At 38.0% G+C, this 144,179-nt stretch overlaps 7 protein-coding genes and 2 long non-coding RNA genes across 10 annotated transcripts in view; 3 read left to right on the top strand and 6 right to left on the bottom strand.

Annotated features, from left to right (window-relative positions):
• The window catches only part of LOC132127714 (uncharacterized), a 1,855-nt gene extending 1,363 nt beyond the window's left edge, over window positions 1–492 (bottom strand). The window contains exon 1 of the long non-coding RNA XR_009427581.1: window positions 295–492. This is a non-coding gene — a long non-coding RNA (uncharacterized LOC132127714). The remainder of the gene's footprint in view (window positions 1–294) is intronic.
• A 14,932-nt stretch (window positions 493–15,424) lies between these two features.
• Window positions 15,425–19,934, bottom strand: LOC132127070 (BTB/POZ domain-containing protein KCTD9-like). Its single transcript, XM_059538692.1, has 12 exons — window positions 19,755–19,934; window positions 19,532–19,653; window positions 19,394–19,437; window positions 19,200–19,299; window positions 17,581–17,636; window positions 17,360–17,488; window positions 16,991–17,058; window positions 16,799–16,894; window positions 16,569–16,718; window positions 16,340–16,445; window positions 16,134–16,267; window positions 15,425–16,053 (listed from the first exon to the last, which is right to left on the bottom strand). The coding sequence occupies exons 1-12, from the start codon at window positions 19,800–19,802 to the stop codon at window positions 15,937–15,939; spliced, it is 1,170 nt and encodes a 389-aa protein (XP_059394675.1). The 5' UTR covers window positions 19,803–19,934; the 3' UTR covers window positions 15,425–15,936.
• A 938-nt stretch (window positions 19,935–20,872) lies between these two features.
• On the bottom strand, window positions 20,873–27,633 carry LOC132127072 (beta-centractin). The gene is made up of 11 exons (XM_059538694.1): window positions 27,432–27,633; window positions 26,514–26,578; window positions 25,998–26,073; window positions 25,586–25,711; window positions 24,692–24,816; window positions 24,390–24,606; window positions 24,188–24,280; window positions 23,748–23,922; window positions 23,604–23,665; window positions 23,484–23,524; window positions 20,873–22,509 (listed from the first exon to the last, which is right to left on the bottom strand). Exons 1-11 carry the CDS (start codon window positions 27,477–27,479, stop codon window positions 22,407–22,409), a joined length of 1,131 nt encoding a protein of 376 aa, XP_059394677.1. The 5' UTR covers window positions 27,480–27,633; the 3' UTR covers window positions 20,873–22,406.
• Window positions 27,634–28,012: 379 nt separating this feature from the next.
• LOC132127073 (E3 ubiquitin-protein ligase MARCHF5) lies at window positions 28,013–32,541 on the top strand. Its single transcript, XM_059538695.1, has 7 exons — window positions 28,013–28,160; window positions 28,691–28,790; window positions 28,871–29,073; window positions 29,900–30,030; window positions 30,108–30,291; window positions 31,399–31,565; window positions 31,639–32,541. Exons 2-7 carry the CDS (start codon window positions 28,762–28,764, stop codon window positions 31,798–31,800), a joined length of 876 nt encoding a protein of 291 aa, XP_059394678.1. The 5' UTR covers window positions 28,013–28,160; window positions 28,691–28,761; the 3' UTR covers window positions 31,801–32,541.
• A 3,436-nt stretch (window positions 32,542–35,977) lies between these two features.
• LOC132127071 (neuropeptide Y receptor type 6-like) lies at window positions 35,978–47,006 on the bottom strand. Its single transcript, XM_059538693.1, has 2 exons — window positions 46,713–47,006; window positions 35,978–38,029 (listed from the first exon to the last, which is right to left on the bottom strand). The coding sequence occupies exon 2, from the start codon at window positions 37,911–37,913 to the stop codon at window positions 36,777–36,779; it is 1,137 nt and encodes a 378-aa protein (XP_059394676.1). The 5' UTR covers window positions 37,914–38,029; window positions 46,713–47,006; the 3' UTR covers window positions 35,978–36,776.
• A 14,718-nt stretch (window positions 47,007–61,724) lies between these two features.
• Window positions 61,725–64,340, bottom strand: LOC132127158 (cytochrome c oxidase subunit 5B, mitochondrial-like). The gene is made up of 4 exons (XM_059538828.1): window positions 64,184–64,340; window positions 63,766–63,836; window positions 62,138–62,237; window positions 61,725–62,054 (listed from the first exon to the last, which is right to left on the bottom strand). Exons 1-4 carry the CDS (start codon window positions 64,278–64,280, stop codon window positions 61,942–61,944), a joined length of 381 nt encoding a protein of 126 aa, XP_059394811.1. The 5' UTR covers window positions 64,281–64,340; the 3' UTR covers window positions 61,725–61,941.
• A 401-nt stretch (window positions 64,341–64,741) lies between these two features.
• On the bottom strand, window positions 64,742–69,824 carry LOC132127104 (drebrin-like protein B). Of its 2 annotated transcripts, none has more exons than XM_059538738.1 (15): window positions 69,686–69,824; window positions 69,297–69,352; window positions 69,018–69,130; window positions 68,569–68,643; window positions 68,325–68,471; window positions 68,146–68,223; window positions 67,900–68,055; window positions 67,267–67,317; window positions 67,096–67,200; window positions 66,089–66,197; window positions 65,794–65,970; window positions 65,644–65,706; window positions 65,453–65,565; window positions 65,227–65,311; window positions 64,742–65,067 (listed from the first exon to the last, which is right to left on the bottom strand). In XM_059538738.1, the coding sequence occupies exons 1-15, from the start codon at window positions 69,766–69,768 to the stop codon at window positions 64,931–64,933; spliced, it is 1,548 nt and encodes a 515-aa protein (XP_059394721.1). In that variant the 5' UTR covers window positions 69,769–69,824; the 3' UTR covers window positions 64,742–64,930. The 2 variants fall into 2 exon arrangements, with proteins under 2 accessions (XP_059394721.1, XP_059394722.1); XM_059538739.1 differs by having other exon boundaries at window positions 67,096–67,170.
• LOC132127106 (uncharacterized) lies at window positions 69,772–105,707 on the top strand. The gene is made up of 3 exons (XR_009427484.1): window positions 69,772–69,889; window positions 71,243–71,376; window positions 105,273–105,707. It is a non-coding gene; the product is annotated as an uncharacterized LOC132127106 (long non-coding RNA).
• A 3,200-nt stretch (window positions 105,708–108,907) lies between these two features.
• tcf7l1a (transcription factor 7 like 1a) lies at window positions 108,908–139,991 on the top strand. Its single transcript, XM_059540036.1, has 12 exons — window positions 108,908–109,636; window positions 109,743–109,818; window positions 109,916–110,043; window positions 129,411–129,494; window positions 134,748–134,883; window positions 135,275–135,377; window positions 135,550–135,633; window positions 137,154–137,297; window positions 137,388–137,547; window positions 137,964–138,071; window positions 138,203–138,254; window positions 139,061–139,991. The coding sequence occupies exons 1-12, from the start codon at window positions 109,451–109,453 to the stop codon at window positions 139,510–139,512; spliced, it is 1,713 nt and encodes a 570-aa protein (XP_059396019.1). The 5' UTR covers window positions 108,908–109,450; the 3' UTR covers window positions 139,513–139,991.
• The last annotated feature ends 4,188 nt before the right edge of the window (window positions 139,992–144,179 follow it).

Here is a 144,179-nt window from a genome sequence, read left to right as displayed (position 1 = left end):
TCTTCACATTTTCAGTTCATATATTTTTTATATTAATGTGGTCTGTAAGCAACATAACATATATACAATATATACACACACTATAGATGACAGAACATCCTGTGACTCAATGATCAAATAAACCCCCTATGTGGGTGTTTTCTCCACTGTGGGACGCCCCATATTATTCATCCTTGTGCAAATGAGGCATAACAGTACCTCTGATCACCCGACACAATCAAACTCCATCCACATACAGTTTAATGTTACAATGTGTATGTATACAAAGTCCAAACTGAGAGTATTTACACTTACGGTCTCTGTGCCATGGGCAGGGATACATCGGTAGACCGCTGGGCACCTCTAAATCACCGGAGTTCGGAGAAGCTGGGACCAGGGCCTTCGTCAGCAATCACCAATGTTTATTGTTCAAGGAGTGAGCAAATGCTCTGCGGGATCCTGGAGCAAACAAATACACCGCAGCCTCAGCAGGGCATAAACACTGGCAGCCCCCCTCGCCCTCCACACAGGAAGCAGCTCTGTGGACGGGGGGTGTGGAGGACAGCTGAAAACACACATGCCACGCTACGTCAACATTCACAGCCACATATACAGACGTGTCAAATTTAGGATATCCGAAGTGGTGGACTTCATTTCCTCAAATCATGAGACAGATTTCTGAAGCTCGTCCAAGATCCGACTGCTAGTTTTGGGATGAGAGCTGCATGGTTTCTAGCCGCTCGTTCAGCAGCTGGAGCTGTTTTATCTTGATAGAATGTCTTGGTCAAGTTGGTTTGGGCAGGTAGACCACCTGACAGTATTTTATTTTATTTTTTAAAGCATGCAATACTGCCAGAATAACACTTTAAATCAGTGGTTCTCAACCAGGGGTCTGAAACCTCCAAGGGGGCTTCATGTTGACTCAAAATGATAAAAATAACTAAAAATCAAGGTATATCTCACTTTAATTCATTTTTGTCTCTTATGAACTAGGATTCCCATCTTCTTGGAAAACATTTACAGTATGAGGTAACTTCATTGTAAAAGCATGACTTTAGATCATGAAGTCATGTTAAATCTAATAAGAATTTTATTTATCTGTTTTGAATGAATATACATTTATGCCAAGCTCGAAATCCTTTTTTCAGGCAGAAATTGTAAATTTTATATGATTTATATGATTTGTCCATTATTGTCAGAATTTCAATTTCTATTTTGAAATGTTAATTTTAGTACCATTATATACTATTATAATTATTATTTGCTATTTTGATTTTATTTTTTATATTTTCACTTTGTTATTATTATTTTTGTTATTATTACTTTTATTTAGTTTTAGGGGTTTAGGTTTTAGTTAAACTAAACAAAAAATGGCATATGCCAAGTGAAATAAAATATGTTTAGGGTTTTTAAAAACATTTCATTTCATTTCAGTAAATGTTTATCTCAAGTATTTTTAATGGTTTAAATTTAGTTAACTGTATAACCCAGCTTTCTTATAAGTAATTCTGGATTTACTAAAGTAGACACCAATATTATTCAAGCAAAAGTTCAGGAACAAATAAAAATTCTGTCAACATTTACTCACCCTTTTGTTGTTCCAAAACCATACACTGTTAATATCAAATACATCATAATATTAATGTTGCTTATTTCCATAAAGTTTAAGCATACGGTGACAAGTGGCTATCAAGCTCCATAAAGAAAAATAACCATAAAATGAGACTACTGTGCAATAATCAAAAAAGTATTATATAAAAAGTTATTACAATACAAATATCGATTTATGGATATTTTTCAGCACTTTTGGCCATGGCTATATAGGAATAAACAAAAGTGCCCATATACCAACTTCAGTCATCAGTCATATTCATTCAATAGCATATGTCCTGATTATGCCATGAAGCCCCTGTGAGCCTGTGATGAGGTTTCCTGTAAAAGTCTGGCATCGATTCAGGCTGCTGCTCTCATCTCCTCTCTGAGGCCCAATGTGGCGCCAGCTGCCACCAGCTCCAGATGTGTTTCTGTCTTTTCTCCACACTGTACCCATCGACCACACATCTGGAATCTGGATGGTGCCAACAAAAGCCCTGCCGACTCTCCACCACGCCTCTACATCTCCAACAACACACGTGTGCGGTTTCCTCAGCAAGACTGCTCAGTGTCATCCATAAAAATTAACACACACACACACACACACACACACACACACACACACACACACACACACACACACACACACACTCTCTCTCTCCAGCTCAGGTGTGTGGGATTCATAATTTCCAAGTGAAAATATCTGAAATGTGTCTTGTTTTGTCATCAATTTGTTTTGTTAGAGCAGCCAATGGAGAGCATGCTTTGGGTCCAGATAATGTAATTTTAACATCCCCTAGCAGAGGTGACCTGGCCTGTTTTTAAAGTGTATAAAGTCTATTAGTTAAAAAAAAGTGTATATTTAGCAAATTATGCAACTGTGGCCACAGAAAGAGAAACAATGGGTGGGTTTATGATGTGCTTTTATTACACCAGGGATTGTGTAATTTTGCCCATTGGCACATGAGGCCTTGTGTGCTGGTGACAGTGTGTGGGTAAAATCTCATGAAACCCAAGAATACTACAAGGCCACATGTCAATCAATCAATTTTTTTTTTTAAATTACATTGTCGCATAAAGAAAAAGAAGCACCTATTTTTAGAAATATTAAACAATTTCCACCATGACATTCCTTTCAAAACCAATCATTAATGATAATAAATTGCAATCATAAATCATAGCTACTGAATAATGAATACATGTTTTCATTTAAATATATAATATTTGTAAATTAATAATAAATATAATAAATTTGATATTTGACATCTTTTATGATGTTGTAAGGCATGTTGGTCAGTTGATGCTATATAAATGATGTTTTATACATAAATAAACTTTGACTTTGATAATATATCATTTCAAATAGTATCAATATAATTTTAAAGTACTTATGCCTTTATTTGCATAAATGTTATAAAACATCCATTATAAAATTTCGTTTTTGATTCATTCAACTAAAAACACTGAATTACAGTATTTTCAAGCGTAAAACTGTACTATATATATATATATATATATATATATATATATATATATATATATATTATAGTCATGAGATTTGCAGTCTATAAGAGTTTTTTTGATTATTCATACATTTCAACATTGATAACAATCACAAATGTTTCTTGAGCAGCATATCAGAATAATTTCTGAAAGGTCATGTAAAGAATGGAATAATGATAATGAAAATTCAGATTTGCATTACAGGAATAAATACAATTTTAAAATATATTCAAATAGAAATCAGTGATTTGAAATTGTTATAATATTTCACAATATTACTGCTGTTACTGTATTTTTTATCAAACAAATGCAGCCTTGGTAAGCATAAGAGATGTCTTTTAAAAGTTTTTTTTTTTTTTTTAATCTAACCAACCCCAAACTTTGAATGATAAAGTGTAAATCAGGTAAACTGTGACCTGGACATTAGTGGTTTTGGTGAGCCTCACACATGCATGCTAGTTTTACACAGAAGGGCAGTGGATGAAGGTTTTCTTGTGCTACTAAATAGGCACCTTTTCTCCTGTATTACCATAACCAAACATCCCAACCACAGTTATGAAATAACCTGCGTTTAAGTCCCGCTGGCATTTCACACATTTTCTGGTGCTTTGATACCACAGAAAACCCAACTGTACTTGGATGATAAATGAAGTGTTGTTGTATCATTCTGGGTTTTGCTTAAATACTCCCTGGTGACTTAAAAACAGAAACAGTGGTAGATCTTTTCTGCAGCCAACATACAACACAGGCCGTCTTTAATGGAACCCAGATGGCCATTAGGTCTAATAACTCTACGGTCGTCCCCGCTGGGGCTCACAGGAAAGGAGTGGGGAGTTCTCGGGTCAGGCCGTCCCTGGGCCGGACGCTGGCGGGCCTGTGGGTAGAGGAAATGGGTGCAAGGAAGGGCCACATGTGCGTGTGGGCGAGTGTGGGCCTGCTACTGCAGCCAGTCGTGAGGACCGTCCATTTAAGGAGGACAAACACACACTCATACCTTCACACACGACACTGAGGGAACGAGAGAGAGGAGGTGAACGTGTGGTGCTTTTAAAAACAGGAGTGCTTGACCGTGCACCATTTCTGAAGCTGCAACTTTAGTTGAAAAGCCAAAAAAAATATTTAAGCAGGAAATGTGTCTTGAAGATACACAACAGCAGTGTGACTGGAAGTGCACGTAAAAGTGCTGGAAAAATGACTTAACTGCGAAATGCAGGATATTTCTCAGAAGTTCCTTGGAAATACGGTGCTAAAATAACTTGTAAACATCCGAATCCAAACCTCAAACCACAATATCAATGACTTATCTAGTCCAAACTAAATGTTGCTTGTAAGTTTCCCAAAAGTGAAGCACCTTAAATAACAGCAGTGCTGGCTGAGTGATTACCATATTCATATACCAGCACTGCAGTAATGATGCATTTTTGTAGGCCAAACCAGAAGTGAGCATCAACGTTCTCTTAAAGGGTTAGTTCACCCAAAAATCTAAATTATGTCATTAATAACTCACCCTCATGTCGTTCCAAACCCGTGAGACCTCCGTTTATCTTCGGAACACAGTTTAAGATATGTTATATTTAGTCCGAGAGCTCTCAGTCCCTCCATTGAAACTGTGTGTATGGTGTTACCCATAAAAATGATAACATTAACTTGGATTTTGTGGTTTTCTTTTCTTTATTCCACTTGTGTAGAACTCACAATATACACATTTAGGTGTGTGCGCGGTCAAACTGTAAATACAAACAATTCACATTTAGTATCCAGTAATGGTTTCACTTCTCACATAAGTTTCTACAACATAACATCAGACGATGATAAACATTAAAGTATAAATCAAAGATATTCCCTACAACGCAAAAATCACGTGTGGTATAGCTATTAGCATTAAACAATGTGTGTGATAAACATATTAGATCTGTTTAATGAATAAATGCAACATATATTGCTTAAATATGACAATAGGCAATATTATCTTATATCAAACCAAACATAATAGCTTAAACACATTTGGCGTTTAGGCGCTAATCGCAAATAGCGATCTACATAATGATTTTAATACACTTATAACAACAAAAAGTTACTCACCACGCTGGGAATATATAGTTTAGATTAAGGGTTTTATCTGTAGTTGTTAGAACATTAGAAAGTCTGCATATGAGCATCAACAGGGCTTTCGCACTCAGATCGGTTCAGTTCAGTTTTTTTCTTTCACTTGCGCTGCTTCCTAGGTGATCACATGAGCCCACAGAATCCACGTCCTTAAAGGGGCAGCACCCTACATCCCGGCCCCCAATGACCCAAACAGGTCATTTAAACAAAGTAAGGGTGATGTTACAATTAAACTTAATCAACTAAGAAGACTGGCTTCCAGGAGGCAGATCTTGTCCGCGGGACGGATGAAGACACCTGCCTGTGTTTTCACTTCCACAGTACGCACAAGTCCGTCTGCACCTGGATAGACTTGAGTAAGCAGACCTAAAGGCCAGTGATTGCGTGGTGTGTTCTCATGCAGAATAAGCACAAGATCTCCTACTTGAAGATTTCTCTTTGGTTGCAGCCATTTTTGGCGTTGTTGCAGTGCAGGCAAGTATTCCTTCAGCCATCTGCACCAAAAGACATCTGCCAGATATTGCACCTGGCGCCATCTGCGTCGGTAAAGGTCTTGTTTTACGAAGGCTCCCGGAGGTAGAGTTGGGCCTGAACGAAGCAACAACAGATGATTTGGTGTAAGTGGTAGAGGATCTGATGGGTCGTCTGATAGTTTAGTGATTGGTCTACCATTGACAATAGACTCAACGCAGCAAAACAGTGTTGCCAAACCTTCGTCATCTGGTGCCTGCTGCGACAGGACAGTGTTTAGAATGGAACGAACGGTACGAATTTGCCTCTCCCAAACACCACCCATGTGGGAGGCGGCAGGTGGATTGAAGATCCACTTTACATTGTGCTGTAGCAAGTAATCTGAAATCCTTTGTTGATTCCACTCACTGATGGCTTTCCGCAACTCTCGTAATCCACCGACGAAATTAGTCCCGTTATCCGATCGTATTTCCGTGGGTGGGCCTCTCCTGGAGATAAATCGCTGTAAGGCGTTGATAAACGAGTCAGTATCGAGGGTATGCGCAACTTCCAAGTGGATTGCTCTCGTAGTGAGACATGTAAACAAACATCCGTATCTCTTGAGCTCACTGCGTGCCTTCTTAACCAAGAATGGCCCGAAGTAGTCTGTGCCCACACGCGTGAATGGAGGCTCACCTGGAGTCACTCTAGAATCAGGTAAGTCCGCCATTTGTTGAGTTTGTGGCTTAGCTTTTAACTTGCGACACTGTAGACATGATTTTAGAGTTCGGTTAATGACAGTCCGTCCCTTTAGAATCCAGAAACGTTGACGAATTTCTGCAAGTACTCGCTCTGGACCTGCATGACCCAGGCGAAGATGATAGTGACTGATAATCAGATGGGTGACGTGATGATTGTTAGGCAGGATCACTTGATGTTTTGCCTCAAAGGGAATTGGGGCATTTGTTAGTCTGCCTCCCACACGAAGGAGTTGGCTGTTTTCATCCTCAAAGGGTTTAAGCTTGAGAAGAGAACTGGGTTTTGCTTGAGAAGATCCGAAGGATGCAGTTTGTATGTAATTGAGAATGGCTGATTCTGCTTGTTGGAGCTCACTTACAGTAAGAGGGTCGGATAGATGCACTCTTGTTTTCTTGCGCAACAAAGCCTTGACACGCAACAGGATAGCAGTAGCCCTTTTCAATCGATGCCAACTGGAGTATCGTTCCAGTAGTCTGTCCACTGCATTTTTCATCACTTGGTTTGGTTTTATGCTAGCTGCATAGACCTCTTTGGCTCTTTTAATTTCTGCTTCATCTGGCAAATCATTTATGATCGGTTGAGCAGGCCAATGCTCCTCCTCAAGTTGGAGAAAGTGCGGACCAGAAACCCATCGTTCACTTGACAAAATCTCTCCCATGGTCATTCCTCGAGAGACATCATCCGCAGGGTTAGAAGCAGAGTCAATGTGTCTCCACTGGCATGGTTCTGACCGCTCATGTATTTTTGAAATACGGTTGGCGACGAATGTCTGGAAACGACAATGCTTGTTGTTGATGTACTGAAGTACGATGGTACTATCTGTCCAAAAGAAGGTCCTTTCAATTGGAATCTCCAAGTGGCGCTTGATATGCTGGTCCAGCTCCGAAGCAACTACAGCTGCAAGTAGCTCCAGACGCGGTATGCTAATTGGCTTGATTGGTGCAAGTCTGGACTTTGACATCACCAGCCTGCAGGTGTCACCAATCCTGATGTATGAAACAGCGCCGTAAGCCAGTTCCGAAGCATCGGAAAAGTGATGGAGCTGGGTCGCTAACAAGCAACTAGCGGATGTTGGTCTAAGACATCTTGGAATTTTCAGCGCAGACAATAGAGGCAAGTCATTTAGCCATCGGTGCCACTGTGCTGCTAAGTCTACCGGCACCTCCTCATCCCAGTCGACTTTCATGCGGCACAACTCTTGAAAGATTGCCTTTGCTTTGAGAACGAATGGACTTGCAAATCCTAAAGGATCATAGATGGAACTGGTAGTGCTCAATACTCCTCTCTTTGTTGCAGGTTTGTCCACAGCTTTGACATCGAATGTGAAGCAATCTCTTTCAACATCCCAAAGGACACCCAGTGTTCGTTCAAATGGCAAATCCTCCTGGTCAAGGTTAACCTCATGTAACGACTTTGCCCAATCATCAGTTGGTATTGATTTCATCACTTCCTTAGAATTGCTTAACCATTTGGTTAATCTAAAGCCTCCACAGGTGAGTAGATCACGGAGTTCGGAAGCAAGTTTAATGGCGACCTCCACTGTTGGTACCGACTTAAGACAGTCGTCGACGTAGAAATTTCTTTTCAAGGTTTCCAAGGTGTCATTAGAGAAGTTTCCACGGTTGTCTTCAGCCACTCGTTGCAAGGCAAAATTGGCAACACTGGGACTCCAGACACCTCCAAAAAGGTGAACCATCATACGGTAATGCTTAGGTGGTTTGTCCGGGTCATTGTCCTCCCACCACAGGAAGCGAAGCACATCTCTTTCATCAGATGGCACTCGGACTTGATAAAACATGCTCTCAATGTCCGCATTCAGAGCAACAGGTTCTTGCCTAAACTTGAGAAGAACTCCTAGTAGCTTATTGGTAAGGTCTGGGCCTTGGTAAATATGATCATTCAATGAAGTACCTTGGTACCGTGCTGCACAATCATAGACAATACGAACCTTCTCCGGCTTGCGCGGATGTAGCACCGGATGATGTGGTAGGTACCACACACAACCATCGTCTCTGTTAATGTCAGTGACTTCTTCTGCATATCCTTTCAGCAAAGAGTCTCTGATACCTTCTGTATACTTGTAATGCAAAATCGGGTCCTTCTTTAACCTCTTTCCTAGAAGGTCTAATCGATGTTTGGCTATTCCGTAGTTATTGGGCAGTCGTGGTGGATGTTCTTTGAAAGGGATTGGTAGAGTATAATGACCTTCCTCTTTGACTGCTTGCTTGTTCCATAGATCAACAACTTGCTCATCGACTACTGACAGTGAGTTATTGTTCATGTGTACTGGATCATCCAGTTTCCAAAATCTTTCAACAGCTTGTTGTAGAGTGTGGTCAGCTTGAATGAAATTGGCAGAAACAGAGGTTGAACCATCAGCTACTGGCCCATGAAGTGTCCACCCCAGGCCAGTTAGAATCGCATAGGGTTCGCCTGATTCACCGCAGCGTGTTTCACGAGGAGCAAGTATGTCTGGTTGGTCTAGACCTATCAGCAGGTGAACCTCATCAGCTAGATCAACGTCAGGTAAACTGATTTCATCAGCAATTTCCTTCAGGTGCGGCCATTGGAACACCTCATGCTGTGTGACAAAGTTGTCTAGACTTATGTTCAGGTGATCCCGACAGAGCACTCCTTTCATCAGGTAAGATTTCCTTTGTTGAGCATCTTCAACTCGTAGGTCCACCGCTAAGGTGACCACGTTGAGATTTTTGGTCTCCATGGTGTTCAGTTTAATGTTCATTTTGCGTGACTCCAGTTTAAGAGCGTGAACTAACTTCTTAGAAGCAAATGTCCCATTAGAGCCACTGTCAAGCAAAGCAAAGACATTCATAGAAAATCTGTTGTGTCTGTCTGAAACCACTACTGGCACGATGGGAAGTGCAATCTTCTTTCGACTGGCTTCAATGCACTTTCTAGTGGCATGTGCTTGAATGGCTTGAGGCGGGTCAGCAGTTGGCTCACCTCCAGTAGCTTGATTAGTAGATTGGCCGTTGTCGTTATTGTTAGAAGCTACAATGGCGGAGTGCAGCCAACTGTTGTGTTTTTTCCCACATCCAGGCACCTTGCATACCCAAGTGCGAGTACAGACTGTGCTGCGATGACCTTTCATGAAACAGTTCAGACAGAGTTGCTTTTGTTGAACAAAGGCCAAACGCTCTTGAACAGACAGAGCTCTAAAGGCTTGACACTGGTTCAGAAAGTGTCCGTCAGTGCACTTTGGACACTTAAATCTTGATGTTGGTTTTGGTGTGGATGATGTGGTGCATTCATTAGTAACTGACACTGTTGCAAATGTCTGCTTTTTCTTATTGAAAGTTGACTTAGTACTTGGTTTAGAACTTGCTGGAGAATTTCGACTGGCAGAGCTAAGGAGATTCCCAAAGATAGGATCTGCTCTCTTATCAGCTTCTGATTGAACAAGACTGACTATGTCATCTAACTTTGGCAAGCGACCAGACTTGATTATCTCATAGTTTATTGTGAGCCATCGTTTCTTTATGTCTTCAGGTAGCTTTTCCACAATTTGTAGCAAAGTGCGTCCACCATTCAGCTCTTCCTCACACTTCATTGCCTTCAAAGTGTCTCGGCAGCTGCACAGAATGTCTGCGAAGCTTTGCAACTGCTTGTTGTCTTTAATATCTTTGTGATTAAGCACCTTGTCAACCCATGCTTGTGATATCGCGTATGGATTGCCAAAACGTCTCTTCAGAATAGCCATGGCTTCAGCATAGCCCAGGCTAGAGTTGGGGTTGTACAAGCAATGTGAGATAGCATCTCTAGCTTGGCCGACAGTATACTGATGCAGTCGAGTGAGTTTCTCTTGATCTGGCACTGTCTCTTTATCAATCACAGAGGAGAACAATCTCATGAACTGCCAGTACTTTAAGGGTTCTCCATCGAACTTGATGATGTCAACTGGTGGTAGATGCATGGAATCGATGTGTGACTGATATTGTTGCCTTGATAGGTCTAGTAGTTGGCATAGAGAATTCTCATTCACTGCTGAAAGTGAGGAACGGAAGTTAATGAATGGGTTACCTGAAACAGGAGTGGAAAAGTCTTTATTTATTGTTGTTAACTCAGCCTTTCGACGATTTTCCTCCATCTCAGCATCTTTGAGTTTCAGTAAGCCTTTCAGTCCATCCATTTCCAATTCTGCATGCTGAAGTTGTAATTTAAACTCTGCACGTAGGCGTTCTTCCTGTCGAGCGATGAACATGGAAAACTCTTCCTTTTCTTTCTGTCTTAGATTTTGTAGCCCTTGAAGCTGGGTAGACAGCTGGTCTACAGAAGACATTGGAGATTTAGCAGCTTCATCAAACCTCCGCTCTTCCTCTTGGAAGTCAAGTCCATCTGAGGATTCTATGTTTGGATCCTCCATTGATGGCTTAAAGTCCTCAAACCAGCTCAAGACTGAGTGCTGCAAGTCTTGAACATCACGCAAGACCGATGTTAAATAGCCCTTAGAAGCATCAAGGTCATCATCATCTTCTAATGTTTTATGGTACATGTCATGAATTTCATTAAACCGCATAACAGCCTCATCCAAAGCAGCAAGTTTCATCTCCACTTCTTTGGGCTGGTTACCGTTCATAGAAGTTGTAATCTGTGTCATCAAGCGTGTCACTGTAGCCTTTGCACATCCACGTTGACGCTTGAGACATTTTTGTTGTTGATCAGGAGTTACACTTGTTTCTGAATCTTGGTCCATGTTGTCATTAATCTTCTTAACTCCTCGTGTTTGACTTTAATGTTACCCATAAAAATGATAACATTAACTTGGATTTTGTGGTTTTCTTTTCTTTATTCCACTTGTGTAGAACTCACAATATACACATTTAGGTGTGTGCGCGGTCAAACTGTAAATACAAACAATTCACATTTAGTATCCAGTAATGGTTTCACTTCTCACATAAGTTTCTACAACATAACATCAGACGATGATAAACATTAAAGTATAAATCAAAGATATTCCCTACAACGCAAAAATCACGTGTGGTATAGCTATTAGCATTAAACAATGTGTGTGATAAACATATTAGATCTGTTTAATGAATAAATGCAACATATATTGCTTAAATATGACAATAGGCAATATTATCTTATATCAAACCAAACATAATAGCTTAAACACATTTGGCGTTTAGGCGCTAATCGCAAATAGCGATCTACATAATGATTTTAATACACTTATAACAACAAAAAGTTACTCACCACGCTGGGAATATATAGTTTAGATTAAGGGTTTTATCTGTAGTTGTTAGAACATTAGAAAGTCTGCATATGAGCATCAACAGGGCTTTCGCACTCAGATCGGTTCAGTTCAGTTTTTTTCTTTCACTTGCGCTGCTTCCTAGGTGATCACATGAGCCCACAGAATCCACGTCCTTAAAGGGGCAGCACCCTACATATGGTATACTGTCCATGTCCAGAAAGGTAAGAAAAATATCATCAAAGTAGTCCATGTGACATCAGAGGGTCAGTTAGAATTTTTTGAAGCATCGAAAACACATTGTGGTCCAAAAATAGCAAAAAACTATGACTCTATTCAGCATTGTCTTCTCTTCCGTGTCTGTTGTGAGAGAGTTCAAAACAAAGCAGTTTGTCATATCCGGTTGGCGAACAAATCATTCGATCGGATCTTTTTGAACCAGTTCACCAAATCGAACTGAATCGTTTTAAATGGTTCGCGTCTCCAATACGCATTAATCCACAAATGACTTAAGCTGTTAACTTTTTTAATGTGGCTGACTCTCCCTCTGAGTTAAAACAAACCAATATCCCGGAGTAATTCATTTACTCAAACAGTACACTGACTGAACTCCTGTGAAGAGAGAACTGAAGATGAACACCGAGCCGAGCCAGATAATGAACAAAAGATTGACTCGTTCTCGAGTCAAGAACCATTTCTGTCAGACACGTCTGATTCGAGAACCGAGGAGCTGATGATACTGCTCATGTGTGATTCAGCGTGAAGCAGACCGACACACAGAGCGTCTGAACCAAACTGATTCTTTTGATGATTGATTCTTAACTGATTCTGTGCTAATGTTATGAGCGCAGGTAAACCGAAGGCTTGAATCAAGGGCAATCATTGCCAATGACGCCATTACATGGAGCGCAAAAGAACCGGTGAACCGTTTTCTACAACAGGTTTATTGAATTGAACTGTCCCAAAGAACTACTGGTGATCTGAAAACCAATGCAACCGGTTCTTGACTCGTGAACGCGTCAGTCTATTGTTCGTTATCTGGCTCGGCTCGGTGTTCATCGTCAGTTCTCTCTTCACAGCAGTTCAGTCAGTGTACTGTTTGAGTAAATGAATTACTCCGGGATATTGGTTTATTTTAACTCAGAGGGAGCGTCAGCCACATTAAAAAAGTTAACATCTTAAGTCATTTGTAGATTAATGCGTATTGGAGATGCGAACAATTTAAAACGATTCAGTTCGATTTGGTGAACTGGTTCAAAAAGATCCGGTTACATCGAATGATTCGCTCGCGAACCGGATATCACAAACTGCTTTGTTTTGAACTCTCTCTCACAACACACACGGAAGATGTTGTAATGATGAATAAAGTCGTAGTTTTTGCTATTTTTGGACCAAAATGTATTTTCGATGCTTCAAAAAATTCTAACTGACCCTCTGATGTCACATGGACTACTTTGATGATGTTTTTCTTACCTTTTTGGACATGGACAGTACACACAGTTTCAATGGACGGACTGAGAGCTCTCGGACTAAATCTAAAATATCTTAAACTGTGTTCCGAAGATAAACGGAGGTCTTACGGGTTTGGAACGACAAGAGGGTGAGTTATTAATGACATAATTTTGATTATTGGGTAAACTTACCCTTTAACAAAAGAACAAACAGGATTTTCCCCCCTTGACTTTCAGATTATTGCAGAAAATTAGATTTGTGACCAACAAAACAAAACCAAACCAAATAAAAGTTTAAGCTTCTTCATGATAATACTCTCAAACGAACACAACTTTCATGTATGAAGCCTTATTACAATCTCCTGATGTAAAAAGCATAATATCATAGGATATAAACTAAATACAAAGTCTTATGACTTCAACGTCACCACCATGAAGCTAGTAGATGGGTTTACGTGTTTGGTGTGATGACGTGTAGGCCCATTTAGCCATTTGTTAGCAACTACATTTTTCAAGACAAGTAAAATTTTAAAAAGAGAAGTACTGCAATATGAAAATATCTTGAGCTTATGTTAACCACAGGCCTTATTTCGGGCATTTAACCAAAAACCTATTGACGGGGATGCTAATAACCTAACTCATTGCCAGGTTTTGGACTATAAAAAAAACATCCCTGCAGAACTCTATTGAGAGTACCAGAGAATTCTATGGAATTACCATAATACATGTCCAAAAAAATGAACCAATGCTGTTTTAAGAATATTATGGATAAAAGTGCCTTAAAAGTTATTGTATGACTACAGAAGACTTGGAATATAGTGCACGAGTTATATGGAGTAGCTTAATTTTAGTCATTTTGGAGCTTGACAGATCCGGTCCTTATTCACTGTCATTACATGGAAAAGATTTTTAAGAGGAAAAACTGTTCTTTAAATGGTGTTGTTAAGCACTATCAGAAGCAATTATATATAACAAAAATATTTAAGTGTCTGACTTATGAACACTAATAATCACAATTCCTCCACCAAGTAATCTAGTGCATTAGAAAGGCACATTGATACAAGTTCGACGTGATTTGGCTCATCCATCCGGGACTTTTTTAATTCTTCTGAAAATTGTAAAATTATTACTATAACATGGCAACTGTCAGAGTGTTGCACAAGTGTAAATAATATTTATACCTAATTGCTGGGCAGATGTTTACTACTAGCCTACAGGGAGTTCAGGCAGCAGCAGATCTGTTCATCTGCTCCTGTCGATGGTTTTTCCACACACTCAGGTCCAATCAATCAATCTCTGTGGCAGCGGATCCTGGCGAACAGGTTTCACGGTCTGCTACAGTGCTTATGTGCTGTGATGAGCTACTGACTGTCATGGATGAGCGGAGGCTGTTCCCCGGAGGTGTAGATGGCACCACGGCTCATCACGCTTGGGGTGTTGTTAGAGACACTGCTGCCCCTGATGGCGGCTTGATGATTTGCAGCATGATGATTTTCCTCGTCTTACCGAATCTGTTGTTTTTATGACATAGCATACACTAAGCAAGTAAACTTATGTTTCGTATTCATCGTTTAACGTTATCACTACTGACATTTTTATATGGTTTATGATATTTTCCTCAAACAATTTATGTTTATGAAACACATCAAACAAGGCTGTTAAGATTTTGTGACATTGTCTTCACAATTAAGCACATAAAAAAGTCTTATTACTGTAATTAATTTGACCTTTTTTCCTTTTTAATGATTCCTATTATCCTCAATAATGATTATCATTAGTTTTGAACTATTTAGCATTCAATATTTGATTTTCTGATGTTGAATTTGATTTAAATTTGGGTAGAGTTGATTTTAATTTAAATCAGCATAAAGTCATGACAACAAATATTAATTTTTTTTTAAAATAGATAATCAGTGTTAATCTAGTAATATTGCGGTATTAGTAAATATTTAGAACTTGTTTTTTAATTATTATATTTTCTGTTTTAACTTTAATATTAGTTGGGAGTTTTAGTCATTTTATTTATTTATTTATATATCTATGAAGTTATAGAGAGACTGCTTGTTATTATAAACTAAAACTAAAAGAAACTGAGAAATGATGCCTTGGCAACTAGCTGAGATTATTTCATTTTAAGTAAAAAACTTGAGACTAAGAGTGAAGAGTAATGAGATTGAAATATCTGTGCTAAATTGTCATAAAAATGAAACAATCTATACAAACCATACAGCATTTGTTAATCCGATCAAATTTATTAAGGTACTAACATTAAAATAAGAATTCTCCTCTTGCAATAAATGAACTGTCTGCTCTGAAACAATGCATTGCAATTGTGAAAATAGTAGAAAATTAAAAAGCCAAAAAGTCCTTTCAGTCTCCAGTGTTTGACTTTATTGGACCATTACAGGGCTGGGGACATTAAACTAGCAGGTTTCAGCAGATGTTTTCCTCTCTGCATGCAGCACAGTCCAGAAAAGCCACGTAACAGTGAAACAAGCACAACAGTGTAAAAATGACACATATGAAAATGTATCAAACTGCGCATTCGCAGAACAGCCACATTCCTAAATAAGAATCAGATGCAAAAACACAAATATCAGACGCTCAGTTCACAGACCAGCAGTGACACATGTAGAAGCTTGGCACAAATATACAATATAATGCAGAATATCACAAATCTCGTTCGAAAAAATAAATCTTGCATTGAGAAATGGAGCAAACACCATCTATAATAATGCAATGCATCACAATAAATGATCTGAGGCAACAGTAGACAGCAGATGAACAGATAATATCAACAGGCATAAGGTCACATGACAGTAAGTTTGCAGGTACTGTAGGTTTTTAATTAAAGCTGCTCTGTGAAGAGGCTGGAGGAGGCTATCTGACACTCTGGGACATGTGCAGCGGTGTCAGCATCTCCTCAAAAATGGCCCCCTTCACGTTGGAGCCCCGCAGGTTCGCCTCCTGAAGGTCACAGCCGGACAGATCACAGTTCTGTTCGACAAAACAAAAAATAGAAGTGAAGACATGACAAACTACCAAACGATTCTGAAACAAAACTGATGTGCGCTCACCTCCAGGTCGGTACCTGCCAGAGTGGCCCCCCGCAAGTTACAGTTCTTCAGTTTGGCGTTCTTCAGCGTGGCCACGCGGAGGTTTATACCCGTCATCTGACTGCCCTCCATATCCACCCCCTTTAGATTAGCTCCTGTGAGGAAATGACAGGAGTTACATACTGGGAAATATGAGATCCAAGAGAAGTCAAGTGTGCTCATTTTACCCTCTAAATTCGCTTTAAGTCCTGCGGGATCTTCAAAATTACAGCCTTTGAGAGACGCCCCTTCTGCATTGGTGCAAAGCATTTTCACACCCTGTAAATTGGCACCCTGGGAAAGACATGCAAAAAGACCAAAACAGTGTCACAGACAGAAAGACATAAATGATGGATAAATGCTACAACAAAAGGAACCAAAAGACATGAGTGAATGTCTAAAATTTGATATCCTTACATCTAGATTGGCACTGGAGAGGTCTGCTCTCTCCAGGTTGGTACCACAGAGGTTGGCGTGTGTGAGGTTACAGCGGCTGAGGTTGGCCATCTTGAAGTTGATGTAACGCAGATCAAGACGAGAGAGATCCGCCCCGCTGAAATTCAGGCCCTGGGAGAAACAGTTTACATTGATATAATGTACAATAAAATGATAAAATAAACCAGTGCAAATATTCAGTTACTTCATACCTGACATCTAAGTTCTGATTTAGTCGGAGTGGCAAGCAGAAAACGCACAAACTCTTTGCGGGAGATGGGCGAGTGATCTTCGGGAGGCTGGGAATTCTAAAGCAGGACGAAACAGCCCTCACTGTTATTTATGTCCACATTAAATAAGTCACATTTTCACCTTATTATAAACTTTTTAGCCTTTTTTCTTACCTTAATAACACCTTCAAGCTGCTCAGCGAGACGTTCAATTCCAAAGAAACGAGCTTCTTCAAGCACCCCTGCATAAAATAACCCTCCATAGGTACTCATTTCACATGCAAAGAGTTTAGCCAATCATAACAGAGCTCATTTACATATTAGAATGTGTGTTATACAAAAAACTATAAAGGTGCAGTTCCAAAAGCAGTTTATATATATATATATATATATATATATATATATATATATATATATATATATATATATATCAGAAAGAGGGAGGAAGATGCTTAAGGAAAACTAAATGATGACGGTTTTCGGTAACAACCCTTAGGAAGCACATAAAATGCTACAAAATGGTTCATGTCTCTGCTCTCTTACCCAGCAGATTGATGCCGTCATTAATAATGAGCTGTCCATGTCTCAGGTAATTTAATATGGGCTCAAAGTAATCTGGACTCCGATCAATGAGATACGCCCCTTGCTCGTCCTGTTTGTTTCCCCAAACATCTGCCAGGAAATGACAAAATAAAAAGAGCAATATGAATAGAAGTACATGCACAAATTATATTTGGAACATTAGACACTGGTTCAGTACTCACCCTTGTCTCTGAACATGTGAGCCAACATGCTCTCCGGTTCTTTGACCAAAGTGCTCCTAACAACCACAGAAAAGTGTTAATGCATTACATTGACTACGTTAACAAGCTGTTAAAATTCGGGTTATGGTCAGGTTAAGGTCACTATTCGGGTTTCTGAAACATTCGGGATAACCCGTTTACATGCGTGAGCAGAGAGAGTTACTCCTGTATACATGGAATGTGTAATCAGTCGCCAATCCCGATGTAAATGGCGACGCACGGTTAGCGTCTGGACGTACGGACAACAAGACGCAATATGCGTCATTTCCGATTCTTCTTCCTGTATCCAAAGACAACAACAACAACAGCAGCAGCAGGCGGATAATGAATAGTTTGGTACTTTCTGCCGTCAATAAAAGACATTATATTCATGGTTTTCACCACACTAATAAAGAAATTGGTCTCCTCCTCGCTCCGAAAGTGTGGTGCTGTGCTGCGTCTCGCCATGTTAACCTCGACTTGTTTACTTCCGCTATACTGCACGTGGGTTTTTTTATGCACTGTCTCTACTCAAAAGACCAAGATTCCTTGCGAATAGAACATGCGCAGAACACACATTTTGATGGGGATATGCCGAAACGTGTTTACAAGACCAAATATTCAGGTTAGAAAAGGGGTACCCCAGGTATAATATCCTGGTTTTTAAAAACCGGGATATGAGCATATCCGGGTTTTTGCTGGTGTTTACATGGCCGTGCGCGACCGGGTTATTGCTAATATTCCGGTTTTGAACGGGTTATTGGCTGCATGTAAACGTAGGCATTGATCACACAGCAACAGCTGTGACGACAAAAAAAAGGTGGGGGAAAAACATTAAAATACATGTCAAAATTATAATGTATTACAGTTAATATTTTGCATCACTAAAAAAGATTTTGTGACATTTTCATTAAAATTGACACATTTCCCACAATAATCCCCTTTACTGTAATGCTGTAGTGTTTCAGTTGCTCAAACTTTTTAATACTAAGGGCCAATTAAGTAAATGCTGCATTAGCTATACTAAAATAAAATGCTTTAGATATATTTTTTTTTTTACAACCAAAAAAAAAAACTGTTTTATTTTTAAAATGAACTTCACTTAAGGTTTTTTTTTTTACATAAAAAAGTCAAAACAAAAATATAAATAAGAAATTAAGATATGCTTTAATGACATATTTTTCCCTGCACTTGTGACATGGCGGTTTGGTTTGGGCATCTCCGTTGTAATGCATTCAGAGATTTTTGTCTTTTATTAATTCCCATTAATTTAATCTGTGAATATCATTAAAAATGCTTAACATCGCAATAAAGGAAAAAAATAAATAAATAAAAAGTTAAAATCAGCATAATTAAAGGCATGACAACAAATACTACCAAATAAAAATAATATTTACATTAATTTATATATTAATTATATTTATCAATTTTACTATTAATTATAATTAGTTCACAATACAGTGAGAACTAAATGTTGGTACTTACTTGCCATTAAAATATTAGGGAAAATAATTAATAAAACAACAAAATATGGTTGATTATGATGGTTTAGATTATGGATTACAGTTATTAAGACTAGTATGATCTGTTTTTGACATCACCGTGTGGTTGTGAACCGTCGACCTCCCACATTGAGGGTGATCCAATCAGTGTGTGCCCAGGAGTGAAACTCATGCGGACTCTCGGTGTTATTTGGTGGATCTGTAGGACATTATTAAATTAAGACATTTTAAGGCAACTGAAGACAGATCTAAGAGAGTCACACAGCAAATCAAAGTTATTATGTTATACTCACCAACAAAAGAATCTCCTTCCGATATATACAAGACATCATCATCTCTGTTCCAGAGAAACAGCGCGTTTTATGTTTATGATAATATACACATGTAAACAAAGCTGTTTTATGCATTAGATAGCTAGTTAATGTTCTTACCTAATAAGGGCTATATCATCAATAAGACCTCCTTTCCCATTGTATATGTTGGCAGCTTTTATTCCAAATTTTGTGCTTGCAACTGACAGTAGATCAGCTAGAGTTCCATAAACTGCCACCACCTGATGAAAAAATCATGAAAGGAGCAACAACGTGTGATTTATTCAGGAAACACGCCTTTAATTATATATTAGGCAGACAATAGATAACAAAACACACTCACCTTGCCATTGTATGAGGTTCCATTTACAAACAGCGTGACTCTTCTCATGTCCGTGCTTGTATTGTGACTCCTCAGTGTCTATATTTATTGTTTCTAAAGTCCACGTTACTGTAATTCATCAAACCATTTCCGACTACTGAAGAAGGCTATTTACTTCCGTCATTACTGCGGCCAATCAGGGACTTTGAAAATAGAGCGCGGTTCAACAAAACGCAGAGTCCAAAGGTGGGCGGGATTAAAGGACCAACTTTCTTTTCTGATTGGCCAGGTTCGATAGAGCAAAATAATACTATTTTTTGTATTTTTGTATTGTGGATTTACATTTCAATGGATACTGACATTTCTCTCTTCTCGTCATTTAATACAAAATTATTGTTAAGGCCGATTATGGAGTAACACGTAGACGACCACGTCACGTGGTGTTTGTCACTTTTCTCAGCGCTGGCTGTAATGGCCGAATCAGTCAAAACTTCAGCAGACTTGAAAACCACTGTTAATAACATCAGCAACAATGCATAAGCAGACAAACACTTAAACACTGCTCTTTGTTTACACAATGCACAGAAGTTTATTCCAGACAGCATTAATTTATTTATCATACTGAATTTACTAAATTAAATGAAAAAGCGACAATTGAAGAAACACTTAATTTATTTTTTATATTTTATTTCTATTTGTACGTCAGGTACTAACTGATGAGATTGATTTAACAGATGATGTTTTGGTTGTGTTTAACTGTCACAAATACTAATTTAAAAAACCTAAAAAAAATTTTTGAATGGCTCTCAATGGAGAATTCGGCTTTCTGAGCCATCATCAATAACAAGTGTTAAAATGACCAGCTTTATAAAGTAGTCCATTTTTGTGACTTTTACAATATTTTAAGCTCACTATTAGCAATTAACTCTAATATGTTATTATATAATTTTAATATAGTAAATTTAGGTATCTTTAAACTTACATTTTAAAAAACTAATATGAGTTTCTGGTATACTACAAAGTCACGCAGACCAAATGTGACGAAACTTCAGCAGACTTGAAAACCACTGTTAACAACATCAGCAACAATGCATAAGCAGACAAACACACTGCTCTTTGTTTACACAATGCACAGAAGCTTATTTCAGACAGCATTAATTTATTTATCATACTGAATTTACAAAATTAAATGAAAAAGCAACAATTGAAGAAACAGGTTTGTACATTTGAGTCCTTTTTTCGTTTATTTTTTTGTTTCGTTTTTTAACAGTTTGAATAGCAATCCACTATGCACAAGGCTTATGATGAAATTTCTATCTCTATCAAAAGAAAAGCAACCAAGATGCTCTGACTTCCCAATGACGACACTGGAGTGAGGCAAATCTTAGGTTGGAAAAACTGGACTTAAACGCAACCCTGCTACCCCATCATCCCATTAGAGAGCAGCTCTCTTTCAACAAACACTACAGAAATACTAGTGCCAGAAGAGCTTCTAAATCCATTCGGCCACCCTCTGCCTTCGATATCCACATCGATGAGATTTACAATAAAATAACACACAATCTCAGTCGTTCTGTTGAGTTCATGCACTAATCTGGAATTCGGGGTGAGTCTGAATTTACATCGAGATCGTGCCACAATGATGAGACGTCTCATGGCAACGTAAAAATTTACTGGACGACTTCATTAAAGCTTCAGTCAACAGCTCTGGTTCTTGAGTTAACAATATGAGGATCATGGAAAATGTTCAGAGGAAGAACATAACTCGAAAGGGCTGATGTTCGCATCAATTTCAAAGTCAATTTTTGTGCGGTAACAATTATGCTTTACAACTTAAAGCTGACAAACATAATTCTAAGAGCAAAAAAGACAGTAAACAACTAGAAAGTGTTTCTTAAAAGCCGGCCCTTTTCATAAACCGATGATTCCATGTTAAAATGTGCTGTATACTAATAAGAACACTTGTCGACGTGTCAAGCAGCGATAAATCTAGCTACCTACCGTGTACTTCGTATTTCAGTATACATTATTTAGTTCCCTTGAGCTACAGAGTGGTTTCAGCCTCGAGACGGGAGTCAAGGGGAGGGACACAGACAGGAAACACAGTAGTGTCCATTAAAGTGAAATGTTGTAGTGGTGAGCGATGCCTTTTTCTATTGTATATGCTCGTCATTAACAAATAGGAATAAAAATACTATGCTGACAATTGCGACATTTAAAGAAAATGATCGATCTCTTCGGTTCTGGAATGAAATTCTTACAACAGAGTAAAACATTCACCTTCATGTTTCATTAGAATAGATATGACAATATCATACAGGGCAGGGTAAATAGTGTAATAAATATCTAAAGCGCTAAATTGAAGCATTGACTTTAAATGAAACAATAGTTAACAGTATTGACTGATGCCCTGAAAAGCCTTTTTGTCGGTGTTTGTTGGGTGCAGAACGGGCAAGGGATGCCCGGTGGCATCCTGCCCCAGTGCCATTCGTCGGGTGTCCCGAACGAGAGCTGGGCAGGGGACACAGAAGGCATGCCTTAGCTGCAGATGGGAGGCCCGGCAGGTTCGCTGTCGGGACGGGTGGGGAGGGAGGGTAATAGAGGGAGGCCAAGCGTGAGAGGAGAGGGATGTGAAACCGCAGAGATGAGTGAGGCCAGTGGCCTTAAACCCCATTAAAATGTCTTCCGGTGGATGGCACGGGCGCGATCTTCCTCATATTCCTTCTTGGAGACCCACATCTTCTTAAAGGTGTCGAGTGAAGCCAGGATAGATCCCCTATACAAAAAAAAAGGAAAAAGCTAAAGTAAAATACACTAAAATATTTTTTAAAACACATACACTAACATTCAAAAGTTCGGGGTCTGTAAAAAAATTTTTGTTGTTGAAAGAAGTCGTTCATGTTCACCAAGGCTGGCTTTGTTTGATGAAAAATAAAGTAAAACAAATAAAAGTAATACTGTGAAATATTTCAAATTTAAAACAACTTTAATTGAATATATTTTAAAATGTAACATACTGTTATTATGTTTTTTTCTCTTTTTTTTAATACTTGAATTTTATTAATTCATTTTTTATTGCATTTCAGTACATTTAAATTTTATTTATTTTTTGTCATTATGGTTTTTGTCTTTTTAATTATTTTTGTTTATTAAAAATTTATTTAGGTGTAATTAATTGAAATTTTCATTTTAGTGCTTCAACTTAAGCTTTAATGAGCTTAAATTAGATTAAACGTATTGTATTTCAATTCATTATTTTTTTGTTCTTTTTTGTCATTTTGGTATTCACTTGTCTTTTTTTTATTTTTGTTTAAAAAAAAATTAAGTGTAATTTATTTTTACTTTTGTTTTAGTTAGCTATTTTAGTGCCTCAACTTAAATCTTTAATTAGCTTAAACTAGTTTAAACTTCTAATATATATATATATTTTTTTTAATATCTAAAAAGGAAAAATAATATTGCACTTTACTCAAGCTTTAATTCAATTAACAAAAATGTTTTAACAGTTTTAGTTAATGATAACCCTGATTATTTTAGGAATCTTTTTGGGGAATATGAATTTTTTAAATATGAAATGAATATGAAAATCTTTTGTAACCTTATAAATGTCTTTACTGTCACTTTTGATCAATATAATGCATCCGTGCTGAATAAAGGTATTAATTTCTTTTAAATAAATAAAAAAACAGTAGTAAAACTTTTTTGTGTAACATAGGCATATATATATATATATATACACAATGCTCTTACCCTATCCATGTTGAATAAAGTCTCTCCTGTGGTGCAGATATCTGAAACAAGAAAATATATATATATTTAAAAACACAGTTCTCACAATAAGCTAACATTTCTTAGCTGTAACAGGGTCACCTTAATTTTAACGTCTTTGGGTGCAAGTTTCTTCACTTCGCTTAACAACCGGTCTCCAAAACCTGCGAGGAACAAAGATAGTGTTTCAGTTCTGTCACTGGATGGAGAACTGAAAGATGCTTTCGACGGATCTCTTCGCTCTACCTTTGAGGAGCGTTGAGCCGCCAGACAGCACTATGTTAGAGAAGAGCGTGCGACGCAGATCCATGTCTGACTTCTGAATGGCGAAAGCCAGCACCTCATGAATTCCCTCGCTCTCGTCTCCAATCAGATCAGGCCTGAAGAGAAGCTCTGGAGCCCTGAACCGCGCTGGACCGATCTGCAGGAGATAAACCGCTGTGTTTAACACATCAAGTCAATGTGAAACTAAAACTGATTCCATTTACTTTCTTAATACACAATTCTGGTGCTATCATGAGTGAGTTATCGGTCCACTTTATCCCAACAAAGGAACATTTGCCACATTATAGAAGATTCTGAATGTCATGTTGACTTCAGGAAGAACCTGAACTGAAGCTCCACTGAATGTCAACAAAACCAGGATATGATGCTACACTAACATATATGAGCAATCTCATTCTTACATCTAGAGTGCTTCCGTCAGGGAGTGTGTATTGAGCTTTTTCAGTTTCTAGAGTTTCATCCTTCTGGGGGTTGAGGGAAAGGTAGCAGGCTCTCTGGAAAACAAAACAGCATTTCTTCATCGTTTCATATCTAGATTATAATTTCCACCAAGAAGGAGCTGCAAAGAACATGTCGTATGAATCCTGATGTGGTGTCTCATACCTCCTTGATGGTGCGCACGACCTCAAACTCTGCAGAAGTGTGGAAATCGTAGCCTTCCTTGCGTAGGAGGAGGCGGAGGTATCGGGAGACGTCACGTCCGGCGATGTCCACGCGCATGATGGAATGTGGAATGGCAAATCCCTCGTATATGGGGACAGCGTGTGTCACACCATCACCAGCGTCCAGGACCACACCTGTGGTTCGGCCTGTGGCGTATCTGTTAGACAGGAAACATGTTTGCATGAGAGAGGGAACAGGAAGTCTGATATCAGGAAGAATGAAATTCAAAGCAATGAACTCACAAACTGAGCACCGCCTGCATGGAGATGAACAGCGCCGGCACGTTGAAGGTCTCGAAGAAAACCTCAGCCGCCCGCTCACGGTTTTTACTGGGGTTCAGCGGCGCTTCAGTCAACAGTACAGGATGCTGTGAGAAACATAAAAAATATGAATATCTGAAAAATACAGTGCAAGACAGTGTTTATGGCAAAGAACTGTTTATGGTAACTGAAATGAATCGGAGATCAAATAAAATATAAGCTTACACTTTATTTTCAGGTGATATTACTACAAAACATTACCCAAATAACTATTAAATAAGATTAATAAACTACATGTACCGTATTTTCCAGACTATAAGTCACACTTTTTTTCATAGTTTGGCTGGTCCTGTGACTTATAGTCAGGTGCGACTTATTTATCAAAATGAATTTGACATGAACCGAGAGAAATGAACCAAGAGAAATGAACCAATAGAAAACATTACCGTCTCCAGCCGGGAGAGTGCGCTCTATGCTGCTCACTGCTCCTGTAGTCTACACTGAAGACATTGAGCGCCCTCTTGCGGCTGTAGACGGTAATGTTTTCTCTTGGTGCTTGGTTCTAAATGAATGCGACTTATAGTCCAGTGCGACTTATATATGTTTTTTTCCTCATCATGACGTATTTTTGGACTGATGCGACTTATACTTAGGTGCGGCTTATAGTCCGAAAAATACGGTAGTCACAATAGGGTTATGTTATTGTGAGGGATTGGTTTAGGGGGTAAGTTAATACTGTAAATATGCATAATTTACTGTTGTTATTATTACAGTAAGTGCATGTAGCATGTAAAAAATATCAAACTTTTTTTATAGATGCGATTAATCATTTGACAGCACTAATAAACACATAATATATCAAATGTAACACCGTACCTCCTCGGAGAAAGTCTGCAGCTGTTCCTTCGAGTACACGTACTGCCAGATGCGCTCCATGTCATTCCAGTCTTTCACAATACCGTGTTCCATAGGATAGCGGACAGACAGCAGCCCCCTGTGCTCCTGAATACAGAACAGAAATAAATAACACAGAAGGTTTTTACATTATTATAACAGCATGAAATCAAAACTATTTGTCCAAGTTAATAACTTTTCTTTTGTATGGCATACATAAAACTTTATTAACCAATAACATCACAAGTTAACACACAATATTATTTCTGGCTAAATATTGTGACACATTATGGAAGTTGACTGTATCATGAATGCAATTTCATACTGTCTTTAAATAGATAAAAAAAAATCTTAATAGAGAGACATTCTTCAATTCAAATAAAAAAAAGTTTACCTCAGCTTTGGGTCCAATGAAGAGATCACCTTCAAGGGCACCAGCCATCACCCGAACATGCTTGGGCCGTCCCACACTAGAAATACACCATTCTAGTTATTACATTACATTCACAACACATTACATTACTAAAATAAATGCCAGTATTTGTAGAGACAAAATGCATAATATGTTCATTTGAGAAATTTGATGATGGTTAATATTACATCAATAAACACAATTTATCTTAAAATTGTTTGGCAAGATTTTTTTAATGTTTTTTAAAAGAGACTCTTATGCTCACCAAGGCTGTATTTATTTCACCAAACAGTAAAAGCGGCAATATTGTTAGATATTACTGCAAATTAAAATAACTGTTTTATATTTGAATGTATTTCAAAATGTAATTTATTCCTTTGATGCAAAGCTGATTTTTTTCATCATCACTACTCCAGTCCTTCAGTGTGACATGATCACATGATCTTAAACTTTTGAAAGTTACTCCAATATAGTAATATCAATAAAATAGTTACTTACTAATTAGGGAAACAGTATTTAGGGATCTGATCTCCAGCAAAGCCAGCTTTAATAACTCCAGACCCCTGAAAGAGAAATTGTAAAGCAAGTTACAATGGTCTACAATTGTCCAGGAAGGTGGTTCAATATAAACGTGCAATATAAAAGCTCAAACAGTGAATGTGTTGTAAAATGATTCATCTAATGATCTGATCCCTCCTTGTTTGTTCTTGAGTCATGAGACAGCGCTGGAGGGAGCAACCAGAAAACCAACCAGCTGTAGACTCCAGAAGAGTAAACAACCTAGAGTTTCACTAAACATCACTGATATTTGATAAGTTTTCATAAATTTAGCAACCTGTCAAAGAGACATTCAGACTTTGAGATCTCCCACCTTAAATCTGATTAACAGTTGGGGCTTATTATTTCTCCATCTATAGCTGAAAACTTTTAGCATTGATCAAAATCCATTTTCTAACTTATATTAACTATTTCATACTAATAAATGTGTCTCTGTATATAAGGCGGGGTCACACCCAGCCATCTTAGCAACTATAACTCTCAAATACAGGATTTTATCTGACAGATAATCTTTTGACAACCATGCATCTTGAAATATTTCGTTAATTTGTACAACGCGGAATCATTTGTTGAAGTTTGAGACTAATTCAAAGCACCACTGAAATCAATGACAAATCAGCTTTACAGCGATGCATCAATCTGAGCAGCTAATGCTTCAAGATAACGCAATTAAGACGGATATTAGCTACTGAAAACAATCAGAGGTGCATCAGACTGTACACAATATAATCTAAATAAATATAATCCTAAACACCTCTCAATTAGCATTGGCCGACTAGCGCTGGCTTTGGCACAATGGCATTAGCTTTAGCCTCTTAGCACAGACTGGGTGTGGAGGGCTGCTGACATCATACTCACATTATCAATCACAACCGGCTGGTTGGCTATAATATCATACGACTCCATGTTCAGCCTGCGATTGGGTGCGTTTTTCGGTCAACTCGTTCGCAAGAAGCACCGTTTATGATTTTCTGTTCATGTAAACAAAAAATAACCGTCGCTGCTTAGCAGAATAACCACAGGCTGAGCGGTGATATGTCAACCGAACCGCACTGTGGAGGGAGCCAATCAAACCCGCCTGTCTAGGAGATGAGTGACAGCTCATTTAGCCAATAGCCACCTGGTTCGTAGACGCAGTTTGACAACCTCCTGTTGTTTATTTATTTTGAATGTGTTTATTTTTATATATATATTTATATGTTATGTTCAGATATAATTCGAAATAAATGTATTTAATTAAATGTTTTTGTCAAGAAGCAAAATAGTAGCAGAGAGGACCCTTCATAATCATAATAAAAATTATTTTACAATTATCCAATACACATAACTTACTCTTTAGTTTCATGCATGTATGCTCTTTCATCAAGTGATACAATATATAAATACAAATACACACCAAACGAAGCATTCCTGGACATTTTAGATAGTTAGGGACATTTATTTTGACTAACGGAAGTGGCTTATCCGGAAATTGTTCTTCATGAGGTTGTCGTTCTGTCCTGCGAGAAATTGAAAGTGTATGAGATTTTAGTGATCTAAACTAAAAAACGCATATCAGAAACATTTACATCTACAAAACATCTTCAGGTGAGAATCTTCGTTTGAATTCGTTGAACAATGTTGTCTGAATGACATGTCTTGGTGTGTTTATAGCTGTTAAAACTTTGGTTAGTTTAATGCGAGTCATTCCATATGAAAATAGTGCTGGATTAAAACAAAGTTTACATTTCAATTGTTTAATTAAGTAATGCCCACTGACATGACATTCATACATGACTAGGGCCTGATTAATAACTAAAAAACGCAAATATAATAAGAGAAAAATGTATTGTTCATCTTTTATACAAATAAATAATTTAGTAAAATAAATATAATTATAAATATAATACCATGTCGTAAACTGTAATAATAGTAATAAAAAAATTGTAGATAATTCTTTTATAATCCGTTTAATAAATGGTGTTGATTACCATATTATAAGACTAAACGTATCATGCATTTTACTATATTTATTTTACTTACAGTAGAAATGTTATTAATGAACATTGTGATGTGATATATCAAATATGTTTTTTTACTGAATAACTGCGTTCATGTCTAATGGTCTGTATTAGCAGGTGTTGTACATTGAGCCTGCTGTGGCTCACTCATGGTTGAGCTGGAGGGAGTGGATCGAACCTGACACAAGATGGCCTGTGTAGATGAACCTCCAGAGAAGTGAGTTTCTCCATCAGTTGTGAATCACAGGACTGGTCAGCAGAACTAATGGACACTGATAATCTATTGTCCGATGACAGGAACTGCTGGGTGTGTTTTGCTACGGAGAAGGAGGATCGAGCTGCAGAATGGGTCAGCCCGTGCCGGTGTAAGGGCTGCACCAAGTGGATCCATCAGTCTTGCTTACAGCGATGGCTTGATGAAAAACAGAAGGGAAACAGCGGAGGAGCTGTCAGCTGCCCACAGTGTGGCACTGAATACCAGATAGTTTTCCCCAAAATAGGTGAGTATTTGCACTTGACCTTTTTTTTTTTTAAAGGAAAAATACTGATACATTTTTGTCATGGATTCAAACATTATTGCATACTTATAATGCACCAAATATTTATTTGGTGTATATATATTTATTTATTGATAAGAGTGTAGTACTCCCAGCTTCTGCTATAAAAACAAATTTACTGACTGAAATTGCCATTGAAGTTAAAATAAATTAAAATACAAATATTAGATAAAATCTTGGCAACTAAAGGAAATTAAAAAAAAGTGTAATTTAAAGTGCTAAAATTAGTAAAGCTAAAATTAAATTAAATTAAAGCTAAATGGAAATATAAAAAAGTACAAAAACTAATTTAAATATTTAAAAATAATTAAATGAAAAAAAAAAAAAAAAAAAAAAGTGCTTTGGCAAATAACAAATAAACCCGAAGTTAAAACTAAAATTGAAATAAAAATAACTCAAAGCTTAATAAAATATATAGAAAACAAACCTAATAAATGTATATAAAGAAACAAAAATTATAAAAAATAAATAATCAAAAAAAGGCAAAAGCACATACTGACTAAAATGTAAATATAAAAATACAAGTTAATTTAAAATTCTAATTACTATATTATATAAATATTAATAAAATACGTTTTGCATTTTTTTATCATTTAAAATAATAATCATTTATTTATTTTTTAGCTTTTTAATTAGCTCAGAAAATGTGACAAAAGTGTTCAGATTCTGCGTGGGCTTACTAATGACTAATATTCTGATATTCTGTTTGGCTGATATTCTGTTAATTTAATAGGGAAGTGTTAAGTGTGTGGTTTTGTCTCTCGTCCAGGGCCTCTGGTGTACTTCCTCCAGCAGGTCGACAGAGCTCTCTCCAGGGCCAGTCCGTTCGCCGCGGCTGGAGTTGTGGTGGGCACCGTCTACTGGTCAGCCGTCACTTACGGTGCCGTCACGGTTATGCAGGTGTGTTAAAGGCAGGAGGATGAGAGGAGCTTGGCTCTTCTTGGCTCTTTTGAACACAATTTCTTCTCCGTTTTCAGGTGGTGGGCCATAAGAAGGGTCTGGATGTGATGGAGCATGCAGATCCTCTCTTCTTACTCATGGGTTTACCCACCATCCCCGTCATGCTGGTCCTGGGGAAGATGATTCGCTGGGAGGATTACGTGGTGCGGCTTTGGCAACGACACTCCTCTAAGCTTCAGATCTTCAGCGGGCTTGTACCTGGTATGTGGAAAACGGGGTTAAACTTGGCAATAGTTCATCCCAGTGTCATTAATGAATAAAAATAGATTTTTAATCAAATGTAAAATAAAATGTAATAAAACTTTTTAATAAAACTTTAAAAAAAAAGTAATTATTTAAAATGTAATTATTAATTATTACATTTTAAAAAGTTTTGCTTTGCCAACGGAAATAAGTTAAAGTACTAAAATTACTTAAACGGCAATAAAAATAAACTAAAGCTAAATATAATAAAAAAATGCACACAAGCTAATAACGACAAATGCATAACAAAAAAATTAATAAAACTTGAACTAAAATGAAACCTGAAAAAAGCAAATTTATCAAGTACTGATATTACTAAAACTGAAATAGAAATAAAGCTCAATATATATATATATATATATATATATATATATATATATATATATATATATATAAAATAAATAACTAATAAATGAAAGTTAATAAAAATGACAAAAGTACACAACTCTATCATTTAATCACTGAAGTAATAAATCACTAAATCTAATAAATATATTTAAATGTTTCTTATAATGTAATAGTATATAAATTAACCTAATACAAAATTAAATCTATATAAAAAGTAAATAAAAGCTAATTTAAATGACATAAGCACTTATTGAAATGACAAAAATGAAAACTAAAGGATCATTAATTGAAGTATTGAAATTACTAAAATTAAATACAAATAAATTGAGCTAAATATAATTGTTTTTAATAAAACAAATACCAGTACAAAATGACAAAAATTTAGATGAAAACCAAAAATAAAGGCAAATTCATTGAAGTATTGAAATGACTAAAAATTCTATAAAAATAAATTAAATATTATTGTTTTTTTTTTTTCAAAAAAAAATTTTTTTTGCAAAAACTAATAAAAATTACAAAAGCACATAAAAAATGATTAAAACTCAAATTACAATAAAGATGGAAAAAATTAGAAAACAAAACTAAAAAACTGTGTAAACTGTTCCATTAAACCAAATTTATGATTCAATATCACAGTCTTACCGTAGGCTTGTGCTATTAATAAAAAAATTAAAAAAAACATAATTTTTAAAGCAGAGAATCTCATTTGTTGTGCAGGTGTGGGCCGTCCTCTGGCCCGCATCCCAGCGGAGGGCAGTTACGGAGCAGACCATCTCTCTGTGTCTCGCACCCTGTGCGGCGCCCTCATCTTCCCCTCCATCGCCAACCTGGTGGGACGCCTACTGTTCCGCAGGGTCACATCAAACCTGCAGCGCACCATCCTGGTGAGAGTCGAAAGCGTTGAGAGTCTACCATACATTAGGAAGTGTGAATCCTAACCCAGTTTTCCTCTTCCAGGGCGGCATTGCGTTTGTGGTGATCAAGGGAGTGCTGAAAGTATATTTCAAACAGCAGCAGTACCTCATCCAGGCTAACAGAAACATCCTGAATTACCCAAGGCCCGAGGGACGAGCAGACGGCACTTTTGAGGATGACAATGAAGACAGTAGCAATGAATGAAGGAAATCAACAAATGCACTGTAGTGTAGCATTCTCGGTATAAAGAAAGACATATTTACAGATGTTTAAAAGACATAATTTCTCAGATTCACGTGACTCTAAATCAGCAAAAACACATATTTGCTATGTGTTACCTAACTGCAAGGATGACTGAAATACTTTAATCTGTTAGAAACGTTTGCTGGGGTGTTAAAGTGCCTGTAATAGCAAAATACACCAGTAGATGGCGCCAAATGCAAAGCTGGTACCTGCACTGTGCACTGATGTCTCTGATGAAGACATTGTCATTTAGCCTGCAAATGTAGAATCATGTAAGCAGTTCGAGAATGAGTCTGATTGAAGATGATAAGCACTGACTCTTCAATGACAAATAAAGGATAATATACCCACAAACTTTGATAGTGTTAATAGAAAATCAGATAATTTTTTTTGTGTGTAATCCTTATCTTTCTCTTTTTGATAGGCTTCATAAACTGCTTTTGAAATAGGATGAAAATACTGAGTGAATTTTATAATTGTCTGAGGGAGAATATTGATCTTTGTATTTTAAGGACTAAACTTACTCACCAATGGATCCTCTGCAGTGAATGGGTGCCATCAGAATGCGATTCCAAACAGCGGATTAAAAACATCACAATAATCCACAAGACATCCACACGACTCCAGTCCATCAATTAACATCTTATAAAGTAAAACTGAGTTCGTAAGAAATAAAGCCATCAATGTGTTTTTAATTTCAAATTGTTGTTTCTGGCTACAATATTTTATTCATAATGCTACTTTGTCCAGTGAAAAATTTGTCTGGTCTGAATTAGGAGAGAAATATGCACAGATCGAACACAGTTTACAAGCAAAAACAGTTCTAAACAAATATGTGGGTGGATTTTGATGTGAGTGGACAACGGGATGGACTTTTTCCACTAGAGTAAGTGTTATTACTACAGACTGGTTTCGTACAAACAAACAACTTTTACTTCTGAAGATGTTAATTGGTAGACTGGGGTTGTGTGAATTACTTGTGTGTATTGTGGTGTTTTTATCAGCTGTTTGGACTCTTATTCTCACGGACGGCACCCATTCAATGCAAATGATCCATTGGTGAGCAAGTGATGCATTGCTACATTTCTCCAAATCTGATGAAGAAACAAACTGATCTAAATCTTTTATGGCCTGAGTAAATCTTCATTTTTGGGTGAACTATAGTTTTAAAGTATTAGTTCATCCAAAAATGAAAATTAGGCTGCGTTTTACCCTTTAAGAAACGAGTAATGACGTTTATTTAAATAGAAGTGTTAATTATGTAGTCAGGGGGGGTGAGGTGATGGGCATGATTTTCCCGCTCCCCACTGGCGTGTTTGGCAGAGCCCTTCATTGCTGTCAGCAAGCCATATCCTCTGTGCTCTGTAGCAGGCCCTTGGAAGGAATAGCAAAGACAAGGCTAAGGAATAATCTGGCCCGCTTCTGATCTCTTATTTCTTTATTTTGAGAACGAGGTTTGGGGCTATGAATAATGCAAAAGTTTGCAGATGGTAAACGGCTGTCTGGGAGAAAAGACAGAAGAGGGAGTGCAATCACCTCACCCAAGACGACTTCATTTGGGTTTAAAAATACACCCCTGCTCACAGCCGTACAACTGGAGCAGCACTCAACTCACACAGCATCTAAAACAGTCCTCTGGGATTGTTGTCACCCACTTTTAAACATCTCTGAAAAATATAACTACGGCAGACAGGCTTTGTTGAAGCTGCCAAACGTTCAGTGGAACGTAACAATGTTTGTGACGCAGAAAATCACACAATTCATCTGTCACTTACAGGATATAAACATCCGAAGTCATATTACAGAAGTTTTCATTTAGTATTCCAATACATAAAGTTGTAAATAAATGCCTTGATTTTAAAACATCTTGGCAAAATATGAATTTAAAAGGACACTGATGGCTGAATCATAGATGCATCTATTTTACATAGCCTATAAATGACATCTGAGATTCATGTTACGACCTTGAAGCAGAAGCCATTATATATATATATATATATATATATATAGTGGTCGGTCTCGATGCTCCAGAAAGAAATGTACTTTTGAGTCATATTGTGAAGTAATGAGCAATAAGAGAGAATGGCATAAAATAGTGTTGCAATATACAGCTGCTATGTAAAAAAGAGATCGAGAGAGAGAGAGAGAAAAGCCAATTTATGTGAAATATGAAATCAGACTGCTACTTCAGATTTACATCTTAAGTAAAAAAAAAAAGAAAAACACCTAGAATGATAGACATAGCCTATATGTTACTTTACATTCACTTTCAACATTGTAGTAGGCCTACAGAATGTCTATATGGAAATAGATAAACACAGCAGAACTAGAGAAAAAAATTGGTTATCTAACCAATGGCTTATTATAACTGGGTCATTTTTGTTCTGCGTTACCTTTTGTAATCTGTAACTGTAAGTATTTCCATAAAAAAGCAAATCAATGTTTCAGAACATGTTTCTGGTCAAAATTAAGACACATAAACTTTATGAATTATGACTTGCTAATTTATAAAAGAACAAGAATAACAGTATGGAAATACAAAGCTAGCATTAGCCAGTTAACAATTGTTCAAGGATTGAAAGCTAGCTTGCAAAGGGATTGTATTATCTTTTAAAAATTGATATCACATTGATTTTTATAATATCAAACAGAAAATCCAATCCATTACTAATACCTACCGATTCTCAAACACTGCTTTTCCCTCCAAAATAACATCATTCATGCTTTAGATTGTTACGAGTCTAAGTGGATAATTTAACCTCTGTTTACTTACCTGTGAAATCATGATTAAAAACTGTATATTAAATATTTAATCAGTAAACCAGATGAAAATGTGCTGATTAGCTAAAGTAATGCCCTTAAACATCAAAGACTCAAATGTGCTGCATTTGCAAGTAAATCTGATTGCAGAAAGACTATAGGGGAGATTCTGTCATATCAAGCTGTACACATCAAAGCCGAGGGCCTCTTTAAATGACATTTGAATATAATGCAAAAGGGACTCATTTTCGATTAGAGCAGCACAGATAACCTACGGCGTGCTAATAAACTGCGGTAAGAATTATAAAACAGTTAGGAGATGGAAATCCCTCTGGACAAACGACAATTATCTGTTTCTATAATCTCAGAGCTCTCTTGCTGGAGCGTCCCCTGAGGCTTCGGCCTACACATAAATGTACCGAATCGATGGAGGATTGTCTTCAAACACTTCACTTTCAGATATTGTTGGTGACGTGCTGGAAATCAATGGCAATTTAAAATAAGTGCATCTTAACAAGAATGAGAAAACAAGGTTAGGTAAAAACCTTTTATCTGTGTGCCACACGTTTGATCTCCTCTAATAAGAAAACCGCGCCAGCAGTGAAAAGAAATGGGACATGTGAGACAATAAATCAAGCGACCTGAGTTTTGTAACACCTCCGAACAGAACTCCTTGACCTGGAAAAGATGTGATTTTAGCACCTGGGATGTCATGTCACAGACAGCACGCTGAAGAGCAGCATGATCTGGCATAATGAAACCGCTCTCTGTGACAAAATGCAAGATGTCCTTTTGACCAATGAACTTCCATGACCTTCATATGCGTTTTCCAGTTGTCTATGATTAGAAGGTTTTTTTTTTTTTTTTTTTTTTTAAAGGTTTTGATCTTGAAAACCTTTCAAGAGGTCATATTTCACTCAAAAATCAAAGGATTTTTTCCTAAACTTTATGAGACTCTCTTATACACTACAGTTATTAGACAGTAAATTTATAACACCCAATGTATCAATTTTTATTTCATTTAAATCATCTTCCCTTGACTTTTGATATTGCTATGACCTTTATAGACAAACATGCTTGTAGATTAAACAAAGCTTTGGCGCCAGCAATGCTGAAGTCATGGGTTCTTAAGGAACGCATGAGCTGATAAAATAAATACCTTGAATGCAAAGTCAATGTAAAATGAACATCAAAATTTTCTCTCTTTCTGTAAACATGCATTTAGTGGCTTGTGCATCGGTAAGTAACACAAACACACCTGCTGTATATGCAAATGATTTCATCTTCAATAATGAGCGGAAAAACATGCAAAATAATTACCAACGCCACCACCGGACACCGAGAGTGAAGAGAAACAATAAGAGACTTTACATGGATGTCATGTTTCCAAATTTATTTGCACTTTCAGTACTACCATTTATAAGGCAACAAGAAAGTCAACACCAAACCCTTTTGTTAGAAACTGAACTTTGCTTTGACTTCAATAATCAAGAAAATATGTAATACCAAACTGGCATTGGCACCGTCATGTGTCTACTGTAACAGAAGATGGATGTGTTGTTAAGCTAACACCAATGCTCAAATGTTTAATATGCTTCCCATTATTACAGAGGCACGATTTCAAAGTTAAAATGCAGCACAGGCGGTCTCACTAAAGCAGCACAATAAATAAAAATAGTTACAATTCATTAAACAACAACACCAGCAACAACAAAACCAGACAGAAGAAATACTTTAGTGAGGGCACCGACTCCCTGCTACAGTGAAGAAATAACTTAAATAACTGTACATGAAAAGTACTTTCATTATAACAACAACTTGCTATTTGCAACTTGCTAAAACAACCCAGCCTCATAAATCAGTCTTTCCTCCTTAACACAAAAGCTTGAAAGTGTCAGAGGAATAATAACATTCTTGATGGAATATTTATCCTGTACAAGTCATACACAGAGACCGTAATGATGCCCGGTCTACCCTAGCTGTTGATAACTAAACATCACACTGCATTCAACACCTGTACCCCAGAAAACATGGCAACAGTGGGTTGAGGTTGTTTTTACATCTCTTGGGTATGAATTGATGCAGGAACCCACATAGCAATTCAACGTCTCCATGGAAACAGTGCCAGCTCATCCTCAACCCCTCCCCTCATTCTTCCCTCCGTTCCTGCCATCTCTTTAGCAGTGAGCGCACTGTTCCGATCTCAGTAGAGAGCCCTGCTGCATGGATGACACCTTGGTGACGTCAGTGGCCACCGTCGAAAGTGGGAAGCTCTCGTAGGTCTCCGGTACGCCCCAGCCACAATGGCAGCGCTGGAGTGTCGCCTTCAGCTCCTTCTGGAAGTTGGTGTTGAGGAAGCCATACACCACTGGGTTGACGCAGGTAGACGCCATTGCCGTGAGGTGGCAGGCCGAGAAGATGACGTCGTGCTGGCAAGAAGGAAGCACCTGGTGGTACCAGTCAAAGATGGTGTTGAAGACGTTGAGCGGGAGCCAGCAGAGAGCAAAAGCAACCACGATTAAAACTAACATGGCGTTGATGCGCTGAGCGCCCCGCGCCTTCCTCTGCCGGGCCTCGGTGGCTTGCTCCACCATGTCCTTCCGTCTGCGCAAACGCAGGAATATGCGCAAGTAGCAGAGTAGAATGAGAAGCAGGGGGAGGCAGTATTGGAATAGCAGAAGCGAGGTGGTGTATGCCAAACGGTTGCGTTCGGACGGCCAGAGCTCCATGCAAATCACGTGGTCGCTGAACGGGTTGAATGGAAGGCTGAGGTTCTGGAACGGAGCGTTAGTGAGGATGTTAAAGGACAGGAAGGGTAGGGAAATGAAGCAGGCCACCATCCAGGTGACCGCCACGGCCAGGTAAGAATGGCCTGCGGCGGGTGTCCAGCCAGTGGGATGGATGATGAGTTGATGGCGCTCCAACGCGATGAGGACAAGCGAGAAGATGGACACCGTGACGGACATGCACTGCACGAACGGCGTGACCTTGCACAGCGTCTCGCCCAGGATCCAGCGGTCCATGAGCGTGTAAATGACCGTCACGGGGAGGCACACCACGCACATGAGGATGTCGGAGCAGGAGAGGTTGGCGATGAGGATGTTGGTGACGTTCCTCATCTCCTTCTGTCTGGATATGATGAAGACCAGACAAGTGTTGCCCACCAATCCCACCGCAATAACGGTGCTGTAGGCCACGATCAGAAGGGTCGTGCCACTCACAGAGGGAGGGCATACGCTGGACTCAACCCATGTTCCCTGGCCCAACCCAGCTGAGGTGTTGCTGATGTTGTCTGAGTTCACAGAGGCCTCCATAAGTCCCAGAGTTGTTTGAGGAGAAGCTAGGCGTTCACAAAACCGTTAAACAGCAGATGAAAGTTGACTCATTGTTTAGGTCCTTCCATTTATTTGCAGACGGCCAGTTGGTTGACCTAGAGGAAAAGGAGCACGTAAAGACTGTTAGCTGGCATTAAAATGGACAATATTTTGGGAGGGGTTTAATGGGGAAGGATTTAACTCTGCAAATGGGTCTCTGGGAAAAGTTAAACCCCCTTAATCCAAAGGATGTTTGTGGACTTGAAATCGGACCACAAACATCTTATTTAAGGAGAAAACATTGCAAACCTCTCTTAAGTAGTTTTACCTCATCGTTTCTTGAATTAGCTCTCGTGTATGTTTACCAAAACACACGATACATTCTGCTCTAATAACGGCGTGGACTCAACTAATACTCTTTGCAAAAACTCCCTCGGGATGTTGACAGGTCATCCTGTCCGTTAAGCTGACAGATGGAGGTCTCTCTCAATAGAATTCTCTCTTTATCCTTTTTATCTCAGAGTTCTCTTTTCTTTGCCCTAATATGGCTTTTATGTTGATAAAAGCAATAAAAAAAATTATAATATCATGCACTACAGATTTAAAAGCTGTCTAAATATAAGCACATTTTTATATAGAATTTATCTTGGCAGGTTTACCTGGTAAACCTCAGTCACTCTGAAGGTTTGGGAATCAAAAATCTTATTAAATAAAATACTGGAACTTCTAACTACAGTATTTCAACTAGCACAGCATCTAACTTGACTTTACTTGACTCCTGTAATATATACAGATAAAAGCATCAAATATTTTACTCCCGCTACAGTCACTTTGGCTAATTTATTCCGTGGTTCGACCATTCTGAGTTTCTGGATAGAGTATGTGTTGTAATTAAGCCACTGCTAATATCTCTCTCCTCCGAACCAACTGTCAGGAGTTTCACACCAGTTTATTACGTCATTCATCTCACATGGCGTGGGAAGCTGATTCAGGGAATGCCTTACTGAGATTATGTACTCCACAGTTTCAATCCTTCACAGATCTAAAGAGCATCATTTATCACACATAATCTTTTAAAGAGGACCTCTTCAATTTGCATTTTTACAGATGAAATCCCAGTGCTGTTAAAGGCAGCAAAAGTGTGCTTCATATTTAAGTAAAATATTTTGGGGGAAAAAAAGAGTGGTAATTTTCCATGGAAAAATTTACGAGTACAAAACTAGGGTTTTCTGGTTGCCAAGGCATTCCTATGCAGTAGCTAAAGTAGACTGCTAGATGTTTTGGGTGGTTAACTGTAGGGTTAGGTAACAAAACCTGACGTAAGCATCATCACCTCCATCGATCGCTAGTTAAATTATACTGCATTCATGTCTCAGAAAATGTAAACTTAAAGCACAACTCGAGAAATGAGACCATCTGATGAGCACGCGAATGCAGCAATTACACTTCCTCTGATAACAGCATGAAGCCAACTGTAAGCTTGCTAGATTTAACGTGCCTATAAATGCCTAAAGTTAAATTTCCCTTTTAATGAGTTGCAATGAGAATCATTTCTAAACCTATTTTCCAGAAAAAAAAGAGAACATTAAGACGTTTTTACTCCACAACATCAGTCAAATAACTTCCTTTTCTGATCTTATGTGGCTTCTCATCACAAAATAAGCCAGAAAAATATATTCTATAATGTAGTAAAGGTTATGTCAATTAGCAATGGTTTATAAATATATTTAATTCAGAAAATACTCAAGAAGGTTTAAAGAACACAGATAAATATATATTGTCGCAGTAGAGTGATTATTGTCTTTGTTTCAACATTCAAAATGTTTATCTTCTTTTTGTTAAGCTGCAGATAGTGATACCTTTGTCCATATTAGGGATTTCCTGGAGTGTCATGAGTTCTATTACTTCTGTGATGCATATGTGGAGTTTCTGCGCAAGGGTGCCCTCTGGCTGCCAGTATGAATGAAAAAGACATTACATATGTTTATATTGATCAATATTGGCCAATCCATCCTATTTTGGGTAATCCCCCCCCCCCCCACACACACACACACACCCCAACACACACATCTATTTTGGGTCCTAAATATGGCTTATATCTCTCCTTTAATTCAAGTCTATGAGATTAGCACTCCCCAATAATGTTTCACATCAGTAAACCATAACCCTATGGTGCACTGAATATGCATATATTTTGAAATAAAATGTATGCAAATGTGACATTATAACTTTGAATGTTTTTTTTTTGCTATATTTATTATTCTGTTTTTTCTATTTTATTAAAAATGGCAAAATAAAATGTGCACAAGTCGTCACTAATGCACAAAAGCATTCTAAGATAGAGGTCAGATTCGAGAATATGATACATCTGATATATGATACCTTTGATAAATGTGTCCTTCAGAGGAAAAAAAGTATCGTATTACCACAGCTCTGACATGCTGAGATATAATGGCATATATCAGAGGCAGCAGCATTGGAGGTTTGTGTGTGTGGAGAGAGTGACTCAAGAATTTAAGGGAGTGTGTGAAATTATATAAGGCAGAACTAAATTAATCATCTAATTTTCATATCACACAGACAAGTCTGAGCGACATGCTTTCATAACCGCTCACAGAGATTCTCTACTTGTGCAAATCAAATGCTCATTGTCATTTGAGATAAAAAGAAATTGAGGAAATGAATAAACCAAAAAGACAAAACCGATGGCAAATGAGTTCCAGCGTTTCCAGCAGACATTTTAATCAAGCTCAGAGGTCAAAAAGAACATTTTAAGGGAACAGTTGATCCAGAAATGAAGATTCTGACATTTTATTCACTCTGAAGTTATTTCCAACCCCCTGGAATTTCTTTCTCTTGTCAAACACAAAGGAAGAAATTTGTAGCAGAATGTTCACGCTGGTCTTCTCCATACAATGAAAGTGAGTGGTAACATCGCTGCCATTTCTCCTGCAGTTGTACCTGCACTCACTCACATCATCAACACATCCCTCCACACTGGTGTTTTTCCCTCATCATTTAGAGAGGCACGTATAACTCCACTACTTAAAAAACCCAACCTCAATCCTTCTCTTTTAGAGAACTACAGACCAGTTTCCCTTCTTCCTTTCATTGCAAAAACACTTGAACGAGCTGTGTTCAACCAAGTCTTTACATTTCTCACACACAACAACCTCCTTGACAGCAACCAATCTGGCTTCAGAATTGGACATTCAACTGAGACTGCCTTGCTCTCAGTTGTTGAAGCTCTAAGACTGGCAAGTGCGGAATCCAAATCTTCAGTACTTATCCTGCTTGATCTGTCTGCTGCTTTTGACACAGTTAACCACCAGATCCTCCTATCAACCCTACTGGCAAAAGGCATCTCAGGAACCACACTTCAATGGTTTGAGTCTTACCTATCAGATAGGTTCTTCAAAGTATCTTGGAGAGGTGAGGTATCCAAGTCACAACATCTAACTACTGGGGTGCCTCAGGGCTCAGTTCTTGGACCACTTCTCTTCTCCTTCTACATGGCATCATTAGGTTCTGTCATTCAGAAACATGGCTTTTCATACCACTGCTATGCTGATGACACTCAACTCTACCTCTCATTCCATCCTGATGATCCGACGGTGGCTATTCGCATCTCAGCTTGTCTAACAGACATTTCTTCCTGGATGATGGACCATCACCTTCAACTCAACCTTGCCAAGACAGAACTGCTTGTGATTCCAGCAAACCCATCGTTTCATCACAATTTCACCATCAAGTTAGGCACATCAACCATAACTCCTTCAAAAACAGCTAGAAGCCTTGGAGTTATGATGATCAGCTGACTTTCTCAGACCACATTGCTAAAACTGTCCGATCCTGCAGATTTGCTTTATTCAACATCAAGAAGATCAAGCCCATTCTTTCGGAACATGCTGCACAACTCCTTGTTCAAGCTCTTGTTCTGTCCAGGCTGGACTATTGCAATGCCCTCTTGGCAGGTCTTCCAGCCAATTCTATCAAACCTTTACAATTAATTCAGAACGCGGCAGCAAGATTAATTTTTAATGAGCCAAAAAGAATACATGTCACACCTCTGTTTATCAATTTGCACTGGCTTCCAATAGCTGCTCGTATAAAATTCAAGGCATTGATGTTTGCCTACAAAACTACCACTGGCTCTGCACCCATTTACCTAAATTTGTTACTTCAGACTTATGTGCCCTCTAGAAGCTTGCGTTCTGCAAGTGAACGTCGCTTGATTGTGCCATCCCAAAGAAGCACAAAGTCACTTTTACGGACTTTTAAATTAAATGTTCCCTCCTGGTGGAATGACCTCCCCAACTCAATCCGGACAGCGGAGTCCTTAGCCATCTTCAAGAATCGGCTTAAAACACATCTCTTCCATCTTTAATTGACCCTCTAACTTTAACACTCACTATTCTAATTCTATTCTTTAAAAAAATCTACCTACCTTTCTAATCTTTTTATATTCTATTTTCTTTTCATTAATTATGCAATTGTATGTGTGTGTATATGTAAGGACCTTTAACACTAGCTTGCTCTATTCTTTTTTTATTCTATCTGTTTTCTTATATTAAAATCCCATGCTAGGTGTACTGTGTTAACCTAACTGAGACCTGATATAGCACTTATCATTGCTCTTTTTGTATTTGATTGCATCCACTGTCCTCATCTGTAAGTCGCTTTGGATAAAAGCGTCTGCTAAATGAATAAATGTAATGTAATGTAATGTAATGTAAACAAGAAGACATCAATATAACATAGCTTTTGTTTTCCATGAAGAACAAGCATTAAAAAAAAATGATGCAAATTGTTTATTTTTGTGCGAAATGTCCCTTTAAAAAAGAAAAGCTTATGTAAAAATCTTTACACAGGAAGCTGAAATACACAACGGGATATTTATCATTATTTGTGAGCTGCTGACTAAGTGTACAAGGTCAGATCCAATAGATTAGGTCAGAAAACAAAGAGTGAATTGTGCCAAAGTGCTTTCTTCCTCGGTTAACCTTGAAGACTTCGACTGATTTGACAGAAGCTGTAGCAGTTCATTAGCTTGTTCCTCATGATTTGGATTCTGTTATTCTCACTGTAGCTGCCAGTTTCTTGTCAGACAGCTCGTAAGCTGACAACTACCGCTATCAAACACTTTGGTCAGGCATCTAGTATTACTGAGAGAAGAATCTTGCTTCACGAGGGGAATATTAATGTTTTTTCGGCAACCTTTTTGTTGGTATTTTATTATGCTTGCAAAACTTAGATTGCTATTTGACTCATATTAGCAGCTGTGAGTCACTTATTGACAGCTTTATAATGACCTTGAGATATGTCAGGCTTATCACAACCTCTGATTAAACAGACTATTGAGGATACTGTTGAGTCAACAAATCATAATGTGAGCGATCAAACCTAATCAAACCATTCAGTCTTAAGAAGATTGTGTTCTTGAAGCGTTTAATTTTTTTTTAATGTCTCTTTTAAAATACCTTCTCCAGTCTAATCTTAAAAGAACAGTGCACCAAAAATGAATGAAAATGATTTTTTGAAGAGTGTTTTGTCATTTAATGTCAGGGGTGTCCAATGACTTTGAAAATATCTTCTTTTGTGCGTCACAGAAGAAAAACACTCGGAGAGGTTTGAAATGACATGAGTGATGACTACACTGTGAATTTTTTTTTATGAAGTTATAAATAAAACAAAGATTACAAAAGTATATTTTACAAGAAAATGCTGTTTCAGTCCTCAATTTTTTTTTGTTTCATTCAATGTATTACTTGCTGATTCTTTATAATTATTTGTGAAATTTACAAACTATTTTTTAGTGAAAACTCTTTCAACATTTTTTTCCAGTGTATGAGTAACCATTTTTAGGTTCAAAACAGCATATATAACATTGATCTTTTTATCTGAACATGCCAAACACACTATGCAAAAATGCTATGCTATGTTTTCCTAAATTATCTGAAATTTGCTCAATTTTCGTCTGATGGATGGTAATGCGAATAAAGAAATCCCATAGATTTGCATTCAAGGAGAACTCATTATCTAGAGACATGTAGACATAAAAACAATCTAATGTTTTCCACTGTAATCTACATAAAAATAGATCTACTGTAGCTGTCAGGGACTGAATCACATTTTGATTAAGAAGTGTATCCCTGAGATATTCTGATAACCATACAAACACATTTCCGCTGATGATGTGCTTTACACAGATGACAATTACACATTTCAACAACCTTGGAAAGCTGTAAATTATCTCTCTCTTTCTTTGGAGTGAGCTCTCTCTCAATCTTCGGCAAAAGGACAATGGCATGCTGCATATGGCAGGTGAAAGACAGTGTTATGGATGTGGGTTCATGGCCAGAGAAGCCTTCAGCATCTCTGATTGAAGAGGAAAAGCCTGGCTCTCTGCTGTAGTGGATTTACATCAGTTCTGAGGAACACTGCTGAGTTTCCATTAATATGAGTTTCCCTATAGGATGGTGGAAGGGCAATTCACTACATAGGACACACACTGAAGGTAATAGCCCTGCCGAAATACCTCAAAGTGGCCCGAGGCGATGTGGTTCAAATCTATCTGGGCAGGCCAACTACACAGGGACAAGCCAATTTATTGTAAAATCAGGGTGGTAGAACAGCTTCTCTACGGCTCCAGCGTAGTCTATTATGATGGAGGAAATAAAAATAGCAGGAAAGTATAAAGCTATGCTAAAATATTCACATACAAATTCCTGAAAGGATAAGTTCCAGTTCACCCAAATGAAAATTCTGTCATTTACTAACCCTCAAACCTAGTCAAATTCACTCTCATAATATATCCTTATAACGTGTATATATACAAACAGATGGTAGTTTGTAATTTTTAAAAATAAATTAATACTTTTATTCAGAAAGGATGCATTAAATTGCTGCATTTAGAAGGTAACAAACAAATGCAAATTTGAAAATGAATATTCATCTAATATTTCGATCACTGTTTTCACAAAATATTGAGCAGTTTTAATCTTTGATGAGAAATGTTAGTGAATCAGTCAGCACATTAAAATGATTTTAATCATGTGCCTCTGAAGACTGGAGTCTTGATAATGAAAATTCAGCTTTGCATCACAGGAATAAATTGCATTTTAAAATACATTAATAAATAAAGCAGTTGTATTCAATTGTAATAATACTACTTCACAATATTGCTGTTTTTACTGTATTTTGCTTAAATAAATGCAACCTTAGTGAGCATAAGAGACTTTCAAAAACATCCAACACTTTTTAATGGCATGTATGTGTACAGGTTTTAAATAACATCATTTAGAGTGGGTAAATGATGACTGGATATACATTTTTGACTAAATCTTTAAATTTTAAGATGCATTTTAGCTGAATCTTTCACTAAAGAGAAGCGTAAAGACTAAAAATCTGTGACAAACCTTTCGGAGCATAGTTAAAATGTCAGATTTTGGGCCACGGGACTCTAGTCAAAATCTCAAACTTTAGCCCGTCCTCTGTCTAACTGCTGCAGGGCGTCCTTTAAGAGTCTCACGGTGTCTCCTCGCTCCGTAGGAGTCAGGTGTTCAAAATGCACCGGGGGGACAGCTTAAGCATAACACAAGTGTCATAAAAAATAGTGCTTTCTAGACACGTCATCTTCATCCAACTGATGAAGTTTCACAATTCATCAAAATGTATTACATCCATCCATTGACCTTTGATGTCTTCCTCAGCCTTTTTAGGTTGGGAAGCCTCCCCTCACAGCCTAAAGCTGCTTCACATCAGACAGACATATGTATGATCTCTGCCCATTGAGAACTCCCTCAAAACAGCACACGTAAAGACTTTTCTCTTCACCTTGAACCTCCTTATCCTCAGCTGGAAAATATTAAAGGCAATCAATGAGCTACAGAAAGGTCCATAGAATATACACCTTACAATGTATTTTGCAATGGTTCTCAAGGTTTCACTGCTAGATGCAGATTTTACTTTGAACATCAAGTATGAACCAAACCTAAAATCACTAAATCGAGGTCTATTTTAAGAGAAAAGGAAACTGTAATCACTATTACCTTGAGATCCTTTCACACCTGTCGATCAAACCGCCGGGAGGGAGACACCATAATAAACACTCCACAAGGGCAGAAATCATTCTTAGTCTATATATAAATAGACTGTCTCCTTAATCTTGTGTCTCTTGAGCTGCGTAACTGAACAATCCTTGTGTCTAGCCTTGACAAGAAGCACACATTATCTTCTGAGATTACAGAATTTCAATGCACACTGACAAGTACATGCCAGAAATCTTAAATCCCACTTGAGGAAATGATTATTCTTTCCCAGAATTACTATTTCCTCGTCACGTTCAGCTGTCAGCTAGATCCTTCTATCAAGTCTCAAATTCCAACTTGGTGGAAAAGGTGAAAACACTCTGACCTCCTTTCAGTTATCATTTCCATCAACAGATTTCACATAAGCACCAACTGACTTCATCCTCCGAGACTTGAGCAAACTGCACACTAGATTGTTACACACACACACACACACTTTCTAATAAGTAGAAGTGTTTTTATAATAAAGTATAATTAAACCACGGATATATCATAAAAACTTTTTATCTAAAAGTTCAAAATCATATCACATGCCAAGATTCAGATTATGAAAATCAGTTGCATAACTACTCAAAGCTGAAATGCGAGGAATGCTAGAAATTCCTTTAGACGCGTTTAAACGGTTCACGTCACACATCTGCTCAGATGTTCAGTTTTTAAATCTCTACAGTACAACGCGACGTTTTCACCGTATATAACGCGATCTTACCAGTAAAGCTGTGTTTTCTCCAGCGCTGATGATGCCGACAGTGCGGTGAGGGTCTGAACTCGACTGATGACGGAGGAGGGGGGATGCAGAAACTCCCTGCTCCAGCAGCAGCAGCTGATTCTCTGGACGGGACTTCAGGCGTGCAGATGGGCAGAAAGTGTCGGGAGGAAACGCTGGGAAACTTTGCGTGCATGTAAATATTGGTGTCATCCAACCCTGCGCGCGCAGATTTCACGGGCTCTTTTGGCTCATCACTCGATTGGTTGTTGTTTGGAGCTCTGAGCAAAGCAAAAGGGCTTGATAGCGCTGAGAAAGGTTAATTAATAAGATTTTAATTAAGGCTAATTGACAAGACACTGCTGTAATGTCACTGCGTTCGTATCAATTATTGATTAAAAATAAGTGCCTCTCATTAAGATGATACATTTATCAAAATTGATATTTAGGGTTGAATAATAAATAATGTAATATGGAATTATAAAAAGGATTCATTTAAAACGAAAAAACGGCTTAGAAACATGTTTAACATGTTTAACATGTTTGAAAAACACTTACAACCCTTACTTACACTTACAAAAATAATTTTCTACAAATAATTTATTTTAGTGATGCTGAAAAACTATCTAGTAATCTCTACAAACATTTATCACGAATACGCGCGATATTATGCAAAAGTTTAGAACATCCCTTCAAGAGTTCTCTCAATATTAGCGCGCCAAAACGGTCTAGTATATGTGTCCTTAGGACAAAATGGCGTCCTGCGTGTTGTTTTTGCCCAATTGGCTTTTATTTGACGGACATGTTTACAGGAAATGCATTTCCAGAAGTTTATCAGAAATGATCCTTTAAGGCAATGGCAATTATGATTAATCTCAAATCCCATTTATTCAACCATGAGGCCTGGATTTTCCATAGTGAAGACATTTTCGAGAAAGGAGGTTGGGGAGATGAAAGTATTTTTGGTTAACTGAATGTTCAGCGAGAATGCCATAACCATCCACACAAGCTATAACCTTCAGTCACTGTGTCTACAGCAGCTAAACTTTACCAAAGTAGACATTTGCCAAAAATTAGATAGTCAAACACATACTCTGCAGACTAGATTGTTGCTTTTTCTGACATATTGCTCCTTGATGCAATTAAGGGTCAAAATTAATTCCACAGACTCCATTTGAACATGACAGTATGATTTAAAAACAAATGAAATCTAACACATCTCCAAACTGGTCTATTGTTGAGAACTGGTAATCACATCAATTTGGGTGAATAAATGAGTTTTCGGGCCCTGGGAAAAAGATTGCAGACAGAAGATAATAAAAGGAGCAGAGGATGCAAGACAACGAAGGCAGACCAGAGAAGAAACTGTCATTACGAATAACGCTCTTTCAGCTCAGGAAAAATAGGAAAAGAAATCAGAGCGAGCAGGCTGTCTGCTGCCTAACCAAATGTTTGATTAGATGTGCGGTGGGAGTTTGAGTCACTTCGGTGGCAGGTGCGATGCAGTCGGTGATGATGGCTAGACCTTGACGTGTGAACCGAGCATGGAAAATTTTTAACTCCCTTCACTGATTCTTGCCTATTATTTACTGCACAGGTCTATTTTTGGCATATTCGTGATTTGAAGAGTGTCTTATAAAAGAAACCTTGCAAGGGGGTTGAATGTTTTACTTGGTTTTTGGTCTTTAACTAAACCCATGCTGTTAAAATGCAAATGAGGTTCTCGCTACCACTCTCAGAGGTACTTCAGGTGCAAAAGACACTTTGAAGAGTAGAACTTGAGCATTCTGCACAAGAAAAGCACGCCACTGTTTGGAGCAAAGGATGTTCAAGGTGTTATTTTATTTTCTTCTTTGAAAGGAGAGATTTAATCTAGTGAATATATCTGAGTAGGTTTATTTTCTTTATACACAAGTGTCTTGACTACAAAGAAAGGCCTATTTTATCCATCATCCATGGAAAAAATGCCCTTATGGGGCATGTTGTCACAGTTACTGCAGCTGGACTGTCAAACAGTAAAATGTTATAAAGCAAAAAAATAATTAATAAAAAGAGCAAAAATGTAAACGTAACATAAAAAGTCAATCTTTTGGTCAACAGAATAAATCGTATTACAACATTTTAAACCTTTTTTTAATTTCATTAAAATGTAAATTTTATAGTTGGCTTTTACCAGCTTTATAAACTTTTTTCTTTAACCTCGGAATATCAGTTTTAAAATCATTCTGATGGTAAGCTGTAATTATGACAGTGATATATTTACGGCAGATAATTTAATTCACTAAGCTGTATGGGGTTCCAAAACTCGCAATTATTGTGCTGTATTAGTTTGGAGGACGTAAGTTTAGGTGTTTAAAGGCATGTTTGATCATAATTTTAATTGAACCTTGCCAGAACGCTCTGAAAATACCGTATATCTTGTTTTCTGGGACTCTATCTGACAAGTAGCCCCGTTTTTGTTTGTTTTGTTATTTGTTTTTGTTTCGTTTTTTTTACAATAAACAGGAAAAATAATGAAGACAAAATATGTTGGTCAACTCAAATCAGAAAGCTATGTAATCAAGTTAAAGGATTCCACTTCAAGCTCAGTGCCTTCATTTTGCACTTGAGAAAGTGAAAGCATCCTAATTCTGAGTCTTAAGTGGTGAAAAGCTTAAAAGTCTAAACAGTTCTTGGGGAAATCCCAGGAAAATCTCTGTGGCACTGCTGAAATGAGCTCACTAAGCTTCTGATGTCATCCAGCGCTCGTTTTGTCATTTTAGCAATCATCCCTGAAAGATAAAGCCAGAGCATCTGTATTCACAACCCCAGCCAAAAAGACCTTTGGAACAGTTTATTGCTGTACATGTAAAAATAAAACACAGGAGAATACATAACATGTTAGAAAAGCCTCTTAAAAAATGCATAAATGTGACATTTGCGGCTGTCTCAAGGGTCTTCCACTGAAAACACATTTTGGTCAGAGAACCGATCTGTAAGCTTGCTTTTCTTGAGTGCATGGTCAAAAAAATTGCTCGGCCAAACAATAAAACAAAATAACCCACTCCTTCTCTTTGCATAAGCTCTGGGAGCAACACCACATTAAATTATTTTAAATGGTCAGTTGTAAGGTATTTGGAGCCATAATGTGGGAAATTAAATAAAAATAACAAAAAATCATCAAAGACTACAGAAAAAATTAAGCAGCACAACTCTACACTAGTACACTAATAGCAATAAGAAATGTTTCCAGAGCAGCAAATCAGCATATTAAAATGATTTCTCAAGCTTCATCATGCAATGCAGTTGAAAATTCAGCTTTGTCATCACAATAAATTACTAATTATTTAAAATGTCATTAAAAAGGTTAACTTAAATGTTAAATATATTATTAAAAAAGTAATTTTAAATTGTATTTCATAATATTAGTTTACATAATTTTATCATACTGTATTTTTAATCAAATAAATGCAACCTTGGTAAACATAATATATAAAATAGGAGGCTGAAAAGATTTGTATGATTTGTGTATTATATGATGGTAACATGGTTGACTTTCAGTGTTAAAGGGTTAGTTCACCCAAAAATGAAAATTAGCCTGCGTTTTACTCACCCTTAGAAGGCATCCTATGTGACTTTCTTCTTCCAATCAGAGTTATATTTAAAATTGTCTATTCCAAGCATTATCATTGCAGTGGGTTGGTGTTTCTCTTTAACAGTCTAAAACACGTTCAAATAGTCAAAAAATGCATTCTTCTGAGATATGCTAGTCTCATTATGGATGCACATGCTTTTTTAAACATGTTTTAGACTGTTAACGAGAAACACTGTGCATACGTCATGCATCAACCACTGGAACGCCTTCTACGTATGACAACTAACGGAAGTGAGAGTGAAGTGTTTATTACATTTGAAATATAGTTACTTCTCTTTCAACGCACTGATTCATTACAGGAGGCCTTCATTCACCCCCCTTAGCCATGTGAGGAATGGATATGCACACTTTGTTTAATGTACCTGCCCACAGCAATGATGGCGTTTAGAAGTGTCAGGACTATTTTTTATATAGCTTTGATTGGATTTGTCTGAAAGAAGGAAGGGTGAGTAAATAACAGACTAATTTAAATTTTTGAGTGAACTAACCCTTTAAATCTAAAAATAGATAAACAGGTAAAAACGAAGTTTCCATAAATTTAGTGTAAAATAGTGCTGTCAAACGATTAATCGTGATTTATCGCATCCACAAAAAATATATTTTGTTTACATATATGTGTGTGTACTGTTAATATTTATTATGTTTATATTTATATATTCATTATATTTATATATAAATACACATACAGTAAATACTTTGAAAATATTTATATGTATATACATTTATATATTTAGATTTTACATAAATATATTTAATATATAAACATAAAATTTTTCTTAAATATATACATGCATGTGTTTGTATTTATATATATAATAAATATATACAGTATACACACATATATTATGTAAACAAGAAACTTTTATTTTGGAAGCGATTAATCACGATTAATCGTTTGACAGTACTAGTATAAAATGTATCAAAATGTGTTGATACAGTAAAGAGAAGTAAGGAAAGGATGGCATTCTAATGACCCTTACGTCTTTCCACTGTGAATAAATGTAACAAGCACTAGAGCATGTTTTGCATGTACATGAGATGTATTGAGACTGACAGACCTCTCATGCATTGTCATCTCTGCTACAAGCTCAATACAAAGTGCATAATTAATCAGAGATCACTTTTGCCCCTGCCATGTCACTTCAGATGTGCAGTTTATGTGTGTTTACCCCTGAACATTTGTATGAATGCTGTTCGTTTTATTCACATACTGGGCAGGCTGTGTAAATTTCAACTTTTCAAAAGTCTTTGGCGCTGCAGAAAACCAAAAGCATCCTGTCAGATGTCACACTAAGCCATGATTTATTTCATGGGTTTTATACACAAGCCCAGCCAGTAGATTAACAGTCCTGTGGTGCTGAACAAAATCATCTCAAAGGGGGTATAAAAAAGATGGTAGTTGCATTCAGGCTCAGTAGGAATGGAAAGACTGTAATAAAAAAGAATAACTGTGGTGATCTAATCAAAGGCCAGATGGCAGAAGATGATGGAGGATTGCTTGCCAGTGGAGTGGGAGGGGATCCAGCCCTGGCACACTTGTCCCGTGGTGTCACCGACACAAATACGACATTAGCAACCAACGCTGCCCCATAGTGCCAGCTGATGAGGTCACAACTGTACATGATTCAACCCACCACACTTTATACATCTACTAGAACTTTAAGAGAATAGAAAATTTACTCAGCCCATCCAACATGTAGATGACTTTGTTTTTTATCATCAAAACAGATTTGGAGAAATGTAGCATTACATCACTTGCTCACCAATGGATCCTCTGCAGTGAATGGGTACCGTCAGAATGAGAGTCCAAACAGCTGGTAAAAACATCACAATAATCCACAAGTAATCTCATTGTTAAGACATTTTTTAACTTCAGAAGTGTCCTCTATGCATAATATCGCTTTCTTCAGTGGAAAAGTCATCTAGTCCAAATTTGAATAGAGATACGCACAAATCAAGCTCCGATTACAAGCTAAAACAGTCCAAAACTATTAGTTGATTTTGATGTGAGAGGATAACAGGGGATAGACTTTCTTCACTGGAGGAAGCATCAATATGGAATATAGACTCATATATCGACCAAAAGCAATGGCTTTAAGTCCCCAAAAATGAATATTCCATCCTATCAAACAATATGTTTGTCATATGTTCAAGATGCTGGTAAGCACCAGTATTGGTGCCCATTGACTTCCATTGTATGGATGAAAAACATTAGTGAGATTTTTCTCTTAATATCTTTTTTTTTTTTTTTTCTTACATTCCACTGACTAAAGAATGTTTTACAGTTTTGGAATGACATAAGGGTGAGCAAGTGATAACAGAATTTTCATTTATGTGTGAACTATCACTTTAAAAGTTAATTCAATTCTTATTTCCCTCTTAATGTGATCATTCATGTAGAATCCATTTAACCTCTTCAAAGAAAAGGTCAGAAAATGCTCAAGTATGCTCTCAATAAAAATGTAGCATTCAAATTAGCCACAAAGAAATGGTCTTTCTGTTGACCCATCTGACAGCAAAGCTGAAATTATAAAGCTGATATTTTTCTCAGCTCAGTGAGCACATGTATTTTACTTATTGGATATGATGATGAAGCCAACTTCTAAAAAGGGTAATTTGAAAAAGAAACAGACTAATTTTGAGGGGTTAAAAATTGCATATATAATAGTATTAGAGGTTAATATTAGTTAATATTTTAACTAATTAATCAGTGAACTCTTAGTAAATACTTTTTTTCATTGTTGTTTTTATTTTTTTACATTTAAAGTAAATATTTTACCATGAATCAGTCGGTTAACATTTTTAATGCATTGGCGTGTATTCTGTCTTTATTCTATCTGTATATATTTAGATTTTAGTTAGAACAATATATTATTAAATAGACTAAAAGTCAACCATGTTGCCATCATATTTCCCCTTTAAAAGTAATTTAATATTCCATAAATAAAATCATATCATAAAATCACAATGACATCATCCTTTCTTCAATCTAATGTTCAGTCAACAAGACCAGTAAGTTAATATCCTAACATAGGTTAATATGTTTTAAATTGCATTTAAAATGGAAGCATTTAAATCGTAATTTAATAATAATAATTGAAATTTTAAAATATGATGAATACTACTGTTTATAGTTTATAGTATATTTTATTAGACTGTATTTTTGCTCAAATAAATGCAGCCTTGGTAAGCATAATACTCTTCTTTCAAAAACATAAAAAATCTATATATCTACAGTGTATCTGTGTATTTGTCTATGTATAACCTATATATATATATATAAAAGAAGATATTTTAAATGGTTAAACTAGAGAGGATGATGTCATTGTATCTTATGTATGGAATGTTTCAATACGGGGGAAAATGTGAGAGCAACAGGATTAACTTTTAGTCTTTTTATTAAATTATAATTTGCATACAATATTATTATATATTACATGTTTTATTTTACCACAAGTTGATGTTTTTATTAAAGCAATTTTGGGGAAAATGATATGATAGACTTATAATAAATGCATTTTGTATGTTTTTCTTTTTAAATTTAAAGTAAAATGCTTCAACATAAATTCATCAGTTACAGGTTTTTAAAAAATTCTTTATAAGCTAGATTTATTTGAGCAATCCTTTAAAAACTCTATTTATATTCTCTATATAAAAATAACATTTAGGTAACAATTTATTTCAATATAGAATATTATAGTTAGATTTAGGATTTAAATGGCCAATTAAAGAAGTGTAAAATCAAAGAAGTTAGAGAGCAGTGAATGGCCTCATCAAATGTAAACGTGAAGAAATTCTTTCTCTACCACGTTTTTCAAGTTGTCTGATCAATTTATATCACACACCTTATTTGCCATTTGTGGAATGGGCAATTATAAAGAATCTCCTGTCATAATGGTGTGACAGCGGGTGCCTGGGCTGATGCCCGGGGGTAAAGAGGGCTGCCGAGTCTCTTTCAGCGCGCTGCAATTCTCAAACGCTTTATCTCTCTTTGAAATCACACTAGTCTTTATCAGAACTCCTCAGCAGACCAGATGAGTCTGAATAGGCTCTCCCTGAGCAAAGTTGTTTGCAACAAAGACCCAGGTGCCCTCAGAGCAGGAGACAGGCTGTGAGTCTGCATTTGATAATCCTCATTTTTGGAGCATCCAAGTAGAATGGGCTTAAAATTGAGATGATTCAACCAGGTGCAAGTCAAGCACCAGCCAGCACCACAGCCATGCTGTCGAGACCTGGGCAGGAATACAAAGAGACGAAACAGTGATAGAAACAAAAATAGACATGAACATGTATGATGACTGTATGCTTTCTAAACGGTATTATCCATAACAGTGCTGGATGTATTGCAATACTAATAACTGGTGTAATTTAATTGCTTTTCTATTTTTGTCATGTTATTTGGAATCAGTAATGGATTACAATTTACAAGTAATCTTCAGCACTGCTGCTATGCAGTTGCTACATGGTTACTCACATGTTCTGTGTGATTCTAACATTTTGCTATGCAGTTGCTATGGTGTTCTGAGCACTTGCTCACTGACTATAAAGTCTCTATGATATTGTTGTCTCTAGATAGGCCTATCCCTTTAGCCCCCTAAGGCTATGGGGTTTTTTTTTTCACTCATATCATCTGCCAGGTTAAAACCATACATTGGATTGGTTTAAATACCAATATAAATGTTGTGGGTTGAGCTAGTACATGCCGAAGTTTAATACTTGGGCATAAAGGTTTGTTCAAGTCTACATATTAGCAATAGCAAACACGGCGTTTGAATTAGCGCCACTTATAGGCTAAATAAACCTCTTGCCTTTTTGATTTTGTCGAAAACATGCGTCAGTGGAGAAATGCGCTCATAATTCCACCTTCCGTTCATCTCCGTGTCTGAAAATTTCAAGTGGCAGGTGTCAGACTACAAGTGAGGTTCACGTCCAAGCATTTGTGCGCGGGTCACGCAGGTTAATTAATCCTCTGCAAATGGATCAAGTCGGTGTGAGGTTTTACAGCTACGTTGAGATCCATGCAATCACCCCCACACCCTTACAACAGTCATAATAACCTTAAATGGGCTTTTATGGCAGTAAACGGTGAATAGAGGTTTCTGAGTGGATCTTTGACAAGAACAACTAGGGTCTGGACTTCAGGAAGATTGGTTGCTATGGAGACAGCACCCCTGCAGCACACTAATGGCAGATGCGTTGCGCAGATAAGCACAGTGCTAATCACAGACTATTGTCCAGAGATGCATTGTGTCTCTCTCGTGCTCCTGTGTGACGGACCCCGCCTGCCAAATGTCCTTGGCTGGTCTCCTCGAGTACATTTAAATCCATCCCTCTTTAAAATTCTCCCCTTCCACAGTTGTTTTTCGGCCCGCTGAGAAAAGCAGAACAGGAGTGGAGAATTGAAAAGCAGAGATGACTTGTGCGTAGCACACTGTGAGCTGTTTTTTGGCTTGAAAACAATACAGCCATTAAAATATTAATAGCTCAAAGAGGTCTAGCCTATCAAAAACGGTGTATATCTGAGGACTTGAAACATCCATGACGTGTAACCTCAGGAAACACATGTATTCTCTGTGAGACCGTGCACCTGTTGTTAGGATGGCTCTGGAAGCACTATTATATAACATTACCGTCATCATATTGAACGCAGTTGCTCGAATCACAAAGAACAACCTTGTTTACGCAGTTATGAAAGACTAGACCTGAGTAATGCTTCCTCGTCGGTGACATAGATGTTTTTTCACTGTTAGAATGCCAAAATATCGCTCAACACTTTCTCTCTGTCATTTAGAGACTAATCAAAGGCAAGCTCTCATACGTTCACGAGTCAAGGGGGACGTTAAAAAAAGATTTCAAAGAGAAGGGAAGGACATTAAATGTATGTCCGCTTGAAATTCACATCATTTTATCTTAACCTCTTTGTAATCTTACAACATAGTCTAATTGAACTGCCCAGAGCTTCTGCTTTTTTCAGTCATTCTGCACGGGAACTATAATTAGAACTATAGTTAGATGTATTCGAATCTAATCTTGGATTCGATATATTTGAATCCAAAAATTTTATCTTGACCATATCCCTACACCTAAACCTAACCTTAACCATGAGTCATCCCTAAAATCAGAGATTGTAAGCCTAAACTACACAAAAAACTATAAACTGGTTCTTCAAATCTAATTGGTTAATCACAAGGGTCCACAAAGATGTTGGTCCAGGAACATGTCGCACTTGGTAAAATTAGGTTCTGCAAACATGCAGCGCTCTGGAGTACTGAGTACTCAGTATTATTCAATCATCTTCAGTCAGATGTGATGGGCAGGCAAAACGTCCTCATCTATCTCATTACAGCTCCCATTGTTTTCATTACATGTCACGGGTCGCCGTCATTGGAACACAATTCACTGCAAGGACGGTCACATTATGTAGATTACGCTGCTAAAAGGATAAACAGAAGATAGTTCACTTCTAATCTCAAGATCCTTTCATACACTCAAAAACATAAATGTAACTTTAAAGGTTTAGTTTCCCCAAAAATGAAAATTTTTGTATTTAATTAGTAATTACTCACACTAATGTCGTTCCAAACCTGTAAGGCCTTCATTCATCTTTGGAACACAAATTAAGATATTTTTGATGCATTCCGAAAGCTCTCTGTCCCTCCCATAGACAGCTAGGATTCTGACACGATTGAGGCTCAGATACGTAACAAGAACATCGTTAAAATAATCCATGTGACATCTGTGGTTCAACCGTAATTTTACGAAGCTATAGAGTACTTTTTGTGTGCAAAGAAAACTAAAATAATGACTTTATTTAACAATTTGTCTCTTCTGTGTCACCCTGTAGTGCCATTTTGGAGATTATCACATTCGTCAACAATATATGCAACATGTACGTGGATACGTTGTTTACGTGCAGATCGAAGTGTCAGCAGCGTGTTCGCGTACATCTGTTGCATGTTGTTTAAGTATGTGATACTTTCCAAAATGAACTATGCAGTTAAGTTACATAGGAAATTGAAAATATGTTAAAAATGCTACTACGCTGTAAAAATGATTTAGGCATCATTTAATCCATAGTTCACGAGTTTGTGTGCTTATATAAGCTCAGTGTAAGTGGTAAACAGATTTGAATTGCTGTCTGCTATAGAGGGGCTCTATTCTACTCGAGCTCTGACTGCCCCCATAAAAGGGCAAAATTGTACAAAAGGAGGAGAAGGGGATGTGGAGGGATGCCAAAATAACTAACAACAGGAAGAGGTAAGATGCTGGTTTCATACCTTGGTATTAACTGGAAGATTAAATGGGAGTACTCCTTTCGAAATTATGTTTAATGGCTCCACTTTATGTGTTTATGTCAATAGCGTATGGCTTCTGTGCGTGGTAAGCAAATTGTGGGATATTGTACTCAAGTAGGTCTATTCAAATGAAGTAACATACTATAATTACTCAAATGTGAAATGTGTTGTGAAATAAAATAAGGCCTCATACTGTTTGAGGTTCTTTTGTTGAATACGTAATTTCTAAACAACTATTTAAAAAAATGTGTCCAAAAATCACATACTGTTTGAGTAGGTACATCTGAATATTAACTTATTTTGTGACTGCTTAAAATATGCTCTATATAGTATAAATATGGATAGTATGAATGAAATTCAGACGTATTACATCTGCCATGTTGTTAATGTCACATGACCTACTGTCACAGCGTAAATTGCATCGCTTCACTGCCATTCTTAAATCCTTTCCCATGGCCTCATGGGATAGTACCCAGTGTGTCCATCGAATGTGCACTTCAGAATCTTAGTGGAAGTAATAGGTCATCCAGTTACTTTTCATCTACCGTTTTTCAAATACTATGCATCCTGACATACTATGCTTTTGGCATACTGTTTTTTGTATATACTATGTAGTGGGGAAAATTTTGGTTTTGGATGCAGTGCATGTTCTATATAATATGAATGAGTGATGCACATCTATCTATCATGTAGTCATTGTCGTGACCAGTGGCAGTTGCATCGATTCAATGAAATTCACAGTTCCTCTTCTGTTGTCTCATGGGAAAGTGTCCATCAGATGTGCACTTGAGTATCTTGGAAACAGTAACTCCACTCCCAGCAGGCACAGGGTGTCAGTATAACGTCAGGGTGACGTTAGACAGCACACTGGACATACGCTGCATTTTGGTTGAGAATGAAAATCAAGTTGAGGTCAGTATTTGACAGCAATTTGACATTGACTTAACGTTGGATTTTGGTTAAACAACAAATATCAAAATGAGCTGATATTGGTATTAGACATCAAATTAACATTGACAGATGTTGACTTGACAATGAATTTTGGTCACCTGATGTTGCAACCAAAATTTTTACCAAATATCAACGTTTTATGACGTTGTGTGCCTGCTGGGATTATTTTGGATAATGTTTTATGAATACTATTAATTTGGAAATAGTACTTGCATTACTGTTTTTCACATACTATTTAGTAGGGAAGTATGTTCAGTAAATTGAACAAACAATTTCAAGCGCAGCATTAGTGTGTGGTATATTATATTCCACAGTGCAGTGCATTCGACTTGACCTTTGCAATTCTATTGACCTTTCTGAATCACCATTTTATTGGGCCACAAATGTTATGAAATTGACACAATAAATACCCCAAAATAATGAAAATAACAAGCTAATTGCTGGATTAATCACATATGATGAGGTTATGTAACAAATGTACTGTAGTGTGGTCATGTGATCATGTAGAATGCTACTATTAAAAATGTTTATGGTAGAATAATGCATACTGTTTTGCTTATTATTTTAAAACGTCTGTCAGCTTACAGTATATAGACTGTGCAGTATGTAGCAAGCTATAGCTCCATTGTCATTCCAACACAGCCGAAGAATAACTTTGCATATAATCTACATAAAAACGCATGACAAACAGTGTTGTCCCAAATATAGTTCTAACAAATCTGGTTGTCTGCGAGGTCTGAACAAACAAAACAGTTGCTGGTTTGCTAAGGGTTTGTGAGCACCCAGCATGCATTGCAGCATGAATAATTTATTAAGACAGTTGTTGAGTGAACTGAAAAATCTCAGTGCATCATGTTGCTTTGATTTTTTAATTTTCTCAACAACCCCTTTTTGCACAGTTCAGTGACATTATGCTATATTTCACCCTAAAATAAGAAGGAATTCTGTTATGTGCAAAAGTAAGCAAGTTTTCAAACCCACTGAAAGGAACAGTTCACCCAAAAATGATAATTTGCTGCAAATGTTCTCACCTTCAACCTTTGTTTCTTACATTTTCACTGGAGGAAGTGTTTTTATTATTCTTATTTTATTACATTTATATAGCACTTTTCTGTTTTTCAAAGCACTCCAAGCACTCCAGTGTGCAGTATCCACCTGGATGTTACTATTTAAAGTTAAAGTACCATAATGATAGATTGCTTTTCTTACAAACACACAGCTTTTCACTTCAGAGGATGTTGGTCATGTGGGTTACTTGTGGAATATTGTGATGTTTTTATCAGCTGTTTGGACTCTCGTTCTGACCAATCCATTGGTGAGCAAGTAATGCAGTGCTAAATTTCTCCAAGTCTGTTCTGCTGAAAAAAAAAAAAACTAAACTACTGCAAATATAAATGACTGCCTGTTCTTAAAGATGTTCTTGGGGGAAAGAAAAAAAATGCAGTGAATTATTTCATTACAATGCCACAATGTCCAACAGCTTAACTGAGCAATGCACATGAAATAAGATCTCCCTCGCTTGTTGCATTTCCTCGCTTTCACAGTCTGCCTCAGCAAATGTTGGAAATTATGTGCAAATTGCACATAACATCTCACTTTCAGTTTTTCTTGTCAGTAAAATGAAAAAAGACAGGAGGCATAAATGACCCGCTAAGGGCAGTTTTCACATTTGTGAAAAAATCTCTTGATGCATTGATTATGATGACTTTCAAAGCGATACACAATGTGATGTGTGTCTGCAATGCTTATGAAGTGATTAACATAATGTAGGTAGGTGCAGTAAACAGTAGAGAGGCTGAAACGGCAGCTTGGAAATTCATGTTGATGAATTCCATTATGCTAATAACCATTAGGCAATCAAGACTATTTTTTTATTTTTTTGTCATGAAGAACAGACATTAAAGCCAATTTGCTCAGACATTCTAAAAGAGAGAATATTAGCCTTGACTTGACAGATGTATCACAAATCAATAATATGCCATCTGTATTTGAATTGCCTGAATAATTGACACTTATATAAGAATAATATTGAAAATAAAGTGTTAAAATATATTTAACACTTGAAACACAATATACTGAAAATATACTGTTGCATTGTCCCTTGCAATAGAATATTTAAAAACTGGGGACTATAAGACACTGTATGAACTAATATGGAGAGAGTAAATTATATAAAGACTTTTCACAATATTATCACACACATAAACCAGATTATTTAATAAAATAATGTAGTTGTATGCTAGATATCTGACATTTAAGGCAAAATAGAAATAACAAAGTGAGAGCATAATCTTGCTTTATGGCACCTATGTTTGCATTCTTCCCAAAGGCTCTTAATTTGTTATTCTTAAAAACAAATGACCCCTTGTGGACACAGAAAGAAAGCGCGAAAACAGAAACAACCAGATCTTCCTATTGGGAGCTCCACATCTTTATGGCAAACCATGTGTGAAAGGACTTTAATAAAGACAAAAAAAAAATTAAACCTATAAGTCATACATCAACAACAACCTTTCCAAATTATAGTCTGCAATACAAATAGAAAAGCATCATTTCATCAAGGGGACGTCAAGGTCAAAAAGATATTTTATACAAAATTGATCTAAAATGGCAGTCCAACTTTTCATTTATTAAAACAAAAATATTTTTTGAGTAAATTAGAAAAGTTTTATTTTAAAATACCTAAATTAGAAATAATGGAATTAAAATGTTAAGTGTTAGAATTACTAAAATTTAAAAAAGAAAGCTAAATTACAGAAAAAAGCACAGAAAGAAATTACTACACTACTACAAAATGACCTAACTAAATTTATAATGAAAAGTGACAACATTAAAATAAAAGCCAATTCAAAATTATCTTATACTATAATAGTAGATAAACAATATTAAACTAACACTGGCTTGGACAAACTTTCTTACTATTTTGCACATTGAAACTATTAAATAACTATTATTCAAATTAAAATATTAGGTTTGCCAAGAAATGTATATACATGACAATTTCATTTGTCTTCAAAACTAATTTTAAGCATCAAATGAAAATATTTTAAGGTCATGCAAGACAAAATTCAGTCAATCGTGTCCAGACTTTTAACCAGAATTAAATGAACCTGAATTAAAACACAAGAGTCAAAGTCAGAGTAAGCATGTTTATTATGTGTAACCAGACCAAATGCAAAAAGTACACTCCAATAATTTAAATAAACTGTATTTTAGGAATTGTTAAAATGTTGTGTCCCACACCAGGAGGACAGGTTACATCTCCTGTACTTCTTTGCAAAAAGACAAACATGAATGAGGTCATGACGTCTCTGGAATTCTGGGATGTGATGCTGCGATGGAGGCAGCAGGATCAGTGAGGAAGCTCATGAGGAACTAGCTTGTAATGAGAGCCGCATGAGGGACAGCGCTGGGCTTCACCCTCATGGAGCCAGAACCAAACCACAGCGGTGTTGTCCTCCTCACCTTGACAGACAAACATACTTAATATAACCTCAAACAAAATTAAATATGACATCAAGTTCCTAGAATCAATAGTTTTAACTTACAGACACAGCCAACGATTCTTTTGTTGGTGATGGACGGTACAAGATGGGGGTCCGTCTTTGACCCTGCATACTCCTTGGGCTTCAGTATGTTGTAAGGATCCTGGGAGATGGAAGAACATGAAATCAGTCAGTCAATTTAGAAAGTCTTTTTAAAAAAGGACCAGAATCCCTGTAACACCAAGGTCATGGGTTCGATTCCCAGGCAAATTATGATTTAATACAACGCCTATCCTGGAATTCATTTGAAATGATCTTGAAAGCATTAGAAACCTTGTATCGCATGTTTTCGGCAATGCAAAGATAATTGGTTTGATTGCCAGGGATAGAAAGAATGACCTAATAAAATGTATGTCTATTAAAGAACCAATGTAGAGCCATGTCACTGCAACAATGTCATGGGTTCGATTCCCAGGAAAGCATCACCTAATAAAACATCTACCCTGAAGTACATTTACCAAAGTAGTTCACCAAAAAAATGTATTTGTGGAATACATTTTTTGTGGAACCCACACAAAAACGAACCTTTATGCAGCTTATATCCATAACAGGAAAATGTATTAATTTTATTTTGACATTTTTATGTTCAAGATTCACGTATGCATGTTAAAGGGTTAGTTCACCCAGATAGCAAATTTATGTAATTAATAACTTACCCTGATGTTGTTTCAAACCCGTAAAACCTCCATTTATCTTTGAAACACAGTTTAAGATATTTTAGATTTAGTCCGAGAGCTCTCAGTCCCTCCATTGAAACTGTGTGAACGGTATACTGTCCATTTCCAGAAAGGTAAGAAAAACATCATCAAAGTAGTCCATGTGACATCAGAGGGTCAGTTAGAATTTTTTGAAGCATCGAAAATACATGTTGGTCCAAAAATAGCAAAAACTACGACTTTATTCAGCATTGTCTTCTCCTCCGTGTCTGTTGTAAGACAGTTCAAAACAAAGCAGTCTGGATATCCGGTTCGTGAACGAATCATTCAGTTCAACAAAAAGAAACTGAATCATTTTAAACGGTTCGCATCTCTAATACGCATTAATGACTTAAGCTGTTAACTTTTTTTTAATGTGGCTGACACTCCCTCTGAGTTCAAACAAACCAATATCCCGGAGTAATTCATTTACTCAAACAGTACACTGACTGAACTGCTGTGAAGAGAGAACTGAAGATGAACACCGAGCCGAGCCAGATAGCGAACAATAGACTGACTCGTTTACTGAGGGTAAGTTATTAATTACATAAATTTGCTATCTGGGTGAACTAACCCTTTAATATCAAATATGGCACCCATTAAGTTTGACATTAATGACATTTGGTCAAAATGGTTTTCTGCACGTGGGAACCACCATGTAATTTCACAATGTCATTAAACTTAAAATGAGGCCATCAAAATGCAACATATCTCTAAGTCTAACTGAAAACTTGTGTCTTCTAAGGAGTCCTAGAGACATGACTATTTAAGCTATTTAAACTTTTTTTTTTTTAGAGGAAATTTAACAACATGCAAGTTTAGATAAACATGAGGGTAAATAAATAATGACAATTAAATTTTTGAGTGAATTTGTCCTTATTTGACATAAGCATAAACATTTAGTTTGACAGCTTTCTGACAGATCATAATACATACTGTGCCTGTTTTCATAGCATTCATAATCTTCTTCTCGAGTCCAGTTGCCTGCTCCTCATCAGTGGGAATACCTGCGTGAAAAAAAAAAATGAATAAAAGACTTTATCAATTCAAAGTCAACTTCTGTATTTGTACACTAGCATATATGCTTACAGTCAACAGAACGCATTTGTATTTTCTTTTTAAAACCAAACCAATATATCTCAACAATCCACATTCAAACTCTAAAACAACACAATCTCATAAAATATCGGGGAAGAAATTACATTTAAACATGTTTTCCTATTTTAGACGTCCTATGCGGTGAGCGCATCGACCTCCGAGGAAGGCATCGCGTCCTTGGCACGCGTTCAAACTGCCTCAGGAGATGCTGCGGCGCGTTTCGATTATTAAAAACACCCCGTGATAAAAGACTGACCTCCCGCCGCCATCCCTCTGCTCAGCGCGAGCACCGGAGAGGACCTGCGGGTCACAGCGGCCCTGACTGCGCTTCTTAGCAGTAACCTTGCAGCCATGTCTTCTTCCCCAAAAACTACCACAATCGGGTTGATGACGTCAAAGAGGCGTTTACGTAACCGTCGCGTGAGTTAGACGTCAGCAACATATATATTCCCTATGTCCATACCCTCTTGCTGTGAAATGAATGACCATAGATATATATCTATGGTGAATGACGATGGATACCAAAATATAACATTTTTATTAAAATCGCTGGATAATAAAAAGCTTAACACGACGTTTCGGTGTCTATTTAAACACCTTCATCAGTTGTGAAAACAGGAAGTAACTTATAATAAATGACAAATATATCCACAAAAGTCAACGTGTTTATTTTCTTTGCTTTTTTTGAATAGAATATTTGAATCAACATGAAAAGAACATACAACCTTTATTGAACATTATTTGCATAATAAATCAGCATTGCATAACATTTTCATGTATATTAAAATTTTGACTTTTGACCTATATATATATATATATATTTTTTTTTTTTTTTTTACATTGCCCCATTATACATTTGAGCCCCTGCCCCTGAGGAACTCTCTGCATGTCCCTGTGGATAAAGAAAGCAGATTTTGCAAACACCCGGTAACATCATCAAAGCACATTAACGAACCACAATCATTTTGTCAAATGATATTGCATCTGACTGCTTACTGAAGACTTAAATAAGCTCAACATAATTAGAAGGAAAAAGTCCGTAGTGACCGTCAGGACCATAACCTCTCCACCAGCCCTCATCTATCATCTCGATCCCTGTGATAATATCATCCGGGTCAAAGGTGATCTCTGTATCATCCACTAAATGGGAAACAAAGAAGAAAACACAATGCATCAATTATATAATTATATATATTTATATACTATTTAGATTCATTAAACTTTTACATATTTATATATGATACATTTATGCTAACAAATCAAATATAGTAGATAATACATTAGAATAAAACAACTCACAAGCTTGGTAGTCATATAGTGCTCTTGCGCAGATGTTCTGGTTTTCGCCTGTCTCCTCTTCTTCACCAGCATGGGTTTGGAAATCCTACAAATAATACAATAAATAATGGTATTTATGTGACACCCAAATCTGCAGTACATAATATTTTATACCCTGCTGACATATTATTACTGCTACAGAAAAATCTGTCCAAATAAGGTTTGTATGACATGACAAGGTACCAACCTGGTTAACGTTCTCATAGAGACTTTCTTGTGAGGGGACGTCTGTGTAGATGTCGTTTAGATCATAACTTTGCTGCTTCCCAGCATCAGGGCTCGATCCCTCCCCACCTGAATCTGCACACAGTAAATAAGATTTCAAGCATAATTATAACACTGACTGACGTTAATTAGCATTATAGGAGGAGAACATACCATCCCATTCATCTTCAGAACCCTCGGCTTGTTCAGATACAAATGGATCATCAGAGAAGGGGTCTGAAAGACAGAAATAAAGCAAATTATTACTTAACTGATATATAACATCAAACCACAGAAACAAAAGGGATTGCTGATTTTATTCACCTTCCTTTTCTACTGGGAAAGCAGTAGTTTTGTGCGCAGGAGAGACTGGAGCTGGTACATGTGAAACCGAGACGGCTGCCGCAGGGCGAACTGGAGATAAGGGCTGAGACCTGCTTTCATTGGGAGGGTTTTCTGCACTGACTGCTTGCTGGGATAAAAATGGGCTTCTCAACTGACCTGAGGGAAAAGACATGAATTTCTGAGTTTTGGGATAAAAGGCTTGGGACTGAGCGCATGTTTTATATATGAGGTTTGTTGGAAGTTGATGAATTGTTGGACAGGAGTTTTCCTTTACTTGGTCGGGTGGCTGAAGAAGCCGTTGCACTGTTGGCCAAACTTCTCTCCTTCTGCATGAACAGCTCTCTGGGATTGATGGAACGCTGAGAGATAATTGATGCTGCCTCCTGAAAAAAAGGTATTTTTTATGTCTTTTCACTTCTTTTATAGCCTTTCTTACTTGCTCTTCAACAGATAGAGGAATACACTAGGATTCCGGAAGTAAATTCCCATTTATTTTCTCCTTAAAGAACTTGTTTTTTAATGATAATGTGTAAAAAAGAAATGCCAAGAAATGCCGACCTTGAGCACCAACTGATTATATACACCACTGGTCAAAGTTTTAGATTTTTTTGTGAAAGAAATGAATACTTTAATTCAGCAAGGATGTGAAAATTTCATCAAAAGTGACAGTGAAGACATTAATTTCTATTTTAAATAAAAGCTGTTCTTTTTAACTTTCTATTCATGGTTTGAATGTACTGCAAAAAAAAAAAACATGATTTGAATGTAATACAATAATATTTAGCAGCACAACTGTTTAAATAACATTGAAGACTGAATATTAAAATGGAAAACCATTATTTTTAATTGTAATAATAATTCAGAATATTACTGTCTCTACTGTACTTTCATTATATATTATCAAGTAAATACCTGACAAGCTTAACCATTTTGCATAAAAACCTCATGTATATTGTTTTTAAACGTACAACCTGTCACAATAAGTCAATATTTTTTGATTATATAATTGTTCCAAATTTTTATTACATAATTCACAATTCTTTGTGGAAAGTGTATTTCGTTTTATCATATAAATGGTCTGATTTTCAGATACTTTTTACTTTAACCCAGTGATTCCTCTCTGAGGTTTTGTACATGGCTTAGAAATCTTTCTTAAAGATTTTTTTTTAAATCTCTATGGAGAAAAGCAATGGGAAATATACTTTAAGATACAAGGACACTGTCAGTGTGGGTGCTCACTGTTGTGCTGTATCTATTTTGACTCATCAAAGGTGAACTCACATTGGCCTTCTGCACAGACTCCGATCGCAGTATTCCTCCTTTGATAGGAGACTGGTGTTCCTTCTGCTCTTTATCCTTAACATCAAATGAGGCAATCAAGGGTGACTAACATGATATATTAAATATGATTTTATAATGTTCACATGTATTGAAGGAAAGACATCATTTTACCAATTTTCTCTGCTCCTGTTCTTTATTCTCTGCCTCTTGTTTCTTTTCAAACTGCCTGTGAGACACCAAGTAGGAAGTTATTAAACAGACACATTTGGCCAAAGCAACTTTCCAACTATATGCACTACCATTCAAAATTTGAGGACTGGACAAAAAAAATATTTTTTTAATGTTTTTTGTTATAGCCCTCTTTATGCTCAGTAAAGCTGCATTTATTTGATCAAAAATAAAGTAAAAATGGTAATATTGTGAAATATTATTACGCTTTAAAATAACTGTTTTCTATTTCCTGTGACGCAGAGCTGAATTTTCAGCATCCTTACTCTAGTCTTCAGTGTCACATGATCTTTAAGAAGTCATACTCATATGCTATTAATATCATCAATGTTGAAAACAGTTGTGATGCTTAATATTTTTGTGGAAAATAATTTTTTGGTGATTCACTGAAAGTTCAAACGAAGAGCATTATTTGAAAAACAAACCTTTTGTAACATTAAAAAGGTCTTTGCTGTCACTTTTGATCATATCAGTGTGTCCTAACTGAAAGAGTATAAACATATTTCTGGTCCCAAACTTTTGAATCCGAGTGTATATACTGTTTTAATGATATGAATAGGACAGACATGAAATCACTTGCCTCTGTTGGTCGATCTCTTTCCCTTTCTCCTTCCGACTTTGTTCTCGTTCGTCTGCCTCTCGAGCATCCCGCTCCCTCCGTTCTTTCTCCAGACGCTGCCTCTCCTCATTTGCCTTCCTGCGCTCCTCCTGCCGGCGAGTCTTTTCATCTTGCTGATAAAGGAGATGGAAAAGAACGTGTCAAGAAAACAAAGACCAGATGAGGAGATAAAAGCATTGTGTTTTCCCATAGCTTTTCCTTACCTCAGCCTTAGCCCAGAAGTTGTCTCTGTCTGTACTCTGTATTTCATCTAAAGCACTGACCTTTTTATAAACAGAGCCCTGTGGGAACAAAGACACTGGAGTAATTCAGAAAGCAAACATGCAGACATTCAAAGTCTCTATAAATATGAGGTACGGACATAATTCATCGCTTCACTCACCACACGTCCAGGAGGTTCACAATTATTGTTCTGCTTTGATTCTTTCTGGATGTTGTAGTTGACGCCCGAGCCCTTGGTTACCTTCTCCATGATGGCTGCAGGTTCAACATCATCATCTGATCGGGCGTTGATGGTCACATGGGCCCCCTTTCATAAAATACACATTTAAAATGAGGAATTGGTTGTGAATGAAATTACATGACCCTAATGTAACTACAAAATGAAAGCTGCATCATACACTCACCCTCAGAAAACTGGCCATTGAATGAACGTGATTGGCGCAAACACCCTTTCTAACGTCCTTGACTCCCTCGCCAGTCTGAAACCAAATAATAGTATAAAGATGATTATATATGTTGAGGGATTGTTCCATATGAATCAAGTAGTTTAATCCAAGTTATTCAGAGATACTGTCGCTTTATAGGATTTATATGATCAAAACATATATTTTGATGGTGCCTTTATGAACTTTTTGGATCTTTATTTTAGTTTCCTGGAATTTCATTTGAAGGGCATAAACTATTCAGGTTTATTTTAAATCTTAATTGGTGTTTTGAAGATTACCCAAAGTCTAGAACGTGAGGTTGAGTAGACATGAGGTTGAGAGAATTTCAATTTTTTTTCACTTTGCATATTAAAGTACGCCAGTTTCCATCAGTACATTTGGTTTTGGACATTTTTGTCAGTTCGTACCCAGTTGATGAGCACAAACTTGGGAACTCCAGAGCTGGGGTCCAACACTTTACAGAAGGCGTACATGACTTTGCCGCTGTTCAGTTCCTCCACCATTTCTTCAAGCCCACCATCTATGGCACATTCAGAGAAAACACACAAGCATTTGTAACTGCGAACTGCTGTTGACTAATCGAATAGAAAAAAAAAAAAAAGAAACAAAGAAAGAAAGAATGACATCACTCTTTTGGCACTCTTACCTGCATTCTTTAAGCACTTATTTGAAACAAATTCACTCACCTCCCTTCCCTGCCACTCGAATGTCGTTACTGTTTCCTTCATAGGTGAACAACACCCTATAATCAACAAATACAGTTTATTTGTATGCAGGATCCTTCTGTAACAAAATGACTTTAGATAACCACTACAAATGACAACAAACATCTATAACGTATATACATTACACATTTAGTAACAAATAACTGCAATGCATTATGCAATAGGCTACCTAGATTTATTGAGAAGCAATTTGCATGTTATGTTAAAGAGAAATACCTCATTTGAAGCTACATTATATGAATTTAGTACGTTAAAATGTCTCATTAGTATTAGAAAATATATTCCATTCATCCATTTTCCATAACAGACTATGTTGTAGTATGATGATTTATGTAGGCTAGCTATCTTACCAGTCTGTGCTCGTTCTCCCGTTCACCACTTCATTATAAGCGTCTGTAAGCGCGGGCCCGTTTTTGCTCAAGTTTACTGCCATAGTGGGTCATGAAACTTGCACAAACTCGTGGAGAACTTTTAATGGAGATATAAGCATAACCCTGTCTTCCTCTTTCAGCGGACCGTCTTAAAAAGGCACCTGTCCCGTGAAATCAGGTTCGGTGAGTTTTGGGGGCATTGAAACAAGGAAGAGAGAGAACGTGCATTTTCCACGCAGTCAAATATCCCTTAACTATTTATTAAGGAAACAAATATAGAAAACAGTATAGGTTGTTAGACGAAATATATTACGGAGAAAATGTTTCTGTCATTCTACAGGTCAGTATACTAGCATTGGGAATCATTTTTATGAATCGTTTTGTTCGGACAGTTTTCATTGAATCAGCTCAAATGATTCACCGATACATTTTAGTATTACACGCGCACCATTGTTTCATTTTTGTGTGTGTATGTGTGTGTGTCAATCTGTGATATTGTTCGCACATTAGCCTGCTCTTAACAGTATGAGCATCAGAGCTGTTTAGACTTCACAGCTTTTAACCAAAAGTACTTCTGCAAACAATTGCTTGGACTGAATCACTGTTCAAAAGAACCGTAATTCGCGAATCACAAGTTAGTTTCTATTGATCAGTTTAAGGGCGGGCCGTGCGCCACAAGGGAACTAGTAGAACTAGTAAAATCACTTTAATGCAATGCTTCAACCTTGCTTCAGAGCAAACGATTAACGATTGGAACTACAAGTGAAACATTCATTCAATCTTCCTTCCTGCAAAAGTGAATTTAGGACCCAAATGCAACATATTTAGCAAGTTATACTGTGCTATATTCTGGAGAAAACTTGTCTCTGATCTTGTCAGGTGATCTCCAAACTCATCAGGCATTGTAAGAAAGACTCAGAGCTGTTATCTTGGAAAATTGTAAAAAGACAAAAAATCTGTATAAAAGAGTGTCTGACTGTGGCAACTGTGTATTAAATAAAAGTATTTATTTCATAATGAGATTTCCCCCCATTTCATTTATTTTATTTCAACGAACGGTTAGATTTTTTAGATTTATTTTTTTTATAAGAGATCAAAAAGATTACAATGCAAATTTATTTTTAAATGGTTCCTTGTTGGCATTTAGTCCTTCCAAAGGTGCCAAGTTTCAGAACACTGTCAGCACTGTTACTGGCTTAGCTCGCTGGTTTTATGATATTAACAGAAATTAGTGAAAAAAGTCATGTTTGCCAATAAAAGTCAATACTATTTTTGTGATTATTAATCAGTTATAAATATTTGAGAAATATTTGAAATATTTATATTTCTCAAATATAAATATTTGAGAAATTGTTGTAAAGTCAGTGTAAAAAAAGCAAAACTATAAACTGATTTCTTCATTTGTTAGACATGTTATATTTTAAATACTTGTGTGTATATATCTTCAATTTAAACTTGTGTTATTTGTTAATTTGAATCATTTAAGTGCATAGACTGTTATACAGGATGACTGAACGTTTATCTCTCTTCCTGTAGAAACATTAATCCTGACAACATCCTGCTAACGGCAGACGGTCACGCGTGATTGAGTGATTCTGGCTCCTGGCTCCTTGCTCCTGGCTCCAGTCCATGATTTTTGTCTGCCGTTAAATGGCTGCTCACTGCTCCAGGTGTGTGTTCACAGTGTGTGTGTGTGTGTTCTACTCACTGGGTCAAAGTCAGCGTGCCAGGTGTATGGGTTACCATACTTGGCCTAATGTCACTTTCACTTAAAAAACATAAAAACTCAAACCAACACATTCTTACCTGTGAAAGTTCATTCAGTTTCTTCAGTTATTTAAAATTTGGCGTATTTTACAACCAGATGCTGCATGTTGTGGCATCTTGCGGACATTGTGAGTGATGTCACGTTGACCGTTCCAAGATTGCGGATATATCAACGTGTCTGGAGCAGTTAAATGTGGCAACTACCTATAAACATCTATGAAGACAAAGGCATCCAGCTATGCTGTAACTGAATTTAAAAAAAAAAAAAGATAAAAATGCTTTATTGATTCAAACAAGAACACTGCAAACACATGACTATGGAAAGCCTTTTTAACATTTAATCTATAAACTGTACTAGTATCTTTTTTCAAGTTACTAGTAATTATTTTTTAGATACTAGTATATTTTCCATTAAGTACTAGTACTTATTTATTAACTACTAGTGCTTATTTATACTAGTGCTTATTCTTTAGGCACTAGTGTATTTTGTAAAATTACTAGTACTTATTCATTAGATACTAGTACTTAATCATTAGATACTAGTACTTATTCATTAGATACTAGTGCTTATTTATTAGATACTACTACTTATTCATTAGATACTAGTACTTATTCATTAGATACTAGTACTTATTTATTAGGTACTAGTATTTATTAATTAGATACTAGTACTTATTGATTAAATACTAGTACTAATACTAGTGGGAAGTCGTGGCCTAATGGTTAGAGAGTCGGACTCCCAATCGAAAGGTTGTGAGTTCGAGTCCCGGGCTGGCAGGAATTGTGGGTGGGGGGAGTGCATGTACAGTTCTCTCTCCACCTTCAATACCACGACTTAGGTGCCCTTGAGCAAGGCATCGAACCCCCAACTGCTCCCCGGGCGCCGCAGCATAAATGGCTGCCCACTGCTCTGGGTGTGTGCTCACAGTGTGTGTGTGTGTTCACTGCTCTGTGTGTGTGCATTTCGGATGGGTTAAATGCAGAGCACAAATTCTGAGTATGGGTCACCATACTTGGCTGAATGTCACTTCACTTTCACTACTTATTTATTAGATACTAGTATTTATTTATTAGACACTAGTACTTATTCATTATATACTAGTATTTAATTCAATAGTGACTAGTAACTTTTATATTGTTACTAGTAACAAATTCAAAAATTTTGCTATTGAACTCTATGGGGATCCGTCATTGAGATATCAACTATTGTTTTGACTAATATGTATTCCGTTAGTGACTAGTACTTAATTTTTATGTACTAGTAGTTACTAGTAGTGATTAAAAAAGGTACTAGTGTCTAAAGAATAAGAACTAGTACCTAATGAATAACTACTAGTATCTATTAAATAAGAACTAGTATCTAATGAATAAGTACCAGTATCTAAAAAAATAAGTTCTAGTATCTAATGAATACTTACTAGTAATATTTAAATAGATACTAGATACTATTGCAATAATTACAAGTCAGAAATTAAAAGATGATATCAAAAACAGAATAACTCAGAGTCCCTGTTCGTTTGGAGATATCTTCAACCTCATTAAGAACTAGTAAGAACCACTGATCTATATATATGACTATATCTATATATATGTTCTATATTATAGATCAGTGGTAAGAACGCATTTGGAGATATCTTCATTTAAACAGATCATTACATAAACATGAGTACCTCCCCACCGTCCAATCAGAGTCCACATGGTAATACAACACGCAGATTAAATTTGCATTAGGATTGCAAACTTTATTCTCATAAAAATACGCGCGATGGTTTGAAGAGTATAGATAAAAGCATATATTGTCGCAGTCATTGTTTATTTTCATCAAGTTTCATCAGTAAAACGTCTATCTGAATGTTATTCAGCTACATCTACAGCTAAAGCCGAGTTTCCTGGAACTTCATCAGTGAGTCTCACTTGTGGAGTTTCTGCGCGAGGGCGCCCTCCGGCAACGAGTATGAATTAAAAATAAATTCATTGAGTACTCATTATTGCTTGCAAAACCCTAATTTGAGTAAAAATAGCTAAAATAATTAAGAACTTTGAGGTAAAAATTGGCAATATGGACACCCTTGGTAAATATGATCAAAGAAGGCTGTGAAAATTAATCTGCATTGTTAATCCTTTTGATCTTTTATTTAAAAAATGCAAAAAATTCTAACCTTTCATTGAATAATAATAATTTAAAAATGGGGGGAAATATCATTACGAAATAAATGTTTTTCTCTAATACACATTGGCCACAATTAAGGACACCTTTTTATTGAATTCTTTTTTTAAACCTCCATTTGCCAGTTTAACAGCTCTACATTTTCTCCTATAATGCCTGATGAGGTTAAAGAACACCTGAGATCAGAGACCATTTCTTCATCCAGAATCACTCCAGACCCTTTAGATTCCCATCTCCCTGTTGGTACTTCTCCTCTTCAGTTCACTCCTCTCATTTTCTATGGGGTTCAGGTCAGAGGACTGGAAGGGCTATAGCAGAAGCTTGGTTTTGAGCTCAGTGACCCATTTTTATGTTGTTTTTGAGGTTTGTGTTTTGATTATTGTACGGTTGGAAGATCCAAACATGGTCCATTATAAGATTTCTAACAGAGTCAGTCACTTTTTGATTTTTTTATATGTTGGTATTCGATATAATCAAATACGCCATGTATCTAAACAAGATGTCCAGGACCTCCAGCAGAAATATAGCCCCACAACATAAAAAAAAAAGTAATATATTTCATTGTACACATGGGTTACTTTTTATCTCTGTGTTCACCAAACCCATCTTGAGTGTTTGCTGCTGAAAAGCTAATTTTTTTGTTTCATCTGATCATAGAAGCCAGTCCCATTTTAAGTTCCAGTCATATCTGATAACTGAATATGCTTTAGTTTGTTTTTGGATGAGCTAGGAGAATTTTTCTTGAAACCCTCCTAAACAACATGTGGTGATGTAGGTGCTGTTTGACAATTTTTTTTAAGGTTTTCTGAGCCCGAGACTCAACTATTTTCTGCAATTCACCAGCTGTGATCCTTGGAGAGTCTTTAGCCACTCAAACTCTCCTTCTCACCGTGCATTAGGACGATAAAGACACACATCCTCTTCCAGGCAGATTCATAACATTTTCTGTTGATTGTAAATTCTTAATTATTGCCCTGATGTTGGAAATGGGAATTTTCACTGCTCTAGCTCATTTGTTAAAGTCACTTTCTAGTTTGTGAAGCTCAATTATCTTTTGCTGCACATCAGAAATATATTCTTTGGTTTATCTCATTGTGATGGATGATTAAGGGCATTTGGGCTTTGTTTTCCCTCCTCTTTATATTTCTGTGAAACAGGAAGCAATGGCTGGATAATTTCATGTTTATAATAATGCTGGAGTGCTCAAAATTGTGAATATGACTGGGAATATACTTTAGAGTTATTTTGCTCATAAGAATTTCTAGGGGTGTTCTTAATTGTGGCCGATGTCTATTAGAGAAAAAACATTTATTTCATAATAATATTTCCCCCCATTCTTATTATCCAATGAAAGGTTAGATTTTTGTGAATTTTTTAAATAAAAGATCAAAAGGATTAACAATGCAGAATACTTTTCACAGCCTTCTTTGATCATATTTACCAAGGGTGTCCATATTTTTGGGCATGACTGTATATGAAAAAAAATAAAAATAAAGTTAACATACAGCTTGTGTATGATATTTATTGTTTTTACTGGAGGAAAAATAGGAAAATAACAGCTAATACAATTGGTGTTGTAACTCCATCCTGCCACCAGAGGTCATTCAAAGACCAACAAACACATTAGTCTACTATATTTACGAAATTACAGTTAAAAAACTGACAAAAATAAGTTTTCTATGTGCTTGTGTACAAATAATTGTTTCTGTTCTATTTGGTTTTCTAAAAATAGTACATCCATCTCCTTGTTTCTGTTTCCTGTTTAATCTCTCTGCTATATGTTGCTGGCTCATTAATATTCAACATACAATTACCATACTCTGCAGAAATGCAAATTTAAAAAGTACTAGTATCTATTAAGTTCAGGATATCTCTGGTCTAAAAAGTTACTAGTAACTAAAAAATAAGTACTAGTTCTATTTTTTGTTAACACGAATAGTTTAATTAAATACTAGTCACTATTGGAATAAGTACTAGTATCTAATGATTAAGTACTAGTATCTAATGAATAAGTACTAGTAACTTTACAAAAGACACTAGTACCTAAAGAATAAACACTAGTACCTAAAGAATAAGCACTAGTAGTTAATGAATAACCACTAGTGCCTAATGAATAAGTACTAGTACTTAATGGAAAAGATACTAGTGTCTAAAAAATAAGTACTAGTAACATGAAAAAAGATACTAGTACAGCTTATAGATTAAATGTTACAAAGGCTTGCCATACATGACTGTGACAATATATGGTTTATGTGTTCTTTTTATGGGTTTGGTGATCATACATATCAATTTATATTATATGATTTATATTTATTATTTTAAAATAAGTGTATCCCATGTATTCTGACACACACTTGGATGTCTCTGAGCTAAGCCCCTGGGTATCACCCAAGAACTGCCCCTGAATGCAGTTATAGATAATAGCTGCTCCATGTTGTACATATTTAAATATTTCATAAATCAAAATCAATTGAAAAGTTTTTCCTAGCAGTTCCCAGACTGAAGCTACAAATGCTTTTATAAATTACATTATTATTGTACCTTTTTGTTTGTTTTAACAACCTGCATCTATTCTATTCAATTCTATTCTATTTTACAGGTGCTGGTCATATAATTAGAATATCATCAAAAAGTTGATTTATTTCACTAATGCAATTCAAAAAGTGACACTTTTAAGGCCTTTGCAGGTGTTTTGAGTTAATTAGCTGATTAGAGTGTGGCGCCAGGTGTCTTCAATATTGAACCTTTTCACAATATTCAAATTTTCTGAGATACTGAATTTGGGATTTTCCTTAGTTAGGGCCCGAGCACCGATGGTGTGACGACCCTATTGTATCTGCTCTGTTTCTTATTATTATTCTTCCGCTTCTCCAAAATAAATCGCATATTTGAGGGCTTAAACATGCTCAAAATGTCATGAGACTTTGCACACGCATCAAACCTGGTGAAAATTTCCATCTGATATAGGATTCAGAAGAGGGTGTGGCAAAATGGCTTGACAGCGACACCTATACTAAGAAAATCAACAGCCTTCCAGCTATGTTTCACGTACATGCATGAGAATTGGCACACACATGTAACACACCAATACCTACAAAAAAAGACTCTTGGAGCAAAATTCTAAACCCAAAAGTAAGTCAGTTATTTTTAATATTATGAGCAAATTTTGTGCAATTTTTGTCATTTCCATGCGATGTATTTTAACGAACTAGAGATTTATTCAGATCAACACCAAATTTGGTACACCTAATCTAAACGCCTTTGCGATGTTAAATTGCGAAGATCTTGAGTTCTCTTACGAGAGCTCTCTCGTACTGCGTCTTAGCTAAGACGCTACGGGAAAAGTCTCTTTTCACGAAATACTGAAGCAAAAAATTATCCTTAATTTTGTATTTTTGTAAAGCGCATTTGCAGCAGTACACAGCCATAGGCGAGACGGCTCGTTCGCTCATTGGCTTGTTCTGCGGCAACTGCACAGCCTATCGAGCGCGGGCTGATGCAACATCAGACCAATAAGGGCGCTTCGCGCCCTTCTTGCCACTTCCCGCCGAAACGGGTGTGGCCCAACCTATAAAAGGAGCTCGAAAAGGCTGACTCACCTGATTTTTCATCTCTTCAGCGAAGCTCACGCATCGCTGGATCACGGAGGAAGCAAGCGCCGTCTGAGAAAGCACATCAGCAGGACGAGCCATTCTGAAGCTGCTGGCATCGCCGCCTTCCATTGCCGTTCCTGCTGCGCTATCCGGCGCCTATATCCTTTCAATCCTGTTATATACAAGCTGTTCTTTATGTGTGTGTGTGTGTTCGCCCTGCGACACACACTCGTAAAAGAGCTCGCGTCTTTTTTAAGATGCCTTCCTGCGGCTCGTCAGAGCCCCACTCAGCGAGGGAGACCGGTACGTCATCTGTGTCTCCTGCCTGGGTGAAGATCATGCAGCGCTCGCTCGCTGACGGCGGATGCCCCCACTGCGAGCTGTTGCCATGGTGACTCTGAGGACTCGCCTGGCCTTTTTCTCTGAGCCTGCATTCTCCGCTGCGCTGAGGCGCCGTAAAAGCATCGCTTCCAGCGGATTCCGGAACCGTCTTCAGCTCAACCGAGCTCGCCGGTTCGCCCTGCTTCACCGGCCCCCCCCTGCATCGCTTCCCGGTGGGCAGCGCCCGCTGTTTGCCGGCGCGTCGTCCGAGGAAGTCGATCTCAGGGCCGCGTCGGGGGAAGAGGACACGCGCTCTCTGCTGGCTTCGGGCAGTGATGGCTGGGCGAGCTCCGAGGATCTCGCGCCTTCTGCTCAGAAGCCCAGCAGACGAGCTGACATCGAGAAGGAGCCGGGGCGAATGCTCGTGTTGGCCGCGATGTGTCTCGGCCGCGAGTGGTTTGCACCAGCGCCCCCCCTCTCGTTCCCGGCTGGATGGTATTTCCCTTTCGGATGAGCGTACTTCTCAAAGCCCGCCTCATTTCTTCCTGAGCTTCACGAAGAGGTGGCGAAGGCTTGGAACGCTCCATATTCAGCACGAACTCGTTCGTCTGTCTCACTAGCATTCTCCACACTGATGATGCTAAAAACAGGAACTACCACTCACTTCCGCCGGTGGAACAGGCGATAGCGACGCACCTTTGTCCGCCCTCTGCTGGACGGCGGCAAAAGCGGTGTTGCCATCTAAAGCCTCCTGTGTGACGCTGCGTCGGCACTACTAACGATGGCTGCTTCATCGAAGCGCAGGTGTACGAGTTCCGCTGTGGCCGAGCTCTCACCCAAGCGCGCCGCTGTTTCAGTTCCAGGAATTGTGACTGTCTCAGCGTTTTCTGCAATGCGCAAGCCTGCACAGTTGCCCGCTTGCCTGCACACAAAAGCCGTTATCACAACAGCTTCAGCAACGCAGCTCGAGACCCCCGTTCTCGCTCTACTGGCCGTCGCCCCGCGCCGCGGGGACCGCGGCAGAGGATTACGGTGAGGCCGGGAGCCCCGAAGCCATCCTGGGAAAGCCATCTACGCATGCTGCATGACGCTGCGTCGGCACTACACACGATGGCTGCTTCATCGAAGCGCCGGTGTACGAGTTCCGCTGCGGCCGGGCTGTCACTGAAGCGCGCCGCTGTTTCAGTTTCCAGAGATTGTGACTGTTTCAGCGTTGTTTGCAATGCGCAAGCCTGTACGGTTGCCCGCTTGCCTGCACACGAAAACCGTTATCACGGCTACCCAGATATTTCCCGAAAAAGGTGTAATTTCTGGTGTCCCGGCCACGGCCGATGGTGCTATAAATGTAGTGACGATGCCCACTGCTCAGTGCCCATCTCCGCATATAAGCACAGCCCTTCACACAGGGCTCGCGCCTATAAAAGCGACTCAAGTCGATCACGCGCACTACATAGTAGACGTGCCCACTCCTCAGTGCCCACAATCACTATGTCACACGCGTCATGTGGTTTCTGTAAAAATGAAACCCGTGCACGTTCGTCCGGCCACGGCCGATAGTGCTATAAATGTAGTGACGATGCCCACTCCTCAGTGCCCATCTCCACATGTAAGCATAGCCCTGCACACAGGGCCTGCGCCCATAATGTCGACTCAAGTCGGTCGCGCACACTGCATAGTAAACGTGCCCACCCCTCAGTGCCCACAATTACTATGTCACACACGTCATGTGGTTTCTGTAAAAACGAAACCCGTGCATGCTCGTCCGGCCACGGCCGATGGTGCTATAAATGCAGTGACGATGCCCACTACCCAGTGCCCATCTCCACATGTAAGCACAGCCCTGCACACAGGGCTAGCGCACATAAGATCGACACAGATCGGTCGAGCGCGCCGCATAGTAAACGTGCCCACTTCCCAGTGCCCACATACACTATGTCACATACGGCGCGGGGCTTCTGTAAAAATGAGACCCGTGCACGTACATTCTGCACAGGCAGACAGCGAGTTGAAAGTGGTAAAAGTGCACACATGCAGCCCACGGTTACTCGCAGATATATCGAGTCCCACGGGACCCGCTCAGCCTCCCTCCAGTCGGTTAAGCGCCGGAACGGGGTCGAGGAAGAGCGATCTGCCCGCTGTGATCAGCGCGCTCCCCGCCTCAGATGCGCAGCACACTCAAGCGCCGCCGTTGCCCAGTCAACAGAGCGCGTTTCGCATCCAGCCCTTAGCCATTCATGCAGATGCATGGTCAGTGCTTCCAGGGGTTTCGGATTGGGTGCTAGGCATTATAAAGAGAGGCTACTCGCTACAGTTTTCTCGACGCCCACCGTGCTTTTCAGCGCGCGTCAAAACTACGGTCAAAACAGAAGTAGCACACATACTTCGGGCCGAAATATCAAAACTGTTGAGCAAAGGGGCTGTAGAGCCTGTGTCTCAAAGCGAGGGGGGGCTGTACAGCAGATACTTTCTGGTGCCCAAGAGAGACGGGGGTCTCCGGCCCATACTGGATCTAAGACAGCTGAACAGGCATTGATGAAACACAGTTTCAAAATGTTCACGACCAGGAAGCTCCTCGCGCAGATTCGCAGAGGGGACTGGTTCATGTCAATAGATCTGAAGGATGCGTATTTTCAAATACAGATAGCGTCAAACCACAGGCGATATTTGAGATTCGCCTTCGAGGGCCAGGCATACCAGTTTGCAGTCCTGCCATTCGGCTTGTCCGTAGCTCCTCGTACGCTTACGAGGTGCATGGATGCAGCGCTCGCTCCTCTTAGACTCAGAGGCACACGAGTGCTGAATTATTTGGACGACTGGCTGGTTCTGGCCCGATCATGAGCGGAGCTCATGGACCACAGAGCTGTTTTACTCGATCACCTCGAGAAGCTCGGCCTCAGTGTCAATTGGGTGAAGAGTTCGCTGAACCCCAGTCAGACGATCCTGTTTCTGGGTATAGTTCTGAACTCGTGTTCCATGACGGCGCGGCTGTCACCACAGCGCGCGATGAGCATTCAGCGTGCAGCGAGTTCTTTCCGCTGTGGCGCGACTGTGTCGCTCAAACACTGTCAAAAGATGCTGGGTTTCATGGCCTCAGCATCTCCGGTTCTGCGGCTGGGCCTGCTCCGCATGCGCCCCCTGCAGTTCTGGCTGAAGGCTCGAGTGCCGCGCAGAGCGTGGGCGTCTGGCCGGCTGCATTTCAAGGTCGATCAGAGCTGTGTTGCGGCTCTAGCACCTTGGACAGCGAACGGCTGGTACCGATCAGGTGTAAGCCTGGGGACTTCCCCGAGTGTGAAAATGGTGTCGACGGACGCCTCCACTTCGGGATGGGGAGCGCTGCTCGAAGGCAGACCGTCCTTTGGCCTATGGTCAGAACGGGAAAAGCTCCATCATATCAACTGCCTGGAAATGCTGGCAGTGGAGAATGCGCTGACGCGCTTTTGTCCCCATATCAAGGATCACCACGTCGTAGTCCGTTCGGACAACATGTCCGTGGTGTCCTACATAAATCGCCAGGGCGGTCTCGGGTCCCGAAACCTGTACAGGCTGACGGAACGCCTCCTGATTTGGGCTCAACGCAACGTGCGCTCGCTGAGAGCGGTGCATGTGCCTGGACTGCAGAATCTGGGTCCAGACAGGCTGTCCAGAGGCAATGTCCCTACGGGAGAATGGTCTCTACACCCGCAAACAGTTCGGCTGTTGTGGGAGAGATTTGGCATGGCGGAGGTGGACCTCTTTGCGTCCCACGGAAACGCTCACTGCCCCACATTCTTTTCCAAGAACGAAAGCGCGCTGTCACGGAAATGGCCGTGCTGCCCGCTTTATGCGTTCCCTCCCGTCTCCCTCCTTCCGCAGGTGATAGAACGGGTGAGAGAAACGAGATGTTCAATACTGCTTGTGGCACCTCTTTGGAAGAACCATCCATGGTTCCCAGATTTGATGCAATTAGCAGATGTCGCCCCATGGCCGGTACCGTTGAGGAGAGATCTCCTCTCGCAGGCCAGGGGCTCGATTTGGCACCCTCGACCGGAGTTGTGGTCCCTCCATGTATGGGCACTCAACGGTTACCCGCTGATCTCGCAGGGGGAGTGCTAAATACCATCACTCAGGCTAGAGCTCCGTCGACACGACGTCTGTATGCCTCGAAGTGGTCGGTGTTCTCCAGCTGGTGCACAGCTCGAGGTTATTCACCCCTTAGTTGTGAGGTGACGGAGGTCCTCTCCTTCCTACAGGAGCTGTTGGATAAGGGCAGAGCCCCATCCACGCTCAAAGTTTATGTGGCGGCCATCGCGGCGTTTTCTGAAACGGCGTCCGGTCAGTCAATAGGAAGGAACGATTTAGTCATCCGGTTCCTCAGAGGAGCTAGGAGGCTGAATCCTCCCAGACATCCGTCAGTCCCTATGTGGGACCTCGCGGCGGTTTTGGAGGCCTTGAAGGGTCCCCCTTTTGAGCCTATCCAATCGGTTAGCCTTCAGCATCTGTCGTTCAAGACAGTATTCTTGTTGGCTCTCGCTTCTGTGAAGCGTGTGGGTGATTTGCACGCGCTCTCGGTGAGCCAGTCGTGCTTGGAGTTTGGGCCCAATGACTCAAGGGTCATACTCAAACCTAGGCACGGTTATGTGCCGAAATCCCTCAACACACCGTTTCGGGCTCAGGTTATTGCCCTGTCTGCCCTGCCGGTGTCAGGGGAGGATGGAGACTCGAGTCTTCTTTGCCCTGTCAGGGTTTTAAGAGCTTATGTGTCTCGCTCTGCTGCCTCTCGGCAGACGGAGCAGCTATTTGTCTCGTTCGGTGGACGTTCCAAAGGAATGGCTGTTTCGAGACAGACTCTATCCAGATGGATAGTTGACGCCATAGCGTTAGCTTACGCTTCCAGGGGCCTTCAGTGCCCATTGGGCGTCAGAGCACACTCCACAAGAGGCGTCGCCTCGTCGTGGGCGTGGTCTACTGGGATCTCCTTGCAGGATATATGTATGGCGGCGGGTTGGGCCTCGCCGTCTACATTTATCAGGTTCTATAACCTGGAGGTTCCCGCCTTGCAAGCAAGGCTGCTGTCGGTATAGAAGAATCAGGGCCCTGAGGGGAATTCTGAATTCATGAGCGCTAGGCGCTGCCGACTGTTATATGGGCAGTATTGCGTAAGACCCGCATTGCCACATTGGTCAGGCCTTGCCTCGGCTGTGTGATGTCATATTGCCGCATCTACGGATGCTGCTAGATATGGGACGGAGGGTTTTTCCCCCTTTTTTCTGTCCCGGACTCTCTGTGAGTCCCTCAGGTGACTGTGCACTGTAAATCCTGGGCGTTGCTTCAGGTTTATCGGTGTGTGATCCCTGCGCGCACGGCGTTTTACATCGGGTTCCCGTAGCGTCTTAGCTAAGACGCAGTACGAGAGAGCTCTCGTAAGAGAACGTACTCGGTTACTAAACGTAACCTCGGTTCTCTCTAGAAGAGCGAACGAGTACTGCGTTCTCTGCCGTGCGTACGATTCACTCTGGTTCGCTTCGGCGATGAAATAAATCAGGTGAGTCAGCCTTTTCGAGCTCCTTTTATAGGTTGGGCCACACCCGTTTCGGCGGGAAGTGGCAAGAAGGGCGCGAAGCGCCCTTATTGGTCTGATGTTGCATCAGCCCGCGCTCGATAGGCTGTGCAGTTGCCGCAGAACAAGCCAATGAGCGAACGAGCCGTCTCGCCTATGGCTGTGTACTGCTGCAAATGCGCTTTACAAAAATACAAAATTAAGGATAATTTTTTGCTTCAGTATTTCGTGAAAAGAGACTTTTCCCGTAGCGTCTTAGCTAAGACGCAGTACTCGTTCGCTCTTCTAGAGAGAACCGAGGTTACGTTTAGTAACCGAGTACGTTTTCGTTGAAGGGCGTGTCCGTGGCGGCCTGGCGAATTTTGATGATTCGCCATTAAAAATGAAGTTGCTATAACTCAGACATACAATGTCCAATCTGCCCCAAACTTCACATGTTTGATGAGACTCCGAACCTGAACAGATTGACATGCCCATATTCAGTTATAGTCATAGCGCCACCTATTGGCAACAGGAAGTGACATTTTATACTGTGACAAACTACTCATAGAAATTTTATGACATCAATGTCTTTTTTGTGGTCAGTCTAATCTAAAGGCCTGTGCGATATTCAGTTGTGAAGATCTTGAGTTTTCGTTAAAAGGTGTGTCCATGGCGCCGTGACGAAGTTCGATGTCTCGCCATGGGAATAAAAGATGTTATAACTCAGGCATAAAATGTCCGATCTTCCCCAAACTTCACATGTGTCATAAGAGTCCTGACCTGAACCCATCTGAAGGCCAATATTCCATTATAATGATAGCGCCACCTGCTGGCAACAGGAAGATTGGCACATATATGGAATATACTTTGATATATTTCACTTATATTCATAACTTTAAATGCATATTTCTCACCGTTCACCTTTTTACTAAAGCCACTCGCTGCCGGTGAGCCCGGGTGCGAGGTCCCGTTCATCACTGCTTGCAGCTTTAATTGTCAGTTATAATCATCAAAATGAAAAGAAATAAACATTTGAAATATATCAGTCTGTGTGTAATGAATGGATATAATATACAAGTTTCACTTTTTGAATGAAATTAGTGAAATAAATCAACCTTTTGATGATATTCTAATTATATGACCAGCACCTGTAATCTATTCACTCAGGAGTAAAACAATATCTGCAGTTTTTAGATTGACCACACGATGTCGCTCTTCTCATGATTTTTACCCCTCATTCTGCTCATGCTGTAGGATTTATTATGCAATGGTCACCTTTTTATAAGAAAATGAAAAAAAAAAGGAATAGTTTGTAAAGGGACAAATCTTAAGAGCCCATATTATAAAAAGAAATTTGAGGGAAGCACATGTTTTGCCCATGTGGTCTCCAAATCTTTATTATTTTACACTACATTTGAAGCAAATGAACTTCAGTCTTCTCAAAGGATTCGAATCAGAGTATAGGCCTACCTCACAATTCCAACCGCATTAATTAATCTGCCAGAGAGAATCATATGCATGCAATTAAATCCCACTATTTTCTGTGACCGCATGTGCAGTTTGAGCCAAGACCGTGAATGAATTATTCACAGATTTTCTCACACGAAGGCACAAAACAGATGATTGGCAGTCAGTTCTGACTTCGATGTGAAAGAGGAACCTGTGCATCTTACAGTGAGAGTTTCAATAGCAGATTCCTATTTATGTTATTTGAGTAACACACTTTTTTTCACATAGCGGTCACGGGTATTGTTATGACCCCTCCCTGCACTCGACTGTTCGTGATATGGCACTGCCAATGATTTTTGGCCAGATTTCAACTCCTGCTGTTAGCTCCAGAGTCTTTGTCTCTGGCTAAGATGACCCAGTTTCCCGCTCGGTGTCGTGTTGCAGCCCCGGCCGTGTGAGCGTGTGTGTGTGTTCCTGCACGCAGGGCTGTTCTAAGCGCGCCTGCTGACAGGTATGATATAGAGTGTATCTGCCCCCTGAGCCCTCTCTCACACAGCAGACAATTGAGTGTGAGATCGTAATGGGAGCGGGGCCCTGAGGGCACGGCCGTGGGCCTGGGAGGGCTGCAGCTCCTATGTCATGGTTAGGCTGGTGTCAAGGTTTGAGTTTACAATCAACCCCCAGTCTTTTCTCTTTCTTTCTGTCTCCACACACACACACACACACACACACACACACACAGACACACACACTCAGCATTACTAAGCCATGTGCCTCACAGATCTCTGAGATTTCTCCCATGAGGCCAATCCCTCGTAATCAAAATGAATTGCCTGTCCTTGAAACTGTAATCGGGTTTCACTTTCTTGCTTTTTCACTTTTGGGCTCAACAGGCGCAAATATTTCATGTTCATTGTTATTATTTTAGTTTAACAAAGATACTGGATGCTTGCATGAATGCAAATGCTTTGCATGAGCGAATCTCACAAATCTTGTAAAGAACATTATTTGGTAGCATGGTGATATTTTATAACATGATAAAATAGCTTCACCGCCTATCTTTACAAAAAATCTTGAGAAAAACTATCTAGGTCATATTTCTCCCTAGAAATGTTTGTTTTTTTTTGCTGTTTAATGTTAAGTGGCACAATACAAAAATTATTTTATTTTATTTTATTTTATTTTATTTATACACCAATACTGTGGATTTCTTTTTAAAGTAGCAAATAAAAGCATTAGTTTAACTGAATGTGTTACTTGCTGTGTCTTTATAATTAATAGTGAAGTGACAACTGTTTATTCTTTTCTATATATATATATATATATATATATATATATATATATATATATAACAATAACATTTTATATATAATATTTTAACAATATTTCTTTTCTTTCTATCTATCTTTTCCTTTCTATTTTTTTTTACAATTTCTTACAAAATACTTTTGAAAATTTTATCAATCTAAGTTTTTTTGTTTATTTTCATAAATTCATCTATTATATAATTATATTGGCGCCCCTAAACATACTATATTTAGAGACCTGTATAACCACATTTTCACCTCAAAATGAAAAGAAAACTCAATATAAAAAAATAGTGTTAAATTAGAAAATTATGCTATTGAACAATGCTATAGAATAAAAAGAAAAAAGAAAAATGGTAAGTAGATTCTCCTGTTTTGATTAGATTTTCTTAAACATTGCTCCTGTCCAGACGTGTTTTGCCCTTATAACCCTTTTTTTTTTTCTTTTATTTCTCGGGATTTTCTAAATTAGGTCTTGCATTATCTGCTGTGCAAACACAGCTTTGCGGTCCATTTCCTCCAGACTGGTTTAAGACTGAGTCAACATTAGCAGTCAACTGGTGGATCGTATAACACACAACCGAGAAAGAAGCTTAATTGAAACTTTTAAAAGTTTTTTCAATTACTTTGTCACATTATTCCCACTTCTAGTCTTGCATATCATTAGACTGGCTCTTTTGGGGCTCTTAGTTTGAATTTTCACCAGCAGCCTCATGTCCTGGGGGCTTTTTTTGTTTAACGTGTGATTGTTTGTGCCTGTTTCCCACTCAGGTGTTAGAATAAATAATCGGCTACCCCCTCTCACTGCTTACTTCTCCCACAGACTCGAACACACAGTCCCATTAGCATCTGATTTGATTCACATCATGTTAGTAAATGAATGGCAAGCCGGTGAGTCCCCCCTGCCAGGCCAATCGATGAAATGCTCCTCAGGTGCAAACATCTCTTCAGGGCCTCTAATCAAACCCCCAACCTCAGCAAGCCTCCTTATCAGAGCCATCCTTAATTAATAGCCATTAACATTCTTTCTCACACCTTCCTTTCAGCCGAGCGGGGGGTTCCAGACCCCTTGCTGTCAGGCTTGAATGAGCAATGCATTTATTCACAGGCCGGAGTGCAGCATGCTGGCCCTTAGCTGGATGGTGCCAGACCCCCGTCCCGCCTGCACGTGCAGCCCAAACACAGCGAGAGAGGCGCTTTATTGTGTACATTGTGGGCATGTAATGTTTATTAATGCTTCAGCCATGTAAACCTTTGTTTATCATGCCAGTAAAGCCTCTCGCAATATTGTATTTTGACAGATGACCGGCGGTAATGAGTGTCCATTGCTTCGGGACAGTTGCTAGCGCTTCACAGCACAATACAGCTGGTCTGCTCTAATTACCTCGGCCATGAGCTGGTCATCTGAGAAAAATGTAAACCATTCAGAAGGAAACAGTGAGACTGCTTCAGAGTGAGTTATTGATAATGTGGCATGTAGCACTTCATCTGGAGTTCACGCTGCTTCCTGCACATTAATTCATTTGGCTCAAGTGCAGAGCGTGCGTTTGCATGGGGCATGTAATTGATTGTGCACATGTAGCCATTTCTAATTGGCAAACAATATAATTGATTGTCATTTTAATGTCATTTTAATATTATATATAATATTGCAGAAAGATGGAAAAAAAGATACTCCATTTTTCAGATAAGCATTGCCAACATTTTATTTTAGCTACATTTAAATAAAAAAAAATGTTGAAAGTTAGTCAACTAAATTAGTTTTAATTAAATGTAGCTAAAATAAATCGATTGCAACCACTTACCTTAACATTTTTTAAGTAAATTCAGTTAATCATTTATTTTCAGTGAACGATTTTGTTATTTATTTTACATTATTTTCATGACAATTAAGCCAGTTTCTCATTTTTCCAATGCAAAATAAAAAAATAAAAAAATCTCATTCTCATTATTAAATGTGAACAAATATCAAATTATTTAAATTGTTAAGGTTTGTATACATTATGATAGAATTTGTTGTACTTTCATTTGTATTGATTTATATATTGTGTCTGAACTGAATCATTCTCATATTACCAAGGCAAAACTGAATATTGAGATTTATTTTCAGAAAATGCAATGTGAATATAACACTTAGTAGGTTTGGTTCCACTAGCAGATTTATTGTTGAGCTCCTTATGCTTTGTCTGTAATCAGACTCAGAGGTCAGTCAGATGGCCATTAGCTGGGACTGTATCACAGTTTTGATGTGCACTCCTGAGGTGTAAACTTCATCTCGATTCACTTTGACACATTTCACAGGGGACTTTTACAACCTGTGGGTTGCAGTGGTCTAAACGACATTGTTTACTTTGACTGTGGTCGGCGCAGCGTTTAATGGTTTATTTGGTGTGCTGAGACGAAGCTTGACAGAGGTGACAGAGTGACTGCTTTTTACGGTGAGAGTTTCTGTCCTAATAGTACCTAATTTCCTCTCCACACTAGGCTGGCCAAAACAGAAGCAAACTGATGGCACGGTAAAGCCAAACACCTCAGATTACACCTCTGCTGTCCACATGTCTGCAAAAATGGCTCTGATAAATGTTAAAATTGTCATGGAAAATAATGTCAAAGTACTAAAGTAAGTTGGTTAGCTTATCATGTATACAGTAAAAGTTTATTATGATTATTGTTAAATTTAACAATGCAATGTCTAGGTAATTTTCTGTCTAACAAACTTTTTGCATATATATATATATATATATATATATATATATATATATATATATATATATATATATATATATATATATATATACATATATATATATATATTTTTTTTTTATTTTTTTTTTTACAGTGATCAGACATCTTCCTCTTAATATTCACTATAAGTTTTTACAATAATAATATTTACCTTATTATATACTATAATGATTAATAACGTTTGAATGAATTTTATGATACTTGAGATTAGGTCAAATATAAAATTCAATTATATTCAACAAATAGTATTAGTTACTTCAGATTTGTACATGGTAAAAGGTAATGATGCAGTCATATTTCAGACTTCGAAAAAAAGAAAAGGTCTGACTCATAATTGTGGTGTAATGTGGTTCTTGTTAGTGATTATTGTCCAGAGGGACATTTTTTCCTGGTCTCAGAGGGCATAATCTAATGTGGGGATAAATCAAATCAAGTCTGAAGTGTGCTGGTGGTCAGACCTCTTGTCCATTGTTGAACTGACCCATTGATTCCCCAGGGAGCTCAACATGGTGGCAATTAGTCTGAACCCTTCCCCTCCCATCCATTAGTCAGTCCAAACAGCATCCAGCCCACCAGGACTCCTCCGTCCTCTTAATCATTATCCTCTGGTTCAAACAGAAATCCAAGTCAGAGCATACACTTCCATTAGACAAGCTTGTTTAGTGGTTTAAATCCAATCTACAGTGTTTCTGGAGAGCATTTGTTCCTTTACGACATCTTGAAGAACCCACTTGATCTGTGTTTTTCTTCAGGAGATCTGACACAACAAGTGGCTAGTGCTATCCAAACAGGTTTATCACACAGCAGCTGTTTAAAAAATACTGTGACACATCCTTCCGCCTCACCCCTTCTCTCGGTTTCCTTGAGGAACAAAAGAGGGATTTCCTTTTGGACTGATATATGGCGTGGCTGGAGTAAAACGGCGAGAGTTAGAAAGGGAGATAGAATGTCTTTGCGCTATATGCTTGTCTCATCACATTAGCCCGCTGACCGATGACAGACAAAACGAGACACAACGATGCGGGTTTACCCATTCAATCTGTCAGGGTGGATTACTTACAAATTGTGGTCTGTTACTGATTACAGATTACATGATGAAAATTATAGTTCATGAAGTCATCTAGGTTACTAATTTTAGGTCATGTATTCTGACATCTTTTTAGATTACTTGTTACCTAACTGGTTTTAAACTTACCATTACATGTACCACATTGATGTAAAAAAGCAGAAAGAAAATAGATTTAATTCTTTTATATTAACACCATGAAATGCAATAAACATTACATTACGCCAGGGCTTCTTAAAAAAACTGCAGTGAGTTGATAAAAAGCTAATAATGAATTGAATCATAAAAATCTAAAAGAATAAAGAAAATAAAACACTGATGACAGGAATAATATTTTTTTTTTTGCCTGCATGTCAACTAAATATTGAATATTTACACGAACAAACATGAATTAACATGAAAGCAGCAATGACATTACACAATACACATCCAGTGTTTTCAAAACTAAATGAAATGGCATGCAGTAGTATTTATAGAAAGGAATATTTGAAAAAGAAGATTGTGACAATCATTTTTACCATTGTGTGAATAATATGTAATCATGCAATCCATAAAAAGCAACTGTAGTCTGATTATGAGCAATGTAATTTTATCTAAATGCTAATAATCCAGATTACATGTAATCAGTTACTATCCGGCACTGATTGGATGAGATCATTCGATTCATAATCTAATTGTGTGGTTCAATCTCATATCCCAAAAGTCCTGGACGAATGAAAAGCTTAGGTTTTCCTTGTTCATTGGCGGTCTGAAGGCCCAATGGAAGAGCTGAATACACACACAAAGAGCCCACGGAGTTTGTGGGGCCCCTCGGCCCCATCCTCCCCCAAACTCAGGCGTCCCGACCAACTGCTACAGTCCACATAATTCCAATCCGGTTTTCACTTCCTGTTGCGAGGGGTGGGTGGTCATCAAACAGACACTGGCTTTTACACTATAACGGATGCCTGTAAATATTTTGCTACATAGATGCCACTTATTATTATTAATATTTGCCCGCCATCAGTTACTAATGCTTACATGTCAACTGCAGGGATGCTGATAGAATAAAATATGTCTGTTGGAGTCTGTCTTGGAGAAAGTTAGTTAATAGTTTCAGATGAATTTAGAATAGATTTTGTTACATGTTTACGGAGCTACAGGAAGCAGCAAGAACCATCCCGTCCAATCACTTAAAAAAAAGCTTGTTACTATGTTTCAAACTGATTGCAGTAATTTATAGCCTATATTTGCATTTGTGGCAAACTGATAACATATATATTCTGTTTTAATGATCCATTTTACTCTCAAAATGCACAAACATCATTATAAACCAAACACAACAGTCGTTCTGCTAGTGCCACAAGTTTAGCCCACTGGAACGTAAGGTCAGCAAATGGAGAGGAAGGGATATGACTATGACCTCCGCTGGGATAAACAGGGAAATAGAGGGTTTGTATTTATATACAATGGGCACTCAGCAGCCGCTGCACGCTGGGACTGAGAGCTTTCACCACCGCGTGGGGTTAAAGGTTAATAGCCTCTTGGAGTTACATGCATAGAGCACGGGTGAGAGGTCACAACAGGGAGATGAAGACAAACAGGCCCAAAGTTTCACTAACTTCAGGTCGTTTAAGTTAGAAAGGAATAACCAGTGCTTTAAAATGCATTTTATGTCTGTACAATAAGGTTTTTATTATCTTACAACCAGATCACAAGATTAAAATGGTATTTAGTAATCCATAAAAAGTAACTGTAATCTTATTATAAGTGTTTTAAAATGTAATTTAATTGAACTCTTTATGAATTCCAGATTACATGTACAGTAATCAGTTACTTCTTATGACGCAATTTAGTTGTGCTGACTTTAAAGATCTTTACAGATGCGATATGATCACAGTTATGCTGAACATAAACTCACATAATGTGACTGTGTGTAACTCTATGATTAATTGTGCGCCTAAAGCAAGATGTTATAGTTTTACACTCATATCTCCTATAGCTCAGTTAGGTTTTCATTTCCTGAAATCAACTATAAAAATGTATGCAGTATAAAAACTGCGAAAGAAATTGTAATGGCGCCACTACGTAGGCTGATCTTAAACTCATTTATTAGTCAATGAACAGTCATTAGTCAAGGTCAGCTGCATAAAATGGCTAATTTTAGTTTAATGGTCACATATATTAAAGCTATTGAAAACTGGGCTGTGCCTAGCTAATTATTCAATCTAATTGCAGCCATGTCATGTCAACGAATAAGTTGCTTTTTGCAATACACCCTTCCTTGGTATCGCTATCGGTACCTGCTGTAATTAGCACCTTCCTTTTCGTGGATCATGAATGACTTTATGAAGGCTTTGTCTTATATTTGTTTTAAGGAACCTCTTTTTTTTTGCCCAAGTGTGCTCCTACTTCTGTTTTTAGTCATCAACGAGTGAAACCACAAAGATTTTAATAGCTTCAAAATGTTCCATCAATCTTTGTCTTTAGCAGTTGGCTTTGAGTCTAGGTTAATGTCACTGCCTGTTTTGGTATGTGGTTATCCTCCCTATTTGGATGCACTTTTTGTGACAGCTAGCATATTACTCAATGTAACATTCCAGATGTGAGTTTTGTCAAAATTTCCATATGCCTGTACACTTCCAGTGCCTAAAACTCACATGGATCTGACACTTTGGCTCTCAAGATATACGACCGCCGAGAAATTAGCACAACAGACGCTAGAAAATAATTAATCATGGCTGCCAAACTGCATGATGCCTGTAGCTGCAAAAATGCAAAGATTTAGGGTTGATTCTAGGATTCTGTGTTGTGAAGGGGGATGTCTGGTGTTGCAGCTTTATCTAATCTGTAAATGCTCATTGGGGGCTCCTGAAGCTCGTGGACCTCATGGACAAAAAATATAAGAAAGTCAGAAGAAAGATTTCCACAGTATTCAAATGGACGTAATTCATAAAGTTCTACTTATTTTCTGCCCCCTTGCATGTTTGTTTATTGAAGTAATGAAAAAAAATGTAGCGACATATTTTTGTCCATATTACGACGTACATCTGAGTGTAACTGATCATGGAAAAAGAAGAACGTTGGGCGGGGCTTAGGTTCTACGTAACGATCAGTGATTGGATGTTGAGATGTGGGCGTGGTCCACAACAGTGGAGGCAGGTGAACATAAGCTTACAGGGGGGAGTTTTTAGCAGAAATCCCTTTAAGAAATTTTGATCAAACATGTTTAATCAATGGCTGGATGTCTAAGTGGTGCCCACAGAATAACATAGGTTTCATAGACAATTGGACGAGCTTTTGGGGCAGACCTGACCTGTTGAAAAGAGATGGTCTTCATCCCTCCTGGGGTGGCGCCACTCTTCTCTCTAGAAATATGGCAAATAGTCTTAGAGTTTATACTTGACTAAATGGGGCCCAGCTCAGGAAGCAGACAAACTGGCTAAACCGACAGTCTGCTAGCTGCCTCACGTCACAGAGGTCAGCTAATTCTCAGCACATAGAGACTCTTTCACCTAGATATCACACTATAGAGACTGTGTCTATTCCCCAAACTAGAAAAAAAATACAAAAAACTTCCAAACCAAGTTAAGATTAACAATTTAATTGAGGTTCAACAAATAAAAAACAGATGCAATATGGATAAACAAATGATAAAGCTTGGCTTATTGAATATCAGATCCCTTTCTACAAAAACACTTTTTGTAAATAATATGATCACTGATCATAATCTAGATGTGCTCTGTTTGACAGAAACCTGGCTAAAACCTGATGATTACATTATTTTAAATGAGTCCACCCCCCAAGATAACAGTAATAAACATGAGCCATGTCTAAAAGGCAAAAGGGGAGGTGTTGCTTCAATTTATAACAACGTTTTCAGGATTTCTCAGAGGGCAGGCTTCAAGTATAACTCATTTGAAGTAATGGTGCTTCATATAACATTATCCAGAGAAACAAACGTTAATGATAAATCCCCTGTTATGTTTGTACTGGCTACTGTATACAGGCCACCAGGGCACCTTACAGACTTTATTAAAGAGTTTTGTGATTTTACGAGTTAGTTCTGGCTGCAGATAAAGTTTTAATAGTTGGTGTTTGTAATATCCATGTTAATAATGAAAAAGATGCATTGGGATCAGCATTTATAGACATTCTGAACTCTAATGGGGTTACACAACACGTTTCAGGACCTACTCATTGTCGAAATCATACTCGAGATTTATTACTGTCACATGGAATTGATGTTGATAGTATTGAAATTATGCAGCCAAGTGATGATATCTCAGATCATTATTTAGTTTTGTGCAAACTTCATACAGCCAAAATTTTAAATTCTACTTCTTGTTACAAGTATGGAAGAACCATCACTTCTACCACAAAAGACTGCTTTTTAAGTTATCTTCCTGATGTATCCAAATTCCTTAGCATATGCAAAACCTCAGAACAACTTGATGATGTAACAGAAACTATGGACTCTCTCTTTTCTACCATTTTAAATACAGTTGCTCCTTTACGCTTAAGGAAGGTTTAGGAAACCAGTATGACACCATGGTATAATGAGCATACTCGCACCCTAAAGAGAGCAGCCCGAAAAATGAAAACGCAGGTGGAGGAAAACGAAACTAGAGGTATTTCGTATTGCTTGGCGGGAAAGTAACCTATCCTACAGAAAAGCATTAAAAACTGCTAGATCTGATTACTTTTCTTCTCTTTTAGAAGAAAACAAACATAACCCCAGGTATTTATTCAATACAGTGGCTAAATTAAAGCATCATAGCAGTAATGACTTTATTAACTACTTTACTTCTAAAATCAATACTATAAGAGATAAAAATGTAACCATTCAGCCGTCAGCTGGAGTATCGCATCAGACAGTGCACTATAGACCCCCTGAGGAACAGTTCCACTCATTCATCTCTACCATAGGAGAGGAAGAACTGTATAAACTTGTTGAATCATCTAAACCAACAACACGTATGTTAGACCCCATACCATCTAAGCTCCTAAAAGAAGTGCTTCCAGAAGTCATAGATCCTCTTCTGACTATTATTAATTCCTCATTGTCATTAGGATATGTCCCCAAAACCTTCAAACTGGCTGTTATTAAGCCTCTCATCAAAAAAACACAACTTGACCCCAAAAAACAAGTTAATTATAGACCAATCTCAAATCTCCCTTTTCTGTCCAAGATACTAGAAAAGGTGGTATCCTCACAATTATATTCCTTCTTAGAGAAAAATGGTATATGTGAGGATTTCCAGTCAGGATTTAGACCGTATCATAGTACTGAGACTGCTCTCCTTAGAGTTACAAATGACCTGCTCTTATGATCTGATCGTTGTTGTATCTCTCTATTAGTTTTATTGGATCTTAGTGCTGCGTTTGACACAATTGACCACAACATTCTTTTGCATTGACTTGAACACTTTGTTGGCATTAATGGAAGTGCATTAGCATGGTTTAAATCGTACTTATATGACCGCCATCCGTTGGTAGCAGTGAATGAAGATGTATCATATAGATCACAAGTGCAGTATGGAGTACCTCAAGGCTCAGTACTAGGGCCGCTACTATTCATGCTTTATATGTTACGGCCTATGCTCTCAATGTCAAATGCAGAAATGTTAATCCATGCATTTATGACCTCAAGATTAGATTATTGTAATGCTTTATTGGGTGGTTGTTCTGCACGCTTAGTAAACAAACTACAGCTAGTCCAAAATGCAGCAGCAAGAGTTCTTACTAGAACCAGGAAGTATGACCATATTAGCCCGGTCCTGTCAACACTGCACTGGCTCCCTATCAAACATTGTATAGATTTTAAAATATTGCTTATTACTTATAAAGCGCTGAATGGTTTAGCACCTCAGTATTTGAACTCCTTTTACATTATAATCCTCTATGTCCGCTACGTTCTCAAAACTCAGGCAATTTGATAATACTTAGAATATCAAAATCAACTGCGGGCGGCAGATCCTTTTCCTATTTGGTGCCTAAACTCTGGAATAACCTACCTAACATTGTTCGGGAGGCAGACACACTCTTGCAGTTTAAATCTAGATTAAAGACCCATCTCTTTAACCTGTCTTACACATAACATACTAATATGCTTTTAATATCCAAATCCGTTAAAGGATTTTAGGCTGCATTAATAAGGTAAACCGGAACGGGGAACACTTCCCATACCACCCGATGTACTTGCTACATCATTAGAAGAACGGCATCTACGCAAATATTAGTCTGTGTCTCTATTATTCCGAGGTCACCGTAGCCACTAGATCCAGTCTGTATCCAGATCAGAGGGTCACTGCAGTCACCCGGATCCAGTACGTATCCAGACCAGATGGTGGATCAGCACCTAGAAAGGACCTCTATTGCCCTGAAAGACAGCGGAGACCAGGACAACTAGAGCCCCAGATACAGATCCCCTGTAAAGACCTTGTCTCAGATGACCACCAGGACAAGACCACAGGAAACAGATGATTCTTCTGCACAATCTGACTTTGCTGCAACCTGGATTTGAACTGCTGGTTTCGCCTGGTCAGAGGAGAACTGGGCCCCCAACTGAGCCTGGTTTCTCCCAAGGTTTTTTTCTCCATTCTGTCACAGATGGAGTTTCGGTTCCTTGCCGCCGTCGCCTCTGGCTTGCTTAATTGGGGTCACTTCATCTACAGCGATATCATTGACTTGATTGCAAATAAATGCACAAACACTATTTAAACTGGACAGAGATGACATCACTGAATTCAATGATGAACTGCCTTTTACTGTCATTTTGCATTATTCACACACTTTTCCTAATGAATGTTGTTCAGTTGCTTTGACGCAATGTATTGTTTAAAGCACTATATAAATAAAGGTGACTTGACTTGACTTTAAAAAAAACATTATTAAAAACAAGCATATGCATGGATTAATTGTTCTTAATAAGGTCTGCAAAAATGTACATAGAAAATGGGTGAATTTTTATTTTATGCTGACTTTAACTAATTAATCAAATGTGCTAATGTTATTAGACAGTGATGTAACTATACTCTAAGCTCTATTTAAACAATTCTAACATGTTTTAATTAGACTTCTGTGGCTTACACATAAGTAAGGATTAAGAAATATGGCACTTGTCTCAAGCCAGGTGGTTTAATTTCATTCCACACTGAAAAAATGTAAAAATACAGATTGTCCGATTTTCTCAATCATATTATTTGTGGTTAGTGTTGAGAAGGTTACTTGGAAATGTAATAGGTTACTGATTACAAGTTACCCTATTTAGAATGTAATAAGTAGTGTAATTATATCAATTACTTTTTTGAAATAGTGTAACTGAAGTCATTTGATTATTTTTTTATTACTTTTCTAAATTTTTCTAAACTGTTTAAAGCAGAGTTAACCTTACAGTAGCACTAAACACTTATTAGGCTTAGGGTTAGGGTCAGGCCTGAAACATTGGTGTCTCAATGCAATTTGGGATATAAATCAATCATATCTCTGTGTGTGTGTGAAAATATTCATATGTAACCCCCTTTGTAAACATTAATATTTTCATAAATAACTGTCATTTCATTACACTTTTTTTTCAGTAACAGATCACAGTTACATTTATTTTGTAATTAAATTACGTAATTCCGTTACATGTAACTAGTTTTTCCCCAAAACTGTTTGTGGTCAACACAACACTTGATTTATTGGCTTTCAATTAATGTGATTCTTTAAAATCTGCTACTATTTTGGGGGAATGTGAACCAGTCAAGTAGCCTATTTGAAAATTATTTATGATGTTGACATAACTGAAACTGCAATTCCCAGCATGCTTTGCATGAGGAGAGTAAAAATCTTAAAATAAAGAATTATTTTTATGCTTTTGATTGTGAGTCTTGCTCAGTTATGTTGGGTGAATCATTTCAGTGCTCAGTATTTTGCAGATTTTCCACTAAAATGTGTGGGGAAAAGTCTGCAGAACAATGTCATAGAGTGTATCGTGCATGCTATTCCTGTCTCTCAGATACTGAAAAACAAGCCATAATATGAAAATCTCCTGGCCAAACCAGGAAAATGGACATTATGACGCTGTACAAATTAATCACAGCATGTTATTCCATCTTCTCATAGGCTGCAGAAAGATTGTGAGGAAAAAAATACCCTGAAGGATTAACATTCTCTTCTCACAGTGTTTCTTGGCAGCTGTGGGTTTGTGTTAAAGCGCTGAACTGCAGCTGTGTTAGCTGTGCACTGTGTTCATAACAGTACAGAAGTATCCACAATAATATGAAACAGAATGTTTGCATGAGTTGCATACTTTAATGGTTCCTAAAAACACAGATCCATACCTTTGATTAGATGTTACTCAACTAAGTGTGTGATAAGCAATCAGATATGTCATATTATCAGCACTGTTGTCTCTTGAACAGGAAAAGCGTGTCTGCGTCTGCAAACACACTTGATCAGGTGTACTTAATGATTCTCGGCCCAGGCCTGAGCAGGGTGATCTGTTAGCAGCTATTATTAAGATCAATGCTCTGAGTTTGTCAGGCAGGAGGACTCTACAAGTGGTGCTTTTGCAATATTTGTGTAATGTTGTGGCAACATGAATCTGCCTGAAGAGCATTATTTGAATGTCAAGTGTCGGTTGCATGGTGCCAATCTGTCTAGAAATATATCTCATGCTAGAGAACATAATTTTCCCAGTGGGGAAACACATGCTATAATAACCAATCAGATCTTCTCTAGATCTGTTCTAATCTGACAAGCATTTGGACAATTTAGGACAATTTATATAAAGAAATATGTTACAAATTATCAAGTACTTAACACAATAAATTAAGCATGGTTGTCTTCATGCATTATGCATGGCTGTATGCTCAGTGGTTGCTCTAAAATAAATTTTTTTCAGAATTGGTTCCATTTTTTTTATTTTTGTTTTAGATAATTATTCTCAAATGTGCATTGTAAGATGATAAAACACCCTGACAATGATTCCTGCAATACTCTGCAACAGAATCTACAGCATAGTAGATAGTACATAGTAGACTACATAGTGTAATCTGATTCGGGTAGAAATGACTAATGAATGGTTTATTTTTACTGAATCAGAAACATACATGGCAACCAATGTAATCTGATTCCTGAATGAATGACCCTTATTATATGGTTCTTTTCGTTGAATGAAAAAATACAGCTCTACCAGTGTAGTTTGATTCTCTGAACGAATGACTCACCAAATGAATGACTCTACTGAATCTGTTCTTTTTACTGAATCAAGAATCAAAGTCTGATTCCTAAATTAATGGCTTTCATGAGCTGGTTCTTTACAGTAAATGAGAACATAAAGTAAAACCAGAGCTGTCTGATTTCTGAATGAATGATGAGCCGGTTATGAGCCTTATGAGCCGGTTATTTTTTAATGAATCAAAAGCAGGCGATTCCCAAATGAATGATTCTAACAAATCAGTATTTTTTACTGAATCAAAAACATACAGCGCAACCAGTGTAGTCTGATTCCCAAACAAATGAGCCAGAATATTTTATTGAATCAAACACATGCAACTAACTAAACAGTGTATTAACTGGCAGTTTATTCATTAAAAATAAATAAATAAATAAATATGAAAAGAAATGCTGTGAAGAAACTGTTGAGATTTCAAGGAGATCTCATTTGTGAAATCCATAATGTTCCTTTCATGACAACAACTGTTGTTTTGTTTCAACCAGAGAAGAGTATTTCAAATTTATTCCACGTTTTTATGTGTGCAACACCCTAACATTTTAACAGCTAGAAATAAAATAGAAAGATGGATGTCATACTGTGCTGACTGGCTCCGTCTCATTAGAGTTTTTACTATTGCCTGTACAGAAAAGCTGAAATAATGTTCATGTTTCCTCTGTGCCCAGAAATGTGCTGCGGTCTGAACAGGAGGGGGCTTTTCATGGATGTTTAATGTAGATTCATTGTATTGCATTTTTATTTTTGTGCTTTTTATGAGCTAGCACATGAAAATAATACAGGAATATAAAAAAAATAACCAGTTTTTTTAATGCAATCTTATCTATTTTTGTCCTAACAATTAGGTAAAACAGATTCAATCATATTTTAATCTCAGTTATGCTAAACAGACCACCATCAGTTGAAAGCAGCAATATCATCTGGTCATGGTCACGCTCTTTTATGCCTGATGATGAAGTGCATGTACTTTTACCTGTGTCAGGTTCATCCCTCTCTGCCCGATTCTTCGGTCCCTATGTTATAAAAAAGAAGATAAGTGAAACTGATTTAATGATTCATATGCCTGACAGGAAACGTCAAACTTGTGCGTGTCACATAAATATGTGAAAAGCATACCATGCTAGGGAAAAAGCCAATGAGAAAAAGGTTTATTACTGAATAATGTTGCCATAGTTGCAGAGTTGGAGCCGCCTTCTGAGATTTCGGTTACTAACGGGGATGGTGTGGTCCTTCGCAATGCTCCTCAGCAGTGCGTGAGGTTAGAAAATTCACTCCCTGGAGTTTCTTATTGTTCCCGGCCCGGATGGAACGTTCATGTTCTGCACAGATTATAGAAAAGTGAATGCAGTTACTGTGCCAGACAGCTATCTGTTACCACGTATGGAGGACTGTGTTGAAAATGTAGGCTCTGCACATTTCATCAGTAAGCTAGCTAGACATGTTAAAAGGTTACTGGCATGTTCCACTTACTTCACAAGCTTCTGAAATTTCAGCTTTTGTAACTCCAGACACCTTTCTACAGTACACGACCATGGCTTTCAGTCTCAGAAATGCACCTGCAACATTTCAGGGTCTTGTAAATATAGTGTTGGCTGACATACCATATTGCAGTGCATATCTTGATGATTTAGTAATTTATTCCATGATCTGGCATGAGCATGTAATTTCCTTAAAAGCGGTGTTTGAATGTCTTTCTAATGTTTCCCTCAACTTGGCAAAACGCGAATTTGGTCAAGTGACTGTCACATATCTTGGAAAAGAGGCCAAGTCCGTCCTGTAGTGGCGAGAGTTTACAGTTCCTATACCCGCCGAGAGTTGCAGAGATTCCTTGGTATGGCTGGTTACTACCACAGTTTTTGTAAAAACTTTTCTACTGTCGTTAACCCTCTTACAACATTGCTTAGCCCGTCTACACCTTATGTGTGGTCTGATGCGTGTCAGAATGTCACTTTTGTTTAACACCCCTGTCCTTGCAGCTCCGGACTGTACATCGCATTTTAAACTTGATATTGATGCAAGTGCCTTTGGTACTGCTGCCGTACTCCTTCAAGAGGTTGGAAATGGTATTGATCACCCTATTAGTTATTTTTCTAATAAGTTTAATAAACACCAACGCAATTATTCTACGATTGTACAAATCTAAATGTTACCTCTTATATCTTTAGATCCACAAACAAAAGTCGTAACAGGATGTTTAAGGCAAATACATCTGTTGAATCCGGGCACCTACAGCACTTTTCTCTTCGCAGGAGAATGTTACTGTCTATGGCCCAGATGAGTCTCCAAGCCACAACATGACATCCATCTCAGGATCTTTAATGATCTTTAAAGAGGATGTCTACCACTGGAGACACTGGATTCATGTGAGGCCCACATTGGTGAGGACAAAGGGTGAATTCTTCCCCAGCCGAGTACGGCTAGAGGAAGTAGTGCAGATGCCAGTGGAGATAACTGAGTGTGGGCTCGAGTTTCCACCAGCTGGTCACACATAATTCTGCTGTGCACAGAACTGTGTATAATTGAGGGTGGAGAGTGTGAACCAAAACGTATTATGCAAATATTATTATTATATAAATTATTATTATAAAAAATGGGGGAGACTGATAGTGTTTAAAGTAAGAATTTTTTTGTTTATTTACAATTCTCTTCAATATTCTCTTCATATATATACATATATATATATATATATATATATATATATATATATATATATATATATATATATATATATATATATATAATAAAAAATATTTATATATAATAAAATTTAAAAACATTTTTAATATAACTCAAGTTTGTTTCATACAATTTTTATAATGTACATATACATTTTATACAAAAATAAATATTTTATAAATAAAATTAGAATATTAAAATAATAAAATTAAATAATTAAAATAATTAAAGAAATAAATGTTTTAACTCTATTTAAACTCATTTAAACTCTTAACCCAACTTTTTTAGAGAACTACAGAATGCTTTCCACTTCTACCATTTATTGCAGAAACACTTGAACAAGTTGTGTTCAACCAAGTTTCTGCATTTCTCACACAGAACAACCTCCTGGACAGCAACCAGTCTGGCTTCAGAAATGGACATTCGACCGAGACTGCCTTGTTCTCAAGCCCTAAGACTGGCAAGAGCGGCTTACAAATCCTCTATACTTATCTTGCTGGATCTGTCTACTGTTTTTGATTTGGTCAACCACCAGATCTTCCTGTCAACCCTATTAGAAAATGGCATCTCAGGAACTGCACTCCATTGGTTTGAGTCTTACCTCTCAGATAGGTCCTTCATGGTATTTTGGAGAGTAAGTCGCAGCATCAAACTACTGGGGTGCCTCAGGGATCAGTTCTTGGACCACTGCTCTTCTCCATTTACATGGCATCAGTAGGTTCCGTCATTCAGAAACATGGCTTTTCATATCACTGCTATGCTGATGACACTCAACTCTACCTCTCATTCCATCCTGATGATCCGACAATAGCTGCTCGCATCGCAGCATTTCTTGTTGAATGATGGACCATCACCTTCAACTCAATCTGGCTAAAACAGAACTGCTTGTGGTTTCAATAAACCCATCACTTCATCACAACTTAGGCTCATCACCTCCTGGTGGAATGACCTGCCCAACTCAGTTAGAGCAGCTGAGTTCTTACCCATCTTAAAGAAATAGCTAAAAACACATCTGTTCCATCTTTATTTAACCCTATAACTCTAGTACGCTCTATTCTATTTTAATTCTACTTTATCTATTTGTCTTCTTTTACCAAAGTAATATTTACAAATTAATATTATATAATATATTTATGAAGATAATTTATATTTATCAAATCAATTTATTTAAATATGTAATTAAAATATAATATATATTTGCACATTGTCCTTGTATTGTGAATTGTTCTGCCGGAACAGGAGTGTACGAGGATTTAGACTAATCTAGTTCCTCTAAAAAGGTTTTAATCTACTTTTAACAACCAATTTGGACTTTACCCGCCTTTGTCCAAGTAGATTAAAATGAAGCCATTGCAGTGCACTTTAACTGCTGACAAATACTCTTTACACCATTATACTTAAGTTTAATCAGCATTTGGCCAACCAGCTTCTTCATAAAAATCATACCGGTTGAATAGTAAATTTTGGATATTTTAATGGATATCTATGATATTGGGCACAGTGAAGTTAAAAAAGCACCACATGGTACATGGATTTAGTTAAGAGCACTGAAGTGTAAATCAATCTGAAATCTTGACTAATTGTTTTAATAAGGCTTAGCATTCCTAAAACATTTTAATCTAATTCAAAGTAGACCACATGAGAACTGGACCATTGTAAAATTCAGCTGCGCCTTTGAACTTTAATCCACAGATTCAGAAAATCTCAGTTCATTCTGAGGTGTTTCTTTTTGAGCGTGAGTTTCTGTAAAGTGTTTCCTATAAGTCAGAAGTGAGAGTGAAAATCAACCATCAAACCTAGATATTTATTACAGAAGCACAATAAGAAACATTAAAAACTTGGCAAGTATTTAAAATCACAATAAAGGGTAATTTAGTACATAAATTAAACAAAAGTTTGGACACACCTTCTCATTCAAAGAGTTTTCTTTATTTTCATGACTATGAAAATTGTAGAGTCACACTGAAGGCATCAAGGGCTATTTGAGCAAGAAGGAGAGTGATGGGGTGCTGCGCCAGATGACCTGGCCTCCACAGTCACCGGACCTGAACCCAATCGAGATGGTTTAGGGGTGAGCTGGACCGCAGACAGAAGGCAAAAGGGCCAACAAGTGCTAAGCATCTCTCGGGGAACTCCTTCAAGACTGTTGGAAGACCATTTCAGGTGACTACCTCTTGAAGCTCATCAAGAGAATGCCAAGAGTGTGCAAAGCAGTAATCAAAGCAAAAGGTGGCTACTTTGAAGAACCTAGAATATGACATATTTTCAGTTGTTTCACACTTTTTTGTTATGTATATAATTCCATATATAATTCCACATGTGTTAATTCATAGTTTTGATGCATTCAGTGTGAATCTACAATTTTCATAGTCATGAAAATAAAGAAAACTCTTTGAATGAGAAGGTGTGTCCAAACTTTTGGTCTGTACTGTATATAACAATGTTAAATATAACTTAAAATGCTACTTTTTATAATTATTATATATACACATTTTAATCTAATTCAAATATATTTCATAAAAATTTCAAATAATTAAAACGTTATTTTTACAAACTTTTTATACTACACACACACATACAGTATACATATAAAAACTTGTTACTGAGTTTTTAATGAGTGTAATGAATATATTATAAAAAAATATAAAATGTTTTTAAATATAAATAATTTACAACAAAAGAAGTAAAGTACCGCCCTATATTATTTTCTTATTAAATATGCTTATTTATTTGGAAATATGTCCTGTTATGAAAGTAAAATGGATGGTTTGTGTACGGGACTCATAATGATTTTAACAAACCTACAATCTATTGGCTAAGTTTCTTAGAAATGCCACGTCCATTCTTTTGCAAGTAATGTTGTCAGACCTGGCATGCGATTCAAAGCCTCTAAACATCTCAAAATAGTGTTACCTAAATACTCTATGATTACGCAAACACCCACATCTTCCTTAAAAAGAACGAAAGTGTCATAACCATTAAATATTATACTGTGGCATATCCACAGCTGGTATGAATATAATTCCCTTTTGCATCCTAGCTGTTTTTGTGTGTTTTACGGCTTTGGATTTTACATCCTGTTCAGGTGAAACTGCACTCTATTATTTATGGCTCATATAAAAATGTGCCTGTTCCCACGTGCTGTTGAAAGTTTTATTGTGTTAATTATATATTGGCAATGGCCCAGGGTCTGGAGGTCTGCTTAGAAAATGGAGGTAATTGTGTAAAAAGGGAGGTTCAACACGTGTGCGTCTGTGTGAAAGCTTTAGCTCACGCCCAGAGTATTTGCATCTTTTTTTCTGCTGTCTCACAGTTACTTGCATGGATTTTGCATGACGGGACATGTCCTTAGTCACAAACAGCTCTCATTGGTGGTAATGATGGCTGGTTAATGGGTACACAATGTCTCTGTGTTATCTATTGAATCTGTACTTTCAATAGTAGAAATCAATGGCCATAAACAACAGAAAAAAAAACTCCAATGTGAAGTTGTACGTATTATTTTACGTACAGTATATATATATATATATATATATATATATATACACACACACACACACACAAACACACACATAAATCGAGATATATATTTTTCATGGGAAACTTCGGTTTAGAGGTTTGTTTAGTTATAGTTATATTGTTATAGTTATACTTCTCTTACCAAAGACCACTAATAATGATAAAACTGTACATCATGTGACAGTTCAAATGAAACTGCAAACGTTGATTATGAATTGTCTGCGAAATGTCATTCTCAGGACGGGTCACAGAAGATGAAAGCAGAAGAAGCCAGCGGTGAACCCAGGATTGACCTCTCACATGCGCAGAATGAGAGAAAGCTTTGTTTCAGATTGTCTTAAAATAGGAACTAGTTCCTCATTTTTCTCTTGGAGTATTCAGAATATAACAGTCAACAGTTTCTGGTGGGAAACAAATTTTGCCGGCTCTACGAAACTGAAAATCGTCTCACGTCTTTGGTTGATTTAATAAAGCATTGATTCGGCTCATCACTTCACATTTTGCTTTGATTACACAACAAAGGACAGAAATAAGGTGTTAAAACATGAAAGCACCCAAATTTTGTGGCACAAAAAAAAGTAGGGTAGGATGAGAGAGAGAAGAAATGGCAGGTAATGCAATATTCATGTGCACAAGGCAGATTTCCCTTTAGTTCTCATGATTAGAGGAGAGAAATCTTCGCCCGGCCCATCTTCTCAGATGATGGATGCATTAATGGCAAGTTGTTATTTTTTTGGTACTTTCAGAGAAGAGAGAAGATGTGGCTTCATCAAGGAGATGCACTTCTCCTTCCCCTGCTCTTTGATGTAGAGAAACGACGTCCACGGTTAACCCTGCGTGTGCAGCGGCTGAGTATTTCTCTTTCAAGCCTGAGATGATGAAAGTGATGGTGCCGTGGTGGCGCTGTGTTGGGGGAGTACAGCTTCTCTCGGAAAAGAGATGTGACCCTGATTGAAATGAGGAACATATTTGATCTTGAAATGAAGTGCTTCCTTGCTTTGCACTAATGCACTCATCTTTGATGATCAAACGTAATTGATATTACTACATTGCCTTTAAAGCTTACTGAACGACACTCCAGCATATTGTCCAGAGAATACTGGAGTCATTGCTGGAAGGATGTTTACTGTGTAGGATATTTCCAGATGAGATAGGCACCACTGTATTTGAAATAGAGCAAACTGAGATGGCAAATGCACTGTAAAAAAAAATTAAAAAATAAAATGTTTAAACATTTTTTGTTTTTAATTTTCAAAGTTGTACATAAAGATTACTGAAATATGCTTAACAAATATATATTTCACTCTTATATCTCTCTCTAAAATCAAAATTTCATGTTTAATGTACTCTGTGCAAGTGAAATTTACTAGCAATTTGAATATATTAAGATTTGTATAAATAAGGAAATATAAGTAACTAAAACTTTGTGTGTGTGTGTGTGTGTGTGTGTGTGTGTGTGTGTGTGTATATATATATACACATTTATGCATTTGAACATTTGAAAATAAATCCATCAATTGGTGTATAAAACTTTTTCTTTAATTTTTTTTGTTTATTTTCAAATCTACTGTAAATATATTGATATACAGAAATATAGCAATATTTCTAAACCAAATATATTTGAAAAAAGAAAAATTAGATAGAAAATGGAAAATAAATGTGTATATATTTAGATATATATAAATAAGGAAATCTAAGTAAAGATTTGAACATAAAAAAGTATTTTGGGTCATCTTTTGTTTATAAATTTATATAAATGTTTTCTTTATTATTATTGTGTGTATATATATGTGTGTGTGTGTGTGTGTGTGTGTTTGTGTGTGTGTGTGTGTGTGTGTATATATAATATATATCTGGGGAAGATACATTTTAAATCTTAAAATATGTTTTGAGTAAATGTAAAATGTAGTTTCAGAGACATTTTGGACAATATAAATAAATTGTATTCATATGTATTTTGGGGTCACTTTCATGTATGTTTTAAATTATATTGGGGCAAGACATTCATATTAAATCTTAAATTACATTTTAAGTAAATGTATTTATCATATGTAGATTAATACTTTTCTTTACAGCATTTTGCTACTATATATTACCAGCATGTAAATCCTTCACCAAATGTTTTTTCCAGTGTGAATATTTGGGAGCCAGTATATTATATTCTGGAGTTGTGCCAGTCATTCAAGAATCAAAAAACTGTTTAACACGCACCCTCTTCCACATGTTTGATTTGATTAACCCCTCTCGTTTTATTTATTTGGTTTCAAATCTATTCAGTTTTTTTGGGTTGGATGCAGAGATGGTGCAGAAGATGTGTTATTTATCCTTGGCCAATGGAGAGGAAATCTGAGAGTGAAATTCCCATGTCGCTGATAACCACAAAGTCAACATGTCAATAATTCATTGCTCATATGATTTAATATATCAGAGTTTGAATTATTTATTCTCTTGGTTTTTCTCTCTCTCTGCCTGACAATCTGAATCTGACTCTCCCAGTACTTTCATATTCATTTCAATCGGACTGCCACTGAATGATTTATGAACGGCTGACTTGGCCATGCACTACATGTAAAAGGCCTTCCGTGCTGATGGAAAAAACAAACATGGACACAGTCTAGAGTATTTGAACTGCTCTCACCGGAAGCCCCTGGAGAGAAGCGCTGGAGCCAGTGAATGCAGGAGGATACAGAAAACCACAAGAGTGAAAACTGGAGGCTTAATAGAGTTCAATAGGAGACAAACCTGCAAAGATTGTAGATTGCATGTTCAGATAAAGAGCTGTTTGCCTCACAATATAGTCTTAAGCCACCTGTGGGAGACAGAATCCACAGGTGGATCTGGACTGAGACCCTCTTGGTTTAAAGTAAAGGTTTAACAGAATCACTGTTTTAAGTTTGAAAGCCACTGAAGTATATGCAGGTGTATCTCAACCAACAAGTAAAACAGATCAAGCATTGTGAAACTGTATGTTTCTATAAGAAGCTTTGTTGTGTATTTCCAACAACCACCTCCTCCCCTATTTAGCCTCCAACATGGAAAATATCCCGTATTGTTGTCTGCCCGCACAAAACAAGATGTGGGTTGAGGTGGCCTTTGAGTTCCTGCAACATATGAACAGTCGATTTTTTTAATCACACTTCATCTAAGATCATCAGCTGATTACAAATATTATAAAATAATGTCAATTTATAGATAGATAGATAGATAGATAGATAGATAGATAGATAGATAGATAGATAGATAGATAGATAGATAGATAGATAGATAGATAGATAGATAATGACATGCATACTACAACGTAGTAGGTAGGTAGATAAAATGATTGGTAAATAATTAGTAGTAGTAATAGTATGTTGTTGCTGTTGTTGTCGTTGTAATGAAGCTGATTTGTAACCCAGGACCACAAAACCAATCATAAGTAGAACCGACGGGTCACCATGTTCCATGAAGATATTTAGTAAATTTCCTACAGTCAATGTATCAAAACTTTTTATTAGTAGTAGTAGTACTAGTAAAATGCTAAGAACTTTATTTGGAAAACTTTAAAGACAATTTTCTCAATATTTTGTGCAATTTGCTTTTGTTTCAAATAGTTGTATCTCAGCCAAATATTGCCCTATCATAACAAACCATACATCAATGGAAAGCTTATTTATTCAGCTTTCATATAATGTATAAATATAAAATTTCACAAAATTGACCCTTATGACTGGTTTTGTGTTCCAGGACTCCAGGGTCACGTTTGTTTGAATCAAGGAGGTCTCTACCAGAGAAGTGTTGACTGTCTCTTTAAGGGGGTTTGTCTTGTGAATAGAGTGTCGGTTTACATCTCAGACTCCTCCTCCTTCATTCTGATGAGGGTGTTCCTTCCTTCTGCCCCAGACAGTCCACTTCCATCACCCAGGGATACAAATGTTTCTTTATCCATATTCGAATCTGTCACCGGGGCCGAATTATAAATAGGCTATTAAACCTACAGTCGGGACGTCCGTGCGTCTTCAATCAAACCATGGGACTGACACGCTGACACGGAGAGGTTCGAGCGTTTGGAAGAGAAACTCTGAAGGAACTGCACTGACTGAAACTTTGTCTCCTCACCTTTGTTTCGCGAAACTTTCTTCGTACATAACTTTCCGCTCTCTGCAGGACTATCGGAAGATTCCATGCTCACGAATGGATATCAAATGATGCCGGTGGACTGTTTGTGGGGTTTATTTCAGTGTGGTTTTGTAGGAAGAAACCCCCAATCCACAACCCACAGGCTTCTGATCTGATCATGGGAAAACTGGGAACGTCTTGTTTTTTCTAGCCTCGGCACAGTCGCGCTTGTAAAATTTGGGGTTAGTTCGGATTACAGCTCTCGCGGAGAGAATAAAGTTTCGTTTTAATCAGACTTTTGGCCGTTTAAAGTGCCAACATGCCTCAGTTAAACGGAGGAGGAGGCGATGACCTGGGAGCAAATGATGAACTTATTTCCTTTAAAGATGAAGGTGAGCAAGAGGAGAAAATATCAGAGAATGTGTCGTCGGAGAGAGATCTGGACGAAGTGAAATCTTCCTTAGTGAACGAGTCCGAGAACAACAGCAGCTCGTCAGACTCCGAAGTAAGCAAAACAATTGTGTACTATCATTTTAGTGCACTAATGCATGCATATAAGTGTTAAGTAGTAACGCTAAAACTAAACCGATGCTTTATTTCCCAAATGCAAGCAAACAGACAGACGACCCCGACTCACCAGACCAGAACTAGAAAGTTACGAGAAACAGAGAGAATACTTTGCGGAAGGTAAAAAAAAAAAAAAGTTCGATATGTTTTTCTTGTGTTTTGTGTGAGGGATTTATGCATAGTATTTAAAATTATTGGTTTGCTGTCGCCCCTAAAGCTTTGCGACGACAACAAGATGGAGGATTTTTCAAGGGACCCCCTTATGCTGGTTATCCGTTTCTTATGATCCCAGATATTACGAATCCATACCTCTCCAACGGATCGCTATCTCCCAGCACAAGAACGGTACGTGACACTTCACTTAAAACGCAACTATCACCTTCATGACGTCACGCCGCACTCCGTAAATTTTTCTGTTGCAATACGCGCCTTAAAAGTCGCCTTTAAATGCCCCACATTCTCTTCTTTGTTTGACTTTTTCCGTTTAGGATCTCTTTAAATCCTAAAAAAACTAGTTAATACCCAAGCAAGCTTTGTCTTCCAAGAGTTTACCGTTGTTTGTTACCACTTGTTGAGTCTTGAGCTTGCATGTATCAGGAGGCCATTCTGATAAATTGCACAATAAGTCATTTACTTGGGCTCACCAGAGCACAAAAGAAGCCTTTATTCACCACCTCCAGTGGCATGAAAACGGACTTTTCGCAGTGAGACATCTGCACAATTAATTTTGTATTATCATAACAGGCGACAAACTGGAGGCAAGCCCAGGCAGATAGGATTCATCCAGATTTTTGTGTCAGGAATGTGTCTTAAGTCCTTTTGTTGTTGTGCGATAGGATGTTGCCCGGTTGGAGAGTCGATTTTACGACTGGGCACATAGATATCGAAAGCAGGAATGTTGGTTCTGATTGCGTGTTTTATGGCTTATGTTATGAAGACCTTTGAGTTCATTTGAGCGACATAGAGATTTTCTAGATAAGTTCTTCCCCATCAGTGAAACTCAATTAAAGGGCTGTTAGGCGACTATTGTTATCATTAGTTACCGCTTGACGGCCCTATCGGAGGTCTCTACTGGATGCCCATTATCTTAATGACATCTTCACCTGGGGGGGTGGTTTGGCTACCTGAGCAGCAAGCCCCCACCGAGATGTCTGAATCGCAGGCAAATTGCTGCATATGTTTGCTTTCCTCCATTTAGATCTATTAGAGTTTTTTTTTTTGCACAGTGTTTGTCTGTTACTTTCCAAAGCTGCTGTGTCAATGTATAAGTGATGAGGCATTTGAACGAAGGCTAACATGTCATTGTGGAAAAATTTCAGTAAGACTGTGGAGATAAACATTCGTTCATTGTGCTGCTAACTCGTGAGAATGCATGAATCTGTTGGTCATACAATTGGATATTAGATGTGGCATTAGGTTTGCTTGTTTGCAGCACAATGGTTTTTTTCAACTCGTCAAATAACATTAGCCAGAGAATGGTTGCTGTCGCATGAGTGGTTTGACTAAGGAAAACAGGTTACCTCTAGCAGCTGTAACAAAGAGTGACTGTGATTCTAGTCGATAAGATGGATAATAACATCTGACTTCTGGCTTGTTGGTGTGTATTTGTGTGTGTGTGTGAGCCTGAAGGCAATTGATTCAACCGTGTCTTTCCCATTGTACTATAGAAAGGTTGTGTATAGTTTTGGAGTACAAAAGTTTGTGAAGCGCCACTCAGTCTATTAGGGGGAAAAAACATGTAATGTTACTGAACCGAAGCTGAAAATTGTTTACAGTAACTGTTGGCACTGGATTTTCAATGTAAACACAACCTGCTATGCTAAGATGTTTTGAGGGAGCTTTATTTTCTCCCAGGTCTTTTTGTTTTAGTTTGTACGACAGAAAAAAAACACTAAAACTCTTCTTGTGGAGAGTTTAGCTTCCCTCTTACAGTTATAAAGGAGGTTTAGATACTTTTTCTTAACTGAGTTAGTCTCCTTTAACAAGGTTTGCTTTGACCCCAGGTTGAAGTTGCTTAAGGATTTATCTTCCACAATGTCCTCTTTTCGCAAATGCTAATTCAGCACTTTTGTAGATTTGAACATCCCCATCAGTTTAACAGCATTGCTTTTTGTTTGCTAATTATCACATCCTTATTTAATAATGTTTCTTAACTGATTTCATTATATTCTTGTGGGTGTAAACAGCAGGGTAAAAGTCCACTGATTAGTCAATATATTTTTCATAGCGCTGTGAGGTTAATCTTTTTTTATTTTCTTACTTGTTTTTGTTGGTGTGGCGGTAATGTTTTGTTTATTAATTTGGTCTGCTAAGTTTTGTTAGATGCTATTGCTAACATCTTATGCTTGCTTAATCCTAGTGTAGCACATAGGTTTGGCAACTTCAGAAAATGAAAATACAGGACAATCACTATATATTAGGGCTGTCACTTTTGTGAAAAAATCATTTTCGATTTTTAAGACATAAGTGTTCATCGAATCGATTGTAAAATCGATTTTCCATGTCTAAAAAAAAAAGATGATTCCTTTTTGAACATCAAATAACGGACGAACGTAAAGAGAGCACTGGAAACGCACAAGTCAGCAATATTTCTTATTTATTGGCATGAAGTTTCGTGCAGAATAACCAACCAGCAACAGGAGTGCAACATTCTCGAAAAAATATATATGCAGAGGGGACGGCTGCCATAACAAAAGATAAACATCACTGCAGGCTTCAACCCGGCTGCATTTATAATTTAGGCAATTCAACTGTTCAAAAAAATGAAACTTTAAATGGACTTGAGAACAGGCCATGTGTGTTTTTTTTTATTGAACGTAACTGACACTTAGGCTAGGTGGCACTAGGCAGGCATAATTAAAGGCTATGGCCATTACAATTGTATTGGACAGGAAAACAAGTCGATCAACATTTTCGGGGTCCAGAGCAGAGCGTTTTTTATTCACTATATGTCCAGCTGTTGAGAAGACGCGCTCCGACCACACTGATGTCCCAGTGACACTCAGGTACAGCTGCGCAAGGTGTGAACGCAGCATAAGAGGTCGCTTTCGACGTCACTGGGTCTTATAGGCGCGTAAAATTGCTGGTATTTTCTGTCTAGCTTTCGCAAGGCATACTGCACTTTTGGAATTCTTTATTTTCTTTTTCTGCTTGTTTGTGAGTTTTGTTACATCTATATTTTTTATTGTTTAATTATTTTAAAATTAATAGTGTACATATTTGGTTAAAATCGATTCCCTATTTTCATTTTCGAAACTTTTTTGGGTTGGTCCGATCGATTGTGCAATCGATTTTCGAACTAAACGTGACAGCCCTACTATATATATATATATATATATTAGTATCCATGAAAATTCTGATTTTCAATTAAAAACATCTTATAGATTTAATTTGGGCTGCTTTTGGTGCTTGACACCTTTTTATTGGTAATTTTTGTTTCAAGAATAAGGTCCAAGGTTAAGAATTATGCTATTAGTTACTTTAATATAAAATGTTTTTCTCTATTTAACAACATAACAATAGTGAAAGAAGACTTCCCTGATCACTTCTAATGTGCGGCGGGATGTTGGACTCAATCACATTGTTTGTATTCACCAAAACTGATTTACTGTAGTCAAAACTGATTTACTTAATGTATACTGCGTGAGGGGGCCTGTGATTGGATAGGTATCGGTGATCATTCTCCAGTGATCAGCACTGCTGCTGTTGTATCAGTCAGTGGTTAGATCACTGTAGCAGTGTAAAAAAAACGGGACAAGGGAGGTCACGTTAGGGACAAATCAATCAGGCCCAAAATACGGTTGACAACCCTAGTAGCACAGCACTGTAGCAAGTGAAGCTGACTTTGCAAAAACTAGCAACGTTTAAGGTCCATTCACACAAAGAATAATAACTTTAATAACTATAGTAGTGGATTGGCTAATGGATGAATTCTGGACAAAACACCTGTTGCAAAAACTAGCAAAGTTTGTCAAGGTTGGTTCACAACGAGAATGATAATTTTAATGATAGCTAACGTTAGCGGATTGGCTAATAGGTGACTTCTGATTGGCTGCCAGTGTTATTCTCATTCTTCAAATTAGGAAAAAAATGCATAGTTGTCAAAGCACTTCGCACTTGTGTATTCACTTCCGTTGGAGTTGAGCCAAGCCAACCCACAATTTTAATGAAATAAGTGCACTTATTGCACAAAGTCGTACTAGCGAGTAAGAGGCAAGCCCTTGATCTCATAGCTGTGCAGTCGGAGCACGTCGGCCCTTTATGACTGGCATTCTCTTCCCCTCCATTTTTCTTCCACTCTTTAAACTCTCTCCTCTACGATGGTATTTTAAGACCTACAAGACAATATAAAGTAAACAGAGGAATTGTCCTGCTTACGAGAGGGCCTCGTTTTACATAAACAAACAGTGCTCAGAAGAGCGGCCCTGTCAACAGCCCAAGCCTTTTCCACACAGTCAGCACTCAGAGACGGGGTGGGGGTAGATGGCGAGAGAGAAACCAGGCACCCCCCTCTGGCCTGTCCCACCTCCCCGTCTTCAGCTACAGAGGGGACATTGTCCAGGCCTTTAAGTTAGACAGCATTCCTGTATTGCAAGACAGTTCAGGAAACCTGAAAACTGGTGTATGAATGTTTGCACAATTGACCAAATAAACACAGCTTTACAATTTTATCCCAACTTCATATGTTATGTTTTTTCTTCTTCTGCAAGGATAAAATAAACATATCCAAATTAGTTTAGAAATATTTCGGTCTCCCTTTTGCTGTGTAGAAGAAATGTGTGCTATGAATGCTGCGTCTTGTTAGGAGGCCAGGAATTGCATGAAACATAAACCAATTCTCCTTTTTCCCCTTTTAATGTTACTTCTTCATCAAGTGGCGACCATTTAAAAACCTTCCCGTTGTTGGACGCATTTCACCGAAGAACCTTTCTGGTAACCTGATTATTGACAGATTAAAACCAGAAGAAAAAAATGTCAAGCCAAACATTATTTTCCTCCTGGTTTTCCACAAAAGCTTGGCGTTGTTCTAGATGTCAGAATTTTTTTTTTTTTTGAACAAGGCAAAATAAAGCCCTAATTTACAGAAGTTCCTCCTGAAAGGAGAGTGGTTTATGAATCTATACGTGAGGGCAAACCACAGGGTCTGAAGAAATGCTACAGGAAGTAGATAAAAGAATGCAGGGAGCTGTTCCCAAGGCCGTAACGCAGATCTCTTTCCTGTTGATCATATCATGTCCTGTGCTAGCTGCATGAAATCATTCTGAATTTGCTGTGTTTTTGCAATGGATTTTATCTTTTTGGACAATTATCTTCGAATGGCATTGTGTTTACAGTATGGTGTAGATAGCAACCGTGCCATCATTACACAGTGGTTTTAATTAGTTTGTGTTTTTAATGTAATGAAGTAGAACTGCTCCATATCTTAATGCATCTGCTTTTTATTTTATTATTATTAGGGCTGCACAATAAATCGCATGTGATTGTCATGCGCATCTCGTCAGTAAAGCTGGTTCTTTGATTAGTAGTAAATCTCCATCACGTGCGTTCAGATGTAGCAGCATTTAATACACTGAGCCGTAGTCCGCTAATAAGCTACGCAATATCACGTTCATAATCGCAGATGAATCGCTTTCGATTATGAACGCGATATTGCGTAGCTTGTCAGCTAACTATGACTCTGTGTATTAAATGCCACTCCATCTGAACACACATGATGGAGATTTACTACTAATCACAGAACCAACTTTACTGACAAGATGCACATTGCTCATGCGATTTATCATGCATACCTACTCATTATTCAAATTTTTGAAAACTCATTTGCAATACTTAAAAATTAATTAATTTCAGTTACTTATGCTTATACAGTCCTAGAGAAAGCTAATACATATGATAGCTTTTTCTGTAGCCGTTTGTAAGTTACTGAAAAGTTTAAACATTGTGGCACTATCAAAAACATTGACTGTTTGTTAAACATCTCAACCAGCCTGGCATAGCAATATTGTTTCAGCCAATGGCATGAGTTTTGGGGCAGGGCTGCTTGTTTGAATGACCAACTGCAGAGTAGAGAGTATTTTTTGCACATAAATCACACGTTTTACCTTTAAGAATCTGATATTTCATTTAATTTTCTTCTTTTGCACAACTCAAAATAATAAGCTTTATTGATTTGTTCATGCATAAAAAAAAAACTCATGGCAGAAGTGTTGGTTTGATAAATAATTAAGCCTACTATTCTGAGTCTCATCCTTATACTTTCTTTTTTATATGCAGTTTGTTTCACCTAAGTATTCAGGTGTGTGTTTATCTTTTTGTCATTATAAAGTATCTTTTCATTTGTCTACACTTACATTCATTTGTCTTTGTGGGAAAACTCTGGGCTGTGAATCAAAATAATTTCAAGTGTCTGAAGACAAATTGGGAATCTAAAATGGATGCAGTTAGCCCGATCTTTTAGGCCTGTGCTCCGTTGGGAGCAGTATAACATTTATTTTTCCAAGGCAAAACAGACTGAAGCCTCTTTGGAGATTCTGTGTTGGTTTTAGTGAGTGTGTGTGTGAGCCGCTGACGTCATTCTCCATTGATAAGATTGTGCTGGCAGTGGTCAGTGCTCATCAAAACCCACTTCATGTTCGCTTGCATGTCCTGCAGTGAAATTCACCCCCACCTCCCTGTTTTGGTCACAAAAAACAGCGAGCTCTCGCTCAGAGCTGCGTACTGACTTCATGCATCACTCCATGCTAATAAAACTTGATTGTGCCGGGGATAAAGTTTAAGGGGTGGGGGCGGGGGGGGGGTGGGGGGAGCTGGCTTCAGGCTTCATCAGTCTGGTATTTTTAACAGCTGTTTTCAGTTATTACCTCGCAGTCAGAGCTTCCTGGGGCCTCGAGACGGGGAGGGAGGGAGCGGGCGGGGTACAGGGGGGTAGTTAGGGGTAAAGCATTATGGGAAAGAAACGAAGCAAGCTGTGGGGATGAGGGTGTCAGGTGGGTGAGAAAGTGGGCATGCGGCCAAGAAGTGTGTGTGTGTGTGCGTCCTGTTGGCTTAGTTGGAGCACGTGAACACTGCAATAACATGTTATCTCATCGCAGCCCTCTATGGTCTCACATGGCCTTGTTATGCCCGATGCTTCATGCCAGGCTGAAAAGGCCACAGGAGATCTGATATCTGCAGCATCAAGATTTTCTCGTAGGGTGAGGTGTACTTTCAGCTAATTCCTTATGTGATCAGTTGCTTGTGATATGGTTATCATAGCATGCTTTTAATTATGGCTGTCTCTAAATGTTACCTTTAGCACAAAGAATGCATGTATTCTGATTTACGAAACCTGATAAAAAGAGGGTAGCTGATATGGAGTTTTTAAACTTTTTTTTTTATAGTTGTGTGTGGCCGATACTGATTCCGATACATTTCATTTTGTTTGGAAACACCAAGTCTCTTCTCTTTTGTGCAGAAATTATAAGCAAAATATTTTACATTTTGGTTTGTTTTTAACAAGAACTTATTTGTTAGAATTAAATAAACAACAATGAAGGTTTTTTTTTGACAGTACATTGAAGCTGTGAAAATATCTATAGCCTAGGTAAACTACATATCAATTGCTGCATTTTTTTCCCAGAAAGATGCAGTGTTAATCCTAATATTTTATTTTAAGATTAAACATTTGTAGATGGACTGAAGTAAAAGAGTTGTAAAAATTCAGAAAATCTTTTAAAGCTTATGATTGGGTTAAAAAATAAAACACATTACACATTAATGAAAAAATCAGTATATATAAAATTAATTTAAAGTGTAAGTTATATATATATATTTTTTTTTTCATGTACGCTGTAGCTTCTGACCTTTAAATCAAAACATATTCATTATTTTATGACATCAATTACTGATTTATTTAATCAGAAACACAGTCTAAATGTTGTTTGGGTAGGCTGTTTAACTTTTAATTTACTTTAAATTTAATTAGAAGTAGGGCAACAGTGCCTCCTACATATTAAAACTCCTTAGCGAATGGGCATTAGGACCTGGGGGATGCTGCCACTTCTGCCACTGCACTGCTACTGTTTACTCTATCACACACTGAACACATCATTCTGTACGTGCTTTGACTGATTAAATGCAGCTATCCAAAACAGTCTAAGTCAGTGGTTTTGAACCTGTGGGCCGCGATGGTATTGCAGGTGGGCCGCCAATTACTATTAAAATAAATAATAATATTGTTCACATATGTAAAAATGTCATAACATAATAACATCATTTCATATATATATATATATATATATATATATATATATATAAAATTAAATAACAAAAAATTAATATTAAACTGTAACTATGCTTCCACTATTCAAGCTCGCTGATTGGTTTAAGAATAAACCGCCAATTTGTCTTAGATATTTTTGCTGTATATGCTACAGAACAACAGCAGTTGTACCAAGCAGTGCTGCCAGCCTGAGTTATTTTCTGTTCATTGCCAGTTCATTCAATAAAGACAGTTAACAATCTAGCTTCTGAGTACTAAGTTATTAACCCAACAATAGCGGGTCAGTTAATATTTTTTGCAGTGGGCTGCGCAAGCATATGTGTTTGGTTGTGTGGGCCGTGAGCTGAAAAAGGTTGGGAACCATTGGTCTAAGTCAAAACAATCTAATCATCATTCAGAAAAAAAATGTGCTTATCTAATCGTTAGCACACCCTGAGCACACATGAGTTAAGGCTTTCCTTTTATCGGCAAGACATATCCGCATAATTTGCCGATATTTACATTTAAAGCCATTATCGGCCAATTCCAATATCAGTCCGATAATATTGTGCATCCCTAATATATATTACAATTTTAGAGATTTACTAGTATTGACTTGCTTCAAAAAAGATTTAAGTTCAGTATTTTCAAAACGTCAGTCAAGCCCACAAATAATTGCCCGAACACTGAAGGGCGTTGCTTGCATTAGCAGTGAGTTTATGTATTATTGTGATGGTGTCAGCTGTAAGCTTCGCCCATATTGAGCACCTTTCCCCATCTTAAAGAATCATCGGTGGAGAAGCTCTTTGTGGGCAGGGGCTTGGGGGTGGGCAGGCGGCCCGATTCTCGTGTGAAATGAGGGATGTTCTATAGTGACTCTTGGCCAAGGCGGCAGGGAGTGTATGGGAGCTTTTATGAATAGGGGCCTTTCAGTCGTTCAGTATGGCTCTAAAAGGCTGAACAAAAGCCTAGAGGGTGGCGACTGAGAGCTACACGGTAGATCCACAAAACACTTCATTTTGCAGCAGCGTACTCGTAATCCCTAAAACATCAGCCATTCCAAATGTTCGCATTCAAGAAATGTCACATAAACAAAGTAGACGGCTGACAAATCTTCCAGAAGTTTAACGCCATAATTGGTGTTCAATTGGCCAGGCTTATGGTTGTCAAAATGCTGGATTTGTTGTCGGCCTGGGAGTCTTATTCAAACTGGCTGCTGAAATTTTGTGGGAATTTGTTTCCTTGGATCCTAAATGGAGATGGGTCGGTTTTCCATGTGTTTGACAGTGAGATACATCTTCACATTGTTTCAGTTAGAGGTGAGAGGTTAAGGTTCACAGCCTGTTGACGTGACTCACAGTTGAGTGGGCACCAAAGTTCCCAGATTCCAGTAGGGGGGTCTTCATTGCGTTCCGAGCCTGGCAGCCCACCCCCCTTTCCTTCTAAACTCTCCATTAAGATTAGCTCAGAGCTGTCAGACAACATGTAGTGAACAATTTGCGCACACCCTGCCGCTCACTTCCTCTCAAAAATGATGGTCCGTGGCGTGATGATTAATTAGAAAAAAAAGAACAAAACAAAACCTTGCTCCAGTTCTTTTGGATCCAGACATTCATTGGTCCACTGCAGTCTGGCTCATTCAGATTGGTGGAGTGGAAGTGACATAACCGCTGGTACAAAAGAGTAGCCATGTGATTGGAGGAGAATGCGTATTGTGAGCCAATGTGGGGTCTGTCACAGACACGGTGCTTCTACAGCTCTCACCCTGACCACAAGGTTGAGAGCGGCTCCATTGTCACATGACATGTTCATATTGGACCACAAGCTTTTGTGTGTGTGCATGCTTTTTTGTTTGTACATGAGAGCGTATGTCTTATCCAGCTAGGCCTTGTGGGTCAGGGCATGGGCCGCCCCTCCCCGCGCACAGCTGCAGTTTTGACCCAGTGGCGCAGTTGAGGGCTTGTGAAAAACCCCTGAGCCTTCCTCATTTCTCCAGATGAGTACTTCATTGTAATCGACTGAACAGGAGTGCACTTATTTCTTCCCCTAATTTGTGTGTTATTAATAAACTTGTCTAACATTTACATTCTTTAAGTCAACCAAAACTCATTCTCTGTTTTAGTTTTTTTTTATCAACTCTTCAAAAGTGATTACCATTTCAAATTCATAATTTCTTAAAGACTTGTCAAAAGTGATTACCTTTTTGACAGTTACATCCTCGACCTTTGTTGGAGTTGTAGACAAACAAAGCTCGTACTCCGCTTTGGGTTTCATATAACCTTGTTGAAATTGATGATACAGCAGTTGTAATGGTTTACCAGGTGCTTCCAGTTTGGGTTGGGAAAAATGTTGGTAAAGTTGTATCTTAGGTCGTTGATAACTTTTCCAACAGTGGCATCCACTAACTATAAGAATTTGGCATTTTTTCCAAAGGTTATGTCCTATAACCGTCCAAACTTTGGTAACTTTTCCAATGGTTATTTCCTCTAACTGTTAAAAATTTGGTAACCTTTTCCAACCATTACATCAAGTCAAGTCAAGTCTGCTTTATTGTCACTTCTTCCACATGTACAGCACATACATACAGAGAATTGAAATTGTGTTACTCTCAGACTCTTGGTGCATACAGCTAACACTAACAGTAGAATATAAAAATACATATAGATACAGGTTAAATATAAAATACAACTATACAAATAAGGGCATGTTTACAAAAAAAAAAAAAAAAAAAAAGAGGGAAGGGGGTTCAGAGTTCAGTGGTGCCTGGGGCAAAAGAGGGGAGGGGAGGCAAGGTCGGGAGGGAGTTCAGCTTCCTGACAGCCTGATGAATGAAGCTGTCCTTCAGTCTGTTGGTCCTGGCCTGGAGACTCCGCAGTCTCCTCCCTGATGGCAGCAGACTGAAGAAGCTGTGTGACGGGTGTGTGGGCTCACCTGCGATGCAGAGGGCTTTACGGGTGAGACAGGTTCCATAAATGTCCTGGAGGGAGGGAAGAGAGACTTAAACTACCTTCTCAGCTGCTCTCACCATGCGTTGATGTGACTTGCGGCAGGACGCGTTGCAGGTGCCATACCACACAGTGATGCAGCTAGTCAGGATGCTCTCGATGGTGCCTCTGTAGAAGGTGCAGATGATGGGGGCTGGGGCTCTGGCACTTCTCAGTTTGCAGATGAAGTAGAGAATCTGCTGTGCTTTCTTGGCCAGTGTTGCAGTGTTGTCAGTCCAGGAGAGGTCCTCTGTTGATGTGCACACCCAGGAACTTGGTGCTGCTCACTCTCTCCACAGTCACACCGTTGATAGTCAGAGGAACATGTTGAGTGTGCACTCTCCAGAAGTCAACAACAATCTCCTTCGTCTTCTCCACATTCAGAGAGAGAGATTGTTGTCACTGTACCACCCAGCAAGGCGGCTCACTTTGCTACCACTACAGTTGTGTCATCCGCAAACCTAAAGCAGAGGTTGGAGTTGTGTCACGGTGTGCAGTCATGTGACGGCAGAGTAGAGAGGAGGGTAGTGTCGGTGATTGTGTAGGCCTCCGGAGCAGACCGAGATCCCGCAGCTCTTCCACTTGTGCGGAGTTTAACTCCAAAAATGTGTTCTGCCAACTTCAAGCAGAAACTCACGACTGTATGTGCACTTAAAGACAGGTATGGGATGGGATGGACGGGATGAAGACATACAAAAAACACTGCAACAAAAACGCGAAAACCCCATTCTGACAGGAGAGAGAGAAGCCGCTATGTGTGGACGTGCCCACCATCTTGGTTTTTCTTCTTACTGTCACAATTGTCTTCTAACTATCACAATGTTTGTAACATTATCCAACAGTTACATCCTTCAGCTATTAGAACGTTGTAACTTTTTCAACAGTTGTGACGTCTAACTGTCAGAACTGTAATAACTTTTCCATCAGTTCCAACAACCGCTGAACAAACGAATTAGGAGAAGTAAATGTTGTTACAGTTAAAATTACTTTTGACAAGATTATAAGTAACTCAAAATTAAGAATACGTTTTTGTTTACTACAATGTCACAAATTATGGGATATAAATGTTTGAAAGCTTTATGGGCCGACTATAGGAAATTATTCACATTTTTTACTTTTTCAACAATAATATCCCCTAACTTTGGTTCTGCACACAACCAAAACTTGGGCCGTTTTGGGTTTCTTATAGACTTGTTGAAAGTGTTACATTTCCAATAATTATGTCCTTTACCTTTGTTGATGTTGCACTCCTCAGTTAGTGAAAATTAGTGGAGTGGCATTTGCAGTAGTTACCAAGATCAAGTTAGCAGTATAGAAAAGGAGTTTTGTTTGATTTAAAATGTCAAAGTTTCAGGACGTAACTGTAGACATTGTCATCAGCCACAACTCTTCTTCCCTTTGGTGACATTACAATATGATGCTAATGTTCTTAATGTAATTTTCATGTTTTTAGTTTGCAACCCCGGCGCCGTTTAGTTGAGTTGTTTAGGTTTTATACTGTTCTCTTGCGATTGTAAACAATTCCTAGCATCGCATCTCGCACTCTTTGAAACACACCCACAGTTTGACACAGCCAATGTCGATGGTGCGTTCCCCTAGCCGCCCGGCTCCTAGACCCAACCTCGTGAAAAACCACACAAACACGCTGTGTGTACTTTAGAACTGGTTACAGCTGCAAGCAGTGAAATCTGGATTGTGTTAGCCCATGCACTGTGATTTATAAATTGTTTCTCAGACCATAAATTCCCACTATAATTGCGCTCCAAGCCCCCTTCCACTCTCCTCACTCTTTCTCTCCCCCCTTCTTTCCCTCTCCATCTTTCACTCCTTCACCTCCTGTGCTTCCAGACGCACACACGCTCCAGCGGTACATGGTCCAGCACTAATTGTTTGCAGGAGGGAACTGGTTTGACAAGGCAGAAAGTTTTTGAAATTAGGCAGGGCGGTCACAGTTGTGAGTCAGGGCTGTATGTTGCAGGTACGGTGTGTTATGCCTCCATATCGCCCCTCTGGACTGTTATTGCACAATACTAGTTGTTAAAGATAAAAGTCATTTAGTGCAATTTTGCAAATATTTGAATTATTTCCTCTCTTGCATTTAATTGCAGTGATTTCATTTATTTATTTATTTATTTTCTGAATGCGAATTTCGCTCCCCCAGGCCTCTCGGTGGTAGATTCAAGTTATATACTTAACAGCCAACAGGTTACAAAAAATAATCCTGTTTATTTACTGTGCCTTCTTCATATGGAGGAAAGCTTGTCAACTAATCTGCTTTAAACAAAGAAAACTGCAGTGACTGCTATTTAAGATCCAATCGGGTGACATAATTTTTTTGCGCTTTTGTCGCTGGAGAGACTTGTTTTAGCAGGAGGGGTGTATTGGGGAAGGGGTGAAGTTTGAGTTGGTGTGTGTGTGCTGGGGGGAGGTAGTCTACCAAGAGAACACAATAAGCTCTTTGTCTTCATTATGCACTTAGCATTTGAGAAAAGGATGAAGGTTTCTTTATTTTACTTTATTTTGAACTGTCATTAGGACCAATGCACCACATTTGGATCTCTGATTTCAGATGCATATCCTATGCATCACTTAGTCTTATTCAAGTAGAGCCTGTATTGTTGTTGGTCATTTTATTTCTAAGTTATGTTATAATGATAATGATTATTATTATTATTATTATTATTGCAATATATATTTATTACCATAAGTTGGATGGATAAGTTGTAGATTACTATATAGCAAGCACTTTTAAAGTGGTTTTGTTATCCCTCTTGGCTGCTTGTGGGTTAACAAGCCCAGGCTGTTCATCGTAAACCTGGGTATAGTTTGGACTGCAGTGTTGTAAGCAGATACCGAAATACTGGAAACCACATAACTGACTTGTAATTGACTTTAAGGAGGGTGGCTGCATTTCTCTTTTGCAGAAAAACAGAGCTCCCAACAGACAGCTTATTACTTTCTCGTGGTCGTAATTATGTGTTGGGTTTTATTTGACCTACTGTTTTGTCCTGCGCCACAATAACACTCTTATTCCTCACGTTGTCAAGGTTTGCTTGTGCTTTTCTCTTGAAATTATTACAAAGAAATGAATGCATTATGTGTATTTGAAGTATATTTCATGGAACAATGTTATTTTAGCTTGTGCATTCAAAGTGTTTTTGTGATCAGAAACTGAAGGTGTCTCCCAAAGGTAGTTCCTTTTTTTTCTGCAACCGGACGGTTGGTGAATGCAAACTTGGTCTCTGTTGCTGTCCCTAAATGAGCCACATTGCCATGGAAACCCCTGGTCTCCGGATGGCTGACCTCTGAACCAGTTCTTTAAGTAGGCAGTGAATGGAGGGAGTAGTGTTATCAGTGAGGTCACAATAGTATCCATGGGAACTCGGAGAGCAACTGTCAGTCATGAGTCTTTCCTGTTGAGGCTGAAGCCCGGTTCTGTGTGGAAGCCACTGGCTTGATGAAAAGAGGCACTTTAACGCAGCTAATGTAGGCAGGTCAGTCAGTGCCACTAAACTACAGGAACAAACCACAAAAAAGTGCTTCATTGCATTAGGATGATTTGCGCTTGGATTGGCTTTATAAGCAAAAGTTTTGGAGAATGCACTGAATTTCGACCAAATTTTTCAACAACAATAGCCGATAATTTAACAGATTATAAATGGTATAGAAAAATAGGATAATGTTTAAATTATACACCATTTTAGAGTTGATTATTTCATTTAACAGTTGATACTTAATAAAAAATTGTGAACTGTATGATCATTATAGTAACTAGTCTTATAAATGATTATTAAATCTTTTTAAAAGTCAATTCTTTCAATAAAATAGGTTACAAAATTAGTATTAAAGTAAAAAGTTACCAAAAACTAACTATACTTAACAAATGAGACCGATAACAGTTTATATATATATATATATATATATATTTTTTATATTTAAGATTTTAAAATATTTTTTCCAATTTAAATCAGAGATGCATCTCTTATTTAACAATACGATAAACCCTTATATTGCCTTATTATATTGTGCATCCTTAATATTAATGATTAATATTATTAATCTTTAATATTATGACTTTTTTTGTCCTAAAATGAATAATATTTTGTTTCGAGGAATTTCTGTAATGCTGTGGTTTTGGATCCAAGGTTTTACTTCCTAATGTGTTCGGTGGATGAATAGGTGATTTGTTGGTTAAATTTCTGCAGTCCAACCGCTTATTGTTCCTATAATAAGATAAGTCTGCTTTAATGAGCTTCTCCTCCTCTTCCGAGTTTAATCTCTTAAATCAGACTTCATAATTACTTCATTTTTTGCTTGTTAATGTTGTTTGTTTTCGTTATTCAAATCTGTTGCTGTCCCATCTAGATCTTTCGTTCATATTTGGAGGCGGTCGAGAATTCCTGTCCTTTGCCCACAAATTAATTTCTAATTAGCACAGATAGGGGTGTCGTTTGCCTTTGAATTGTTTACTTCATTATTGGAAACTCTCACAGCTCTTACACAAACAATAGGCCTGAATGCCAACCTGTGGTGAAGGAGGGCTGGAAACCGCCGCCTCTATTGTCTTTCCCTCTGGCAGCAGTGAAAAGAGCAGCGAGAGGTGTCGCTCGCATAAATAAATGCGTCAGGTGATGTCAGACCCCTCTGGCCACATAAGGGCACTGCCCATAGGCATACATGCACATAATCCAGAGCCTTTTGTCTGGTTTAACTGTTCTGAAGCTGAGATTTAATAGATTCCTTTGTGTGCCACCAGCTTTCTGCTCCATTCTAGTGGAGAGAGAGTGTGTGTGTGTGTGTGTGTGTGTGTGTGTGTGTGTGTGTGGAATGGGTGGAAACATCAGGGAGAAATGTAGGCCATGCTTTGAATGATTGACATGACCTACTTGGCTCCGCCCCATTCCGGGTTTGTTTTTTTCTTTCCCTTTTTCCAAGAACATTGTGTTATTTTGTGGAAGTCTTGAGGTTTGAGGTATAGCGTTTAAAATCTCTGCTATCCAGAACGAAGCTTGCGGTTGCAGCAGCACATGCTGAGGCTTCCAGATATCTCCTTAAAGAGGTGTCGTCTTCTGTTTGTTTTGACAGAGGGCTTCATTTCGTCTAGCATGTGACTGTCAGGATTGATATTTGTGAAGCTTTAAGTTGTCGTAATCCTGTTAAAGATCCCCAACATCTTCGCTCAGCTGTGCAGAAAGCATTTAAGTAGCATTTCAATCTTTCTCTGTGAGCACTTGACATCAGGTAGACAGCTACAAACTCACTCCAGGTGGATTTATGAAATTAAACCGCACGAACCTGGTTAGAACTATGTCTTCTGTCTCAGCCTGCCCAAAGTGATGTGACACCAATTTTTTAATAACTCAAAATTTGTTTTTATAATTCAGTATATTTTTTATGTTTAGTATACACCATATTTATTTTATTTTATTTATCATTTTAGCAGTTATCAGCCAGATTATTATGATGATATTTTGACATTTTCTTTAAGATTATTGGTATCGATATTTTTATATATATATATATTTTTTTTTTTTTTTGTGTGTGTGTGTGTTATTGATATTTGAAGACTTATGTGAATATCAAGAATAAATGGTTTTTACTTTAATGTTGTTGTTTTTGTGAATGTCAGTATTTATTACATTTATATATACATACAATTTAAAAATACAACACAATTTTTTTTTTTTTTTTTTTTTTTTTTTTATTGTATTATGTTAGCCACCTTGTTCTCTAAATGTTGCTGTCGGTCTGTATAAAACCCTGGTTGGTGGACCCCATCTTTTCAGTTTGCAGAAAAAAAGAAAACATTGGCTTTTGGTGGTTATGATTAGGTGTTCTTACATAATATTTGTTTGTTTTTTGTTGATTTTCTTGGCCAAGCTTTGATTTACTATGTTGCTTAGCAGGTCGTCGCTGAAATTTGACATTTATTTTGAGGATTTCGTGTCTGTGCACCATTTCTTTTTTCTTGTCAACATGAAGTCAATGTTGCATATTGATAAGCATCTGCTCCTAGAGTTATGGCTTTCAAATACAAATCCCCAGACCACAAGACTGTTTACTTTGGCCGGTCTCCCTTTGTGTCTCCAGAAAAGCAGTACACAGGTCCCTGCAGCCCGGTAGTCTGTGAGTTTGTGTGGCAAGGCAAAACGGAGATTGTATTTCAAGATAGTATGTTAAGTTTTCAGTCAGGTGATGGCGGTTATGATGAGGAAGGTAGATTGTATTTTTTCAGTCATCCATCCACTTTAACTGCAGCTGCAAATACCAGAAACAGGGTAAGGCTCCCAACAAGAACTAGACATTCCTTAGAGTGGTTTCTATCAAAAACCATTCACATATGCCCTCTGAAAGCCGACTACAGATGTCCCTTTAAGATAGTTCACCTGAAAATTAAATTGTCATCATTTACACACCCTTATATCAAACATGCCTGACTGGCTTTCTTCAGTGGAGCACAAAAAAGATATTTTGAGCTGTTTAACATTTGTCAAAATAAAACAGAAGAACGGGTTTGGAGTGAACTGAGTTCATGTTTGGGTGTACTGTCCCTTTAAGCACATTAATCTTGATTTGTCTGGCCAAATTAGATGTTTAACTTGTGACTACCACTTATCAACTCTACTACAGACAACGTAAGGTGAAAGTGAACCCAACATCTTTAATAAACAGGTCACAAAGTCTCGGCTCATCCTGCCAGCTGTAAGGAAACTGTACCAGTCCCTGCTCATAAACTGCTTTTGTTTTCCGCACCACCAAACCCAGCAACCCCGTCCACCGGACCATAATGTCTCACAACAATTCTGTTTGTGATGAATGAAGTTTAAAGTGAGAAACAAAGGCTTATTAACCCCAAACGTGCCATGAAGTTTGATTTTAGAACATGTTTGGGTTACGCAAGATGAGATTTTGTTGTTTAAGTATTGCAGGGTTGGAAAATTTAAAATGTGCCTATACAAGGGTTTACGCCATTTTGGTATTGATAGTTAGAGTTGACTATGTGTGCATATTATTGCCTTTGAAGCGGGTTTTGCCAAATGTATTTGTTTTAATGAATAATCAGCTTTTGATTTGCATCCATTACATTTAAATATATATTTTAAAAAAACTAATTATGTAAGTATTTAATTTACTGGATTATTAAAGACATTGATATTCAGGCATGGCTATTTAATATAAAACTATTTTATTTATTGCATTTTAAGCAAAAATACCCTTATTTTGATATTCTGTTACCATGATTATAAGATTTTGATCATATAACCCACCCGTAGTATATATGCTCGGACATTGATATATAAGAATTTGTCTATATTTATGTTGTCCCCTAAGTGGAACTATAAATTTGGTTTGTGAAAAGAGTTTTTGAGGTATATATGTTCACTGTAACCGCAGATGCCTTTAGCCCCTAGACTCAAGAGCTTAGATACAGGAATGATGACTCCACAGGAACATCTGATACGCTTTGACTTCTACACAAACCAGATGACCGAGCCAAGTGGGGAAGCTCCGTGGAGGGATAAAAAAACTAGATTTTATGAATTGCTCCTGAAAATCATAAGCGCTGGATGTGAGGGGCCCCAGAAAAGCTGAAAGGCATCAAATTTTGAAACCCGCACACTGAGCTACGAGAGCTTACACAATAAACGTCTCCCCCTATAGGAAGTCTCCTATACTCCTCCTCCATGCTCTTTCTCTCATTGCATACCACGCTCACCCTAACAGCGTCATTTCTGCTTTCTTTACTGTTTTATAAAGAGGCAAAAATAGAGAAATCAGATCTTTGTTTCTGCTCCATGCATTCTGGGAAGCCCCTGCCTATTCTCCTAGTGCGTTATGGGACTTCCTCCCAGCTGTTCCTCATACTAAGATACACACATATTATCCATCCAGCTGGGCATTTACTATGCTGGGACTTGCAGTCCAAATCGTATTTAACTTTCACGTTTCGCTCCCTCCCTTGGGCTAGACTGCTCCTGTCTCGGCTCTCCAAACTGTTCCAGCTAATGCTCCCAGGTGCTAAACAGCACTCAGAGTTCATCTCCACAGCTTTCAAATGAATTAAGACAAAGAACAGCTGGATTGCTTGAATCTGTGGATGACTCAGAGGTTCATTTAATGGATTTCTTCCATTCCATTCCGTTTAAAATGAATATACCAGGTTACAGGTCTACAGAAATACTTGGGCAAACAACTGTAGCTTCATAAAATTTTCATCCAAGTGCTTAACATGAGTCTGAATTATTTCCTGTGGCAAACATTTATTTAACTCTGAGTATTCCTTTAATTCAAAAGCTTGACTCTCGACCTGTCTGTTAAAGGTGGGAAAATCTGGTTTTGTTTAGTCAAGACAAATTCTTCTTCATCACTATATGTATATTAAGCACTTTTTATGTATAATAGAAGTATTTTTGGTTATACATTGACATGTAGAAAACCTGGTGCATGTGTTGATGATTTTTTGTGACGTTCTCTTTTGTCCCCTGCAGTATCTACAAATGAAATGGCCACTTCTTGATGTTCCCGGGACGGCAGCCCTTAAAGACTCCAGATCATCAACGCCAGGGCACTTAGTAAGTACATCAGCAACTTCATATTCTGTATAGTTTACAATGCAAACAAAAAAGTATTTTTCATAAGTTGGATGTAGACCTTGTGTTGTGATTTTGCATGATATGCATCTTTAGAAAACAAATGCTTTAAAAGGTAACATTTTGATCTGAAACTGTTAAACCTAAAATAAAATATTACAATATATTGGTATTTAACTGAATAGGCTTGTTTAACTTGCCTTAGGAGCAAAGGTACATTGGTGGCCTGCGTAACTTAGTTTCGCAATGAGCATCCGGAAACAGTTTTTCCCACCCAAACATGACTAACTTTTAGCCGAAACCTGGTTAGGCCGAGGGCTTAAGCTTGTCATTATAAGTGTCAACAAGCAACAGACTTATTTTCATGCCATTCCACCCCCTCCGACTACTCATGTGACCCAACTTTTGACCTGCTACACCCTTTCCAGACACCACGGCGGAGAACCTCAGGAATGCTCGCTCCAAATGGCAGCTAATCCATTCCGGAGACAGATTTTTTTTCACCCTCCAAACATGGAGATTGTCAGCTCAGAATGATTGAGGTTTTGCCACGGTGACAAAGTGATCACTGACTGTGGTCCGAGCTGAAAGATTAGAGCGTTTGCCCAAGAGATTCCCAAACAGACCTTTGGGTCAGTTCTGTCTAAACGAGAATCCAATTGAAAGTTCTCAGGCCAAAGATTACGATGACCTGATAGTAATACCGGGATACTAAGCCTGTTGTTTCTGTTGTTTTCTCTTTATTTACTTAGCATGTGTTTCATAAAGCGCCTATTATCATGCTTGGGGATTCAGACTGACTGCAAATATGCAGCGGGGGGATTTCTATCCAATTATACGGAGATGAGTTGACTATTGAAGCCTGTTGATGCTGACTTTGCTTTAACAATCAGTATTATGTTGTCCTTACAAAACGTAGAAACAGTGAATGCTACTGTTTACCCGTCAGAAAAACAGACTTTGCATCCTCATTAGATGTTGGCATTGGGGATTAATTTCTGGCATGCAGATCTGGGGGAATCTCTTGTGATCGGAGGATTAATTAGAGTCAGTAAATAATTTAGGTGACATGCTAGAGGGTTTATTGTGTTTCTAATGAATGGCAGGGGCTGTTGAAATAACACCAGGCTGCCGAGAGGGTGTGAATGACCTGTGAAAACCATTTCTGTGGCTGCACAGATTGGGTCCAGAAGGCACACATGCTAATAGGGTGAGCCAGAGCGGTCCAAAAGGCTCAATTATTCAGAAACCAGGTTTGTTTAGCAATTCCATTGGCATCCCTCTGAATGTGTGCAAGAGTGATATTGCATCACCAAGCCCACCTCTTTACATCGCCTTCCATACTTTGCATCAGGATCCAGGCCACAGGTGATGTTTGCAGCATTGTGGGAACTTCAGACTTGTCAACCCCTTTGTAAGCTGTTTGTGAGATTTATTTATTCAGTCAGAATCATAGAAAAAAAGTCCTGTAACAGTGCCGTGGTTCATGTATCAAATTATACTACCATAGCAATATTATGGTACTTTGAAATATACCGTGGTACAGTTTGATTCCATATTTTTATATATCATGGTTCTGTAAGGAACTGCAAAGAATAACCTATTAATGTCCAAAAAACTGTATTATCATGATGTTTTCACATGGTACTACCCATACTCTTCATAGATAGAAAAAAAGTTTGATTTCTGGGTACTCTAACTGAATGTCCCTCAGCTTTTCTGCGCATTAGTGCTAAAGTTGATGCTAATCTTTCACAGAAAAAAATACACAACAGATCAAGTTATAGGCACTCAGAGTCTTGTATCTGATATGAAATGATCTCACAGTGATATCACAAGTGCAAAACCTGGTTCTTAAAACTCACAGTAAGTCACCATGTTTAGGAAACATTTATATTAGCAACAGCTGATGCAGCAATCACACTTTGGCTAACCAGTACCTAAGCTATTGTCTGTCTCGAAAGCACACTTGCACATTAGGTCTAGTCAAGAAATGGTTGGTTTAAATAATTTATTATAAACTAATAAAGTCTTTATCTTGGTTCAAAAATCAGATTAGAAAAAATGGAAATTCAATTTAAATTGCCTGCTAATGGCATTGACAATTGATGTGTCTTAGTGAAAGCATGATGTTTGTGCTGATGGGAAAAGTGTTGCATGTTAATGCAAAAAACCAAATCATGTGATGCTGTTTTGGCCTTCATTTACATTGTCTGGTAAAGTATGAGGATGTAAATCTAAATGAAACCAGATGCCAACTGATAAAAACCCAGAAGATAGTTCCTAATGGAGATGCTAAAATGAAATTCAAAGACATGTATCTGTAAAAGATGGTGATAATTGTTAATTGCACCCCATTTTTTAGGGATCATACTATTTGGCTCATACTGCTAGTTTTGGCATGTCCTTTCCTCATCCTTCATTTGAATCTGTATTTAGCCTCTCATTCTTCCACTGCTTAAGCAGTTCATTGTGTCTTGATCCCTCTTGCTCAAACGCCTATTTGCTCAGTAACTCAAGTAAGAGATGGAAGAGGTGAAGCCAAAAGAAGAAGAAAAAACAATAGGCCACATTTGCTTCTTACTCTACAATGTGCTTGTTTTAGGAGAGCTCCAGTTTTAACAGCTCCATGTGGTGGCACCAGAAATTATCTTTGGGAGGATTCCTTTGCTAGTGGGCGGAGAAATGCAACCAAATAATCAGCAGGTGTAGAGCGCTGACTCTGCACTTTTGTACAGTTGTGACTTTTGTCGTTTCAAATGGCTACGACACCTCCTTGTGTAGAGTCACTCTAAAGAACTCAGTTTAAAGAGCTAAGATCCTTGGTTAACTTAAGTTCTGATTGTCTCATGAAATAATGGCCGTTGAATGAAAGACTGACCTGGCACATTTGGTAAATATGTGCTTGAGAACTCTGGACTCCATGTAATTTAACTATGTGATACAAAAGGTGGAACAATGTTTACACAATGACTCACTTTTTCTCTTTGGTGAGGTGTTTTGTCAGCTGTTTTTCACTGCTGTGCTGGTCAGGCATCTTCTCCTCCTACAGACCAATTTACAAAAGTGGATTTAGGGAGATTTATCATGCTCTGCCCTTGATGAACTACAGGACTTGTTTGAACAAAAGGTAAAAAGATCCAGGTACTTGTTGACAGACCACAATTGAAGAAGAACCCAGTTCTGCCATCTAAAGGTGGATTCCTGTATATTGCAACCTGAAGGGTTGACTTGAGAAAGTGTTATTGTTATTATCCTTACGTTACCGAACCCAGTGACTCAGCTTGCTTATGTCTTCAACCCTTACTATTGAGTTTTCCCCCCCTAGTCATTCATTTAGGACTTAAATTGTGTTAATCTGGTGAACACTTCCTTTCTTCTAGTTATAAAGAGCCCACTCAAACAACAAACAGGAGGACTCAACCAAGTGTTGATATGGATCCTTGGGATGTTTGAAGTCAGCTGGTCCAATCCAGTCCATTTGTAAGGGGGGCAAGGGGCTCAGTCTGGCGGCAGAATACGCTTGGGATGTTGGTGTCGAAGGCAAAACGGCTGGCGTGTTGACACAGCAGAGATTCTTGGCATTTGGATCGCGAGAGAGAGAGACCATTAGCCTCAACAGCTAATATCATAGTGCAGTGGACAAACACGAACTTAGAGGAACAGTGCAAGTTGTCCTCTACCTTTTTTTCTCAATCAGCATACTGACATATCTTTAAAACAATCTTTTGATGCACCTTGCAGGGTTTCCTGAAGCCAAGCTTAGCTTGTCTTGGCTAATGCAATGCTAAATTATGTACAAATACAGAGACAGACTGTCAGACAGATAGATGTAATGAGAAAGGCAAGGAATAGAGGCAACCCAAAGATCTGGATGTGTTTGGATTGTGGGAAACAAGAGGCAGTCTTGTCTCAATGCAAGCCTTGTTCATGTTCAGAGTGCTGGTTGGAGCAGAGGTCAAACCCACTGCCTACATAGAGGTGGGGGAAGGTTAGCATGGAGGAAACAAGATGGCATTCTCCACTTTAGCTCCCTTGTGACATCCTGAGCCAACAAGTACCCCATTCAATCTACGGCTCGCCACCTTGCATTGGCTTATATACACATCACAGCAGTGCTGCTTCTGATATTATTATAGTCCTGCTGGTATATTTATGTGGTCAGGGTTCTGGACGCATGCTAGTAAATTATATGCTAATATAGGTTCCTCCAGTATTCCTGCAACTTCTATTGACTATGTGCTAAAATTATTTAGTTTTTATTGAGTTATTATTGTGGTAAACATATCGAAAGTTTACCTCAATTTAACTATAGCAAGATTCTCTTCAAACAGCTGGTACGTCAATATGTTAGTTGTCCTGAAAGAGAAAACAGTGTAGAGATTTGCTAATGCTCACTATAATGTGCCCCTTTCTGGAAATCTTAGAATATGAAACTGAAATGTGGAATAGAGCTTGCTTTGCTTAGTATTTTCATTCATGTACTTGCAGCACTCAAAGGTAATATGTCCTTTTAAAAATCACATTAGCCTAGCTCTGGGGTAGCCAGCCCTGCTCCTAGGGAGTTGCCTTCCTGCAGACTTCAGTTCCAATTTTGCTCCAACAAGATTTTAAGTAAACCTGAAGACCCAGATTAGTTGCTTAAGGTGTGTTTATTTGGAGTTGGTGTTGAACTCTGCAGAATGGTAGCTTTTTCAGGAGTGGGCTCGCCTGTCAGTTTCCAAAATTGTGCTGCCTTAACAATCTCAAAAGTCGTCCTGATCTGTTAAAATATTTCCAACCTTCCATGAGAAGCACTGAAGGGTTTGTTACAACAGGTGGCACCTTTGGCCGCCTCTTGTGGCAGATGTAGTAAACAAGATCACTGCCACTTCCCTTCACATTCCAGGCCTGTGTTAGCGTTGATTATGGCAAGTGGCATCTGGAAACATCTTTCTCTTGTTGCTAATATGCTACATGATAGGAATGCCTGCTAAGGGTGCTAGATGTGATTTCTCCCACCCCCTATGCTGCCGGTCAAATGCCCAACTGGTGTTTATTTTCCTTTGGGAGAAGTAGGGAAAAGTAAACTCTGCTGCCAAGACCCATTGTTCTTTAAAACTCTCTGGCACCGTTCACGAGTAATGAGCCCTAATGGCTATTTTCTTCTTTTCAGTTGACTTTTTGGTTGTTTAAACATGCACTTATTTCATTCCCCCTCCCTCACCTCTTTCTTGTTCTCGTTTGGTTTTTCAGTCCAATAAGGTTCCAGTGGTACAACACCCCCATCATGTTCATCCCCTTACGCCGCTGATCACCTACAGCAATGAACACTTCTCCCCTGGAACACCTCCCTCCCACCTCTCGCCGGAAATTCTTGACCCAAAGACAGGTAAGTGCCACCAACAGCAATCTTCAGAAGCATTTGCTAAAGCTTAGAGAAAGTAGTATGATCCAGAGATGCTGAGTCATGATTTGTTTTGATGGGGTTTATTGCAATAATTTGGGGAGAAAAGCAGTTACAGGTTAAGTGTGTCACTTTTGAAGCCACTAGTGGCACTAAATGCAATTGCAGTCATATTTTTTTATCTGCCTGACTAAACCAGTGTTGAGATTTTTGGGGCAGAACTATCTATTTGCAGTGCAGTGGTAGACAAAGGGGTAGTGTTTGAAGACTAGATTGCACTTTGATTTGGTGCTAGTTGCAGCACAGAAGTTCACCCTTACATTGACTTTTGTTAATATTTGTATTCAGTTTTCATAATCAGCGTTTGTTTCCTCAGGCATACCAAGGACCCCTCACCCTTCAGAGCTGTCTCCATATTACCCTCTCTCTCCTGGGGCAGTTGGACAGATCCCTCACCCTCTAGGATGGTTGGTTCCTCAGTAAGTCTGAACCCTGTGGCCTTTAAATGCATAACATCAACCTTATTTTACCCATGCAGATGGCATAATGAAGTTTGTTGCTACTTTTAAAAGTTCTTCTAGCAAAAAGAGCATCTGTTTGTCCCTGATTTTGCTTTAGCCAGTTGTTTGAGTGCTGTTTTTCTATCTTCAGGCAAGGCCAACATATGTACTCCATCCCTCCTGGGGGCTTCAGACACCCCTACCCTGCACTCGCCATGAACGCCTCCATGTCTAGGTATGTAACAGAGGGCAAGACCTTCTTTTCTGCACCAACATACTGATTTATAGTTAAACTCATATCTATTAATAGACATGAGATGCAGACAGCGTAATTCCTCCCTGAAGGCTCTGATAAGAGTTAGTACAGGAAACTGCTGATGTATTTCTTGCTCAAAAATGGAGCCTTGATACCTCTCTTTCTCTTTCAACTCTGTGCCATGTTCCAGAAAGGAAATCTTTTTAAATGCAACACAGTTTGTTTTATCTGGCTCAGATAAAAGTAAAACTTAATCTGCAATGTTCAACACTAATAACAAAATTATTAGATAACTCAGAAAAGTTTGTTTAGCGTGCCATTTGGTATACAAAATGGTGTTAAATAATGGTCATATGCATGCAAATCCAACCAAACTTATTTTAGTTAGTGTAAGTGTTGCAGAATCTCAAGGGTGTAAGATATTTATTTTTTCACTTTCTACCATATCACTGTAGATATGATATGGAATATCCATTATAGCCATTATATGGAAGTAGCACTTGAAGCTCTCGCTGAATAGAAACTTCTCTAATGCATGATTTCATCATATTCTTTCCTTTCAGTTAATGCTTAAAATTTCCTTAGGTTACTAGATGAGTTCAGTTTTCGTACGTCAGCATGAAATCTCGCCGTCTTTTAATCTCCCACTATTGCATTCACACTTTTCTTATGACTGTGCACCTTTTGTTGTTCTGTAGCAGGAGAGAGATCTCTTTCTTTTCTGCATTCATTTTGTGGTACAGTGAAGTACTATAATCCAGTAGAAATATGTGTTTTGCCAGAGTGTGCAAATCACAGATCAGAGCACAATTCCCCCCCCTCATCTGTGAAAATGACAATGCTGCTATTGTATTAGTTGTTATGAATCTGAAAGTCTAGAGTAGAAGATTTTTCCAGATGCAGCTGCTAGGATAGTCACTCCAGTGTGATCTCCCCTCTCTCTCTCTCTCTCTCTCTCTCTCTCTCTTGCTATCATTTGCATATATTTTTATCTATCTATGTATGTATCTAACTATTTATCTATCTATCTATCTATCTGTGTCTATCTTTTGCATATATTTATTGTCTGTCTGGCTAGTTTTCATATATTTTTTGTACATTTATCTGTCTGTCTGTCTGTCATTTGCATATATTTATCTATCTATCTATCTATCTATCTATCTATCTATCTATCTATCTATCTATCTATCTATCTATCTATCTATCTATCTATCTATCTATCTATCTATCTGTCTATCTATCTTCTTTTTATTTGATCATTCTCTTTATCATTCTTCCTATTATTTTACCAAATTATTGTTCTCTCTATCATTCTATAAATCATTCTATCTGTCATTTTTTTTCATTCTCCATCTCTTTCTGTCTGTCATATCCTGTCATTTTATCTTTTTGCCGATCTAATTATCTACCATTCTATCCATATCTATACCTTCAATAGCTGATCTATCGGTTTATTTATTACTGTCTCTTATTGACTGTGAATCTGTCTTTCTCCCTAGTCTGGTATCCAGTCGTTTCTCTCCTCACATGGTGCCTCATCCTCCTCATGGCCTGCACCAGACGGGCATCCCTCACCCCGCCATTGTGTCACCTGCCATCAAACAGGAGCCCAGTGCCAACAACGGCAGCAACTCAACACACGGGTGAGTCTCTGTCCTCCATTACTCTCTCACTGTCATTTCTCTGCTCTTCTCCAACTGACGTCATCTTTGCCTCCATCTGTGTACATACAGAAAGCCCTCTGTGCCTGTGAAAAAAGAGGAAGAGAAGAAGCCTCACGTCAAGAAGCCCCTAAATGCCTTTATGCTCTACATGAAGGAAATGAGGGCCAAAGTAGTGGCCGAATGCACCCTGAAAGAGAGCGCAGCCATCAACCAGATCCTGGGCAGGAGGGTGAGCGCTTACAACTCCATTACGAGAGGAGCTGAGATGCATTAGTGTGTTTCTCTTCATCTTGTCTTAAAGGAACAGTTCACCTAAAAATGGAAAGTGCCATCATTTACTCACCCTCATGTCATTCCAAACCTGTATGAAGCACAAAAGGAGATATTCTGAAGATAGTGCTGGTCGCTCCATTCCATGCAATTACAACAAATAAGTGCCGGAGCTATCAAAAAGCACAATAGAAGTGGTCCATATGACTTGCATGCTTTTGAAATCTTTCCTTTTGTGCATGAGAAATAAACTCATTTGGGTTTGGAAATTCATAAGGGTGAGTAAATGATCAAATAGTACATTTTTTGGGTGAACGATCCCTTTAAGGAATGAAAAAGGAGGGAGATTTGACCATACGTTTTATTTTTCCGCAGTGGCACTCTCTTTCACGTGAGGAACAGGCCAAATACTACGAACTCGCCAGGAAAGAACGGCAGCTGCACTCTCAGCTTTATCCGGGCTGGTCTGCGCGAGACAACTACGTAAGTGAGCCCAGAATGCAGAGTTTAACGCAAATCATGTGGGATTCAGAGTCCTCCATTGTTTTTGGCAGCCAGGGGAGTTTTGCTTAATCAAACACATCTAATTTGCTCCAAATCATGTCTGTCCGCAGGGAAAGAGGAAGAAACGGAAAAGAGAGAATAAACCTGATTCCCCACAAGAGAGTAAGTGTCACTGGACATCTGGATTTCTTTCTCAATTTCTGTATGCATGATCTTTTGCTCAACTTGAGCTTTTTTTCTTCCAGCATCCCTGTTGGTCCGATCATTCAGCTCATAGATCATGTTCAGTTCAATTTTGACATTAGAAGTTAGATGATGGACATTTTAGCTTTTAACTGAAACCTTTTTTCAAGAAGTAGTTAATTTACTCAACCTCATGTTTTTCCAAATCTGACTTTTTTTCATGTGTGTTTGTGTTTTTTAAATAATTTGGGAGCAACTAAGAGTATTTTTTTGTAGATATTTAATCATAGATTTTGTATTTTTATGAAAATATTTTTTTCATTTAGTCATTATTTTTCTTGTCATAATCATTAATGTTGGTCAATTTCTTGACTGAAATGTCTAAATTTAGTTGATTTGTTTTTAAGAAAATGTTGTTTTCTGTTGAAAACTGCAAGGATAATTATTCAATTAAATATAATTGATATTATTTTAAACCAATGTTAATTAAATATTATTCATATACTTTTATAGCATTGATATTTTGAATGAACTTTTTATTAATTTATTTTTGTCAGATTTTACTTTAGTATTAGATTAGTTTTTGTATGTTAAATATTTATATTAAGCTGTAATTATATATATTTATGTTTTTTTTTTGTTCTTGTTTTAGTAATTTTAGTACTTCAGCATAAACATATTTTTTAGTTATTTGTGAAGGCAACATTTCAAATTTTTATTCAAGTTTTCAAATCTTAAATCCCAGTCATGCAGTATATTTAACCCTGCTCCTCTCTCATCTGCAGGTAACTTCTCACCCCAGTTCAAGAAGCAGTGCGTCCCGTACCTGCCGTCTGAGAAAATGTGTGACAGCCCTACCTCCTCTCACGGCAGCATGCTGGACTCGCCCGCCACACCGTCGGCCGCCCTGGCTTCACCGGCGGCCCCTGCGGCCACTCACTCGGAGCAGGCTCAACCCCTGTCCCTCACCACCAAACCGGAGGGCAGAGCCCACCACCCCCACTTCCCCCTGCCAGGGAAAGCCTCGGGCTCCAGCTCCAGCTCCACTTCCTCGTCCTCGTCCACTTCCAGCACCTCCCATCCGAGCATCTCCCTCCTGACCCGCCCCATCCCGTTCACCACCCTGCCTCCCTCCCTGCTCTCCCCATCTTCACCTTTCCACCAGGCAGCCCTACATTCCCATCGTGCCTTGCTGCAGACACAACCTCTATCTCTGGTCACTAAATCAGTGGAGTGAATGAAAAAAAAAACGACAAACTTTTTACACTTGTACATTGCTTTTGTTTTTTACATTTTTATAGATATTAGACCAAGTTTTTAAGGTAGAATGAAAAGGAATAATTATTGGTCAATATTTGACCACCTCTCTACTTTTCTCTTTGAAACAATTTTTTTTTTTTTTGTAAATGGCCTTTTTCCGACGTGATTCTCCAGTGTTGCTACTTGTATAAAAGACAAATGTATAAAGGTTTCTCTTCTTTTTTTTTTTTTCTTTTTTTTTTTTTAAGCCGTTTTTGACAAAATACAATTTGTAGTTTTAGTTCATTTCAATCTAATGGTAGTTAGGAGTTTGATTTTTTCATTACTGCATTCTCTCCCTTTTTTACTTTTATTTTTCTTCTTTATTTTGGTACCACCTCACCCTGTTCCTAACCCTGTGTGTGTGTGTGACTCTCCTGAGACTCCATAGCTAATAAACCTCAAGTTATGTCTAAAGGCTGCATTGTGTTTTTTGGGGGGAGAAGAAGTTGCATGTGATGACTACACAATGTGAGAATACAACATAGATCTTCTGAATAGAGCCAGTATCACACACACTGGCAGTGTTCATTTATCTAATTAGGGCTCGTGAAGTGGTGTGTGTGAAATGCTGGCACTCATGATGTGCACAAATTAATTATATAATTCACTGTTGGCGTAAAACACAGCTTCTCAAAGAAAAAAAGCGCACACTATGATGTTATCCTGGTAAAAGTAGTCTGGGAGAGCAAAATAATGAAAAATGTGACCCTGGACCACAAAACCAGTCTTAAGGGTCTTTTTTTATTATTCTGGAATGCCACTATTTGAAAAATATAGAATCTGAGGATGCATAAAAATCAAAATATTGAGAAAATTGCCTTCGAAGTTGTCCAAATTAAGTTCTTAGCAATCCATATTACTATCTATCTATCTATCTTTACTTAATATCCTAATGATTTTTGGCATAAAAGTTAAATAGTTATTTTTGACCCATACAATGTATTGTTGGCTATTGCTACAAATATGCCCCTACTACTTATGACTGGTTTTATGGTCCAGGGTCACAAATAGACATTTAAGGTAAAGGTGAAATCAACATTTACCTTATTTACTTTTTTAAAAAAATATGTTTTTGGTTTTAATGTGCTCAGTTCAGGTGGTTATTGCAAAGAAGAAGAAAAAACAAATCCATATATTTCTTTTTTATATATATACTGTGTTGATCTGGCAAATGATGTTTGGGACAACATTATTTTCACTACACTGTGGTTTACTGACAGGCTTGTAAGATAGAAATGTAAACAAATGTTCTAGTGATTTAAAGTGCTCTTTCTGTGATGATGAGGACACGGGAACATACTGTTTTCAGAAGGCTGTAAATAAGCAAGTTTGCAAACTCGGTCACAATTGTAAAAGCCGTGTCCAGAATTAAATATTTCTACGCGTTTACAGCACAATTATCCATGGTTTGACACACTGCCACTGTTTTTTAACGAAGAGGCATGGAAAGCCAGTCCTCTGAGATCTCATTAGCTATTTCAATTAGCAAACGGCATGGAAGGATAGGTTATGGGTTTCGGTGGCCCCTGGGATGCCGACGGCTGCCAGGAAGGAGCAATTAGCCCTCACGGAGGAGACGGAGTGACCAACTAATTCAACTAAAACACACAGACGCGTTCCACGGATGGCTAATGTAAAGCTAAGTGTGTTAACTTACAGACGCCTTTACCATCCAGATATCTAGAGACCAATTTGTAGAATCTTCTTTCTTCTCGATTCCTTAAATGTTGAATTTTAGGACTTCAACGTGTCTAGCAAGTGAACACATGAAAATTAGAATATTAGCCTGTTCTGTAGACCTATGTAACAAAACGTGCTTTGGTAAGTAGACTATCAGCAGAGCTGGGTAGATTATACTTACAAATTCTAGTCCGTTACTTATTCCAAATGACAAAAATTGTAGTTAGTTACACATTTTAGTTAGCCTAATATAATTGGACTGCTTTCTGATTACTTTTAGATTACTTTTGCCCTAACTCATTTAGGCTATCACGTTGATTTAAGTAGCCCAGGTTAAAAAAGTACACTTCCATAATGTACTTGAAGTGCTCTATTTTTGCGCACTAATATCTACTAAAATAATTCTTTAGTACTTCTTAAAATAAACTTAGATCAACTAAGTGTAGGAGCTATGCTACTTGTAGTACACTTGAACCCTTCTTTCATAGGCTACACTTGTATACTCAAGTGTAGGTTACTTCAAGTGGTAACTAAATACATTTTTAGATACAGAGATGGTATGTTAAAAGCGAGTTTTATTTCATATTCATGGTGTCCCAAAATAGCACGGTTGAGTACACTTAGTTGTCCAGGCAGTAAGGTGTCTTTACACAGCAATTTTAACAGGATGCCTTTATAGCAGGTCCTGAGGACAGCAGGCATAATTTGAATTCGCTGTTAACCAGCATTTATTTACACAGCATTTGGAGCAGGAACAGAGCAGCCCTGACTGTGTAAGGATGACAAACAGCATTGCTCATGGTCCGCTCTCAAGGAAACTGCTGAAGCCCATAATTTCGAGATGACCAGGACAGTTGAATTGTGGTTGTTGTGGTGAGTTAAAATCACATTCCAGACGAAGAGACAGTTCACCAAGACACACTCGAGGTGCTAAGAATGGCTGAAGTAGCATTCAGTCATTGTTTCACACGCTATGTTTTGTTATGAAATTGGCTCCTTGATTTAGTTTTGTGAGTAGCTGTGATTATGTGATTTAGTGATTGTATCCGATGGTAAAACAAGAGTTTATGATAAATATGTTTGATATATGTGACCATACACCACAAAACCAGTCATAAGGGTCAATGTTTCTGAAATTTGAAAATTATACATCATATGAAAGCTGAATAAATAAGTTGTGCTAATTAAGTTCTTAGCAATGCATATTACTAATCAAAATTAAGTTTATGGTAGGAACTTTACAAAATATCTTCATCCAACATGATCTTAATATCCTGATGACTTTTGGCATAAAAGATAATATGATCATTTTGACCCATACAATGTATTGTTGGTTATAGCTACAAAATATCCATGCTACTTATGACTGCCTTTGTGGTCCAGGGTCACAAATAGCCTACCATGTCCACATGGCAGTAACCCACTACATCACAAGTTAAACAACAACAAAGTATGTCTTTGAATGTATTTCATATATGAATATATGCTCAGAATCTGCAACAACTATGTATTCTAATATCAGAATTGAGTGTTTCAGATATGAACGAAAACTAAATACTACGTTTAAAAACGTTACATATTAATTATGTGATCTTATGTTGTACATTAGAAATTAATATTACGGAGACCGCCCCCTAGTGACAGACATAAATATCAAATTATTGTCTGTCAGTCGAGCTAAAGGCGTTCGGCCAGTAGATGGCGCTGTTTTCTTCAGTCCCTTTGAAACGAAAACGGGGTTAGTTGTCACACACTCCCGGGAAGGTTTCTCACGGTAGGATTGTTTTGTTTTGCTCATTTATATTTCCGTATAGACACAAACCTTGAAATCTTGGCTACAGAAAAACACATGTTCACTGTTGTTGCCCAAAATGAAATATACAGTTAAGCGCACGTTTTGTGTCGCGTGGCATGATGTCACGGGGTTAATTGTCACAGTTGGCACCTACCGCAGTCAGTCAGTTCAGGTTTATATTATATGTGTATGTTACATTTATCGTGAGAAAATTAAGCCAGAATACATCCTCACTTGTTTTTATTTTTTTTTTTTTTTTTTTTTTTTTGCAATTATCATAATTAAAAACAATTAACTCTTCGAGCATAGAAACTGTTCATCTGTGTATATTTAAATGAGCAAAAACCCTTCAGTGCTCGAGTGAAATATATTCATATGGATTCTGGCATCAGCATTTGTGCTCAGCAGACCGTGTGCACTGATGAAATCCTGCATGTCTGGATCTGCAGTCACCACATACATTCACGTGCTTTCATTCATTCACGTGATTTCATTCATTCATGTGTAATCCTGTACACACTTTCAGTTACAGTAAATATGTCAGGTGCAAAGTGTGACTACCATAACTTAATCTGAGTCACAGACAGCTGAACCTTTCTTCCAGTTTTATTTTAAACTCAAAAAACATGCTCAACATTTTTAGCACATTAGTTTTCTCTGAAATCGTCAGGAATACAATAAAATGGCAGTTGCGTCAGACCTTATGTAATTTTTGTCTTTTTGAGGCTAAACACGATTGCTTAATATTTTTGTTTATTTATTTATGTATTTATTTTAGTTTCGTTGTTCTAATTTAGGTCAGTTTTGCAATATTTAAAAAGTAGAATAAATGTATTGTAAATATGAACCATTTCAAGCTCTTTTTATGTCACTTAAATTAATGTTACTTAAATTATTTAAATTGTTATTTTGATTACTGTTTAGGTGCATTATATACACATCAAAAGTTTGGGGTTTGTCATTTTTCATTCATATCTTTAGAAAGAAATGTATACTTTTAAGCAAGGACACATTGAGTTGATCAAATGTGACAGTTTATTTTCCAAAAAAACAACAACAACTATATATATATATATATATATATATATATATATATATATGGGTTTTCTATTCATACAAAAATCCTG

The sequence above is a fragment of the Carassius carassius genome, chromosome 45 (genome assembly GCF_963082965.1).
Source record: "Carassius carassius chromosome 45, fCarCar2.1, whole genome shotgun sequence".
Classification (NCBI taxonomy): Eukaryota; Metazoa; Chordata; class Actinopteri; order Cypriniformes; family Cyprinidae; genus Carassius; species Carassius carassius.
This window is presented reverse-complemented; position numbering and strand designations above follow the sequence as displayed.

Excerpts from the sequence above, each read along its gene's own strand:
- LOC132127070 (XM_059538692.1), bottom strand. The coding sequence starts at position 19,802 with ATGAGAAGAGTCACGCTGTTTGTAAATGGAACCTCATACAATGGCAAG. Across the intron at positions 19,654-19,754 it reads GAACCTCATACAATGGCAAG|GTGGTGGCAGTTTATGGAAC; the intron begins GTGAGTGTGTTT and ends TTTTTTCATCAG. Across the intron at positions 16,054-16,133 it reads TGGCAGGTACCGACCTGGAG|AACTGTGATCTGTCCGGCTG; the intron begins GTGAGCGCACAT and ends TTTGTCGAACAG.
- LOC132127071 (XM_059538693.1), bottom strand. The coding sequence starts at position 37,913 with ATGGAGGCCTCTGTGAACTCAGACAACATCAGCAACACCTCAGCTGGG.
- LOC132127072 (XM_059538694.1), bottom strand. The coding sequence starts at position 27,479 with ATGGAGTCGTATGATATTATAGCCAACCAGCCGGTTGTGATTGATAAT. Across the intron at positions 25,712-25,997 it reads TCATTGGACCCAAAGCTGAG|GAGCACAGGGGGCTGCTGTC; the intron begins GTAAACTTTTTT and ends TTCTGTATTCAG. Across the intron at positions 24,817-25,585 it reads TGCAGACTTTCTCCGAGGAG|CATCCTGTACTGTTGACTGA; the intron begins GTACGGTGTTAC and ends TGTTTCTCACAG.
- tcf7l1a (XM_059540036.1), top strand. The coding sequence starts at position 109,451 with ATGCCTCAGTTAAACGGAGGAGGAGGCGATGACCTGGGAGCAAATGAT. Across the intron at positions 110,044-129,410 it reads TATCTCCCAGCACAAGAACG|TATCTACAAATGAAATGGCC; the intron begins GTACGTGACACT and ends TGTCCCCTGCAG. Across the intron at positions 137,298-137,387 it reads GGCAGCAACTCAACACACGG|AAAGCCCTCTGTGCCTGTGA; the intron begins GTGAGTCTCTGT and ends GTGTACATACAG.
- LOC132127158 (XM_059538828.1), bottom strand. The coding sequence starts at position 64,280 with ATGGCTGCAAGGTTACTGCTAAGAAGCGCAGTCAGGGCCGCTGTGACC. Across the intron at positions 63,837-64,183 it reads CAGAGGGATGGCGGCGGGAG|GTATTCCCACTGATGAGGAG; the intron begins GTCAGTCTTTTA and ends TTTTTCACGCAG. Across the intron at positions 62,238-63,765 it reads ATGCTATGAAAACAGGCACA|GATCCTTACAACATACTGAA; the intron begins GTATGTATTATG and ends TCCATCTCCCAG.
- LOC132127104 (XM_059538738.1), bottom strand. The coding sequence starts at position 69,768 with ATGGCAGTAAACTTGAGCAAAAACGGGCCCGCGCTTACAGACGCTTAT. Across the intron at positions 69,353-69,685 it reads GGGAGAACGAGCACAGACTG|GGTGTTGTTCACCTATGAAG; the intron begins GTAAGATAGCTA and ends TGTTGATTATAG. Across the intron at positions 68,224-68,324 it reads GTGAACCTCCTGGACGTGTG|GGCTCTGTTTATAAAAAGGT; the intron begins GTGAGTGAAGCG and ends TTGTTCCCACAG.
- LOC132127073 (XM_059538695.1), top strand. The coding sequence starts at position 28,762 with ATGGCCTGTGTAGATGAACCTCCAGAGAA. Across the intron at positions 29,074-29,899 it reads GATAGTTTTCCCCAAAATAG|GGCCTCTGGTGTACTTCCTC; the intron begins GTGAGTATTTGC and ends TCTCTCGTCCAG. Across the intron at positions 31,566-31,638 it reads ACCTGCAGCGCACCATCCTG|GGCGGCATTGCGTTTGTGGT; the intron begins GTGAGAGTCGAA and ends TTCCTCTTCCAG.